The sequence below is a fragment of the Electrophorus electricus genome, chromosome 16 (assembly GCF_013358815.1).
Source record: "Electrophorus electricus isolate fEleEle1 chromosome 16, fEleEle1.pri, whole genome shotgun sequence".
NCBI lineage: Eukaryota > Metazoa > Chordata > Actinopteri > Gymnotiformes > Gymnotidae > Electrophorus > Electrophorus electricus.
Window position 1 is genome coordinate 9178060 of NC_049550.1, and position 128316 is coordinate 9306375.

The following is a 128316-nucleotide window of genomic DNA, read 5'->3' on the forward strand; positions in this document are numbered from 1 at the left end:
ACATTATTGTTAAGTATTTTGTTGGTAGCTGTGTGTGTTTGTGCATCTGAGAGAAAGCAGTGAGTATGTAGATAAAAATATGACACAAGATGATTGTCATTTGTTCCAGTATAACACGCTCCACCATGGCAGATAAAAATAACACACCACTAAATAAAGGGCACACTTCCTAGATACGATAACTCATTACCCACCAGCCAAAACTGCCTACTGTTTGCATGCATGCATACAAACTTACAAACTTCTGCTTCACAAACCTCGACATATGCCTGTTCCAAATGTCACATCGTTGCCATAGTTACATTCCAATCCTTTATGGAGGTCACAGGGCTTGTGGGTATTGCAGTCCTGGTTCAATTGGGCGGCACACACCTTGCAATAACAGCCATCTGACACCAAGCTCACACCTGCAGGGCATACTGGATGAGCCACAGGGCATTCACACACAGCTGGGCAATGGGCATGAACCTAGGGGCACAAATAGAGGGGTTGGGGGAGAAAAAGAAATGAGGTAAATGACTACCAACAGCTTATGACAGTAAGAAACATTTAAATCTTTGTGCTCCAGATCACATTTCACACCTGAATCAAATTTTGTGTAATGCTGATTAATTGGCTGTGGTGTTTTGGCAGCTCAGAACAGATTTAAAAAGAAACAAACATTTGAAATGGTACGGGATGCACAGAGCACAGGACTGGAAACCCCGTATAGCATATAAGTCAGTGTTGGCTAATCTTATTACCAAGAAACTGACCCACCTGACTAGGGCAATAATTGCCATCAATCAAGAAATTAGATAATTTGTACTGATGGTTGCATTCTGTGTAACAAATGCTTAGAACCGGCCAGGTATGTTGTGAATTTTGTCAGTCTAGTTTAGATATGACAACAATCAGAGCTAGCAGGATTCGAATTAAGCCTCTATTTCCCTTATGTCATGTGAATTATTTCGCAGAAGTAACACAAGAAAATAAATCGTGTATTACAGACCGTACTGGCACATCCTAACATAACTGCCCCATGACTGAAGCAGCACTGCGATTTCTGCTAAAGTGCAACGACTGGGAAATACCCGACACAAGCTATTAAAATACACGAAGCGGTAGCTTTTATTTACATACTTAAAGTCAAGGGCACTTACCAAACATACTAACACCACTGTCAAAACAGCAAAATATATCCATTTCTCCATTGCTAGATGAAATGTTCCGAAGCAGATGACAGCAAAATCCAAATATTAAATGGCACGTAATAACCCGTCAATAGGGTTTATGGGTTTTAGAAATAGTTTAAAATAAATTTGACATAGATAAACTAAAATAACAAAAACGTAGCGCACACATAAAAAAGAAATCGACACACTAACACATAGACGCAAACAAACTCTAATATCTACTTGTATTCCTTTCAATTCGTCAGTTCAAATCTCAGGTCAGCCGCTACCGCTCAGGTTGTATTTATGCTACCCTCGTGCGGCTCTGGGAAGCTCCGCCCATCTTCATATGTCCTGCCAATTATCTATGGGCATCATGCCAAGGCATTCCGAAGGGGCGGGGTGCGACGCTCTGGAACAGTAAGGGGCGTGATCAGGCATGAATGCGGTCATTCATAAAATCAGAATTACTCGACGTTTCGCGCAGACCCCGGAGAGCTCTGTTTATTATTCCAGTGTAAATTAAAATATTGCCACCGGTTTTAAGTTCAGGTACATTCCTACCAGCCACTCACGGCAGTGAACCCTAGATAAATATACTTAGGTGATCTTATTTGCTGACGTTTCAATATTTCGGCTGGCCTACTGGCAGAAAGGTGGATTATGTCCTTCGAAGGGTTTCAATGTAGCAAATTTAGCGGCAAGTAAAAAAAGAGAGGTCTAGGGCGAGCCAGACCCGGTATTCTACAATTGAATTTCATTTTTTTAGCAGGAATATGAAGTCCACCCTGGTTGTGACGGCAGAGTAAAAAGAGCTGAAGATTATGATAGTTGTTTTAGATATCCAACATTGAATCAAGGCAGACATGTTATAGCTTAAAGAGGAAAATGGTGCGTGATTAGGTTTTCTCATTAGGAATGAGAAAATGAACGAGAGTTTGGAATTGCAAAGGAGAACAGCGGCAAAGGGGCATAATAAGATGGGAGAGAACCCTGATAAGAGCTAAATATGAAAAATATGATAGGCCAAAATGTAGGTATATTCTTAAAAAATGACTCAATATTTCTTGTGTTTATTACTGACAGAATAGCAAGGGGACGACAGAAGAAAACATATGAAAACCAGTTATTATTATAATGAAACCAGTCAACGAGAAGAATATTAGAATACATAAACTGCCATACAAATTTCCTGAGTGCGAGCAGAGGATGTGAGAACCCATTAAACATAAAAAAAAAAAATCAATCACAAATTTGAGTGCGTCATTTAAAATTTGTCGGCCACCATTTGCTGGTCTATTCCTACATAAAATACGCTAATATACCACTAAGAAGATCAATACAGGTATTGTAAAGAATTATATCACTTTACAATTACAAGAAACATGCACTCAACTCCAGACAACTAGGGAAAAAGAACTGTGGAAAGTAGCCCTACAGGAAAAGAATAAATAAAGTGCTGAATTACACTAATTTTAACACATATTTTAACACATATTTTGTCTAGTAAAGTTTAAAAGTTTGTTTCCTTTTTCAAAAACACATTTTATTCAACATCAGACGAAAGAGTTCTTTTTCAGAAGTTTAATAAATGTGGTCTGCTGACTTGGGAAATTTCACTTAAGACCTCAAAAGGTTTTTGCCAGGTCTTAAAGAACACCTTTTAACACTTGCCACAGATTTTCACTGGATTTAAATCAGAGATTGTAACGTTTCCGACTGCCGATGGGCGTGGAGCAGGATGCTAGACTCTCTCGATGAAGTGAAACATTTATTAATAGAAGACACGAACAACAATAACAGTGGCACTCATACACAATATTATCGAAAGACATGACTTATATACTTAACCAAACACAGACCACAGTAACATTTAACAATGACTACATACGCGTTTTACATATAGCAGCAGACTAACAATGATCAAGACAGTACACACACTAGCCGAGATTTAAACAGACAAAAAACCACAAGCCATTAAACCCCGTGCAGGTGCTTACAATTACAAAGGGCGTGGTTACAAATAAGGTGTTCCCCTTGCACGCGGCATCCCTCATTGTTAGCTCAGAAACAATGACTCCCAAACTTTTAAAAAATCCACATATTATTCAAGGAATAACCAAAATAAGACTGCCAATGTATAACGTTGAGGAGGCAGAGCAGGATGCGGGGACGAGTTGAGTAATATGGCTATGAGGCCGTCCTCTGCGCCACTCAGAACCTAACCATTAAATCACACACGACCCTGAATTCACCTGCTAATCTGTTACGATCGCTTTTGACATCGCTAAATCATTCTGACGACTCTGTGTCCCACGAATTCATGGAGGCTATCCCCGAGTCCCCGAGCATGCGCTCTGATCACTCTAGCACGGCGCTCGGAGGTGGCTATCACATTTTTGTAGATGGCTCATGTTTTAAACCGTCTGATTCTAAGTTTTCCTGTGGTTATTCTGTCTGCTCTCTGCCCAAACTCATTTGGGAGTCTTACTCTCTACCTTACAGGTCTGCTCAAGCGGCTGAACTGATGGCATTGACTAGGGCCTGTCATCTATCCCGGGATCAGGTTGTCACTATCTTACTGATTCCCGTTATGCGTTTGGAGCTGCTCATGACTTCGGTAAGATTTGGCACTCCAGTGGGTTCCGCACCTCGGACGGTAAGCCCATTTCTAATTCAGGACTAGTGTCTGCACTTTTGTCTGCATGTACACTACTAGCTTGGCTGGCTGTCATAAAGGTCAGGGGTCAGGACATGGCTTCTGGATCTGACAAGACCACTGGCAATGCCTTGGTGGACGAGGTTGCACATTGGGCAGCTGTTAATGCCCCCTCACGCCCATACGCTGTATCATCGCCATGTGAAGCTGTCTGCATGTTTTCTCATTGCTTGGTGCAAACTGATATTGATCTGTGTTTCTTACAAACTCAGGGTACATGAAAGGACTGCTCTCACTGGGCTGATCAAGGATGTAGGCCTGATAAAGATGGTCCGATCCGTGACCCGGAGGGGTATATCGCCCTTCCGAAATCTGTTTTGCCATTTCTTGTGTGTCATTTTCACGGTATTTCACATGTCGCTCAAACATTCAAAAACAGTTTTGTATACCAGAAACACATAAAACCCCTCCTAGATAGCTGTTTAACCTGTGCTAGAAGCAACCAGGGTAAAACACAAGCCAAACATGATGCTTTGCCGCCTCCTGAATAGCCCTTTCAGTGTCTACAGATAGACTTTATGCACATGCCACCTTGTGGTCAGTTAGAAGTATGTTAGTGATTGTAGAGGTTTTACATGTGGACTGAGGCGCTTCCTTGTTCTAAGGAAAGACGCCTGCACTGTGGCTAAAATCCTAGCCATGGAGATAATACCGAGGTATGGTGTGCCTCGGGTAATACATTCAGATCAGAGACCCTGTTTCATTTCTAAGGTAACTCAGAAACTATGCACCTACCTAACTATTGACGAAGTTTCACATCCCTTATCCTCGGTCATCTAGCATTGTTGAGAGAATGAATCGTACCTTGAAAGAGGGGTTAACAAAGGCTATGATGGAAACAGGAAAGAAGTGGATAGATCTACTGCCAGCAGTTTTATGTGAGATCAGAATGACGCCCAGTGCCACCACCAGATTGTCACCATTTGAGGTAATTTTTGGTAGACCATTTATCACCCAATGGGTCAGAGGTAACCCATGTTTTTCCCATTCAGGTGACATGGATGTGATCCTGGCAGACTACACCCAAATGTTGATTGAGAAATTGAACAGTGTGCATGGTAATGTCTTTTGTGCGCTCCCTCTTCCCACAGGCACGCCTACTCGTCCATTTATTCCAGGTGACACCGTTTTGGTCTAATTGAACCCTCGGAAAGTTGAAGCTGTGTACGGACCCCCAACAACTATGATTGCAGTGACCTGAACCACTGTGCTAACGTCGGGATCAGCACAGTGGATACACACCAGCTGGGTGAAGTCACCAGTAGCTGACGTGTCTGCCAAGCCTAATGCACCTTAACACATTCACACATAATACAAGATTTGATATACGATTTCATACTGAGGGACTGCCCCCCCGGCTGCACCACACACCAAGGAAGTACTCTGGCCCTGTTGATGTCAATACACTTTAGCATTGGTATTATAACTGATAGATATCCTATCTACCTAGTAACATCCTTTTGCAGACTCTTTGGTCTTTCCTCTCCTTGTTTCCTGATGAGTGCATTGCAAAACCTTATTGTAGGAAAAAAGGGCCCCATTTGTGTGATAATATAGCCATTATTTTCAGTCTTGACAGGTACAAAAGGGGGGGATAGTGGGCTTTCAGAATCATCAACAACAATGTAATGGTAATTTAGCTTGTGTGGTCTCCCTGGTAGCATCAGGAGAGATGGAGCCAGGAAAGGACTGTCTGGTATGTCAAGCATTCCATACACCCTGGGTACTGGTCCCAGTAGAAGATGATACTGCAACAGCACTTAATCTTAACTCATCAAACTGTCAAATCACTATGGGAGTAGGGTTTATGCTAAATGTATCTAAGGCAGTAGCTGCCAGTGGTAATCTCCCTGCCTGGGGCTCGAATGGTAGTTCATGGCCAGACCACAGGATAGACTGCAACACTGGCATTAGTAAACGGTATTACCACAAAGTATTCCCTGTGACAGGTACCACCTGTCTATGTTCTGCAGGCTTACCTGATGGTCCATTGTTAGGCCACATGCCCTGTAAAAATGAGGTGTGGGTATTGGGTGTGGGACTGGGAAGGTGCACAATAAATAACATAACAGGCACACTGTCTCCTTGCCCTGTGATCCTGGGCACTGGAGCATCTGCAGGTTTCATGTGGGTATGCGGTAAGATGGCATATTCCAGCCTACCCACTTTGATAGTTAATAATACATGTCATCAATTTCCTTGGAAAGGCTGTTGTACCCTGGCATTAACTATCCCATCTCTGGTCATATATACACATTTGCAGCTGACATCTGGCAGGACTAAAAGGTCTGTAATTCCTGGCACCCATAATGGGTATGATGGGGATGTACTGGCCAACCCATGGACTAACCCTGGTGTGAACGTGGGTTGGAATTTGTTCCTGGGAGGAGGAATTACTGCAGCCCTTAACAAAATTAATGGTTTGGCATGGCAGGTACTTAATTTAGCCAATAGGACCGAAAACGCCCTGGCGTTGTTCAATGATGAGGTAGATAAGATCCATACCGCTGTCTTTCAGAACTGCCTAGCCCTAGGTCTCCTCTTGGCAAAAGAGGGAGGTGTCTACAAGGTCATTAATGAAATGTGATCCTGATTATTGTGTTGATTCTTGTTTGTGGCTCCTGTTTATGGTCACTGCTGTCTTCTTTCATAACTCGCATCTCTACCTCTGTGATTAATCTTGCTAATGTTGCCTTGGTACCTGCATATGAGAGGTCTATATACCGATATGTGATTCCTTTGAAATCAAAGGGGGGGCGGGGGGAGTGTTAGACACTGGAGCCTTTCTGTCTTTAGGCACCCAACACTGTTTGCCCAAGGTCATCTGCTCCCTCTTCTTGTCTCCTTTACCTCTCTCTCTCTCTCTCTCTCTCTCTCTCTCTCTCTCTCTCTCTCCGTGCAGTGGCTCATGGCTGGCACAGGAACAGCTTGTAGCTTGTTCATGCACAGAAAATCTAACCTTGCTTCTTTCCTTTCTACGTAGACCCTTAGAACATGCCTCGCTTTTCCCTGTCATCCTGTCATTAGATAGTAGATATAAGACATATATATTCTGTACTTTCCTCAATAAAAAGGAACTCTCTTGATCCACTGCCCTGGTGTCAGTGTCTCTTGACTTCCTTGGATTGATCTGGCTACAGAGGATGGAGGGAAAGAGGGCAACTTGGAGAAGATCGAATGTGAAGTACTGGTCACTTTGTACCAGTTTCTAACAATTGGGGTTAAACATCGACAACATCCACGACTAGACAAGACACAGAACAAGGATCAAGTGAGAAACATGAGAGGGTGTGACCACACACACACAAAGACTCGGGGCGGGGGGGGGGGGGGCATATCGTGACACGATGATCTGTCCCACTTTTCACAATACCTAATGAGACTCCAGGTAGTCAATAATTAAACATATAAATCCAGCACTGGGCTGTAGAAAGCCTTTATTATTAATGAATATTGAAAATGCAGTGATTATGAGTAGCTGCATCATGGAATGTACGAGGGTCGCTCCGCTACAATCTGGAGTCTGGGTGTGCTCCTCTTTAGTATGGTCTGTGGACGTTTGCCCTTTAAGAAGGATGGGGACGTTGTTGAGGCGCACCTGCACTTCAAGCGTAGACCATCCAGAGGTGAAAACATAGAAGCAGCTTCAAGGCATCTAGAAAGTTTAAATCTCATAATGATCAGATGGATGTTGCTGTTCAGTTCTTTCATTTAGAAACGGTGAATAAGCCATTAGAACAGCCAGATCAGATAATGAAGCTGCCGCCATCTGATAAGGTTGTGTCTGGAAAAGGAGTCTGAAAATTGGTCTGACCTTGAGGAAATTCTCACGCATGAGTGGTTTTAGAGGAACTTCAGAACTAAGTCAGGTTAGGCAGGTAGTATCGAAGAGATTTAAACAAAAGTGGGCACAAGACTAGATGATGGCCACTGGTGCAAAATCACATAGTCTGGAGCACTGATTCACAGTAAAGAACTGATAGCTGACACAATAGTAAACTACCAGTAAAAGGTGAAGCCACAAGAAGTAGCCAATTTGTCATGTTGGTATTCCCAAATCTGATATGCCAATACATTGAGGACTCTTTGCATAGCTCTTCACTGCTAAACTTTTTTCAAAGAATGTGGCCAAAATTATCCAAAGTATTTTTTAGTATTTTAATTTTTAGATAATATTTTTGTCCATTGTGGATGTGCTTGTGAAGTTGTTTCTTATGGACAAGAAAATTATTGATCAGGTGGACTGTACTAGATCATAATTGAGTGCTGTAAGTGATGTATGCTTATATGTAGAATGAAATTAACCATCAATAGAAAATGTAAGTTAGGAAAAATGGATTGTTTTCAATTATGTTTTCGTGCTTCTCTATTTATTCTGATTTATAAAAGGCTTTTTTTTAATTCTGTAGATTCCCATAAAGTCTTTTGAGGACAGTGGATGTAAGGAGTGAAGGCATTTTGACAGTAATACAAAAGCTGTCAACTGCTCACCTGATTCTCAAAAGATAGCCTAGTTTGCAGTAAATTGAATGGTCAACTGCAGAATTACATCAAAGGAGAGGAAAGGTGAGGTCATATGTGCACCTGTTCAAAACTGCAGCACTCATAGGCTACAGAAAGGGCAAACCAAATCCATAGATTTGTCCTTTTGGGTCACTGAGGCACCCCAGCAGGCTTCTAGATCGCATCAGAAGGATGAGCAGCTTGAGTGTTTAGGTCACTGAGGATTCTGCCTTTCAGAAATAAAAAATAAACTTTTACTTTGTGCAATTTGTTTCATGTCTTGATCTTCCTTTAGAACAAACACTTACATCATAGTGTTGACAGAACGTATGCTATGTCTTACGGGCCAGGCAAAAATCAATCGCTCACGGATAAATAACGGGGATTTATTGTAGTAACAGGTAGTGGAAACGGTCACAAAAAATGGAGTAACTCGAATGTAGGGTAAACAGTCTGTGTCAAAAAACCATGAACCCATCCAATAATCCAGGCATCAGAATCCAAAAGGGGCTGGCAAAAATCAGAAACGGGAAACACCAAGTCAAGGTTCAGTACACAGAAAAACAATCCAAAAGAACACTTGGTATGCATAGGACTCTAGAGGCAATATATTGCAGTGTCCTAATATTTGAGACAGGCTTAAATAATCAAGTACACAGGGGAGTTCAATATTCTGGTGATGATGATCTGACGTGAAGTTCATGATTGGTGGAGTCCTAGCTTGGGTGACGAACAGCCTGCTGGGTGTTGCGTGATGAGGAATCGGGCAATATGACACTATGGTGACACATTGTTCAGGGAGGTATGTAATTTAACAGTGTCAATGTCAGATAAGGGTCTCGACTTTGAAAACTTTAAACAGAAGCAAAGTTGCACTTAAATACAATTTTGGATATTTTATTATGATTAAAATATTTTACAGCATAATGATATTTATATTGCATTTTTCAAAACAGTGTATACAAAGTACAGAAAGAATGTTTAAGCTTAAAAATGGAGTAAGATTAAAAATAGAGAAAATATAAGGCTAGTTAAACAGAGGAGCTGTACAATGTAAGATACAATTATAAAGTATAAAATATCAACCACCTTGTAAATTTTAGATTGCTAATGAACATGCATCTGACTCAGATGTCTGCTTCCTGTAAATTCACATTAATTACCTTAACAGTGTCAACAACTGCAAAATCCAATAAGACTATAATCTGCTATATGAATTAAGTAATATATTTGGCATCATAATGTTGATGTGAGTTCCTCAACAAATTTCAAACAGGTTTTGTGTAATTCAGAATATCAAATCTAAGAGCGATATGTTCAAAATGTAAGAAATGATGGATTATTGTGGTTCAACGTGCATCTTAAAGCTTTAGTATATGCAAAAGCTATCTATATATATCTATATAGGTTACAAGTGGTTGATACAATTAAGTGTAAAATGTCTTATTTTTAATCTTCATTTATTCCATTTCATTGTACAGCTCCTCTGTTTAACTGCAAGATAAATATCATTATATTATGCTGTATTAATCATAAAATATTTGAAATTGTATTTAAGTACTTCAATTTAACATTTTTAAGTTAAGAAAGTGACACTGTTATTACATTAAATATTACCTAACGCCTTATTTTGTTTCTAGTAGATCACCTGAACAATGTGTCACCTAAGACAGTTAGCACAGTCCATTTGCAAAAACATTTAACCAAAATAATTAGATTTATTCAAACATTGTCATCACATAGTTGAACTACATTAAAAATACACACATAAAACTTTTTTTCTCCATAATCTCCTAAATGATGGGTACACTAACAGAAGTCGACACATTAAGCAAACTTGCGGGTGTATAGGTTTGCGCACGTGCAACAGACATAGCTTCAACTAATCTCGCATGAAAGACGATATAATTTATCTACAGTAACTTGTGTCCAAAATAGGGTGTCTTTAGTTAGCTAGCTAGCGTTAGTTAGCTATCGTAATGCGTGATACGGCGGAAAGAACACACGAGTAATTTCTTACATTGTCTATATTACATCTTATACATTATATTAATATACAAGTTATATTTAACGTATAAAACTATAAATTCAAACATTTCAGGAGTCCGATATTGCAAATGTTAAGAAAATGTCTCAGCATTTATTCACAGTCAGTTATTTTCGGCTATACCTCCAAAAGGTCCGATTGATTCAGTGCTAGGCATTTTATGCCATATTAACACTGAGGCAGATTCATAGGTACTTACTGATGCCCAACTCCGACAGAGAGAGAGAGAAGGGTTACATGACCCAAGAAATCATGGCCAACAAACCTTGCTTCTCTTCCTGCTCTGTGCTTCCCATATGAAAGTACAGAACTCCCAGTGTGTGTGTGTGTGTGTGTGTGTGTGTGTGTGTGTATATATATATGAGAGAGCGAGCGAGAGAGAAGCAGAAGCAATTGGCCTGTACAACTGATGAAGGACCTTTGTATAAAACGTTGTTTCTCTGTATACTTTGTGTACTTTACTACAAATGCAACTAGCTAACCTAACTAGATACTATGAATTAAAAACGGTTTGATGACGAGCAGTGGACAAGAGGCACATTACCTAACCTACATGACATGCCCAATAGATCTTCGCTCTTTAAGATGTAGGGTTAAAACTAATTATGTTCACCCTGTCAGTTTTTTTCCTTCTAATGCCGTGCTAATTTAATATTTAACCCTAGTGCTATAATCCATTAGTATTACTGGTACTCTGCCTCGCTAATGTCATGTAATGTTAGCTATCTTATCTTACACCGTCAAATAAAGTCCATCAGGAAAAAGGAAATCTGCTTCTGTTCATTGACAACTGCTTCCTACAGTCTGATATGAAGAAACAACGTAATTTACCACATTACGAACGTAGGGGCTCGGATCTATTTCACCTACACTATCGGTAATCCGATGAATAAAACACAGAGTGTAGTTTTCTTATTTGGCGTTGAGGCTGCACAGGCCGCGCGTAAACGCGCGTGGCTGTGACATCACAGCCTCGTCACTCTGCCACCTGGTGATGTACTTGTGTTTATGCTACGAGTGCGTTTGATAATTAGCTATTTGAAATCTTAACAAATACAACAAACCCAAGGTATATTGTCTACCAAGTATTTCCCTCAACTCTATTAAAGGTTCTGTGTTGAGTCTTTGGACATAAACAGAAGGAAGGTAATCTATAATTGATATTTTGGAAACAATGTACTATACTGACAGACAGATTTTACAGATTTGTTTTGTTGTTGCTTATTTAACTCTGTCAAATTAATTTATATAAAGAGAAAACAAAAACAGCTGTATAAGCAACTTGTTTCAGCGTAGAGCACAGGCAAAGTGTGTAGCTCCAAAGTCAGAATCTCCAAAATGCTCCAAAATGTCACTCCTAGTGTCCTACTCGAAGTGAATGGTGATCATTTAGAGCACATGTATTCTTATTTGTATTGTATTTTTATTTTTATTTGGTTTCTTCTTTCTTTCACATTAGGTCTCCCTTGGTTACATTTGCATAACCCTCACCTCTCAGACTGAAAGTGGGCAAGAGCTGATGCATCCACAACTGGGATGTGACAGTTGAACGCTTTTCTATGATGGTAAGATTCATACCCTTGAAGGCTCTACCCACCATGTTAGAGACCGTGGACGTGCTCTTTCGCCATATATTTAGGCAGTTTGGGCTAACTGAGGACATCGTGTCAGGCAAGCGGGTTCAGTTCACTTCGTTGGTGTGGCATGAGCTATTAGGGAAGCTGAACATCACTGTTAGCCTGATATCTGGTTATCACCCCAAGGCTAACGGACAGGTGGAGAGAGTCAACCAGGAGCTGGGTAAGTTTCTGCATCTATACTGTCTGTGGCATCCCAAGACGTGGAGTACATACCTCTCCTGCATGGAATATGCGCAAAACTCTCTTCGCCACGCTGGGATGAAACTTACTCCTTTCGAATGTGTTTTAGGTCACCAACCTCTGTTTCATCTCTGGAACCCTCTACGTCCAATCAAGTCAGCGTGGTGTCGGTGTAGCGAGCAGGTATGGGAGGAGATTCACCGGTGGTTATGTTCGGCCATTGCATCTTACAGGAGAAAGGCCGATCGGAGGCATGGAGAAATCCCTCCATACAAACCTGGAGAGAAAGTATGGGTGACTATGGAGGATGGCCAGGCAGGACCTACAAGCAAGCGAAGAGCCAGGTATGAGGGTCTGTACTCAGTGGTCGAATGTATTCATGAGGTAACCTACTGGATAGGTTTGTCAGAGAACAGCCGTGCGTCAAGAGCTTTCCACATTTCGTCCCTGAAGCCTGTGGTGGAGGGTCCCCTCATGGAAGAGGAGAATCCTTTGGGGGCTGCCTCCACCACTGGAGGTAGAAGGGGGACCTGCCTACAGAGTACGTGCTTTGCTTGATTCGCGGAAGAGGGGCTCGCAGCTGCAATTCCTCGTGGACTGGGAGGGGTATGGCCCGGGGGAGCGTTGTGGGATACTGGCCTCCCAGGTATTGCACCTGACCTCACCGCCGCTAAAGCCAGCTCCTCGTCGGCTGGGAGTAAACATGATACACATCATGAGAGTAAACATTAGACACATTATATATTAGAATATTTACTTCTATAGGCATATCAAAGATTATTAAATATAAAAACATTAAAATATGCTTCATTTATCTAAAAATAAACCTTTGTGACCTAAGATAACATATTTTAAATGTGAATTCAGAGCAAACTCAACACACACAAGAAAAACATATCCAATCAATGACACAGAAAATCTGAGCTTAATATACAAAAAAGCCCACACATGTTTAACAGTGTATTTGGCATTACTGAGTTTCCAAGCAAAGTTAGGTCTGTGGGCTCTAATCAAAGCCATTTTTTTTAACAGCATAATACAATATTTACCACCCTATACAATCTTTACCTTTCTAATTACTGTAGTCTAAACCAATCATTGTCAACTTTTGACCACTCATCTTATATCTGCTGATGACGTGAGGGCGGGACATTCCTGTAAGGGGGATCACATCAGCCTAAAAGGTGGTCTTAGACTTGAACTTGGGCTTCATGACTTCGTAGCGTTAGTTAAACCCACATTTTTGTATCCCTCCTTGTATTGAACCACTGCCACTGCTTTTCTTTGTTCCCATACGCTGCTTCCTTGTATTCCCCTGTACTGTTTAGAACATGTGACTTCTGGCATGACTTTGTTCCAATATACTGACTTTTGGTTAGCAATTCTGCCTTGTCAGCTGAGTAAACAGTCATGTGGCTGTCAGTGACGTGTCTCTGGTTTTACACCCACTAGGTTTGTGCACTTGTGTGTCTATTGTCGTTGTGCTTGTGTGTATACCTGTACGTTTTTACATGGTTCCATATATAAAGACTGTTGTCGGTTACTTTTGTGTGTGTTACTGCTTCTGCAATGCCACCTACATGTGAGCCTCCCTTTTAAAAGTAGCATAATACACAATTTTAAAGTTGTTTGCAAAATAGTAGTTTAGTAAGTTCAAATATTTCAGTCACAAATGATCTTCCTCAGTTAATTTTTCTAGTTATATATTTGTCACATGACATCACACAGTCAACCACAGTGTACGTCATGCAATCACCTAATGTATACATTAATCCAATTCATAATACAACATATCTATCTTGCACACAATACCAGATAAAAAGTGACAGATTCAAAGTGTGCTGCCCAAAAAACAAGTTTAAGCCAATTCTACAAGACTCATCTCCTCCAAATGTCCATAAAAATACAGTTTGCATAATCAATACCTCCATGAACACATAATCCCTGTAGTTATCTATGATCAACTAACTTAAAAAAACAAGCAGGTTGAAGTTCATCATTAAGTCCTTTAGGCTGAATGCGCTCTGAATAAATCCATTTGGCCTCATATTGTAACAACCATTTTTTATAACATGTTGATAGATGTCAGATAGAATGAAGAGGGTTCATTTCACTTTCAGATGATCTGCACAGTATGTTATTGTTACATCCATTTTATTGTTAATTTTTTTTTCTAAACATAGACTACTGAATTAATCATCAAAATAACTGATAGATCATAATTATATTTGTAATATCATTAGTCATATAGCATTAGTTGTATATCTTTGTAATGGCATACTTTTCAGAAGCCTTTTGCTACTGTTGTTATGGTGTAGTTCATTATTATATTAGCAGAATCAGCCAAATTAATCATCCTGGTACATTTTCACATACAAGAAATTTGTTGTGGTGAGAGGACGCAGTGTTGTGTTGAGCAGGACAGGAGCGTGAACACTTCCATATATTTAATAGCAATGCGATGGACATCATATGTTTTCTTCAGTATTTTATGTTTTGTTGCACAGAACACAAATTGAGATCTGTTGTCCATATGAATGGACATTTAACAGCCAATCAAACAGCAAGTTAGTCCCTCACGTTTCATCTGAAAAGAAAAATCAGCACACTGAAGCAGGGCATGGCAGTGCTCTAGGCAAACAGGCAGAGGACGGACTCATCTGAGCTCTTCACTTTCCTCATCCTGTTATGACTTTCTTACATTTTTAAGTTATGGATTGTGAAATTAAAATGTTCAACAGAAATAACAACATGACCACTGTACATAGGATTTTCTAAATCTTATTGTCCATCACAGGGGACAGTGGGTCTTGGTGTATATTGTTCATGTCATCCTGAACAGCAGATGCATCTTGCTCATTCCACTCTGGGACACCAGACCTCACTGCTTAGCCTTTCAGAGGTATAGTGGGCTTAGGGATGCCCAGGCAGGTCTGAAGGATGTCCTGAAGGATTTATCCAGTGGCACACTCTCTCCCCTTAACATGATACTATGAAATCACCTGATGTATTTGGGCTTTTTTGACGATCTCTGTGAGGGTAATGAAACCCTGATTGTTAGGCGCAGGACTTTTGACATCCATCCTGTGTATAATTATATTCAGGCTAGTTTTTTCAGTGCTGATGCTAAAATTTTATTTTGCAATCTCAGAAAAGGTAAGCTTGACTAGTGTTCATGTGGCTGGAGATGTAGAGTGCTAGACTCTCAATAGGAGGTGAGTATAACAATTAATGAAACATTATTACTGTACAGTAAAAATTGTACTTAAAAAAGTCTCCATAAAAAGTAAATATATTGATATATTTTAATTTTTCTACTTCTTTTTATCCCAGGATATGTCAGGGATGAGGAGATGCCCCTGATAGGCTGATGCAGTGCAAGATGAAGAAGGATCAAGGCAGGAAAATATCTTTTTTTTTTTTCTTTTTTTTTTAAGATGATGCTTGTGCTTGCCTGCCAAAGAAAGAAGACATCCAGCGGCATCATACTTCTTAAATTGTGATGTCTACTTGGGAATATCCTATCACAAACCATGCTGAACCATGTCTACTTCAAACAATACATTCCCCAGAAAAGGCTGAAGTAACAACCACAATGACTAAGGTCTACGCTGAACTAAACACTGTGAAGGGTTTAAACATGCATCAGTTCATGAAATAGAAGCCCTTGTAGGTTTACATATGGTAATGGGAGTACCTTGGGATAATCTGAAATGCCTTGTCCTGAGACAGATGTTTCACCCTAGTCTACATTAATTGTGACAAGATGTTTTCTAAAGTCAGGCCTCTGTAAGACAGTATACAAAAACAGCCTTTCACTCTCCATGGAAGAGGAGCTCAGCATTGATAAACAAATTGTAGTATTCAAAAGGAAACTTTCCTGCCTTCAGTACCTCAGAGGAAAGCCAGAGCCATGGGGCAGCAAATTGTAATAAGTGGCCTGCATGATTTTCTTATATATCAATGTGGTACCACAGAGCTCTCTGACAGGGATGAGGTGATTGTTGGCCATGGAGTAACAGTGGTAACCTATTTGTGTCAATGTCTATGCACCCCAAGCCAAAAGATTTTCTCTGATAACTTAAGATCTGCTGAAGGTGTTGGTCATTGTGGATGTAACGTGTTGATGTTTCCTGGTAATGCTACATGTTTTCGTTATTGTTAACTGTGTTTGTTTAATGTCAACTGTTTCATGTTCGTATTAACGTTTGTAATGCTTGTGAGTACCGTTATCGTTCCGTGTTTGTCAATAAACACGTCCCAGGCCCAGTCGCTGGAGTCTGTGCGTCCTGTACCCTCGTCCTGCGGCACTAATTAATCCTTAGCGTTGTGAACACAATTGGTTTGCACTAGACATGACGCCTCTATCTGTAAATTCAGTCTTTTTTTCTTCACATGTTCCTAAAACTTTCACACCTTACACCCATGAAACAAAGGAACAGATAGGATTGGGTTACAAAGGGCATTTATATAAACATTTCTTGTTCAAAGATTAGATCCCCCGGAAAATAAACCTAAAAATAAACATCTTGTGGAATATTCATAAAATTAATTTAACTGGCTAATGGAACCTTATTATGAATGATACCACTCTGCTATCAAAGTTAATATATAAAAATGTCTTTCCTGTGGCCAAGCCAGTTCTGATAATAATATTGTTTGCCCCACTGTAAAGGGAATGATGGATGTTAAATCGTTTTTTGGATTTCTTTTTTTAGCATCTGTAAACTATGTGAAATACATATAACACATGACCAGAAAGCAGAAGTAGACACTTGCTAGATCATTTTCAGTTGAATGGCTGATCTGCATTTTTAGTTATATCAAGTGGAAAAGCCCAGCCATTGCATATCTGAGAAAATGGCCTCTAATGTACAGTAAATGTATGAAAAGGTCAAACAGTGCAGTATGAGTTGGCAGAGGTAGTTAATGTGAAGTTTGACTGAAGTTATTACATATTCATGTGCCCATGTGAACATATTAAATAACAGATGATGCATCACCTATATTTGATGGTAATGGACTCCCCAAATGTAGCATCAGATGCTTTCAATACAGTCCTCGGCAAATGATGACCCTGTGTTAATACTAGTACTATAGTTTTGGGTATTATATATGGCCTTTGAATGATGAACCTCGGTGATGGAGATTTCTATGACAAGGTTAATATTTTTCTCTAACACAGCTGTTTCTATGTTAGATTAACAGCTAGGTGATATTGACATTGATTAATGAAATATGCTTTTACAATAATACATTTTAGTTTCGTTATGCTGCCATATTGAAACATTTCAGCCAATGTTTTGTTGAGCTAAGATTTTCAGAGTACAGCAAGTACGGTTCCTACAGGCTTAAATCACTGTTTCACCTTTACAAACTACACTATATATGACAAAAAGCTGTCAAGGGAAAAACGATATCCAACTGTGTTCCACGGTCTATATCCAAGTACAGCTGTAATATCGCAGTAATAATATATTTACATTTATAGCTGACACTTTTGAGAACTCAGAAAAACACAAAAGATGTGTGTAACTTTTTTGAATGTTACTTGGTGTGTCTACCAAAACGTTCCCCATTTTCTCTAATACACTATAGCAGATTTATTTCCACCATTAGTGATTTTTACGCTTCTGTCAGTTTACTTTTACTTTTACTGGACTCCGAAGCTCTAAAAACACGCTCGATTTTCTAGCCTGAGGTTTCCTTCCGTCGACAAAACGTTGGATCTGTTTTAAGACAGTAATCGCGCAGGCGCTCTAACAGACTGATCTGAAAAGCATCATGACTTCTGTATTTTGACATTAAATCTTACCAGTACATGACTGTGTAAAAGAAGGCTAACACAAATTACGTTAGATATCAGATATACATCTTAAAAGGTCGTGTTCTGAGGATTTTTCAGCTTTCTTCCAACAACAAAATGACAGGTGTGATCTTTCTTCTTTTGAGTTGGTCATTGCTTGTCTCAATGTCCAGATGCAGAGGTAAGCGAACTTATTCACCGGCCTTTCGGTCAAAATAACGACATATCAACACATATAGTTTACCCGTGTTAAAATTTTCTCATTTTGGAAGTATTTCTATTTTTTTCAGTTTTCTTTTTATTTTAAGCGCTAACTACTTTTACAGACCAGCAGGTAGTGCTACACACCGTCAAGAGCCAGGCTTTTTCGCTTTTCTGTGACACAGATCAGCATGTGCAAAATGTAACGTACACTTGGACCAAGGATAACTGCACTATAAAAGTAACACCACGTATAAAATTTCAAGGAAATGTGATTTGGTTTTTAAGCACAGAATTATCAGACAGTGGGAATTACAGATGTAGAAGGTAAGATAATTATAGACTAACACAATTAGTAAAGCAAAACTTCTCAAGATATTAAGATAGTGCTGTATGCTCCTGATGTGACTCTGAATTGACTGTTGACAGTAATAGTTTATCTGTTTTCAACAGCACATACTCCTCAGAGATCGTGGAAAATGCAATGTGTCTCTCTGTTGAAAGTGGACTTTGTCCGAGACCCAACCAGTTTTCCGTGGCATGGCAAGGATCCAACGTCAATTTTTCCTGTACTGAAAACCGCATTCCGACTATGGGCCAAGAACTGCAAGTGCAGTGGTGGAAGGTAAGGCATTATCAGCCGCTGAAGACAATTTAAATGTTAGGCATTAAAGAATATGACTGGATATCACATGTGTTTTTGTGTCATATTAACAGCAATGGTTCTAGACTGCTTTGGTTGGGAGGGTGTGAAACCCAGTAAAACATCATGGGTGGGCATGTCTTTAGTCATATTTCGGAAGCCATAACTATATGGAGGGTTTGGTACATCATGCATCTGCCGTGGATGACGGTAGAAATACACCAAGAGCTATGAATCTTCTTCAAAAAGAAAAACAACAACCAGCATTAATCAGTGAAAGATGTTTAGAGTTAATAAAACTGAAAACTTGTTCATAAACTCTTAGGGGATTGTGTTAGCATATAATTACATAAAAGTTTTTTTAAAGACTAACATAAAAAGTTAGACCATCAGCTGCCTCAAGACGAGAACTGTTAAGCTAATTTAGTGAGATATTACTGCTAGCAATGTGGCTACATGACTTGTGCATTTAAACCACATAAAGGCTTAAAGGGCTTGCAGCTGGTAAATAATGACAGCAGAGTTAATGATACTGACGTAAATCAAAATATGAGATAAAGAATTAAAAATGTGTCTTCAAATGCCTACACAGAAAACTTAAACGTGCTGTCATGCCAAACGTGGCCTTTCTGGCTGCGGCGAAAACGATGCATAATAAGTTTTCTTTCTTATCGGTTTATTAAACCGGTTTATTAAACTGTACAAAAAATGTAAAATGCACAAAAAAAAATAATGATAAGATATATTAAAAGGCAGAGCTAACGGGAGATTAACTGCCACCGGCTAAAGGCTAACTGATAATAAAACAAGTTTATAAGGTAAGCAGCAAAATATTAAAAGCAAATTTAGTTAGAAATGTGAAAGAAATATCAAGCAATAAATCACCAAAATTAAACTAACGTTACCGTGTGGATGTTAATTTGAACTCAAACCTGTTTCAATTGTTCTAATTACTAACTGCCTCTTGCATCAACAGTTACAACTTGTCTGCTTTGCTGAGCTCCACGATGCATCTGGAAGTTTTGTATGACTCAAAACAGCCAGTCAAAAATAAATGTAAACGATTTAAGGAAAACTAGCCTTTGCTTGCTTTGTGTTTTGGGGAAAGGGGGTAGGGGGGTAGAGAGAAAATCTGGGAAGGCAATGGCCATCCCCAGCGCTCCTCAGCTGTTAATACAGCTGTCGCCAGACGGTGGAAAGGATCCCGACTGGGCTTTAGTACATAGGCTAGTGGTTAAAAAAGGGATATGCTAATTTCCATTTAAAATGTTTAGGACTGCAAACCTACAGGCATGCAAGGCCGTGAAATTAGCTTTTATAACATGCCTATGAGTGGTATGGGGAACTACACCTGTTTAGTCATCTTCAAATATGAAGGGAAAACCTACAATGCCTCTTACACTACTGAGCTCATCATGCTAAAGGATGGTGAGTACATGTGTTTTATTTATTTATTTAGCTAATTTATTGTGTTCCAGAATCTAATCTAATACATTAAACAAGAACTTCTGCACTTTAAAATTTTTACATTTCACAAGTCATGTAATTTGGCATTAGTCTATTTTGTGGTGCATCATGTGAAATCACAAGGACACATAGGTCATTTGATCAATAAATCTTGGTCTCAGTCCACATTCAAATAGAAATTTACATGACAAGCAAAATGGAAGGAATTAGACAAATTGTGGGAGGTTTCACAGCGTGTACGTAATGATTTGACTACAGCTGTTTTCTGTAGCCATTTTTGTGTTGTCTTCATTATCCATGAAGATAAAGAATTTCATTTTGGTTTTAAATCTTAGGATTGAAATACATATTTGTATGTATTGAAATACATATTTGAAATACATATTTGAAATACATTGAAATACATATTTGTATTTCAAGGACACATTAAAGGAACGATGTAACAAATGTCATTTGAAGGCTATAAGTTGTGAGTGTGAGCCTAGTGTTAAAATTACACATATACATTTTCACTTTTTTTTTAGAGGCTGAGAAAAAGCCTAAAGTAATATTCCCTCGTGACAAAACTGTGCATGTCAAGCCAGGTAAATCCTCGCTGCATACTCACAAAGAAAATGCCTGCAAACATTGATTTATGTTCCAGCATCGATTTGTTCTGTCTTCTTTTTTAGGTGAGAGAATGAAATTGGATTGTACTGTATTCATCGGTGAAAGAGAAGAAGAAACCTTAGAAACAACAGTGTATTGGACTATAAACAATTCCTATACCCAGAAATATCCACAGCTTCATGAGAACATGACTTTGTGAGCAGTTTCTTTATACATAGACATTCAATTGTAAGACGATTTTACAGAAAGATTTTTTAGCATAAGTAACACACATCACTGTGCATCAGTCTTTATCTAACACATTTATCAAGACAGTAAACATTAATTTGCATGTAAAGCAATATATTATATATTGATAAATGTAATACAATAAAATGATATGCTTTCCAAAATGATATTGATATCCTTTTCAGCTTTTCCGTTATCTTAAAAATGATTAGTGTTGAAGCAAAAGAAAAAAAAAAAGTTTTTTTTCAATCGACAGTGAGGTGAGAGAAAACAATAATGTATACGGCCATTCCACACTGCTCATTTCTGAAGTTCTTCCAGAGTTCTTCGGTATGCCTTTTAAGTGCACTGTCATGAATCCCAACGGAATGGATGCGGGTGTGCTCCATCTTAAGCAAGGTACAAACTACATAATAGCAAAAAACTCATACTCAGTGGAAGAAAGAATCTACGTTATTTAGTAGTCCTAGGACCTTTGAGCCACAGGACTTGAAACATTACATACCTGACAATGTCATTCAATTGCTTCTATAAAGAAATGTTTGGCATGCCAGACATATTTTTCTGTATTCACTTTCTCATTCCGTAGATGATTATAATATCATCCAGACAATTATGATGATTAGTTTCATAGTAGGAGTTGCTGTTATGGCCACTGGGCTGTTCATGTACTTTAAAGTGGATATAATCTTAGCCTGTCGTGATCTGGGTGGTAAAGGCAAAGGTAAGGGAATTACAATCCTCACTGACAAAGTAAACACAGTGTGCACACAAATATAAATGTTTTATATATGTGTAATAAATGCAAAAGCTTTCAGCAAGTTCATGCGTTTTCCACTAGTACTGATATTGTACACTTAATATACTGTGGTAACTTTTTTAGACTAATGAAATCTAAGATAATTTTTGTTTTTTCTTGGAAAAACAAAAAACAAAAACAGGACACTGATTGTGTTACTCTTTTATAGCTGCCAGTCAGGACAGGAAGTTATACAACGCATATGTGTCCTGTTATCCTGGCACTGGCCCTGGTTGCTCTGCAGCAGAGGACCTGGCCCTGAGGCTCATGTCTGAGGTGCTGGAACAGAGACATGGTCTCAGACTCTTCATACATGGCCGCGATAATACAGATGTGGAAGGTACACCACCTCTGTGCTATGAGTTGAATGTATTTGAAGATATATATATATATATATATATATATATATATATATATATATATATATATATATATATATATATATATATATATATATATGTACACATACACACATATACATATATATATATATATATACATACATATGCATACATACACACACAGTACAGCGGGTGAATATATATTCTATGAACTCTGAGCTTAAATTCCTTCCATAGATTTTCAATTGGATTCAGGTCAGGTGATTGGCTGGGCCATTCTAGCAGCTTTGTTTTCTTTCTCTGATACCAATTGAGAGTTTCCTTGGCTATGTGTTTGGGATCATTGTCTTGCTGAAATGTCCATCCTCATTTAATCTTCATTATCCTAGTAGATGGCAGAAGATTTTTTATCAAGAATGTCTCTGTACATTTGTCCATTCATCCTTCCTTCAATTATATGGAGCATGCCAGTGCCATATGCTGAAAAACAGCCCCACGCCATTATATTCCCACCACCAGACTTTGCCATTGGTATGGTGTTTTTGGGGTGACGGCGTGCCTTTTGACCTCCAAACATGGTGTGTATTATGGCATCGAAAGAGTTCAATTTTGGTTTCATCTGACCAGACTATATTCTCCCAGTATTTCACAGGCTTGTCTAAATGTTGTTGTGCAAACTTTAAACGTGCTTCAACATGCTTTTTCTTCAGCAATGGAGTCTTGTGTGGTGAGTGTGCATACAGGCCATGGAGGTTGAGTGCATTACTTATTGTTTTCTTTGAAACAATTGTACCTGCTGATTCCAGTCTTTCTGTAGCTCTCCAAAGGTGGTCCTTGGGTCTTGGACAACTCTTCTGATAATTCTTTTCACTCCTCTGTCTGAAATCTTGTGGGGAGCACCTGGTTGTGGCCTATTTATGGTGAAATAATGTTCTTTCCACCTCCGGATTATGGCCCCAACTGTACTCACTGGAACCTTCAGTAGTTTAGAAATCTTTCTGTAACCAATGCCCTCAGTATGTTTTGCAGCAATACGTTTGCGAAGGTCTTGAGAGAGCTCACAGGTTTGACCCATCATGAGATGTTTCTTGTGTGGCACCTTGGCAATGAGACACCTTTTTTATAGGCCATCAGTTAAACCACCTGATATTAATTTGCACTAAGTGGCAGGATTGCTTTCTGATAGATTTCAGCAGGTGTCATGACTTTCCATGGCTTTTTGCACCTCTCTTTCTTAATGTGTTCAATACTTTTCCCCTGTTTCATTTCTCATTATTCCACATAATTTATGGACATCTATGGTTGATTTCTTTGCGTGTGTGGATTGGATGGGTTGTTACTGACATCTGGTGAGAATTTCATGTCAATAGCACCTTTAGAAATATATTTGCTTAGAAAATTGGTGATGTGTTCAATACTTATTTCACCTGCCGTGTGTGTGTGTGTGTGTGTGTATATATATATAATAATAATAATAATAATAATAATATTTTTCCCCCCTTACTGAGTATGGAGAGGTAAGGTGGGATGCAGCAGGTGTGATTGAATCACACTTGTCTTTTTCACTGTTATTTAAAGTTTTGCTTCAATAATTAGTTGTCACTGGCTGTTCTCCTGACATGCATGTCTGGAATCGAGTATAGATGGAGGATATACAGCATAGCTAGTATAATTTTTTATAGTATAGTTAGTAACTTTAGGTAGTATAACTTGCATAAATAATTATATATGGAAAGTAAAGCATTGTGGTTGTGTATTTATTGGCTATTTCTTCGGTGTTATTTTGCCTGCAGTGAATCTTGCCGCCATGACTGACGCCATAAACCAGAGCAGGACGGTGGTGCTCATTCTACACAGAATGAGTCCAGCCAATCTTCAATGCCAGGTCTTGATTCCAGTGAGCCAAGGACAAGACATGCTGAACGCCTCGCAGCGCCAGCACCTCTGCTCTGCCATTGCTCAGTGTACCATTCCAGTCATTCTGGTTGAGGACAACGAGAATACCGATCACTCGCTGCTGCCAGAGTGCTTGCAGGCCGTCAGACAAACGCAAGGGGCGCTGAGGTGGAACCCAACAGTGCAACCTAGTGGCCGCTTCTGGAAGCAGCTGAGATATCGCATGACCTGAGGAGGCCTGCATCTGAAATATAGGCCAGAAATGAAACCACATTAGCTTGTGAAAAGGTTGAAGTACAAAATGGAATCATTTCACACCATGTGATTTAGCCCACACATATGATATGTTCTATTTCCTCTTTCTGTCAAATACAACATGGAACAATTATTTTAAAAGACTTCTGTCTTACAACAATCAACAGCAAAGTTATTAGTGTCTTATCTCGACAGCATTGAGGTAACCACTGCTGTTTCCTTAAAACAGTACATAGGAAGAGAGTGTAACACTGAATTCTTTTTTACTGAAAATATTTGTACATGATTCTGTGCTGTCAGGAAAAAAAGAATAAGATAGAAACTGGATTCACAGAGGATATTGTCTGAGTTTTCTTTATTCTATGTGTGCTTTTTCTTAAATATTTAGTTAAGTATTATAGTTGGCAGCATTTTGGGGGCAGCTTTTTTAAAAAACACAATACTTTGATGAAGTATTTATAAGATGAAGTATTCTGTCATTTGAATTGTTCTTTAAAGGCCTAAAATCTACATTAAATGAAAGAAACATGACAAGAAAAAAAGTGACCAAGGCAAATACAGGTATTAACTAAATAATGTAAAGTCTACATAATGCAGACTTGCTAAGATGAAAGCAGGCACAAATGAAGGCTGTTTGGCTTGGTATGTGAAGATATAAAGGACCTATGCTCGCCACACATTAAAAACACCTAGTGAAGATTAAACAGCAGACAAATCTATCTATCTATCTATCTATCTATCTATCTATCTATCTATCTATCTATCTATCTATCTATCTATCTATCTATCCATCCATCCATCCATCTATCTATCTATCTATCTATCTATCTATCTATCCATCCATCCATCCATCCATCCATCCATCCATCCATCCATCCATCCATCCATCCATCCATCCATCCATCTATCTATCTATCTATCTATCTATCTATCTATCTATCTATCTATCTATCTATCTATCTATCTATCTATCTATCTATCTATCTATCTATCTATCTATCTATCTATCTATCTATCTATCTATCTATCTATCTATCTATCTATCTATCTATCTATCTATCTATCCACAGTGACATGCGGCAGTCTATTTATTTCCTTCCGCCTGTAGTGTGCAGAACCCGACAGGTAGCTCACCAAATCTTGCCCCTGTTCACCCAATAGGGGCGCCCCAACTTCTAGAGCGTTTAGGGAGCAGGGGCGGGGCTACATACAATGGGCTGATGTAGTGTTAGCTGGCTGGGGCTAGCTTGGACCTTCTTCGATGATGCACCGGAAAAACGGTATGTCCCATTTATAACTGCTTAGTATTATCGATGCCTATGCGGCAAATATACTTCAGTACTAAAGGATAATGTTCATTACAATTCAGTAACATTAGCTAACAGTTTTATTTTTTTCAAAGCGGACCCTCCTCTAAAACTGTCCTCTTCGGTCCGCTAGCAGGCAAGCTAAAAACAAACTTAATTTTTGAAAACACGGGACGTTGTCCTTGCTAGTTCTAGTCAGTATAGCTAGCTTATACATTTATTGTTTTTTGATATATTGTGGGAAATCAATGTTTTAACATTTACGAGGATTTCGCACCGGATTCATTTGCGAAGGACAGTAAAACTCGTAAAATAGCTAGTTAGGTAGCTAGCTAGCTAGCATTTTTCTGAGTTTAATCTTAAATGCGGGTGCATTTCTGGTAGTCCATTTGTTCGACTTAGTATAAGCATTATAAATAATTCCGCAGTTTTATTTCAGTTATAAATGATTTTGGACAGATAACTAGCTGGCATTTCCAAGATATTCCAAGCGGGCTAGCTAGCTATCGCGATAATACGAGAAAGGGTCATGTAGTACAGGGAATGTGCTTTGTGGCACTGTGCTACACAGCCCTTTTGGTTTTCACTGCTACGATGCGCAAACCTCGCTAAAGTGATTGTCATCTGATTGACGCGATAAGTGGAGTTTGCCTAGGTAGTGCATTCTACATTTACAGGCAGATGTGTGCCGTGTCAGTTCTCTGAGTTTCCAGCTCATCACGTGTACACGGGTGCTTCTCGTATATCCTAAGAATACCCTGGAATTTATGCGCTAATACGTTTTTAATGACGCAGATGAAAAGTTATTTCTTTTTAACACTATGTAACTTTCCAGTAATAACGCAATTTAACGCAAACATCATATTTTATGATTGTATTACTGTTGCTGCTCTATTAATTTGCACTGTTAAACTGAAACTTTTGCAGAATTGACCGTTTGCACTTGACAGGTTGCCCTGCTGGGTAAAACTGGTGTCCGTATTCCACAATCACCTCCTGCTTCATAGCCTACGATGGTTGATCCTCATCCACCATGTTTTCAAAGGTGTTAAGGCCAGAAGACTAGGCTACTTTTCAGGTTCCATAAATATACACTGACGGCTGAGATACTGGTAGTAGCTTGTGTGGACTATATTACATTTTCTCTTATTGAAGATTGTAATTGGTTTGCTGTGGCATATTGTTATGCCTTTCAGCTTGACACCTGCTCAGAAGGGCAGCTTCCATTGTGACATGGCAGCGATAGCTAGAAAGCTAGTATCAGATAGTAAAGCACAGCTTGTTTTGCAGAGTGATTTAAAAAAAAATTTTTTTTTAATGCTTCAGTTGTAGTTTTGCTTTCCTGTCAGTCTTTGTAATGCTAAAATCCAGAATTGCACTAATCTGCATATAGGTTTATTGTTATTATAACCGCAAGACAAATGACAAGAATGATGCAAAAAGATGACTAAATTAAATTAATACATTGTGGTGTGTGGTGACCGCTTCATTCAGTTAGCTTGTGTAGTGTCGGGTTTAGGTATGCCATTAATTTGTGTCTGGTCCATAAGTGTTTGGGTCTCTAAAAGCCTTTCCTCAATCCTTTGAAACTGCTGTCCTGAGTGGCTCTGCAGAAACATTTTTTTAAAATTTCCGGATGTTTCTGCCTTGTTCTCTACCCTGACTTGCCAACGCAATTCCACAAGAACTGTGAAGACAGATTGCATACTGAAGCACCGACTGTGCGTCTGTCTGCATCCCACTGGGTTTCCATACTTGCCTAGTCAGCTGTGAGGCCACCCTTCCCTTTTCAGACGTGACCATGGCCCAGTGAAAGGTTTGAGGTGAGGCCCCAGCATACAATGGGACATGCTGGCTGGGGATGGTGTCTGGGCCTGGCCCAACAGCTGGCCCCCATCCCTTGAGGGACCATCTCTTCATTCTCAGCCAGCCTGTGAGGTCCTCACCCTGGGCCCTGGAGCATGGCATTCCCCTTCTGTTGCTCCACAGTTCCATCCTGCGTCACAGACCCGGCCTGTGCCTCACAATCCATCATCATTATTTAGTTGGAGTAGAAGGGATGGAATTCAAGGGACAACACTTTTGCTGAAATAGAAGATAATCTGTAATAGGCTACAATGTGAAATTGGCTGTTCTGGTACTGTGTAATAGGGTAATCTGGGTGTTAGTGGGCCAGTAGGGTCTGTTAATATGAATTGGATTAAAAAGAAATTGAACAATATGGGCAGTCCTAGTTTTTCAAGTGTGTATATGAAGGATTTGCTTCCTATTCTTGACCATATTAATGTATAAAGAATGTGAACAAAGTCTTAAAAATAATGTTGAGTGCGCTAAAGTTTAGGGATTTTGTTTAGTGAATCAAATTATTTCAGTTTTGATTAAACTTGTGCTGTCACCCATTCTGATCCACAATGGAACCTTGTAGCCTAATAGACATTCTAAGTTGTGGTCTTTTTTTAATATTTAATGCTTATCTTAATCTGATATATCAATATTTTCTTCAGTACTTACACTGTTGAGTGAATGTTGATCTTAGTATTAGGTCTGTATTTCATTTATTTCTGTTTAACTATTCATAACTATTCCTATCTCATGCACATCACATATGACATTGTAATATGGGGAAACTGGCATTTCTGTAGTTATCTTGTGCAAAAGCTATTATAATACAATGGATTTGGCGTTAAAATCCTGATTAAAAAAAACAAAACAGATTACCTATTTTAATTATCTGAATTTTATGATAATCTGCATTACTGGAATAGCTGTGCCTATTGATCTTTGTTAATGCAGAAATGTTTCTGAACACTCATTATAACCCATCATCACCACATAGCCCAGAGTCTCAGCTTTATAGTGCTTAGAGGCCATGTTGAGTCTGTGAATTACATTGGCTATGCTACTTTATTTCACCTTTCTTGCTGCATGTGCATATTAGATTTCTAGTGGCATGCTCCACATGCTCATATGAAACGCCTCACCTACAGTTTGTAAGCTTTATTCTAGTTAATGTCCAGAAATGTGGGTATGTGTCAAGATGGCTGCTGTTTTATTTCAGAAGTTGGTGTTAATAACCTTACCCTATGCAGCAGTAGTCTCCTAAGCAACCAGTCTGATGGCACGGTGCACCTACAGCTGCCTTAAACATGCCCTGGAGGAGCGCGTGTGGTGTGGCAGCAGGCTCGTGCCTGAAGGCTGTGTAAACGGCAGGGCCAGGGCAGAGGCCGGACATAAGGCCTCCTTCTGCTGCTCCTTTGATTCAAGCAGAGCTGTTGAGTAAATGGGCTTTGGAAGTTTATCCCTCCCAGTGTTTGCTGCGGCCATCTCAGCTGGCCTTTGTAAGGGTCAGTGTAGGCCACCGCCCCTGCCCCATTTATCCTTCATCTTTGACTTGAGTTTTTTGGGTTAATTTGGCCATGATATATTTGCTAGCAGCAGCTTAAGTGGAAAAATCATGGTATTACAGCACAAACGTAGAAGAGTTTTGCAGTCATAGTCTATAGGTGTCCTGTACAGTGCAATTAGGATACACTTTCTGTTTTAAGGGGGAGTTGTGATTCTAAGCAGTATGCTTTTTCAGAGTTATAATGTTAGACATAGGCTATTACTGAATTTTAAAGTCTTTTCATATTCCTGAAATTTGCCAGTTATTAATAATATTATTATTGTTGTTAATAGTTGTGTTCATATGAGTAGCAGGCTCTGAACAGCACCCCCCCCCCCCAACCTTACACATCCTTTAATATATGGGCAGCCAGGCAACTTTCTTCTGCAAACACAATCAATAAACAGAGATAGCTACTGCATTTGTGTTCAGAAGAACTAGGCCCTACATCAAACACTGCTCCACATTTGTGTTATATCAGCAAATAGCATGCATGAGCCAAACAGTCAGGACCATTCGATAGCCTCCAGCAGTTGGAGTCACGAAGACACCTGTTTACTTTGGCCCGCAGAGCAGATGGCCGTCAGTTAGCTGACCCTGAGGAGGGAGCCTGCAGCTGAGGATCAATTAGAAAGTCACCACAAGACAAGCTGCTTGCCCAGTACCACCAGCTTCAGTGGTTTCCCCCAGCGCTCGGTGTACACAGGCTCTGGTTGAGGTCCCACTAACAGTAGGGAAGTCTGCTGCTGATGTCACTGACAGCCAGAGCTGTGGTCTCTTTCAGGCTATTTTTGTGCTAGGAAATTAGGCAAAACAGTAAATGGATGTTAAACATGATTTTTTTCCTATTATTTTTCCATCCAAAGTTTGTTTTTAAATTGCTTTGTTCAAATATATTTGAATTACAGCATTTGTTTCTTTAAAAAAACCAAAACATTTCTGGTGGATTACTGCAACTCATTCACAACTAACTGCCATTCTGAGATATCTGGCTAGGTTATATAACTTCTGAGCTGGTGGTGGGGATTATGTGGCCTAAAAAGTTATATATTCAAAGGCTTTTTTTGTGTACAAGACCATTATATCTGTATAACTACATGGCATATTCACATTGATCTAAAATATATATTTTATGGGAATGCATTTTCAGGCCATTAAAATACAATTCATCTTAGGATTTGATTACTTCCAGAGTCTAAAATTGTTGGATGAAGTGAATTCCAAGAATATATACAAATCAACTTATTTTGCAACTTTTTAAAAAATTAATTATTTATAAACACTTTAGTAGAAGGCAAAAACTGTTGTGTTGGCTTCTTTTTGGCTCAGTAATTACTCTGTGGGTTTTGTTTGTTTTAGGCTCATACAGCTATAAAATGCATAACAAGAACCAAGGCTAAGACTTTCTTATTTCAGTAAAGATGTTCATACTATATTGCGATTATGTGTTTTTGAAAAGTCTGACAATAACTCATTTCATATCATGATATTGTTATATAATAGTGTTACACTGCATTTTCTCTGGCTTGCTAAGGCCCTGTTTTATACTGTCTTGTGGCCTTAGACTCTCTGGTCTGAGCCTGCATAGAGAATCGTATTGACCCACTGGGACTATTGGCTCAGTAAGGCTGGGAAGCCCACAGAAAAGCCCACTCGTATAAGCAGTGCTTGATGTGATGAGTGTGGACCATCAAATACATAGCCTGGGCTTCAGATACAGATTCTGTAAGCAGAACTGTTATTTCCACTTTGGTGCTGGCAAAAGTCTTCCTTGGGATACCCATACATGTCTTCACAGGTCTGCACTTTGGCGGAATAATTTCCCCACATGCAAATGTGTCTTCTCCATACGCAAAGCTTGTGCTATGCATGCACATGCAGCTTGCCGGGCACTAGAGTGGTGTTTCACAAGAGGAAATATGAGAAAGCAGTGCTTGACTCCAGGAACAGCCAGAGAAAGCACACACTGCGTCATCTGGACCTTGAAGCTTCACCATGCTGGCCTCTCTTTTCTCAAAAGGCATTTTGTGGAAGTGTGTCTCAACAATGAAGATATCCTTTTTTCTTAGGACACACTGAGTGACTTATTGTTTGTAGTCGTTCAGACCCCCACACACGCTCTGCCCCCCTCCAACACTTGCATGTGAGCACACACACACACACACACACACACACACAGAGACATTCTCTCTCCCTTATTCTCCCTTTCTTCCAGCTCCCTCTTTCTAAGCAACGCGCAATGCTTTTAACATAATTTGGCCTATTGTTTGGCTATGACCCAGGACCCCCCCTCAAGCCTCCAGTCAAAGAGGGAAGAAAAAAAACAAAGAGGGGTGAGCCACTGCAGTCCCTCAACTAGCCAGGTGTTTCCCACTGACGTCCTGCTCCCTAATGGCAGAGGCCTCGTGCTGCAGCTGCCTGCTAAGGCCTCTTTTGTGTGGGCCCATTGTTGGCCGCACACCCCTTCGCTGATTCATGGGCCGCGCAAGGGGAAGACCTTTTGGAATGACAGCCACTAGCTTATCTGCACCGCTCCCCTGGTCCGTGTGTGTGTGTGTGTGTGTGTGTGTGTGTGTGTGTGTGTGTGTGTGTGTGTGTGTGTGTGTGTGTGTGTGTGTGTGTGTGTGTGTGTGTGTGTGTGTGTGTGTGTGTGTGTTTGAGCGCGTGTCTCATTGTGAGCTCCGCGCTCTCTTATTGGTCCGTGGGCAACGACTCGCTAATGGGGGAATGGTAGACATTGTACCTCCATCTGCTGCGACTCTCATTGTCCCAACCGCCTTCTGTGGAAAAAAGATCTATGGTGCACAGTCCCTTCTGCTTCGTGGCTGGGCGTCTGCGGGCCTGTCGCACGGCAAGTGTGGAAGCGTTGCTCCTCTTCTGGTTTTCCTTTTGGAGCAAGTAGAAGTGCAGATACAGGAATCTTTATGTTGTATGAGACAATCTGGTGATGCTGGCTGATGCTGGATTGAGCAAAGTTATTTTTACTTTAACAAGAGCACTTTTGAAGGAACTTTCCTGTGTACTTTTGGGGCTGTCTGTTCTAGCTGGAGGTGAGTGACTGTTTGATTTAACTGTTTGATTTAGTCTCCCTGTCAAGTTACTCATTTGTTGATTTGGTCTGGAAAGTGCATTTATTTTACATTCTTAGGATTTTTCAGTCAAATCTTTTGTAGAATGTGATATGCATTGCAGTGTTTGATCTTATTAATTCACTCTTTGCACAGTATTGTCCCTGCTCCACATTTTCTCTCCAACACTGTATGAGGAGTGTTGTCCTCTGTGTGAGTTGCAGGTGGTGTATTGCACTTTGCATATCCTTTTAAAGACAAGGTCTTCCATTCAATCATGAAAAAAAGTGTTTTACCAAGGTGCAGTTGACATCTGTTGGTTGTTAGAGATGTTTTCTATAGCGACATCATTTTATTGTTATAGATAACTCCTTAATCTTAATGACGTTTTATTTTCAGCTGTTTTTTCATGTGCACTTAAAAGCATGAATGCAAATACATCCCATGCATTGCTTCCACTTAGTGTACGATGGCCTGGCCTTTGCAAAAACTAGAATTGTTCTTCTTGACTCTTGTGAAATGCTTACAGCAGCTACAACCCCTTGGGCTGGTATATATTAAGCCTTGTATGATTCACCATAGAAAATTCTTTTAAAGATAGAAATAGGACTAATCCTAACCCTAGACCTTCAGTTTAATTATGGTTAACTGTAGAAACAGTCAAAAAAGGAAACATTTTTAATAGCTCTGTTTCATTCATGGGTATGATAACTGATGATGATAATGTTGGTGGTTTGGAAGGGGTTAAGAGTACTGCATGAACCTCAGGACGGTACGGTTGGTTGGCGTGGGCGGGGGGCATTAGCAGTCTGCACTGCCGTTACGTTAATGCAGAGGGGGATGTTTGTGCTCCAGGGCTAAGATGAGGTTTCCCTTTATGTCATGTGACCTCGGGCAGTAGAGAATATGCAGCAGTCCGTTCCATTGAGCAGAAGCAGGAGGAGGACACCAGTTGCTCACCCCTCACCCCCCACCCCGGCGGCCTCAGCAGACATCTGTTGCCCTGCTGGCTGCGTCCCTGCGACCTGTGCGCTGGCTCAACCCTCTCTTTTGTCTCAGACAGGAGCTGTGCAGACAGCACAGCCTCCGCCCCACATAATATCTGCCAGGGCCCTTAAGGGACACACACACACACACACACACACACACGTTACCTCAGGGACCTCCACTCTCTACCTCTGGCTTGCTGTGTTAGCTTCTCTTCTGCATGGCCACACGCGCACTCCCACACACCCACCCACCCATGCGCGCACTCCCACACACCCACCCACCCACGCGCGCACTCCCACACACCTACCCACCCACGCGTGCACTCCCACACACCCACCCACTCACGCGCGCACACACTCCAGCCACACGACATGTGTTACATATTCATTACCGCTTCTTTAGTGACACGTGTTTGGACCGCAGTGCCTCACTGGCAGAGTTTGAATAATGCCAACAAATGAAATGGAGACAGTGTGTCTCACCTTTCTTTAAGGCTCTGAAAGGGTCGAACCGAGGTGTGGGCTAGGTACTGGTCAGTATAAGTGGACTGACTTAACTATTTAGTCTGTTTTAACCCTTTATCATCTTGGGTGTTTATTGGAACAAAAATGGCAACACAGTATTCCATCAGGAAAGATCAGTCGGTTTTCTATGGGTAGCAGTGTCAACGGGTAAAGTTAAGATGAACATTTTTTTCTAGTTTTGTCATAATTTGATTTTTTTTTTTAAACTCAGAAATCAGGCAAAACATGTTTGCACTAAAATAACCTTAAATTTTCTTTTTCCATTTCATTCCTTAGTAGAATTTAGAGGTGCCAGGACTTAATGTCTAAGTAGTAACAAAATAGGTTCTTCCAGGCTTTGTATTTCTAACACGTAGACACGTTTTGCAGCAGTGGACTCTCCTGTTCAGGACTATGCGGTTATTATTCCGGGTGTGCTGACAGAGAACTTTCCATTAGTTGTGTCTTTAACATTAGTTTCAGTTCTTACTATTTTGCATAAGCTAACTGAAGGAGAAGGAAGCAGGTGAGCCTAGAGAGAACATTCTTTGATGGTTCAGTTGTCTGTCTGGCTTTTGGTCTGTATCATTTCTTGTTGAGCTGTGTACTTTTTATATTAGGGATCTTAATTTGGATGTAGTTAAGAATATTTTAAAATGTTTGTTTATTTTTATATATATATATATATATAGAATATAGAATTTCCCTACTTGTTGACGTTTCAGTGATCCCTTTTATAAACTGCAGCATATAGGTTATATTTTTTATCACATTTATATTTTATGTTAATAAATATAACTATATCTACAGTTTATGTGTTTAAAAAGTTTTCAGTTGCTTAAACAATGTTTTACCTACTTTCCCATTTGCTGCTAACCTTGTTTGCTTATAATCTGTATGTTGAGGGTAACTATCAGAATAATAGTCTGGCATGCTCTTTTGTTATGGCACGACAAGTCAGACACACTTGAAGCACCCCCCCACCCTCTATGTTCACTTCTTTTGTTGGACTGGACTAAATTATTCCCACTCTGTTGTGGCATTTGGAAGGGACATTCTTCAAGCAGCTGCAGCCTAGCAACTGCTGGATAGTTGCCAGGCAGCCCCCTGTCTGCCTCCTCCCCAGTTAAAACTCAGCTGTCTGTTTGTGTACAACCACTTCCTACTTATCTGTGTAACCCTTTCTGAGCTAGCAACGTCACGTTGTAATCCGTGAATGTGTGGTCGCAGTAAGCTTACCTTGAACATGCTTCTTGGTGCAGCTCCCATCTAGAACAATGTGAAGTTTTGCTTTTCTTGTTATTATGGTGTCATATGAGGAGATGGGTAATGACATACGTCTGTGAACATGATCTGTTCACAGATCTGTATATATATATATATATATCAAATAATCTGTATTCTCTGTAAAGCAGAGCTTTTTATCTCTATATCCTCCTACAAACCCATAGGAAAATGTATCTTAATCCATCTAGGAGATCTAATGTACTTTTTAATTCCACTATGGATCTTCCACATTGAGCTTCAACATTCAGATGCTCCTAACAACTTGCTTATTGAATTGTATTAGATTAGTGTTTGACCTAGTCGCTGCCTGAGTGGTAAATCTTCAGAGTGTTTTGTGTGCCTGACTACCTCACTGCTGTTCTTAGTTGTGATCCATCCAATCTCTTTGTCCCTCTTCCATCCCAGGGTCACATGACCACAGCAGTCTGAGGGACGATTAGCAGACAGGGCAGAGGTCTGCAGGGGTCATCGGCAGCACGGCGCTGAATGTCTGTGACAGCTTCATGGGCCTGAAGGACCATCTGGATGATGGAACAGGCCACATCTTTGACCTGGGACTGGATCTGGACTACCTCCACGTGAAGGCCGTAGATCGGCAGGCTGGTGCTGATGCCGGTCCCAGGATGGACAGGGGTTTGTCGGACGCTGCCGAGGACGCAGCCCCCTGCCCCAGAAAGCCCACACCCTTGCCCCAAGGTGACTCAGAGGAGAGTGCTGGGTCCGATGCTGAGGTGGAGCGCGGATGCAGTCTCGCCCCTAGAGAAGCGCTGAGTGATGGACCTGCCCGAGCCAGCCATCCGCCGCTCTGCAGGTCTCCATGTCTGGATCTGGATTCCCTGGGACCACCTGAGGTAGCGACAGAAAAGCCGGGCCCTGCTGACGCCCTCAAGGAGTACCAGACCAAGGTGGAGTTTGCGCTAAAGCTTGGCTACGCTGAGGACTTGGTCCGACTGGTTCTGAGCAAACTCGGGCCGGATGCGTTGATCAACGACATCCTGGGTGAGCTGGTGAAACTCGGCAGCAAGCCGGAGAGTGATGGCAGCACTCAGACCTCGTCTATTTCCACTTCTTCTTCCCTGGCATCTTCTGGTTCATCGTGTTCTTCAGCATGTAGCTTTTCAGACTCAATTGATTCCCGCCGGTCTGAATCTCCGTCTCTCCTGGATGACAAGGATAACTTACGACCCATAGTGGTGGATGGAAGCAATGTAGCCATGAGGTGAGACTCAGAGTTAAACATTCATGTTCATATTCATTCATTCATATTCATTCATTCATCACATTCATTGTACACCATAACCATTACTCTTTACCTTCACCACAGGCTCAAGATTTCAGTGATTCTGTCCAACATCCAGAGCTTTCAGCTTTTTTGTCTGTTTTATTTTTAAGCTGTTGGTTTCCAATTTCTATAAAGCATCACAAATTATAGATTATTTTGTTGAACTCAACATAAAGAAAATAGGTCACAAGAGCATTACACATGCCTACCAAAACCAGAAAAAAACATAAAGCTAGGTAATGGAGTGTTTTTTAAATGTAGGTTTTAATCAAGTGCAGTATTTATTTTAGGAACAAGCTCTGATTTCTTTTCCACAACTATTGTTCTGGAAATCAGGGCTAGGAAGTATTTGTGGCAATGATGGGTTCTCATCATAATTATGTCGCAAAACAACTTATGTCTCTGCATGTGTCTGATGGGATGGATCATTTGGAGTTGTTTCGACTGTTTTTTGTTGTTTTGTTCATGTGTGCAAGACAGCACAGGACATCTTCAAAGGCAGCAAGAACATTTAGCATGGAGTCGTGTGTGTAATGGTAACTGCCTCTTTCCTTTCAAACCTTCACTGTAGCAGTGAACCGAGAGTAATATCACAGCCAGCACGAGCAGAAAAGAGCAACAGAAAGTAAAAGTGGCACGGTGGCTGCAGAACCTAGTGTGGGATATATGCTCCAAGTCAGCTGTTTTGGCTGAGGGAGTTTTAAACTTCATGTTCATTTCGTAATTGTTCAACTATGCTTGTTCTAAGATGAATAGTAATGATTTAGCCTGACCTTGGAAATATTGATAACATTCCAAAATGATGATTATACCCCAACTCTTGACACCTGTAATTTCAGACAAAATAGGCTCTGTCTTTAGCAAGCTGACTAAAATAACAGTGCTATAAAATGTTATGAATGCTATGAAAGTGTTAATTTGCATTGTGTTGCTTCCACACTCATGGTACCCTGATTTACATATGCAGAGGTCCAGTCAAAGTTGTCTGGTGGAGCCCTGCACTTCTACCCACTCTCATTTCAGGGTGAAGAAAAGGGTTTTTATTGTCTGATATGTGTCAAAAAGAAATATGCTGAAACTGAATTTTTTTTACTTTGCTCAGTCAGCTCTTTTCCATTTCCCTTCCTTAGTTCAGACCTTGTGAACACGAGCTGCTTTATTATGATTCAGCTTGACCTTGACAGGGCAGTTGAGTTAAACTGTCATTCTTCGATCTTAGGTTAGTGCTTTCTCCTGTGCTCTGAACATTTGGCATTCAAAGATTGTCTCATCGCCGGAGGAATCTGTTAATCATGTGGGGACAGACATTGTTAAACCACCGTCCAAAGCATTAAACCTTGTTTGTTTTTTTAAAATAATTTATCAGAGCATCATACTCATAGTAATTAATAGTAATAAACATCAGGATCTGTACAATGGAAATGTCATACACGTGGTGTTCGATTTATTTATTTATTTATTTGTTTGTTTGTTTGTTTGTTTGTTTGTTTGTTTATTTATTTATTTATTTATTTTCAGCTTGGTTTATTACACTGCATGTAACTTCTGTTCACAAAAAATGTCCAGTCTGATTACTATGACTATACAATGACTTATGACTTATCACAAGGGTCTTTTATTTCTCTTTGATTGTGCATATTTAGGTATTTAAGTAATATTCATTTATTTTCTTCTAAAAGACTCAAACAGCTTACTTCAGGTTCTCCTATGCACTGCTTTTGCAGGACTTTTCCAGCTGCACTTCATGTCGAGATTTACTTTAGATACCCCGTCACGTCTCAACTGCATCTCAAGTCTTATCTCTCCATCTGCCTCTGTCTCTCATCCTGCAGCCATGGCAACAAGGAGGTGTTCTCCTGCCAGGGCATTCAGCTGGCTGTAGACTGGTTCGTTGAACGTGGCCACAAAGACATCACAGTGTTTGTGCCTGCCTGGAGGAAGGAGCAGTCCCGCCCGGACGCTCTCATCACAGGCAAGCCCAGCCTACCGTGGGGCCTCTCTTGGCCGGCTTGCTCTTTCAGTGGCCAGTGGCGGACTGGCGGCAGCTGAAGATCTTCTATTCACTTTTTACTGATGATTCTTGAACTTTGCACGTACCAGTGTTTTCTATATATTCTACAGTTTATAACGCTCCAGATAATTAATATTTAGGCCAGATTTATGATATTGCTGTAACTGAGGTTTTCAAACAACAGCAGACCAAACCTACTAAAACACTTTGTGTGTACCATGCGTTCTGTCTGTGAACTCGAAACTAGACTAAGATGTTCGCAATCAAGATCAAGTTGTTATAGATTATATAGAAACAAATGGCCCATGCTACATTATTACAACTTTTTAAAGATAGATATGAAGATGTGGTCTTTATTTTATCCCTCTAGATCAGGAGATATTGAGGAGACTTGAGAAGGACAAGATCTTGGTTTTCACACCCTCCCGTCGGGTCCAGGGCCGCAGAGTAGTGTGCTACGATGACAGGTTTATTGTCAAGCTCGCTTACGAATCAGATGGCATCATCGTCTCCAATGACAACTACAGGGACCTGGCTGTGGAGAAACCAGAGTGGAAGAAGTTTATTGACGAACGGCTTCTTATGTACTCGTTTGTTAACGATAAGTGAGTGCCCCCGATGCTGCCGATTTGTTAAGGATATTGCACGCAAGTGGTACTATTCTGACGTATCTAAAAATATTCCGAGTGGAGATGATTTATAGCAAAGGTAGCTAACCTATCTCATTGAAAACCGCTCTATCAGGTTTATGCCCCCTGATGATCCTCTGGGTCGCCATGGCCCCAGTCTGGAGAACTTCCTGAGAAAAAGGCCCATTATCCCAGAACACAAGAAGCAGCCCTGTCCATACGGTAAAGCCTGTACAGTTCATGTCCTATTCTTATGTTTGCTTGTTCTTAACTCTTTCACCGGTATTTTCATCTGTGATATTCTAAGTATATCAAAATTATATTGAATCTTGCTGTCAGTGTGCCTTGTCACCTACAAACAAATATACTAACAAAACACTTAAGGGAATTCCACTGATCTTTTAAAATTTCAACAATTTGTTCTTTGAGAAGTGGACATGCAGAATGTTTTAAAAGTAAACTGATCTATTAAAATATTTGTGAGAGAAAATAGGGATCATGATGTCTGCAATTCAAAGTCAAGGTGTTTCTAGCCATTCTGCGTAATATTATGTGATTTAATATTATTAATAATATAATATTAATGTGTGGTTTTAAATTATTCGAATACTTTGTTCCTGTTACTGTCATTGTGAACAGCTCTGACGAGGAAAGCTTCTCTAGAATGGTGGATGTTTCATCAAAACAATATGAATTACTTTATTTACTTCTTTGTTAATGAATTGGACAAAAAATGTTGAAGAATTGGTGGGTTTTTTAAACCATACCTTAAGGGAATAAGTCACTCAAATGCCACTCAGGTTAACTCCCTTTTGGGGAGGTTGCATATGCTAACTGGCACCCTCGCTAGCTTTAATTCAAGGCCATTGGCATTCTTGTGTATGGGCTTCTCCTGTAGCAAACGGTGACAAACTCCTATATTATCTCCTTTAGGAAAGAAGTGCACTTACGGGCACAAGTGCAAGTTCTACCACCCAGAGCGTGGCACACAGCCACAGCGCGCAGTGGCCGATGAGCTCAGAGCCAGCGCCAAGACATCTGCAGCCAAAGGCTCAGCCGAATCAGGCCTGGTGAAGAGTCACAGCGTTCCCGGGGGCTCACGCTCAGATAAAGCCGGCGACGGCAAACGTTCGCATCCAAAGAGGCAGTCGGAACCTAGCACACGTGCTCTCTCCTACAGTGACGTGGAGGAAAAGCTGAGCTCCAAAGCCAAAGCGGAGCCGCCTCGGAGTGGCCTGTCATTGCCCCCGGCGCAGGGTGGACCGTCGCCCTCCTGCCACAGTTACCCGCAAGACCCAAGGGAGCACGCTGCATGTCCCTCCAAAAACCACATGATGCCCGCCTTCGCCCAGACTGATTCTTTCCCTACCTGTGAGTCTCCGGACCTCAGCTACTACTCGATGGTCCGCGCCTACTCCGGCCTCGGGCTGTCTGCCCAGCGCAGTCCGGAGCGCCACTTCCCGGCAGACAGCGACCCGCGGATCAGCTCGGTGGCGTCGGACTGCAGCAGTGAAGGCAGTGCCAGCTCCGACTCGTACGGCACGGCGGCCCACGTCGAGCGCTCGTGCATGAGCTCGCCCGAGTCGCTGCTGGATGACGCGCTCAAGTGCCATCATCACCACCACCACCACCACCACCATCCTCCACACCACCATCCTCCACACCACCTAAGCCACCACCACCGCAGGCAATACCCAACACCCCACCACCAGGGCCGCGTTCTCTCCCCGGCCCCTACGTCACACGCTGCCTACCGCCACGGCATGGTCCGCGCGCACGGCTTCCCACAGGATGACCCACTGCCGCCCCCTCCACCGGACAACAACTTTGAGCACCCGCTGCCCTACGTGGCCCCGCTGCCCCAGCACCATATGGTTGGTGTCAGGTCCAGCTGCCCTGGAGACTACCCTCTTGTGCCGCAGGGAAGCGCCCACCCTCAGAGCTCCCCCCTGGGCCGAGGCCTGGTGTCCACGCGCCTGGACAACGTGTCTGACTCCAGGCTGTACGAGCCTTCGCCACTGTTGCCCCGGAAGCCATACCTGGGCCACGATCGAGTGGCCAGCTGGGATCAGTACTGCCGACAACCTCCGCAGCCCTGCTATGAGCCCTTCACCTTCCAGAGCCTTCCAGAAAACCGTGAGCAGGCATGGCGGGCACCGTGGGGCCGGGGCACCCTTCCTCCTCCCAATCTTCCTTCTCCTCACCCGCCACACTCTCCCCACCCACTGCCTCACCCGCACCACGAGCCAGCGGCTCTCAGCCGCTACCAGGAGGTGCGGGAGAAGGTGTTCGTCAACCTGTGCAACATCTTCCCCACTGAGCTCGTGCAGCTGGTCATGGGGCGGTACCCTCATGTGACCGACGCCCAGCAGCTGGCGGCTGCCATCTTGGCCGAGAAGAGCCAGTCAGGTTACTGAGGGCCCTCTCGGTTTATTTTAATTGTAATACATGGATTGTTTTCATCTGACTTGCATATCCTGAGGAATACTGACGCGTCTGCGGTGGGCGCTCCAGGTCGTGTCGAGTTATGCAGTGCTTCTGTTTAGAAGTTCCATAAAAGTTGGAAGGAAACCTGTAATAACACCCACAGCAAAGGCAAACAGTTTCAGCCTTGGATTACCCGTTTACCTGTTCATCTGGCTATGGAACCAGAACAGCTGTAGTAGCAATTTATCTACCTGAGAAGTGAGTGTGTGTACTGATGTGTGTGGATTATTTATTTTTTGTCTGTATATTTCCTGTAAGGTTTTGCTTTATGTTGACAGTTATGTTCAGGAGAGCATGTACTGATTCACAGGGCACTTTTTTTATTGCTGTTTATCAAATTCTAAAATGGTTTGGTAACTTATGGCAATCAAACAAAAGCTGATGGAAGGCCAGATTATGTATAGGCGTCTACTATGATGATGTTAATTATAGCAGACACGAGGCTCAAATACAGATACCTGACAGAAGGAATCCACCAAATCCAGTGTAGGTGTAGGGCAGGACCCTATCTTCTTCCTTCATGGCAATGAAAATCAGTTTGTTGCCCTAGCAATCTTGAAGTTGTTAAAGAAAATGGTAGCTGATTTAACTGCAGAAACTTTATAGTAACTTCCGTTTTCTTCGTCCAAACACATTCCCACATTTCTCTTGCCTTTCATTGTCTTTGTGATACAATGCTTACTCTCACATGAAATTTTATGCTATTTAATTTTTCAGTGTCCCTCATAATCCCCTTCCCCTTAACCAATTTTTATTCAAATCATGAAGGATTGGTTCCTTGGGGACACGCACGAGTTTTTAGCCAAGTGAAGTATTATTTTACTGTGTATTATTTCATTAGTGTAGTTGTGTTAAATTATTATGATTTGCTGTTTCCTACAGGTTTTCTTTAAGCTTTTGCGGTTTTGTTCTGTTACACAGATGTGTATATTCATGTGTGGCTGTGACTGTGTGCTTGTCTGTATGTACGGGAACTTGGGTGGAAATTTGTCTCGTAAATTTTATGGTGTTATAAGATACAATGGCAGAGCCTCCCAAAAGGGGTGTGTTATAAGAAGTAGAATTTTGGGAAACTTGGCCGTGATCCGATTGTAGCCACAGGTGTAGTGTATTCATGATGGGTGCCACCAGCCCTGTCTGTGTACCTTAGTTTTAGTAAGGGACGTCTCTGGCTTCGCATATGGGTGCATGCTACTATCACTACTTGTCATCTTCATCCTAGTCCTCAACAAGCAGTCAAGAGGTGCTCCTGATTGGGTAAAAGCTTTGCGAGGTCATATGCTCCAAAACTTCCTATCCAGGTATCGAGTCTTTTGAAGTCATTTGTATCTGTTCCTGATGTGACCTTGTGGTAGCCAGAGAATACCTGTCCTTGTTGATACAAATTGTATCTTTTTAACTTAAAATCAAAGACATTTATATACATATAATCTATGGAAGAAAATATATTCACACACAAATATGTACAATAAGTAGTACTTGTGTAATTTAAGAGAGATTTTGGCAACATTTTATCATTACTTCAAGGAAAATGTTTGAAATGTTTCTTTTTGTGGGCTAAGCAGAGCATAAAATGCATCTTTTAAAAGGAAGTAGGGTATTACAGTGATTGAGATATTAGCCATTTTATTTATTTTCTTTGAAAGCAAAAATTTATTTATGATCTATACCTTGAATTTAAAATTGGGTTACTGGGGTGTGAACTAATTATTCATAGATAGATATTACTTTTTTTTTTTTTTTTTGGTGAATTTGTACTGTTTGGTACTGTTCTGGGCTGTTTCCCCAAAAACTTTGTAGTGTAAGGATTATATTTATATGGTAAAGTGAATGCTTGCTCTGATGGTTGCTGAACCTTATGAGTGATTATTGTGCTCTGACATGTTTGGGGAAACCCTGCTCTGGCAGTTTGATTTGGCTACAAAAAAGTGATCCCATAGGCCTGTTTAACATACCCATAAGCAATTATGACAGAATGTTATTGGATGCATTTAAGGAGGACTGGGCTCAGTATACAGAAAGGCTACATGAAATTATTTGGGTAAAATGCTGCCTGAAATATATATTTTGTTAGGAGCACCTTTTATTTTGAAAAAGAAGAGCCTTCCCTCTGGCCAGGTGGCACTATGTGCCACCGTTGGCAGTGGTGTGGGTATAGAGTAAATGCCTCTACTTGGCATTGTGCATAAGACACATCTGAATAATCTGAACCATGTTCAGCCTACGAGTTTTTAGGGCCAGCTTTATTGCAGGATGTCCTTAACACCAGTGTATTTGCATAACAGTACTGTTCTTCTGTCTCAGCATGATGCATGTGGCAAACTTAAACATACATTTGGTGCAAATACATGCATGTTGGGGCGCCTTATGTAAACTGGCACTATATATTTTATTTATATATATTTATATATATATATATATATATATATATATATATATATATATATATATATATATTTATATATATATTTATATATTTATATATATAAATAAAATGTGTGTGTGTGTGTGTGTATTTATATTAAAAATGAGTTGTTTCTCATTGTGATGTCAAAACTTGTTACAATGCTGGTGTCATGCCTTTCTCCCACACGTTTAAGTCTTTCTGCTTAAGTCGAAGCACCAGTGTTGTGGTAACAGTGTACTTAGGCTACTGGAACCCATTACCACGGCACACGTCTTCGCTAGGGACTGTAGATGTGTTGGAACTTCGCAGTAATATTCCTTGATTTATGATTATGTAGGCTTTATGCTTAAGGACCAAAGTAAGCACTAATGTCATGAGTGTTAATTTGAAAGACTGAATGATTTTATTGGTCAAAGCAGAGTTGTTGTTTTTTTCTCCTTAAATCAGATTATTTTGTGGGAGAGAGGGGAAAAATAGTTTTGGATCATGTCAGCAATATGTGTGATCGAGTTAGGGAATTTATTGTTGCTGCATATCATGGAATTTTCAAATGTGTTTTTATTAAAAATCTACAAGGACAACACATTTTACATTTTGAAACATGATATTGTGATTCAGTTGGTGATAGTGATTTAAATTAAAGACAAGTTGATCATAATTTACTGTAGCTAATCACTCATAACTGAATACTGTATAGTCTCATCTATTCCGATACTACTTCCATTTAATGAGAGTTGTCTTAAACTTTAAGCCTCCTGGGGAGACCTTGACTAGGGATAATGCACAATACTAAAAATGATTAGTTCCTGTAATAGTTTGCTCAGTTAAAACTAAGGCCAATACCTTTCTTCCTTAATTGTGCAACATTTAGATAGTCATTCATTCTATCAACTATCATTCTATCATCATTCCAGTATACGTGCGTACGTACTTCGCACACACAGCATTCAAACAAATATTGCGATCGTTTTGTGATCTAGGACCAATCGAGTGTGGTTAAAGCAAAAGCAAGATACACATATTTTATTTTATTTTGAACCAACGTGTAGTTATAGACAAAGCTCCACTGTGTTATTTGTATGTAACAAAGCTATATAAACAAAAAAGAATTGGGGGGGGGGGGGGCAAAAACTAAATAACCAGCTGGTTCCAGAAGCAGCCATTGCTTTGCACTGGAGGGCACTCATCACTCCCATGGCAGCAGGCCAATATCCACGCATCAAAACATAACAAATAACCTCTGCTACAAAAAAACAAAAACCTCATGAACCAGAACACAATTAACTTAAAATGAACAATTTTTAAAATTTTTATACCATTGTGGCATTAAGGTAGCAATTCCTCTCACATATAGTGAAGGTAAGCATGCTAATGGTATTTCAAATTCATAAAGCATAAAAACAAAACAAAAACCCCCCCACAATCCACACCTTTTGGAAGCACAGTATTTCTCTTGCTATGGCAATATATCCCATGTTCCTGGACACCTGTGTAACAAAACAAAAAAGGGCTTGTGAATAGCTCCTTAGCATCCTAACCACCAAAACAAGTGCTGGTGACCTTTAACACTCCTGCTTTACGTTCCACCAATGGCCCTTGCTTGCATAAACATTAATAAAGTCACAGCAAAATCCAAAACAAAAATCTAGGGTCCCCCCCCAAAATGCTTGTACAGTGCACTTTTAATCAGGTGGGTTTTGTAGGGGAGTGTTAGAGGAGGGGGAATAAACAGAAAACTGGCCTTCTTGAACCAGATGGGATAAGATACATTAGAAATGTTTTATGGACATAAAGGAGATTAAAGAAAAGTACCTTTATGAATACATACACTCAATGTGTTGCAGTAGCCAGTGATGCAGACCTACGTTTATCTACCTTCCAATCTTTTTTTGTTCACTGCTTAATATTTATGGGACTAAATTAGAAAGAAACATGAAGAGAAAGCATCTTCTGCATGGAAAGCACGACAAAGGTTTTCCCATCCCAAAGCTTTCCTTCCAGAAATCAAGTCTTCCTCAAAGTACCATCTCTTTTGTTGCAGCACTGGGATCGGCACACAAAATACTGGCTTTTTTTTAAATTTTTATATTTCTTTATTATTTTTTATTTTTTAGCAAAACAGTGAAATATAAATAGCCTAACATATTTTCAGAGTAGGAATAAGAGTCTGCTACACCTGAATGTGCTATAGTTTTAAGAAATGCTCTAAACTCACTCCTGTGCTCCTACCAACAAAGGTAAGAGGGTAACAGTTTCTCCAATAATTTTTTTTAAAATTTACTATATATAAAGAAACTAAAGTTCAAACTCTCTTAACACGCAAGGTTCTCCAACAAACAGATTCTCTTGTGTGTACATTCAAATTCTCTTACTTACACACCAACAGAACTGCTTTGGTATGGTATATGTATGTATATATATTTTTTAGATGTGTCGCATCAGGTTACAAAGGGACGACAGCAGCGACAACTAACTGATCGGCCCTAGACATAATACTGCGCTGTCGCTTCAGACTGAGGACTCAAACTACTTTTGCGAACACGCACGCACGTGCGCGCATGCACATCTATGCTTGCACACACAGAGCCTCTGGGTTGAAGGCAGCAGCTCAACTTGGTACCGACAAAAGTGGCCATGCCAATCAATCAGACAGCAAGCCCAGGCCGGTCAGGTCTTCAGGGATGGGAGCACACGTCAAGTGTTTAATGCGGCAGTCGCCATTGTTTACAGTAATGAGGTAGAGAGGCATCCTGAGGCCAGGAAGGATGTTTTCATATGCTCCCCAGTCAGAAAGGCCATAGGTGGTGTTTTAAGCATCCATCTCAAAAGAGCACACTAATTCAGCCACACAGATAGGCAGACAGACCTGCACACGTGTAACACTCACTCTCTTACACAAAACAGCCAGGCGGGTTGTCTGTCTGCCTGTCCGACATCCCTAGGCCTTTGTGAGCTGGTAGGCAGGGAAAACCATCGATATGGAGACTGCACAAGAAACACTGGATGTCTGAGGGCAAGCATCCTACAAAAAAAACTTGTCTAATGCCTTTCGAGTTCAATCAGACAGCCTGTCCCAACTCAGTACACATCACATATCAGAGGGTCTCTAAAAACTCAGCTTAACTCATTTTGTCTCATTATGTAGTAGTATTCAACACTGCCAACAATTTATCAATGCAAGTATGGGTTAATGACTTCTCCGTAACCTTTCTCCAGTTTGAGTCGACAGTACTTAGTTTGAATCGTTTCCATGTAGCTAATGCAGATAATAGCTTCCCTTTGGTGATCCTTAGTTTTGGTTATGCTACTGTTCACAATCGCTCAACCACAGACGAACCTTCAATATTTTCTGGCAGTTGTCTTGATATAGGGGCTCTGTGTTGGTGCTCAGGTGTTAGGGACATTGCCACAGAGAGGGGTTCCTTGTCCTCACTGGGAAGAGTGGGAGAGGCAGTCTCAAAAAAGAATGCCCTCCAAGTCTGGACCTGCTAAGCCACGGAATCAAGGGCAAATTAAAAGCAGGGTGTTAATAAAATGGATGCAGGAAAGTGAAAGAAAGTAGATTTTAAAAAGAAATTCTTTGAGCTTTTTGTAAATAGACATTTTGTAAATAAAGCATACAATTATATAAGCTTTGACAAAGGGGGAAAAAAAAAAAAAAAAAACTCTAGCCATTTTCATAAAAAAGCACTCCTTTCTGATTCATACCCTTTTAGTTTTTTTTTTTGTTTCATTTACTAAAATTAAATTTCCATTAGTATTCTCCATAAAGATATGATGCATTGCTTTCTCCGAATGTTATGATTCAGGTAGGGCATGAGAGAAGCTTAAAAGAGCTTTGGCAAAGCATGGGTGCGTGTGTGTGTGTTGAGCTGGGAGGCAGTAATGTCCCACTAGACTCTAAGGGGATGGGTCAGCAATCATAGGCTTGGGGACTAGGCGGTTTTTATTATTAAAAAACAAAAACCCCAGAAAAATCCTGTGCTTGTAAGCCAGCCACCAAGGCATCAGGGCTATAGCTTTGAGAGTGGGGCAGCAAATGTAGGCGGGGTTTGGGCAGGTCCGTGTCTTCACATGGACTCAAACTCGTCGATGCGCTGCTTCGTGTTGCCCTGGCGGATCTGTCGGAGGGTCTTGTACTTGTCTCGGCCAGCCCTGACGTTCTCTGCATGCAGCAGATCGTTTTGGGTCTTCTTGGTTTCGTCCCGGGCTTCGGCCAGCTCTGAGCTCAGCGCCTGGGAGGAGCACGCAGAAACCCGATGTTAAGCTTGCGTACAATGAAAGGACAACATAGGAATAACTGAAAAGTATGTCTTTTGGAGGAGGCAGAATGACCTCAGCTCTTCCACGCAATGGCAGACCCTTCCTCATAAGGTTGACCATTTGAATGGAACCATGTGAGATTCCTCTCCTCCACTAGAAAAATAACCCCTGACGAGCGCTTACAATAAGTTATGCTTTTCACTCAAATATCCGACTCCACTGGGTATATTAAAATGTTTCCATGGATCTCGATTATGAGACACCTCATAGTTGCACCAAAAGGCTTCCACTAATCTTTCTTAGAGTACATTTTATTTATTCATTCATTCATATACCCTCACCATTCCTGTCTGGAATTAAAAAAACACACCAAAATTCCATTAAATCCCAGAAATTCCAGGAACCTGGCCATGCTTCTTACGAAGTCCCATTTATAGGAGCAGCCTTTGTGCAGTTTGAGAAATGCTATGTGCCGTTCCTAAATGCCTCTTTAGGTTAATCAATATTTCTATTAAACCTCTTTTTCCTGTAAACACTCTTTCCATGCCCTCAGGCAGTTGGGAGGTGGACTCACCTGCAGCTGCTTCTTGACGCGCTCATTCTTCTGGGTCTCAGTGAGGCGCTCCTCCTCACTGCGCTGCAGTGCCACGCCCTCATTGGACAGCTCAGCACTGGCCTCCGCGCTGCTCTCATCCTGCTCATCATGATCATTCTCTGCCGAGCTGGCCGCCGGTACAGCTGTCGCCATCACCGTCTTCAGCTCCTCCTTGGTCTTCTCCAGGTCATCCTGGGCCGACAGAGCCTGGGGGGGGGGGGGGGGGGGGGAGACGAATGAGCAACACGTACTGTTTTTCCAGTTATTTCCCCATGAGAACTTCCTCTAAGCGTTAATGGGGAGCCCTGATGTCTAGCAGAGCTGTTTGATATGCTGTGCCACTGGACTGTGTATTGACCTGCTCCAGCGGGTTCTGCTGAGTGCACGGACGCCGCTGCGGAGGGGCCACTGACATGGACCCACTCCTCCACCCTGGTCTGGTCAACGGGGCCCTTGCCAAACTATATTCATCCGACCAGGGTAGGCAGAGGGGCATCAGACCGAAGGGCTCTGTGTGTGTGTGTGAGAGTTTTTACTTTGTGCTGCCACTCCGTGGCCTCCTCTTCCTTTTTCCTCTTGGCCTCCTCCAGAAGGGCGATTTTGGCGGTGAACTCTCCTAGTTCAGCAGCCTGCCAGGCAACAAAGCAGAGCTCTGACACCGAACCAGCCCACACGTGCAACACAAGCGTATGTGGAGAGGCACGCCGTTACCAGCTGTTCTTGGTTCTTCATCTGGTCGGCCGCCTGCTTGGCTAGGGTTGCTTTTGCCTCCTCAGCAGACCGCTTCTCTTGCTCCAGCCTCTCGGCCTCCTCCTTCGCCCTCTTCCTCTCCTGGTCCAGCTCCAGCGCCCGACGTGTCTGCTCCTCCAGCTCTGTGTGCGCACACACGCTCAAAACCCTCTGTATGTGCAAACCATGCAGCGTTTACTCAAATGCAGCACACTCCCTTGCTTTAGGCAGTCCACAAAGCTCAGGACAGCTCAGGGTAGTGTGTTAACCAGCATGCTTTCCCCTACTCATATATGGCTCAAAATCCACCAACAAGACAACGGCCCCCCATGGAGGAGGAGCAGATCTGGGTTACAGTGTGTTACTGGAAGATATGGGGCTGAACATGGGCTGGGCAGAGAATCAGTGGGAGGGGGCTGTTGAAGGTGGAGGGGCTTTAGAAGACGTTTCTGGTTATCTTTGAGTTTACCTTCCTCAAGAAGGCCGCTGCATGAAAGGTGAGATTCGAGACAGACATTCTTTGTGCCCTCAAGGTGTGTGTGCGGGGGTGTGTGTGTGTGTGTGCACGCACAGTGGATCTCACAAATCAAGTGAAAATACAAGCCTTTTAAGTACTCTAGTACAAGAGTAATGACTCTAATCAAGCAACATATTTAGGCTTAGAGGCACATTGGACCTGTTCACTGCATCAGTATATTAAGTAATTGATCTTGACCTTGAAGCCATTAGATCTTAGAGCCTTTAAGAAAGTGTGAACAGTGTGAATACGACTGCAGAATCACCCCGATATGGAGCTGAAATGGTCCCGTGTGTTTAGCCTGCTACAGCCCACGTACCTTTCTGTGCACGTATCGTCTGTTCTTCTATCTGTCGAAGACGCTCGATCAGTTCGTCCTTTTCCCGCTCTATCCGATCCTTCTCCTTCTCTGCCAGCTCTCGCTTCTTCTTCTCGTTTTCGAGTTGGGCCCTTAAAAGAAGCAGAAAAGGGGAAAAAGCAAAAAAGAAGTAGGTGGTGTGGTTAGACTGGCAAAACTGGGCTTTCCACACAAATCCCCCATTTTAGGAGCCTGCTGACGAGTTCAGATGCTGCTGATGTTTTGACAAAAGAAAGAAGTCAAACACTGCCCTCTAGGCTTAGCAAAATTACCCATTTTCCTGGCTTGTTTTAAGATGAGGGCTCTAAAGATCTCCTCCCCCCCCCCCCACTAATGTCAGAACTAAATCAAAATCAGTAGTGTCATTTTTTGAGTCATTTATCCAATTTAAAACTCATATTTCAGTCATACTTAAACATTTTTACTCAAGAAATGTACTATAAACAAATCATATGGATCAATAAAACCTTTTTACTAATATTGAAAGAGTGTGTGTGGGGGGGGGGAAGAAGGGCTCAACAGCAATGGTGGATAATGACTAATTTGTTTGTTCCAGCACATCTAAAGATGCCCCATTCTTCTGCCTGGGCTTCATCTGCCCCAGCAAGTGAAACACAAAGCATCCTGCACATTCTGGTGTTTCTCCTCCCTCGCCTGGACCTACCTCTCCATCTGTTTTTGGTGTTTCTCCTCCCTGGCTTGGGCCTTCATCTGCTGCACCTCGATGGTGTCGGGCTTCCTCCTTCTCATGTACAGCTCGTGGTTGCCCATGCACAGCGCCAGGATGCGCTTGTTAATCCGCAGCCGTGGCGCGTAGAACACGAAGTCCTGCAGCGCAACAATCATCTCATGTTAAAAAATAACTCGCCATCTTGGGGAGTTAAATAATGCTGAATTTATATATTTATGGTACATATCTGTAGCGTTATAGTGTATCGCCTGTAACAGGATATGGAAAACTAAAGTTAAAATCCTTGAGTACCATTTTGCTTATTAAATTATTTACATAAACTATTACATTCCACATCCTACAGTTCTGAATACGTACTGGTGCCTTCTTATCGATGGGCTTGATGACAAATTTCTTGTCGTTGAAAGAAATGTTACGGATCTCGCTCCAAGGGAAGCCAATCTTTGGTGTGAGTCTGCAGGAATCCAAGATGAGGGAGACTTTTGTCAAAATTTAACTGGCCCATGAAATAGTACATTCTGCCACACAAACAGCCGGCACCATCAGAGGGTGTCGGAGTGACATTCAGGCTGGTTTCTTACAGAATCAAAAGTAACCAGTTTAAGTCTGTAATCAACTACTAATCTGATCTGTAAGTAACTGTAAGGCTTAGGGATTCATACTTCTAATAATAATTATATATCTCTCTCTCTCTCTATATATCTATCTATCTATATCTATATCTATCTATATCTATATCTATATCTATATATCTATATCTATATCTATATATCTATATCTATATATCTATATCTATATCTATATATATCTATATATCTATATCTATCTATGTCTATATATCTATATCTATATATCTATATCTATATATCTATATATCTATATCTCTATATCTCTATATCTATATCTCTATATCTATATATCTATATATCTATATCTATATATCTATATCTATATATCTATATCTATCTATATATCTATATCTATCTATATATCTATATCTATCTATATATCTATATCTATCTATATATCTATATCTATCTATATATCTATATCTCTATATATCTATATCTCTATATATCTATATCTATCTCCCCATCCATCTTTCAGTCACTTCCAAATAAGATATAAAGGGCCAGAGTTGAAGGTTTATGTCCTAAAAACATACTGGTAAATACCCAAGACTTCTTCCACTCACACAGCTATTAATGTGAACTGAGAACATTTAAGCCATATTACATTAAAATTCACATTCATGTCATCACTATGTTAGTATCATACATATTATAAAAAAGAAACCAGCAGATCTCAGCTTGATGTGTTGACATCACTATATGTGCTGATGTCGGTACATTTTCAGGACATAACAGGTGAGCTCAATCATGCATGGCCCTCAAACTCCAAACGCAAGCAGAGGGCGCACACACACACACACACACACGTTACTGCCTACGCAGGAGGCTTCAAGCCAACACACATGCACAGTGACATACACGCACAAAGCTCCTGATGGACCTATCCATCTCCAGCCTCTCCAAAAATAACCCCGTGCCCTTTTCTGACACATCACGATGCGCATGTCTCTCCAACCTCCTTTATGGAAGAGGGCTCCCGTGATTAGTCCATGACTCCATGCAGCCTTTGAGGTGGCCACTTGTCCTTTTGCCAAAGATCACAAGCGTGTCAGATCGAGGTCACTAACTGGACCATAATACTGAAATGAGGTGTGGAGTTCAAAACTTCACACGCTGTCCCAGTTTAACACCAAGTTCCTCTCAAAGAACGCAGGTGCATCATGACAACGCCCTCACTCCAGCCACATGGGTAGGGTTGGGTGATGGAGATTCAGCAGAACTCTGATCTTCTGTTTCCTCTGATTAGTCCTCACCTCAACAATCACCAGCAACACAAAGCCAAGCCCCACCTCAAATACGAAAGCCTCAAAGGATTACAGGAAGCAACATAATCCACACTCAAAAGGTTAAAGGTGGTTTCTGCTGAAACGTTTGTGGTTTTAGCAGTATTGCCAAGTCTGTGGTTTGGGTTACTTTTAAAGGCGATTTGGGTTACTTTTAATGAAGGTAAACCATTTAAGCATTAATCATTTAAGCAATTTTTTGTGCATAACTCCATCAGAAATATTTTAAATCCAAGGACTTGGCAACTGTGACCATGACTACATCTGTGCTTCACAGGCTGAATAAAAGGTCATGAACCAAACTTGAACCATTTGATTATTCATTCTCGTACCAATTCCGAACGTTTGCCGGGTGTTCTGGGGAAGTTCCGCAGCTGTAAAACTCAACTCCGAAACTGTGTGGCTGGCACACATGACTCACTTGTCCTCGTGCTCGTAGATGTTGAGGCCCAGTGCATCCACTCCTAGCCACAGCTCTGTGCCCTTTTTGTTCTTGATCTCAAAGTAGTTCACGCCGTACATCTCCAGGTCCTGAGCTATCTTTAGGTACTCCATCATGGAGTCCTCTCTGGGAATAAGCAGCGAAGAGAGGTAGGGTCAGGACTGAACAAAAACAACAACCCAACATGGACTGGAAGCAGGAACGCTGGTATTAGCTAGTGTGGGATGGCTGTAAACAGTGTACCTGAGCATGCCTCTGTGCTCCTCGTGCCAGGTCTGGATCCTCTCTTCCCACTGCTCTTTAGTCAATTTGTGCTGCTCTAGAACTCTGAACACCACAACACATCACGTGTAAACAGAATCTGGGACTTATTTTTCTTTCCATTCATTAAAACCAACTTGGGACCTCCTGAATAATTTGAACCTATTGTACATCAACTACAAAAATTGATCAATTTTTCTTAATACCATATTAAGGTCACAGGTTTTAACTGGGCCGGAAATGGCCATATAAACTGTAGCGGCTCAGCCAGACCATCTTATCTGAGCTCAGGAGGAGCAAAGTTCTTCCCAGCCGTACATGTGGCCTTTCCAGTGAGATGAAGTACCACACAAGGTAATGTACTAAGTGACTACTGTAAGCCTGCCAAAACCCAGGGATGTCTAATTATAGCCCTCATGACCCACGGGGTTGTGTTTGGACACTCTACTGGAGCATGGGACTGAGGTCTGCTTCCAGGACTGAAGTCCTCATCACAGTAATAATACATTCACAATCCACTGCTATGCCTTCTGTCCTTAAACATCTCTCTAAGCAATGGGTCATTGAGCCATGTGACTGTGTGTAAGTAATGAATTCAGCATGGTAACTCAATAAGGACTGAAGGAATCCAATAAGATGGCACTAGTGACCTCTGTGGCAGCAGCCTGTCATTGGCCAGGTAGCCAGGCTTGTGGATTTCTTTGTTGTAGTCGGCATATTTGGCCTGGACAGAGTAAGACGCCAGCAGCACCGCTGTTTCCGGAGGGCAGTAATTCTCATCGTTCAAAATGGCCTCCTTCACCTGAGGAACAGGAGCAAACAAAGATCAGGACCCACACACAGCCCTGGGCAGCCTATGCTTCAACACCCTCAAGAGAGTATTCAAGAACTACATGCAATTTTTTATATTATGAAGCAAATCTTCTGTGGATGTAACCATCAGAATGTATTTGTGTATGTATACATTACACCCCCCCCCCCCCCCAAAAAAAAACCTCCCAAATCACCTGAAGGAAGAAAAGGCGCTGTGTTATGTCCTGGATTAGCTCTTCAGAAACATCCTCTGGGAAGAACTTTGCTCTGAATTTGAACTGCAGAGGGTTTTCCTTCTTTACATCTTGCTGAGTCACCTTAAAAAAGCAAAAACAGTCAGATCTCTCTCACACACACACACACACACACACACACACACACACACCCGTATACAGCTAACAATCATTCCAGTAAATTCCACTTCAAAGCAGAAATGCGGTTGCAACACCAGAATGCTAAGGAGAAATGTCTGTGTTTATTTAACCTCATCACTTGGCGGTAAATAAATAAAATAAATACCTATGCATATACATATACAACACTTCCACACAAAAATTGGCCATCCACAATAACTTCATTCATCTAGAATTCAGAGTATTGAGAAACATTTAGCCTTTCACTTCCGGGATGGCTGGAAAAGAGGAAAGTGGAGTATGGGCATCAGCTTTCTGACTGTTCAGAGTAATATTTACACATGAGGACCTCCAATTTTACACAGGAAATTTTACTAAAATTAATTAATTGGTTATATATCCATCATATGCATGTAGGTATTTATTTTATTTATTTGCTGGGTGACTAGAAGCTGTAACAGTATTTCACAGGTCACACTTGCGGAGGTCTAGGACGAGAGAAACAGACTTTACGCTAAAAAATAGTCTTTAAAGAACCAGGGAGCTAGTCTCCCCTAATTTTGCAGGTGTTTTTGCTGTACTTTATTATTATTATTATTATTATTATTATTATTATTATTAACAACAACAAAAACACAGACTAGAAACACTTGTATTGGTAGCCAACATACACATATAATGGACATGTATAATGAAATGAACAGAGATTAGTCTAAGCGCTCCTTTAAGCAGTGTGGGCTGAACATGACTTGAGCGGGTCCGTCTTCCCTGTGCGCGCGTCAGCTCTGCCTTCTGTGTACGGCCTCTTGCCTGAGACTGGCCTCACTACTTCCCACCAAGGCCACTTGTTACAGAAAACCTGCTGTGCATCACCGTCATGGTGACTTGTTTCAGTGTTTTCTGTTAAATGCTTTTCTCTCCACTGGCTTGTTCACATGTGATCTCTGAAGTAGGTACACACTATAACTCATGATTAAGGATTGAGCTTGTGTTAGCCAACACACAAACACCCCCCCGATAACCCCCCACCAGAAAGCATCTGGTTAGGAGGTTCCTTATCCTGCCACTTGGCACGCTGGAGCAGGAACCCTGTTAAACCACACATCTGAGGCTCTTGATAACCACAGGCAAATGGCAGCTGGCTGAGGGGAAGGGGGAGCTCACCTTCTTATTGAGCTTCAGCCACGTGCTGTAGCCTTTGCTGTCTGTGTACTGCAGGCCAAAAAACCAGACCTCACGTAGACCCACCGTCTTCACCACCTGGAGGTAGAGGGGGGCACACACGAACACCATCAAGTGAACATATGCAGGCGGGCAGAAGGACTTGGTCGTGGGCAACAAGGTTGTTTTAAGGAGTTAGGGTTAGGGGGTTAACCCCCCATAACCTGATCCTGTGCAAAAGTACACGACACAGATCAGATGATGTCTCTAACAACGTTTATAACACTACTGGACACTGCTTTCCTCCAACATAACTGGTTCCACAAAAAAAAACAAAAAACAAAAAAACACCCAACCCTTAAATTGCCAAAATGACAAGCATCCAGTTCATGATGAAAAAACAAACACACCAAAACTGGAACACTAAATTACAGTATAGTTTCTCTGCGGATAAACCACTGGAGAACACTAACCCACTAGATAATGCACTAAACACATTAGCAAGAAACTATTAACATGAGTCACACTAAGCAATCCTACAATGAATCAGGGAACACTTAATGTCTCAGATACTGGACCATGTCCCTAAGCAACTCAAAAGTAGGTCTCTACAGTAGTGCCAAAAATAACGCTTTGCAATTATATCAGTACATGTTGGAAAAGTAAATATATTAAGACACTGTTGAATGCTCGATGTGACAAAGTTAGAATAATCTGTGTTTATTTGTTCATTAGCATGTGCATGTGGTGATTCATCAACACACAAATAAATAAATTAATAATATTATTATTATTAATAATAATAATAATAATAATAATACTACGTGTTGGAAGGCTCAATTGCCCATTGCAACGTTTTCTGCCATCAATACTGCAAAAGCCAATATTTTGGTAGCGTTTACAAAACAAAATATTGTGCACCACCTTTAAAACTCAAGGGAGTCAGAGTGTCACACAGTTGTAGCTGTGGTTGATGAATAGGATGACTAGCCGTGTCTCTGGGATCTGTAAAGGTGAACGTGTGAATTAAGAGTGGCAGGATGAGGTCACTGTTAGAGTGAACAAACTCCATTTGAACACATGGCACTCCTTCACTCCCCTCCTGTGTTTTCCATCTCATCTTCTAATGTTCCACAGTCTCAGCAAATCCAACAGCAAGTATTGCCAGACCAAGGACCTACTAGTGTAATCTGACTGCTTCATTTGAGCATTTGTTGAGTTCAGACAGAATCTGGTGGACTGATATTAAAGGAACATGAACACTTTCCTACTAGGAACAGTGTCTACTTTGTAAGTAATGATGCTATATTTTAACAGCTATGCTATCGGAATATTGAAATGCGATCTTGCTGAGTTATACATTACGGGGATTTCTACAGTTGTGTTGACAATGAGGAAATAAAAATACTTCTTGTTGTCAATGGCATGACCCAAGTGATCCATCACCACTTCAACATTACAGGTCTCAGAAGATGTTAATCTCTCAGTATTTATTACTGATGGGATGGCTCATCAGCTGAAATGGCATAAAGGCTGGTGTCTTTAATTTAAAGTTTTAAGATTGAGAAAGAGACCGAGAGAGAATGAAATTGACTATTAGAGCTGACTCTTATTAAACATTGTTTATTGCTCATGTCAAACTCACAGGTAATAGGGCCTACTTTGCACCAAGCATGCCAAACAGGCCATTCAAGGACTGGGAAAGGCACCCTGATTCTCCTATCACTGTAGCACCAGCTGAGGCCTCAGGCAGAGGGACACTTTAAAAGCAGACTCAGAATTTGTTTTGTCCCAGCGGCAGAGCCCTGCCCTTTACGTTTTAATATGGCTCACAGGTGCAAACTGGTCTTGGATCGGGGTGAAACTGCACAGATCAGTGACTTTGATGCCCTGCAGCCATCCATGCTGCTCCATGGCAGCGCTGCTCGGGATGCGGAATGCTGGCCGGGGGAGGCAAGTTCAGTCAGCACGCTTTTAAAGGCGTGCCAGCGGCCGAGGAATGCTCCAGAACAATGCTTTGGCAAACGATACTTCTGCAAACCCTACAGACTCATCACAGTGAGACCAACAGTGACTGTCCTTGTGGCAACTGCTTAAAAACAAACAGACCTTTAACACTGCAGGAATGTCACTCACACACGAAAAACACAATCCAACAACTTTTACAGTTGCTTTATTCAATGGATGCTAGGAATCAAACTTTTCAAGAGTAGCTAAAGGCTACAGAAAGTCTCTCCAGAGAATAGTAGTTTGACCGACAGAGGTCCTTCAGTAAAAGTGTCTTCAGAGTTAATAGCAATGGAGCAAAAATACATCAATAGGTAATGGAATAAATAGATTTCTTTGAGAGAAGCTCCTTGGGCTAGAAGCTGCCTTTCTTGCTAATCCTAGACCAAATTCCTTTAAAGAAAATCCCAACTGAATGAAATAAATGAAAAATTGTCTCAGACAGGCTGAAAAAGGAACATTTCAACCACCATCTAACCATTAAAAAAAAACCCCACAAAGAACAGTATCTCTCTGACGACTATCAAATGAATATTTCAGCCATTGGCATTAATATTGCAGAAAGTGTCCATGTTGGCATTAGCACGGCAACTGGGGGGTGGCAGCCTGTAGCCTCAGCAGAGTTAGCAGTAAATCAGTATGCAGTGCACTCGCTGAGTGACCATACAAAGTGATATAGCAAAGCAGAACTGATTCGGGAACAGCTGGTCAACGCAGCCGAGGTCACTCATGTCTATATGCCAGTGGTGTCAGCAGAGCTAAGAAAGTCTCACCCCCGCCGCATCGTGTGAGGTGAGGTCATCAGCCAGTGACAAAGCAGTTCAGTTCTCGAGCAGTGGTTCTGTTGGGTGCTACTACAGTAAGGCACTGTCAAAAGCCCGTGTGGGGGCGTCAGGGTGGGGTGGAGGAGATGGCCTCTTCCTCTAATGGGGGGGGGGGGTGGTGGTGGTGGTTTGAAATCTGAACAAACTGAAGAAAAGCAAGCTTCCAGGCTTCCTGTTACCATATTTCAATAACTTCATATGATTAATTCTGTGCCACTGGAGACTTGTTTTCCCTTGATATGCTAATCACAAAAACATCCATTCCAGAGCTGATAGATTCACCCTTTATAAACTTCAGAATCATATCAAACTCATGTGGGTAAATATGTTAACAGAATAACCTGCTAGAAACGCTTTGAGGACATGATGTGTAGACCACCATTACAGGCTGGGGCTGCACCTACCTGGTCAAAAAGCTGTTTGCCTGTGGTATTGGGCTGGATGGCAAACTCCAGCTCCGCATCCATCGTGGTCACCCGTACATTGATCTGAAAAACAGAGAGGCAATTTCTTATGACTGCAGGAAGCTGGACAGGTTCAAATGGCCCTTGTATTTGTGCTTTTCCTTTCCATTCACTACAGCTCATACCCTGTGCATGCAATATTGTCAATTTGCACATATCTGACATGGAAACCAGAAGCTCATTAGTTCACAGTACACTTCCAACATGGGTCAGGCATCTGTGTAGTTCTGAGTTCCAACGACTTAAATTTCTGCACAGCTAAACATAGTTGTGCTTAGAGAATGATCTCATATTGTGGTGTTACTTTGAGAGACCATGTTCCCAATTCCAAAGATCAAAGTTACCTCGCTGCTCGGCAGGATGCAACTCGGAAAACGATGTTCACTGCGCCACGTGCACAGATGCAGTTCATTGAGAAACCCTCCCCCCAACACGTTCCACGACATCAATTTAACTACATCAGGTTTAGGAAATCTGTTTTCAATGAGTGAACAACAGTGGAAGCTGTGGCTGAGCCTCTGCAGTTTAATGGCTGTGCATTTCGAATGGCCCACATCTAAAAAGGTCTTGAGGGAGGACAAGGCAGTCTTTGTGATTCCCTTGTGCAGAACAGCCCCTGCTCAGCTGGGCCATTCTCTGGGCGGCGTCAGCTGAGATCAGCACTGAGCCACTGTGCTCATTCTTCTGTATGTGGAGTGAGTATGTGCACATGCACATGAGTGAAAAAAGAAAACAGTAAAAGTTAGCATGGTGGGCTAGTGGTCTAATATGAGAAATAAAAAGTGAAAGCAAGTGCGCGCACGCACACACACACACACACACACACACACTTTTCTGCTCTCTCAGCACTCTCAAACGGCAAATGTTCCAGTTGTCCGCAGACAGTATACCCTTCCCAGCTTGCCCTTTGCAGAGGTGTAGCAGATAATCGAGGTCTATGATTGGCTGAAGGCAGCTCCTTACTCTGGTGTACCTAACCGCATGCCTAAGAGTGGAGGGTTGGATCAGAAGACATTTTTAAATCCTTCCCATATAGACAGGCAGGCGCACGCGCGCGCGCACACACACACACACACACACACACACACACACACACACACACACACACACACACACACACACACACACACACACACACACACACACACACACACACACCTTTGGGCAATTCACTACACTTACTGACGGACAGTACGCATACATATTAAATTGCTATGTCTACTTATCACTCTCACTCGTGTGTGCTCATGTGCACACAGACACTCAAACACATGCAGATGCAGAGAAAGGTGATACAGGAGTCGTCCTGTTGGGGTCTAGTTACAGTTGAACTACTGTGCCTCAGTTTCTTGTGTCTACGTACAAGGCCTTCCTTTCTCCTCTTCACCCCCCCCCCCCCCCCAATCGCATCACTATTACGGTAATACTTCATAAACAGACAGAAAATCTGTCCATCCCTTTCTACTCCTCACTCCCGAATGGCTGTACATGTTTGCTTTGCCTGTTCAGCCATTTCTCTGTGTGTTTAACCTGTGGGTCCTCTTGTTCAGCAAGATGAGACACTGTAAGGATATTGGCATTACCGCCCTCACAGCCACTCCCTGTAGGACAAACACTTCCCACCTCACTCGTTTTCCCCTTTCACTTTCCCTCCACATCCATCTCAATCCCCCCCACCCACCCCCAAGATCCTGTTGTGGGCCAGGGCCCGCTCTCCACTGGCAGTTGTGGGCCATACCCCACAATCTATACCCTGCTCCAATGTTTGGATTCAACTGCCCATTTACCAGTTAGAGTTCAAATAACCAAGTACCTCATATAAAGGAGGTTAAAAAGGCTTCCAATATTTGTAAACACTTAAATGGCAATGAGCTGATGTGATTGAGCTTTTAAAATGCCCTAAACCAACCGGCAAATTGAGAAAGTCTCCATTCGTTTTCCACTACCACTTGACTGAGTTAGAGCTCAATTAGCCAAGCACTACAGCATACTGTAAAACACACAAGCAGCACACAAGTTTGAGAGGCTTTGGTCTGCCAAACATTCACATTTCTGCTTTACATTCAAGTTAGAGCTTCAATAAGAGCCATGTGAACAGTAAGCTGCAATCTGATACCGTGACACATGGTCTAGCACTGCCTCTGATTGCCTGTTACTCCACTGCAAAAAACCTTTGGAAATTCTCAGTTCGGTGAAGCGCTTCATGTACTCAGTAACAAATAGCAGTTGATTGCTGACCTTCAGACACAGTACATCTCTAAGCTACATCTGTTGAAACTACATAGCCATTATTATTTGTTATGTGTTGTAGTACTCGTCTTCCTCCTGACACACACACATTCAGCTTTAGAAATATTCCTCTAGAAGCATCCGTGTGTCCATGTCATGGCACAGAAGTGAAAGATTGATGTACTAATGAATTTTTGGAGCATTTTGACTTGAAGGCCAACTGCAATTTCACAACCTTTCAGTATGTTGACCAAAAAAAATGTAAAAAAAAAAATCACCAAACATGCATGTCTTGGCTTAACTGAACCATGTTAAGCTGACTTGACATGAAATGATCAGTGTTTTACACAGCGGTGACAGAACAGGGCCGACGAGCACTAGTGAAGTGACCTAAAGTGACCCAACTCTCCAGTAACATCCTAACCTTCTGCTACTAAATATTTCTCCCTTAGCGCAAGCTTCCTTAATGTCCACACACCCACACCGACGAGGGAAAGGGGGCAGACACAAAGGCAGCGACACATCGATGATTGTCGGAAGAGCTTAACTGTTGTTTTCCGAATCACTAACTGCTAGAGGCCGCCTCTTTGTGCCAGGACTGAAGCCAGCAGTCAGCTCCCGGCCGTGAAACGCTTGGCCTTTTGCATGGGGGGGGGGGGGGGGGTGTTCGGAAGGGCCTCCAAAATGTGGCTGACCCTCGAGTGGAGTGCCTGCCAAACAATCTTCCCCTCCACCCCCACCCAAGTGAGAGAGCTGGGGAGGTTGTTCTTAAAGAGGAAGCAGAAGAGGTGGGCGAGATGGGATAATTAAGGCCAATTCAGATTGTGTTACTTAGAACAAGGACTTACTAACACTGACAATATTTTCTCAATAGCCACGGTGCCCATTATGGTTACAGTTTTTATATAACTCTTGGCTATGTTTTCGCTCAGGTTGTGGGAAACAATTCGGATGATTAAATGAGATTAGCATGTACTTTTAATGTGTGTACGTGAGACGTATAAGGGCATTTTGCTTGGGGATCAGCAAAAAGTTCAACAGTGAAGACTGTCACAGGGATGCCACAGGGTTTATTGTATCCTCACTGTGTTCTTACCTTTCCACGGTATGATAACAGAAGGGGAAGGCAGAAACTTCTGGAACAGTCTGAGAAACATGGAAACTACAATGATCAGTTTTGATCAGTGAGTCATATCTGGTTATGAACACAGTGGAGGCTTTGTTGGCACTGAAGTGTTTTGCAACTTTGAGGAAGACAAATGAAAACGCTACTGCACAGCACTGCAGGACCTGGCCCAACACCTCGACATTAGCAAGTCATTTAACGGCAAAGCAGACAAGAAGAAAGTACCCTTTTGGTTGCCATCATGCACTGATGATTTACATTCAGCGCATATGGCAGATACCCATGTCCAGGGCCACCCACAGAATGTGCTTTGCAGTCTCTACCAAACAACCTCATCTATCCTCATGTATAGTTCAGTGTCAAATCAGGTTAAAGCCATGGCTTAAATTGGAAAGAAGACAGAACAGTTTCCCTGCAGAGCATCCTGCATAATGCTTTATATTCAAACAACAAAGCAAGCAGTCTAAACAACAAGGCTTGGGAGTTTGGACCGCAGGCTAAATATGGCCAACTAGCATCTGCAGCACAAATGGCCCAATAAGTCACACAATCGGAGCCAATTGAGGCAATTGTGGAGAGGCTGTGAGGCGTGCAGTGCGGGACCTGCTGCTGTCACAGGACCGTCTGTGTGTCGCTGCTCAGAGTCACAGGACACACGCGAGCTGCCGCCAAGTCCGGCAACTCGAAACCTTTAGCCAAGAGCTGCAGATAAGCGCTGGAGCTGGAGGCCTCGTCGGAGCAAAAAAAGGGCGAGAGTCAAAACATGGCCTTCGATTGAACTGTTTAAAAAGGCAAGTCTAGTGCACATTTGTCGCTATACGTCAAATGTTTTACTAATGCAACAACTTTAGCTGACGTGCATCTCTGGCACCAGAAAGGCTATAAAAGCTAATGCAAGATATGCTAGGAAAATGGTTTATGTCCCTCAAACATTTGCCAAGTTAGTCAATTACAGAACATTAGTGTTCCATATGTAGTACAATCTGCAATGAGCATGTATGCCAGCCAAGTCACTTAGACACTGTCAGACAAATGTGAGAAAAGGAGTGGTGTACACACACACACACACACACACACACACACACACACACACACACACACACACACACACACGTTTCTCTCCTGCAGTTCAGTGTGCTCGCACAGCCGCCCCCCCCCCCCATTCAGTTAAAAGTGCAGCTGCTTGTCAGTAAGCTGTTAACGGGGAAGCCACAGGTGGGGGCCTGCCTTCTCTGCCCTCCCACACAGAGCTGCTAAGCCCTCCCGCTGGGCATGAAGGCAACTGCTCATCCTCCCCCAGCTCGCTGTCTGCCCCATCGTGGCTGTGGAGAGTGGGTCAGGAGAGGCACTGCAAAAACACCCACTCCACACACCAGTTAGGGAGGTGGGAGGTTTCTGTCCTGATGGACCTAGGTTGAGGGACCTTCTCTTTGAAGAGATCTCTATTCTATAGCAGAAATCAGGTGGGTGAAATCAAGTGGAAATGACAGAGGGGGAATGAACAGAAAACGCATGCACCCATTCCTTCCACGGGATGTTTACCAAGATGGGGCCCTTATTCACAATGGCCAGCACAGGGCAAACAAAACCAGACAAGCATAGCTGCTGGTGGGGCATCCCCCTGTAATGTCCCCGGCGTCATATCTCCCCTGAAGAGGCAGAGGGATGGTGAGCTCACGCACTACCATTTAATGGTGTAAAGGTGCAACTGGTAAATTAGAGGGGAGGAAATCCACTCACTGGGGCTCAACACTGCTGATAGATACTACTGACAGCAGGCACAAGGTAGTTTGCAGTGCAGGCCTGAAAAGTGGATTTGCTTTTGTACAAATTTAACATTAGCCGCCAGATTTAAAATGGCACAAGAAATACATTTTTTTGGCAGTACTGCGTGTTAAAAATAAAAGTTTAAAAAAGACAAATTCAAATCTGTTTATTCAACTTTTGTAACCCACTACCGTGTCTGGTTGCGAAGCCATAGGGAGTGTGCCCATGGGTAAGAGAAGCAGTGTGGGGGAGATCATCTCCCCTGAAGGAGAGGGCGGAGTGACCATCGAATGTGCACGCTGCCGCTTTTCTGTCTTGCATTGCAGAGGTAGAGCAGCGCACTTTGTGAATGCAGCAGTCGAGCGCCGCTGCTGCTGCAGGCACCCCACCCCACCCCCCACCAGAGCCAGAGCGCCGCGCCAAAGTCCCATTGCTTTACGTGAAGTTGCCTGACTATTTCATTCATATCAGAGCAGGGTGGAGGAGATGAGGCGTGTTACGAGCGTAGCTGCAGTCAGGTGGAGATAACAGGCTGCCCACTCTTAACTCGACTGGGGCAAGACAAGCACTGCAGTGTCCGCGAGCAGCCTGGAACTTTCTGTGCGTGTGCAAGCTTGTGTGTGTTCAGGTTCAAAATTCACTGTGTAGGCATCAAATATTTGGTGAAAAACTAGATGAAAACACAGCAGTGTAATTAATATGCATGTCCACAAAACAACGCCCCCCCCCCCCCCCCCCCCCCCACAAGCCTGCAGAGTCTTTGTCCAGATTCAGCTTTAGTAACACTGCAGCTGGGATGAACCATCGTCATACAAATAATTATATGCCACTTATGGGGGGCAGCAAAGAGGATGAAAAATGAGGGAGTTGACCTGTTCAGCACCAGAACTGAAATGGCCAATGGCTTAATAAAAATTACAAATCTAAAACGACTCGTGGAAATTAGATGGGCTGTGTGTTATTCATGCTTTCACAGCTGTGTAGGGCTGTCATTAAGGCTTCTGTATAATCTAGTTTGCACTGTTTACTGGTTTGTTTGTTTTTTTAACGTATTGGGGTCATCATCAAGTGTCAGCGCTACCAAATCAAACATTGATAACAGTTGCCATTATCAAGAATATTATCTTAATATGTTGATCTTTTATGGCCAGTAATCTAAATTAAATAACCAGCGTAGCTACTCTGTTACTTCAAGCATCAGTATAAGTGAACGTCAACACATGGTCAGAGTCAACATGTGTCGAGGGCCTGGTTTCCTGATGATTTTTCCCCCGTTCAGACGAATCGAATTTCCAAATCCAAAAGGAGATGGCTAACAAAGAGAGAAGAGAAAAAAAAAAAAAAAAGAAAAAAAAAAAAGAAGCAGCAGCCAACCGTGGCGTAGACGTGACCTGAATGAGCGCAAGCGCCAGGAAAGCAGATGATGACATCTGTTTGCTGTCATCATCCGACATCGACACAGGACTTCCTTGCAGGAGTCTGAAACAGGAGTGTGTCTTTGCCGTGCTCCCTGCTGAGTCAGTGCTAGCAGCGCTTCAGCTAATGCAGTGTTAACGTGAAGCACTGCGGCCCGTGTCCGATACCGTCCCAAACGCATGCCAAAATCCTCTTCAGGTCATGCGCTGTGCTAATGGTATGAGTGCAACACTAATTACAGCACCTCCCACTAATAACATCCAGTTTAACTCCAAACACAGTCCGAAGGCATCAACTTTCTTAATCCTCAAAACCAGAATGTAGTTATAACTTAACATGAATAAGTTCACCTATAAAAATTTAACTCATAATTGTGCTGTAAATAATACCCAAAGGGACTAGAGGCAAGTTAATAAATACATAAACAAAAATATTTAGGTTTTGAAGCTGTTCCTTTACCCCTGCTCCATGTGCCAAACAGAGCCAATTATATTGTTTTATGTTTTAACGAACTCCTTATTTAAACCTGGGTCAAAAGGTGTTCCATGCAAAAACACAGTTCCTGAATCTGGCTAGCTAGTAAGAACCTTTTTGGCTCAGCACATGCTGTCAGTGTGAAATGTCACCCGTTTGTTTATTTTTTGCGGCACAGAGATTTATCTGACTGCTTTACAGTGTAGTACATCAGGGATTTCTTCACTAGATTAGTCCAGGTGACAATGAGCTTGACTAAGTGGGCATCCACAGACGGCGGTTCGATGATTCCCAATAACCAGGTGTGCACAAGAAGCACCCGACACCCACCGTCTCAGACTAGCCTACAAAAGACTTACTGGTTTTGGCATCCTGGCCTCCTCCCTTCTGACTTGTCCAGGGGAGATAAATAAAAAGAAAAGAGAAAGAAAGGGGAAAAAAAAGTGGGGGCTGGGGTGAGGGGATTTGCCCTCCGTCTCAGGACGGCTTGCGTCCGCCGGTGCAGGCCCTGAAACAGACAAAGCGAGAGTGAAGCACCTTATCTCCCTCTGTCAGACAAGGCCAGTCATCCACACACCCACACAAACAAGGACTGAAGGGAAGCTCTTATTTGCTCTCAACACCATGTGTTTTAGCAATAAAAGCAATCCAACAAGGCCTCTGACAGATTTTGTAATAATAATAATAATAATAATAATAATAATAATAAAGAAGAATAATAATAGTCAGTCATTTTAATCAGATCCAATTGAACAATCAAGCCTAGAAACAAGTGAAGATGAGACAGAATGATTGAAGGCAGCCTCTCTGCAGACCCGGCAGTGACACTGAACACTAGACTCAGGCTTCCAGTGAGTTTCAGAAAAAAAGTGTCTCCTTATTAATCGTGAATTAGAAGTCATCTTCAAAATACCACGCAGCACTTAAATGTGGTTATAGTATACAAGATCTCAATGTGAAAGAGACACAAAGTGTTACAAATTACCACAGAGGTTGTGCTGTATTTTGACATTACTGACAACGCAGTGAATGCAACTGGTCCAGCGCTTTCTGAAGACTTTTTACTCGCCAACTAAGTCATATCACCAAGTAGGATTTCTGGTCTTTCAGGAATATGACACGCTGATAGGTAACTCAGATTTCATACACAGATGATCACATTTCAGATGCATGTTTCCATGAGAAGTGGCCAAGGATGCTTAATTTTTCAGTTGATCCTGCATTTGTTAAAATTGCTGTACTCAAACAGGTGGAGCCTATAAAGTGCTGCTTTATAGGCACAGAGCCAAATTATGAGAAGCCGACTTTTAATATTCAAACTGAGATATATGGCATAGAGTACAACTCAATTGCATTGTTACACAAAACTAACTACCACCAGGGCACAGCGGCATGACAGTGGAGTTCAAGTGTATATAATTAATTAAAATATGCAGAATGTGTGGACAACCAAAACAGCAGAGCTCTGCAGAACAAGCCTAAACATACCGAGCTAGTGAATAAGTTTAAATCAATACAGATGAATGGGATCATCTCTGTATAGTTCACCATTTTCCTCTGGCAGTGGTACCGATTCTTGGACCTTGCGAACCCTGTTTCCACTAGTCAAGCCTGCTCAGTTTAGCTTAAACTAAACATCAAAGCCTTCATGAGTTGATGTCCAAGACGTGCCATCCCCAGTGCTGCTTCTGGAAACCACTATTTAATGGTGATCCCTCTGGCAATGAAATCTTCATAATACAGTGATATGTAGGCCATGTGTTACCTCAGACTCCTGTGTCATGTTGCACTGCAACCAAGTTGGGTGGTCCACAAACATTAGGATTCTTGAATGTGGGCACTTAATTACACTTTATTAGCACATAGCCATGGGGTGCCATAGTGCAGTTAAGATGCCTGCCTGGCTTTTTATTTTGTTATTCACAGTTGGGGCCAGAATAAGGTAAAGATTATTACACTCAGATGAGTGCAGCAAAAATTGCCATCCCACAATTACCATTGACAAAAACTGAAAAGCTATAATTAGGTAATTCAGTTAACATGAGATGAGCCACTTCCCATAATGCAGTTTTAAAAGACAGCATAGATGCATTAAAAAGGTGTCAATCTATAAAGTACTTTTTACATACATGTGCAAGCCATATTGCATGTTTTATAATAGCTAAGTAACGAAAAGAAGGCAAGCCATGGTAACTTAGTAAACCTGCTGACTCTGATTGCCATCGGCTTCTCATTCAAGTGTAGCTCTGCACACTGTGGCGGCAGCTCTTAAATGCCCGAATCTGCCTGAAAGTTTTAAAAGAGCAATGCAATTTTCATTCTGGTCATTCCCAATGCAGTAGGTAGAGAATTTCAACAATTTTGCCCATACCAGTTCTCATGATTTATATGCAAACAAATTACTGATTTGTGTCGCTGTGCTCCTTAGATGGGTAGAATTTTAACAGGTGTGCAAAAAATAATTTTCACTTCTAGCAGAAATCCAGCTAAACAAGTGAAATAAGTCAACTGAATGTTGCCAAACCACTGACTCTCCCATTAAACAGGATTATACCTTAGCAAGATATTGCATTTAAGTCAGTGCATTGTTCAACAGTAAATATGCAACAGGTCACAGAATGTTTCCCAACTGAATGTCACAGTAGCTTAATAATTTGTTAAGAAATCTTAGCATGGCAACAGGCTTAAGTATTAACAGAAGAAAGTTTGACACAAATACTGTCAAAATGTAGCCTTGTGCTTAAAAATACATCAATAAAATGCACAGTGTAGATGTAGCTAATGCTGTATTGCATGTTGTATATTAGGCTATTCATTAGAGCAATACTGCTATCGCATGATCCCAGTATAAAATTACACCATTTACTGATGACTTCCAAGTGAGTGTCCTTCAAATGTAAATAACATGCAGGCTAAATCTTAATCATCTCACAAATGTCCACCACTGTGTTTTCAACATATTGCAGTAACAATACACAGCAACATCATTTCAAACCAGTTTGCATGCATACTTGCCAGCCCTGAGGGCTCAGAAATTTGGATTTTCCATTTCTCAATTTTGGGGATTTATGTATGAAAATGACAGAATAATAAGACAACACATTTACACATTTTATACACACTGGCATTTATTACTTTAAAAAGCCACTGCTTTCTCAAGGTATTGTGGTCTTTCAGAGAAGCCACCCTCATTAAAAGTGCCATACAAGTGTATTGACTCAAAAAGCAAGTCAAAGGTATCTATAAAGCAGACTTTTATACATCAACAATACGCTATACATACGTTCAAATTTAAAACGTAAAGAAATATAGCCAAAGGGTAGCAAAAATATCTTCCACAAAAGAGTCGTAGGCGTGCACGAGCACTTCCTCTGCCCAACTGAGTGGTAGTTATTTGGTATCGTTATTGGACATTGACAAATCCAGCCTACAAACGATTTTGATTATACTTTGGTATCGTAGAGGTCGCCAATCGGAAATATCGATTTGGATTAGCCATCAAATAAAACAGCTTTGCGCTGATTTCAATCTAATTAAAACGCATCCATAAACACCCACGTACAGCCAGTGCCTGCAGCGCCAGTAAAGTTTGGACTGGAGTTCGGGTAACTTACAAAAATTACTACTTTGCTACTCACGCATTCGGAACTAGGCCACGTTGTTGCATTTGCCACACTAAATGGGTCGGAGGCCCATCAAAACAGTTAAGAACAGAAACGTAAAGGGAAAAAAAATGTTAAAAGATTGCCGTGAGATTAAGTAAATGAGGCCCACAGTCTTGCTAAATTAGCCATATAATTGCTAGGCGAGGCGACTAGCCTTAGCGCTCACAAATGAATAAAGTTATGACAGTAGTAATGCCAAAACCTCGCAGTTATGAACAGCTTCATTTTTATTAAATATGGGCCTTCATGTGCTTCTTGGAAAAACACTTTCAACGTGACTCGTTTTGATGCATTTTCCCCCCATCCACCGCAAGGATAACGTGCGCAAACGGGGTACGGTAGGCTAGTATAAACTCTCACCCATAAAGTGCCGCTTTAGGCTAGCCTCACTTACCGTTACATGTTCAGTACGCGCGGGTAATTATCCCATTCCAGAACTTTGGATAAAACCCCCCAAAGGCGGTAAAACGTTACAGAGTGGACCTCAAAAGATATGCAGAATGTAACTGGGGGCGTTTAAGAGAAAATAACAGCATGGAGAGAGCGCTTGGAACATACTATAAGCGTTGCAGCCGATAAAACTCACCTTGAAGAAGAACTGCGTCTTCTGAAACGAACGATAAATTTCTGAAGCTTCGAGGTCGAAACACACCACACAAGATATCTGGAAAGGTTGTTTAGGTTCCGCGACTAGCGGGCGTCCCGTTTTGCACACTATTCTACGACAATAAATAGAGGACCAGGCGTAGCCTGTAAAATCCGCTGAAAGGCGAGCACAGAGAAACTGAGACCGTCAATATGGCCGGCGTAAGAGAAGGCAGCATGAGGCGTGGTTCACTTGATAGATGAGCGGGGCTGAAGGGGAGGGCTGCTCCTCTCAGTTCTAGCAAACTCGCCAGTAACGCATGTCCCATTACCGCTACGTTCACTTTTAATATGCTCTTCTGGGGAGGTTTAGTTACCGTTACACATGTAACACAGTCAAACAAACTGGGAAGGAATATGGTCCTAAACATTTACACTTTTACACATTACGCATTTATATTTATGTCTCCATAAGATAAAACGAAATATATAGAGAGATAGACAGTGCCATTCTTATCTACTGAAACGATGAAGCCTTTCACACAGAAGGTGTTATTAATGCATACTCATCGCCTGTTTTATTAGAAATATGTATTTATTGTGACCATCTCATAGGTGACTATATCCTCTTTTCATGCACAATTTGTTACTATCCTCCACAGAATTGTTGCTCACTGGATATTTTTGGATGCCACTCAGGCCAGGAGTGGTGTTTAGACGTGCAAACTCAGTCACACTGTTGTGCCTGATAAATTCATTCCAGCACTACACTCACTATCATGCCATTACTGTGTCAGTGGCACTGCAGTGCTGAGAATGGTCCACCATTCATAGATGTTTCATACAGCAGTGGTCCTGTAGTCAGTAACTGACCAGTTACCAAGATGGTAGAGATTGCTAACGTGCATGGCAGCAGAAGAGATACAGTCTATAATTATAACACCAACAGGATAAACTATAAGGGCAAAGATATATGGATAATCATTACTTAATGAATCTCAATGGCCTCCCATTCGCATCTTCCCTAAAAGTTAAAGATCTTTGAGTTATTATGGATCCCAGTCTCTCGTTCAAAGCTCATGTAAATAATATTTCTAGGACCGCCTTTCTCCACCTCAGGAACATTTAAAAGATTAGGAACATGCTCTCCTCACATAATGCAGAAAAGCTAGTCCATGCATTTATTACCTCAAGATTGGACTACTGTAATGCCTTACTATCTGGCCTAAAGGGCCTAAACAAGCTCCAGCTAGTTCAAAATGCAGCAGCCAGAGTTTTTACTAGAACTAGAAAATGTGATCACATCACTCCTTTCTTAGCTACTTTAAATTGGCTTGCAGTAAAATTTCATATTGATTATAAAATACTTCTAATAACCTACAAAGCACTGAATGGTCTTTTCCCAGAGTACCTTAAAGAACTCTTAGTGCATTACGATCCACCACACCTGCTTAGATAAAAAGGTGCAGGGTCTTTACTAATACCAAGAATAAGAAAATCCACCGCAGAGGGCAGAGCCTTTTCCTATAAAGCTCCCACACTATGGAATAACCTTCCTGTAAATGTTCGAGACTCAGACACAGTCTCAATATTTAAGGCTTGGCTGAAAACCTACCTGTACAGTCAGGCATTTTTTAAACTACTTCCCATCTTAGGTAAAGGTGTATATCTGGGGGTCCATGAGCATTGAAAGTTATGGTAAACTGGAATGTTATGATGCTGTCACTTCACCTCTCTTTTGTCACTCAGGATTGTTGACTGAGAGTAGCAGCGTGCTGATGTTCCAGGGTGCCCTCATGCCTGTGTTTCCTTCTGGCTCTTTCATTTTAGCTGTCCTGCCCTAGCTAGAGTCCATCTTTGCACATTATAGTTCCCTAATTTACACACCCTTATACCTGGACATGCCTAATCATATTGTCTCTCTTACAGGTACACCTACACCTGATGTCATGATGTTACTCAACCCGCCTCAGCTTCCATGGCTACCCCCACCACCCCCTGATGCCCCCTGCTGTAGCCCACCACACCTCCACCCTAGCCAACTACTTCTCCGTTGCCTTTAATGGACGTTCTCTTGCGGGATGTGTTTCGGACACATGCACACCATCGGGACAAGACTAGAACATCTATAAAGTTGGACTAGACATTAATTGATTATTTTTAATTTTTTATTCATTTTTCTCTTAAAATTGTTATCGTGGTGACCATTGTCGGCCAGAGGAGGATGGGCCCCCTCTTTGAGTCTTGGTTCCTCTCAAGGTTTCTTCCTCATGCTCTAGGGAGTTTTTCCTTGCCACTGTTGCCCTTGGTTTGCTCACTGGGGGCTTGGACTTGATCATTTGTAAAGCTGCTTTGTGACAACATCTGTTGTAAAAAGCACTATATAAATACATTTTGATTTGATTTGATAATCATGACCATCACACCTCTAATAGCTTGTTGTGCAAACTGTTCAAAAACCATTGATTAATATGACTTTAATATGGAGACGCCCGCCGTTACCCCTCCACTGGCCAGCCCTTGCGCTTAGGACAGCATTCACTCTTCTGGGAAGTATTTCCACATCATTTTGAAATGTTGTCTTTGGGAATTTGTGCTCATTCAGTTAAAACAGCATTTGTGAGGTCAGGCCCTGATGCTGAAAGAGAAGGCCTGGCTTGTGATTTTAACATGTTACGATTGTCAGCACTCTGTGGACCATCTCTGTGAATTGGGTTGGTGCACCACTTGGAGGCTGAGTTGTTGCTCCTAAACATTTCTAATTCACAGTAATAGCACTTACAGGGCAGAAATGTCAAAACCTGACTAGTGGCAAAGGTGGAAACCTATGACAGTGTCATGTAACTGAGCTCTTTAGAATGAGTTGTTCTACTGTCAGTGTTTGTCTATGAAAATTGCATTATATTGCCATGTGCTTGATTTTATCAACTTGTTAGCAGTAGGTATGCCCAATACATCTATATTTATGTCATTTAGCTAACACTGTTATGCAAAGCAACTTACAATTATGACTGAGTACAACTTGAGCAATTGAGGGTTAAGGGTCTTGCTCAGGGGCCCAACAGGAGCACCTTGGCAGTGGTCAGGCTCGAACCCCAAACCTTCCAACTACAAGGCAAGTACCTTAATCACTGAGCTACCACTACAATGTACATTGATTGTACATTGCCATCCTGTGTCTTCATAACAGTAGCACATATTAGTAGCCAATGCATGTCAAAGTCAGCTTTATTGTCATTCAGACTGTACAAGTAGTGCACAGCTGAACGAGATTGCATTTCTCCAAACTCCAATGTGCAAATATACACTATACATAAAGGTAAATGCATGAGACAAGACATATTAGTCAACATAGACAAGACATAGTATAAATACAACAAGGAATATAGTTATATATATATATATATATATATATATATATATATATATATATATATATATATATATATATATATATATATATATATTGCACATTTTATAGGAATAAAATACTGCACATTGTATACAGAAACTATTGACATTGTTCCAATGATTATTGCAGAGTGTAACCGGTATTGTGGCCCCCAAGTGCCTGTATGCACTCCTGTCTGTATGCGACCCTCCCAGGATATGCCTCCCTAGACCATCACTGACCCAATGCCAAACCAGTCATGCTGGATGATGTTGCAGGCAGTGTAACATTCACAATGGCATATCGAGAATATTTCACTCCCATCACACATGCTTAGTGTGATGGGGCACACATCTGTGAAGAGGACGGTGTGCCGGGGCTGGACCTGCCCATTCTGGTGTTCTCTGGTGATGCCAATCAAGCTGCATGTTGTTGGGCTTTGTAAGTTTGGTCAGAAACATGCACACCGGTAACACACTGGAGCTCAATTTATAAAGCTCTGACAGTAGAACTCTGGCTCTGGCAACAACACATATGGATGTGCCATCCTGGAGGAGCTGGACTTCCTGCGCAATCTGAATGGGCTGTAGGTACCTCATGCTACCAAACACAAAACTACACTACTATAGACAAGAATCAGTCAGGAAGAATAAGGAGAGAGCTACTGTCTGTGGCCACCATATACAAACCCATTCCCTTTTGGGAGGTTGTCTAGCTATTACTTATCTAGTGCACCTGTTGTCACTTTAATTTGCACCAAAGCAGATGAAATTAATTCACAATTGTTTATGCTTCCTAACTAAACAGATTGCTATCCCTGAAGTTTAACTGACTTGGTGTTATACTGTGATGATCAAGTGTTCCCTTATTTTTTTGAGCAGTGTAAATGGCTTGGTGGTTAGCACGTTTGCCTCTCAGTGTTGGGTTTGAGTCCCTATCTGGATGGAGTTTCTATGTGCTGTCTGTGTGGGATTCTTCCGGGGTCTCTGGTTTCCTCCCACATTCCAAAAACCTTAAGGTTAGATTGACTGGATACTCTAAAGCGACCCTGAGTTTGAGAAAGGTGCTATATAAATGTAAATAATAATAATAATAATAATAATAATAATAATATTATTATTATTATTATTATTATTATTATTATTATTATTATTATTATTATTATTATTATTATTATTATAAGCCTGCCAAATGCTGAAAAATGAGATTGAGTATCTTTGTCCTTTTGTATGTGCTGCCATCTGGTGAACAATTAGGCTATTACAATGCACTTCACGCCAGATAAAACTGGGTGTATAACTAGCGCTGTAATGGTGGACTAAGACAGAGTTTCGTCATAAAAACCGAGTTACACAATCAAGATACAAAAAAAAGGAAGTGTATATCCGTTAAAGCTAGAAAAAAAGATTAGTGGTACGTTTAAAAATATGGTGAGGGTTATATTACACTTTGTTAAGGATCACATGGTCCCTTTTAAATGGTTCTAGTCGAGTGAACGGTTCCCTTCATTGTTGTCGCACCGCAATGGCTGCATCATAATCATCGAGTGTATCGAAACCTATTTATGGTTTAAAATACGTATCATGCTTTGCATTCTTACCATTGGTGCGTTTGGGGTCTTTTATTATTTATATTAGTTTATAACTAATTCGTATGACTTTATATGACTGTGTCATATCACTTAATGATGTGTAAAAATTATATGGATAAATAATTATTTTGTGTTTAGTTGACGATATATCACATTTATGGTTTTAAAAGAGTTTTTTTTTTTAAGTCATTCACGTCGATCTTTTTTCTCACGTCCCGCAATTGTTATGAGATGATAAAGCTCCTGCACACATTCTAGTCACAGTACGGTGATGACTGTCTGCCTTTAAAGGTACGTCACCAAACGGACTGAGTGCTACGCAAATGCTAATTGCAAAATTTTAAAGTAGACGGTTGACCCTCTATCGCCGAAGAGTGCTTTTAATCAGTACAATCCAGCAAAGTGCCAACCTACAGGTTCGGTACGAAGAAGTTTGTTCTCACAGTTGCTAAAACATTCTGTACCTATCTGGGATGTTTAAACTGCTGGAACCGACCGACTTGACTGGAATGTAGGGATTGCAACAAAGGGCCTTCTCAGTAATGCTGGACCGATGGAGAAGGGAGAAGATGTTTATATGAACACCTTTTACACATCTTCTGAGTTGTTCAGGAGTCTGAGAAAACACGTGATCTTGTGGGAGCTCGCTGGTAGTCATAGTGGCTGTGTTCCAAAACTTTAAATTAAGGGGTTAAAAGTAATCCAAAAGTAACGGACAGTAGTCAGCATATATTACTTTAACATAGTAACTCTTTGGATTAGGTAACAGACGGGCCCACATGTTTAATAGGTAATCAGTAATCTGTAATGGAATACATATTTAAGGTAACCCTGCCAACCCTGATGTTATAATCTCATCTTCACAGAAATAGAAACATTGCTGTTGGGAAAAATGCCACAGCTGTCATTTAGCCGACGCATTTATTCAAAGTGACTTACAATTGAGTACAAATTGAGCGTTAAGGGCCTTTCTTAGGGACCTGAACCAGCAACCTTCTGGTTATAGCTCAATTACTTTAACCACTGAGCTACCACTACCATCACTGATATTATTTATGTCAAAGCTATTTTAAATTGACTTAGAAGGAGATGATTGGTCAGTGATGCATGAAGGCCAGGTCATGAGGTTAAGAATGAGTGTCAGTCTGAACGCAGCTACACGTTGATACTGAACTATGCATTGCGGATGTGGGATTGTTCTATTTTTTACCATTACTTTAGTCTGTGCTCTTACCACTCCCTGCAGGTTTTCGTGTTGCATGCTGTCTGTCTGTGTTACCTTTTCATGTATTTTCTTTTTTTCTGCAAGTAACAGAAGGAAGGTCTGCTTACTTTCACTTCCATCTACAGTTATAATAAACTGTAGGCGAAGCTGACACTCCAGCTATTAGAAGGAGAGGATTGGAGATTATGTTAGCACAGTATAAATTTACAGAAAGGCAAGTCTATTACAGAGAATATAGTGCATGGAATATGCGGTAGCCTCCTTATCAATTTAATGGAGACTTTTTCTTTGTTTGTGTATTGGTAACACATTTTTAAAGATCTTGTACAGTGTATAAAAAATTGTTAGTTCAGTCATCTGGCCAAAGTACCCATCAATATTAATAAATACTTTTCTTTACAGTATAGCTTAATATTGTGTCCCCACTCAATAGCTTACCTACATTTAACAGTCCTACATTTTTGGTGACACAGTTGTACTCAGAAGTTAGATGATTGGTGGTTACATGTCTCATACTGTGCACATGTGCCTTGTTTCGATCAGACTCTTTTATGACATCAAGCCTTGTGCTGTATGAATATTTTGTCTATGCAAATGCAGTATATGGGAACATTTACAAAAATGTATATAAAGAATATGATTAGGAATTTGTTCTGTGTGAAGCATAATGGATTTACAGGAATAAGAAAGAAATAAAGTACAATTATGTGTATCAATAAAAAAACCTTAACCTTAAAAATATATTGTTTTTAGTAAATCACTGACTACACAATCTTCCGTAGAAAGTGCACCCAATAGGAGTCTCATGCACTTTATCCCTCAGCATTGTGTATTCTTAAGTGTTGGTATAAAGTCGCTGTACAGGCAAGCAAATGTTGATAAAAATACAGGTTACAAGGCTGCAGGACAGACGATCAGCTGCAGGACAGTCAATCAGATGACCTTGCAGCACAATAGAGGTTCCAAAATTGTAGTTACAATTTATAATCGACTGCCTATTGATCACAGTCTAGTGATACTACTATAAAGTAGCTAAAGTCTGTACTGTTAAAAACTGAAAGTAGATGGATTGATATAATTCAATACAATTCAAGTGATCAAGAATACACTACAACAGAAGAGAAAAAAACAGCATTTTTAAAGTAAATTAAAGCAAAAACAAATAACAACAATATGGACAACAGCTACATGGAAGTATATCATCAACAATTTAATACTATACTTTCCACTAATTCTCTGTAAAGTTTCATGCTTTGATGTTAGCGCATCCTAAAAAGACCATTTTTAAGCATTGTGGAGATTTTTAGAATGAGGTGAATATCTAGGAAGCCAGAGGTCTTTTTTGAGAAATGAACAAAAAATATTTTTAAAAAGACCAAACAAAACCTAGTTGGGTTTTGGTCCATCAAGTTCAACCTAAAAGCAAATGACAATGATCTATCTTGGAACATGGAACACAGATAAACTGTAAAATGAATACTGGAAAGGTTTTAATCACCTGGCCACAAGTAAATTTCTCAAAGTCTAAAGCACACTAATGTTAGATATTAATGAATCATGGCAAAGCCAGAAAGTAATACCACCAGATAGCAGTCATATACTTTCTCATTCAACAATGAAGAAGAGCTGGAGTTTCTGGTCCACAAAAAATAAATCATGCTCCCAGGAACTTAACTGTGAATCTTGTGGACATTATTAGAAACTCTGGGTGTCAAATTTGTTGGTAAGTTTCCCTTACTAATATCCACATTAGCACTGTCTGCAATTATCCCTTTAGATAAGGAGAATGTGCCATCTGAACATCCAAAACCACTCTCATCTTCTGCCAAAAAACTTGTGTGTCGTCTCCTGGTTTGGGCCAATTTAGGTAGGTCTTCTTTTTTAATAGACTTCTCATCCTGTAATATGGAGACAGCTGATGTGTTGGAATGTCCTCTAGGAAAACCAGGATAAGAACATCTTTTTTTCTCATCGAAGAGTCTGAAACTGGCCACCTGCATTTTACTCTTGTTTTTGTCTCCTGACTTTTACTTTTGACCTTTTACCTTTTGTACTCTCCTTCCCTGCATATGAATCCCTGTCACCTCACTAAACATCATTTGTAATAAGCAAGTAAACAATGACTCTAGATCATGCTCCATGAGCTGATTAACTCTACGTTTTGATGGGTAGTTGCACATTAATTGATTTACATTTACAACAGTGTAGCACTCAATATCCCAGGATACTAACTTTGAAGAAATGCCGTAAGAAGACCAGTGTTACGACCTTATTACCTGTATTTTTCAAGGGCTCCAAATCTAGGTCCACAAAAGGGCCTTCAGGGTGGGCTTTATGCCAACACAACAAACAAAACAAATATAGAATTGATTCAATCATTCTTCCCTAAAACAAAAGAAAATAAAATACATTCACTCTTCCCTCAACTCCTTATCACAAAAACAGAAATACAACAAAGCAAAAAGAACACAGCACCTATCCCTACGACCCAAAACAATAAGAAAAGAATATTTCAATATTTCAGGCAATCAGTTATCAGTAAGTGACTCTCAGTGGTCCTTTTTGACACAGGCTGTAACAACTCACTACTGCTAATAGAGAAGCATTTCATGTAACTACTCGAGGCTTTTTTACATAAAGCCTCTAAAGATCGAGTACATCTCAAAGGCTCTAAGAACCTAGCTGTCTCTATAAGGCCCTATTCTAAAGAACCTGGGACAGAAAAAAAAGGAAAAGTCAACTTTGACACACCATCTCAAAAAGAGTCTACCACAGGCAATAACTGTACCAACACAGAGCTTTACAGCATTGTCTACCGTGACATGCAAGGGGTCTACTGAACAAGACACCCCGGCCTAGATATTCACGACACAGATTTTTAACAGGAGGTTAGTTTTTCCTTTTAGCCAATCAGGTCGTCCATTGCTGTGAGGACGTCATCTCTACAACTCGTTGGTCCTTGGTGCGCCCTCGTGTGGATAACATGAAAAACAAATTCTAATGCTACAGCACGAAGAACAACTAAAAAGGAAAAGCCCAAGAACGTAACAACGAGGCAGGACAAAATGCATTATGCATACCTAATTCATAAGTCCACACGATTTTTTAGGCAGCGCTTTTGCACACACAAATTAATGGAATTTCTTCCTAATGGAATAACAAAAGGACAGATATTGCGGTCTAGGGCTATCACTTCAGCTTGCAAAAACGCTCCCCATCTCCATGTAAAGAAGATCCATGTAAAGAAAATAAAATGTTTAGAAATTGCCTCATCTTTCCCAACACCTAATATAAAAAGTCATAGATGGTCTGATGAACTTAGGTTCTCTCATATCCTTCCTATCGCAGAAAGAATAAGACTCTCCTCTTCAGAATTCCCACTGGTCTCCAGAGCGACTCTCAGTTTCTGCCAGAAGATGCGTCTGTCCTGTTCTGGTTTGGGCCGACTAAGGTAGGTTCATTTCTTAATTAATCTTCTCATTCTGTAGTATGGAGACAGCTGATGTGTTGGAATATTCTCCAGGAAAACCAGGATAAGAACATCTTTCTTCTCATCAAAGAGTCAGAAACTGGCCACCTGGAGCTCTCTGGAACACCACTCACTCTCCAGGTAATGGCAACTGATTACACAGATGGTTTTGAGACTGCTATAAATCCCATCTACGATATTATCCACAATGGGGTTCTTGCTGACCTGCAAGATTTGGATTTGAGTGAGGTTTGCTTACATGAGAAAGTCCATTGACTGCAGACCAGTAGAGGACATCAAAGGTTTCGTAAGGTTCTTAAGGTTTTGTAAATTCCCAAAATCTCCTTTATGGATGAAATTCAGCTTGTTTTGTGCTAAATTCAAAACATTTAGTTCCTCAAGACAAGTTCTAAAACTATTTGTTACAGAAAATAGTCTGCCTGAGTCAATGCGCAGGGACCTTAATTTCCTAAGGTTTTATAAAAGCATCATTTTCCATAGAAGACATTTCCATAAGTATTTAATGTTTCTAACTCTATCAGGTTGTTAAAATCTGAGTGTGTTAAACTATTTATATTGTTGTAACTTAGGTCTAGGATCTTTAAAGTGGAAAGGTATCCAGTCGGAACACTATTCAGTTTGTTGTTGGAGAGATACAGCATATTACGTTTACTCATTGACCTAAATGCCAAATGTGTTATGTTGCTGAGACTATTCTCAGTCAATTCAAGTATTACTACATCTGTGCAGTATATTAGTTTTGCCTTTAATATGGATCTCAGGTTGTTGGATATTAAATGTATTGCTCTAAGTGTCTTAATTAGGCAAGCAGCAGTTACTAGTGGTTTAACAGTTTCCTCTTTGAACTGGTACAGTCTTAGGTTAGTCAATGAAGTGTTAAAGGTTTCCAGCAATGATTGAATATCCTGGGGGCTCCTTTGCATCCCATTTAAATTAAGCGTAGTGATATTTCCCAGGTATTTTTTGTCCTGCACATACCAATTCATATTTCCATTAGTGAAAGACAAATCTAATGACTCAAGAAGAGGAAAAATATCTGCTGTGATCCTGAATACCTCCAAAAGATTTTGAGATAGGTCCAGGGCTTTCAGTTGTAAAGATATATTTGATACCTGCCAACTCTGAAAGGAAACAAATCTGTTTTTTCCAATGTACAGCTCCTGAAGGTTGAGTAATTTAAAGATTGGTTGAGCTTTAGAGATATTAGATGAACAATTACCTGTTAAACTCAACACTTCTAAACTAATAAGAGCGCAAAGGCAGAGATGGAGATATTCTCAATTTGATTTTCATCCAGTCATAGCACAGTAAGGCTGACCAGATTTTGGAAGAGCTCTTCTGAGATGGTATAGAGCCTGTTGTGGGCAAGATTCAACTCCTGCAAGGCTTGCAAATTCCCAAAAGTCCCCTCCTCTACATCCTGGATGAAGCTGTGAGACATATTCAGGTGTTCAAGCTCAGTCAGATGTATTAAATTCTTTTTTGGTTACATTTCTTAAGTGATTTTAAGAAAGATCAAGGACTCTTGTGTTTTCTGGCGCCTTCTGTGGTACAACAGCAAGTTCCCACTTATTGCATAATGCCTTCAAATTTGAAGGATATTTTTGAGATCCTTTGATTTTACAATTAGGCACAAAAAAACCCACTAGTAGGAGGAACATACAGGATGCAGGACAATACTAATGGCAGGTGCATACAGAATGCTAGTGGAAAACATGTAGCTTGCATGATTTCAGATGGAAAAAAGTTTGGGATTAAACCAGATCCTCACATTATGTACAGTCTTGTATATCCAGCTAATCACAGTTGATGTGACAGTGGTAGGTGAACTTGGAGAGCATCGTCTTCAGTACTGATGTAGAGACAGAAGAAGAAGCATGACCTTAATATATAGAAACAGTAGTTCAAAGGCATGGGGCTATGTATAGGTATTTATATGGGCAGCAAATGTATATTTTCATATAAAACTCTTTATAACAGACGCAAATGCAGTAAAACATTGAGCAAAAATTGATGCAACCCCCCCCCCCCCCCCCAAAAAAAAAACAAGACAGTTACAACCACAAGAAAAGAGCAGAACAGAGGTGCACCCTCAAGATAACTGATGCTGTCTGGAAGGACAGAGAAAAGAACCTAAACCCCAAGTCAAATAAAGAAGCCTGGAGGAATTTTCCATGGTGCCATTATGATCACATCTTTGTCTTTTTAACTATTTTTTACTTACTCTGTACTTACAAATACTTAGTGACCTGGTGAATAATTTCAAACAATTTTCTTTCTGCCATACATTTCTTTATAGATGTAGCAGGAGAAGAACTTACAAAAAAGAGTTTTAAACTAACGATTTAATGGAACAAAGGAAAACTCGAAATAACTGCACAAACGAAAGCAAAACAAACCTGAAGTAACATCAATAACCAACCAAACATTTAAAACGAACAGGGGTTTTAAAGGAAAGGAAAATGAACATAGGTGGTGCAGCACATTTGACATAAACACACGTTACCTGTGTGGGCCATGGCACAAAACCAAAACACAACATGTGGAAATAAGGCAGATCATAAACAAAAGCCACGCTGTTGTTGCCAGGCTGCTCGGGGGTGGCACCGTCACAATACACATATTCTTTTAACAGATAATAGGCAATAATAGAACCTGATCAAATACTCCTAAGTAATTTTGTAATGAAAATGTAATTGGCCAAGCTGTCACTGTGTGGGAGAGACCAAGCTCCTTTTTCCTACTGGTGTAATATCATCTATGTGAGAGCACCTACTAGATTACACAGATTAATACTAGATTACAAAAATAAAACTCATTTTTTTGGCTGGCATTCTCCTCTCACAATCCTAGTCTGCCTAGGTGACCAAAGGTGCACATGTTCTTCTACATGTAGTACAAAAGAAATGGCCTACAGTAGAGGTGTTGCAGTGTTGTACTGAAATGCTTGTTTAAACCTGGCTGAGATGTGTCCTCTCATGTGGTCAAATGTATTTGCCTCCACAAGCAACGCAATGGTTGAAAATACAATCTGCTCAACCTAACAAGTGTCTACAATAACTAATGAAAAGAAATGTCCCTTATACTTTAAGTTTAACTATGCTATTGGTTACATTTATAATACTGAATTTTCCTCTTATAGTTTATCAACATTATAGATCACACTCCAGATCTGACTTCACGTCAATATATTTGTGGGATATATTTCAGTAATGGTATTTCATTGTATGATGTTAACAAATGATCTTTATATGTTGATAATGATGAACATATAAAGAACTCGTGTAAACAAAGAGCAAATGCATTCTTCTCTGTTCTGCTGAAAGTGAGTCTCTGGAAAAGGTGCTCTTTAGCCAAAGAGGAATGAGGAATTAATTAACTTTCTAGTTTCTCAGTAACAAAGACCAAACATTTTAATTAAGGATAACTTAGTCTGACTGATCACCTATCATATTGTAAGAAAACTACCAAAAGTAACTGCAGCTGACATTTTTTGGGGGGTGGGGTGGGGGTGCAATTGCAATCCATCCATCCAAGCTACTCCTGTTCTACCAAAGTGGGGGAACACAGACTTTTACTCAGGCTTGTGATTACCCAGTCCTGGCTGTCATTAAACACAAATGTAAGCTAGTATCAAAACTTTATTAACAATTTGTATAGAGGAAATATTAGAAATATTTTTTTAGATAAAAGAGGCTCAGATAAACAAAATATAAACAGAATTACGTAAAATATAATGAGCAGTTGGTATTAACTAGAATACATGCTAAGACTTTTACCTGGAAATAAACAGAACTTTACCTAGTATGTATAGAAGATCATAAGATGGAGCTGTATTAAACCTGCTCACAGCTCCAAGAAACTTTACCTTACTCCCCACAAACTACCACCACAAACAAATCATATGGATTACACTGCAGAAATACAGAAAACTATCACAATAAATAGAAATATATGCCCAAGGGATGAAAAGAACAAAATTGCAACTATGCCGATCTATGTTTTTGTCTTACGTAATCCTTTTGCAGAAAATATGCTAGGATAAAAGTCATGCAAAAATACAGGGGCTGGCACCTGGTTACCAATAACACTGGAGGAAAAATAGGAACACAGCTCAGCTGTTTCATGAGCCACTGAGTGAACAAAACCTTCAGCCTGGTTTGTACCTACTGTGGTTGTAGATGTGCCATTGGCTGCATGGCTAAAGGGATGTACATGCTGCCTTCGTGTAGTGTTTAAGGGACATATGTGTCTGCCCGCTTTACACCATTTAGCTTTTTTTAAAATCCAAAGCGATTTACAATTACGACTGAGTACAACTTGAGCCATTGCGGATTAAGGGCCTTGATCAGGGGCCCAACAGTGGCAACTTGGAACCAGCAACCTTTAGATTACAAGGCAAGTACCTTAAGCACTGACCATACTGCCTTCATGTAGTGTTTAAGGGGCATGGATGCCACCACCTTCTCTGTTTCTCAGCCCATGTCAGTAAATGTTGCTATGCATTCATCAGCAACAGCTACATTCTAACCAGCTCCATGAGGTTTGACTGTGCGTGATCATTGTGTGTGCTTACAGTGTGAACTTAACTTGTGCTTACACAGTGAACTTAATGGCTCTCCGGTACTTTCTCTCATCAAACTCACATGAGATGGCTGTTCTCGGAACGTTACTATTAAAGGTGTTGGCTACCAAATGATCAAGGTCCTATAACCCTGATGGCTTCCAAGTTAATTTACTGAGAAAATATAGACCATGAGATGTTTTTGTTTGTTTGCTTTTTTTCTCCAAATGCATGACAGCCAAGTAAATACAGTTTACTGATATCATCATAGACCAATAACAGATGGGGTAGCTGCGGCTGGTTGAAAGGTCCAGTTCTGTAATGTTTGAGAATAGTCTGTGGTTTTCCACTAGAAGTGTCAGTGATGCCTTTTATAGATCTTAATTTGCAAAAGAGATGAATGTACTTCCTGAATAGCCTGTCATTTCTGAGTTTGGAACTGCAATAGGATTATTACAGAAAAAACTCTAAATTTTGTATAACAATTTCTTTTTTAAAATTTTTTAAAATAAGAGAATAATAATAATGTTCTGTAATAAGAAGGTTTTGCTCCTGTACCTTCTTTTCTAGAAATGAAAACCAGTTTCTACAGTGCTTGCTCTTTCTGTGCTGTCTTATTCACCACATATGCTGTTTTCTATACCCTCCATTCTCCATCGAAACCTTGTACTGGATGGAAGGACATTTAGACCTGACATTTATTTGCTATTTAGTGAGGTGGCGGTCAGGGCTCTGTACAGGAAACTGGAGTTACTCCACCCCATACCCATCTAGCCCTGACTTTATGGACCTTGCTTTGTGTACAGGGCCAGATTCATGCTGGAGCAGACTTTCATACTTCCCCCATAATGTATTTTCATGCTGTAGCATTAACATTAGCCTTCACTGGAACTGAGGGACCTAACTCAATCTCTGAAAAACAGCTCCAGGTGATTATCCCTCCTCTACCAAACAGGTAAACTGACCCTGGACTGTGACTATGTCTCGGACTCTGGATATGCCCCTAATAAATCTCACTCTTCTCTGCACGTGTCCGCCTCCTTACTGCTCACAGTTACACTAAGAGATAAAATTTAGTAAAATAATTTTAGAAAACCTGAAAACTGAATGCTCTCTCATTTTACATATTTTTTTTTTCCCTTAAATTAATATAATGAAGGCTGCTTAATATCTGAAATGTAGATTACATGGAGTAACATCCTTAGTGGGATATAAAAGGAGTATCAATAGTATGATCTTTGGTTTACTTTCATTGCTTTCAACCACAAGAGATGCCACAATTCACTAAGGTCATGTATATAAACAGGAAGTGAATCACACTTGTTGCCTTCATTTGTGGTAAGAGAGTTGGACTTGTTACAGCATGGAATCAACATTAATTAAAGGTAGGGTAGTTTTATTAACATCTGTGAATGCATCTCTTTAAAATATTTGCTCTGTTTAAATGTTTAAATTGAATTACATAGTAGTAAAATGTTTTTGACATTCACAGTTAATATATAATATATACACATATGAACTGTCCCTCTCTGTCTTCCCTAATAACTACTTGTTCATTTCTTGCAATGTAAATGACTGGTTTCTTTTTTTTTTAAATAATAAAATATGTTATTTAAATAGCATAAACAACATAATTAAAATTTATCAGACATGCCCATGGAATGAGAAGAAACAAGCTATAGCCTCAAATTCAGTGTCACTGATGTTACATTTTTCTGATTTGCAATCTGGTGAAGAAATTCTGATAGAAAGAATTTTGACTTTCAAAGAAGATAAAACTCTACATGTCAAGTTAATTTGTATGTATCAGAAACAGGTCATTCACATGCCAACATTTCTTCTTAAAGCATTGTTCCTCTTTGTTCATTCTGCTTTACTGCCACATACAAGTTGCTATGATCACTGCCTTCTTTGTGGAAAACTGTAACATAAGGGGTTCTCCAACAAATCCAGCACATTTGATGGTCATTTGTACCAAGAGGGCAATTAAGAGTCTTGGATATTTCCTACAACAAGATATCAAAGATAAAGGGGAATGATTTGGTGCATTTATCCTCTCTTACAAATCTAAATATTTTATCTAATATACTCCAGGACATAGAAGAGGGGGTATCCAGGAGTTAGGTGGCTTTGCACGAATTGAATATTGCATTCAACACAATCTAACCACAATCTAACAAGATACAACATATTGAAGCACATGCATTTGAAGGATTATTAAGTTTGATTGAACTTGACTTGCAGTCTAACAAGATTACCCAGACTTCAGTAAGGCACCTATTTTCTCAAAACTTCTAAAGTTACAGCATCTTTTATTAAGTAACAATTACATATCTTACTCATCCCAGAAGAGTCTTGATGAGCCAACCTTTGCATCATTAACATCATTAGAAAGTCTAGCCATTCATAGTCAAGGGATTGGGAATATTCCTGTAAACTTCCTGGAGGGACTCAAGGGTTTAAATGTATTATTTGCTGGTAGATTGAATATAAACTCTCTACATCCTTGTACCTTTACCTACACCCCTAGCCTGAGATATCTTGACCTCAGTAAAAATTAACTGTCGTCACTTTCTCCAGAAACATTTTTGCCAGTTAAAAAACTCTACAGACTTGTCATGATCAAAACTAGGCTACAATCATTGGACTTTGTAGTGCTGGTAAACCTTACTGATTTATATTTTTTGTTTTTAAGACAAAACGTGATTAGCAGTCATCAACAAGACTGTAATTGACTTGCTTTAAAAATGGATATATCTCGATCTTGAACAAAATGTTTCTCATGTGACTGCACCAATGTGTGGTTCATTAACTGGACAATACATAACAAAAATTTGCAAGTTTTAAATGCTGACCTACTTCAAGTGCACTTGCCCATCGACTGTCCGAGGAAGTAAACTTTGGGATTTTGATCTGAACTCCTGCAATGTATGTGGGATTTTGTTGTTTCATTTGCACTACCTGCTCAGTGCTTTTTTTGATCACTTGACACGGCAGGTTGTCTATGCTTACTATCTTTTCCTGGTTTTCCTCTATGACAGCAAGCAGCACAGAAAGCAAAGGCCTAATGGTTTCCACCATGACGCTTTCATTTCCTACCACACCCATGATGAACTGTGGATTCTCAACGAGCTGTTACCTGTACTGTAGGGATAGCAGGGCTGGAGGCTGTGCCTGCATCACAGGGACTTCCAGCCAGGAAAACCCATCATAGATAATATTGTAGATGGAATCTACAACAGTCATAAGGCCGTCTGTGTAATCAGTCGTCACTACCTGCGGAGTGAGTGGTGTTCCAGAGAGATCCAGGTGACCAGTTTCAGACACTTCAATGAGAAGACAGATGTTCTTATCCTGGTTTTCCTGGAGGACATTCCAGCCCATCAGCTGTCTCCATATTACAGGATGAGGAGTGTAATTAAAAAACAAACATAACTCAGTTGGCCCAAACCAGGTAAAGACACTCAGGTCTTCTGGAAGGAACTGAGAGTTGCTCTAGAAACCCGAAGAACGTCGGAAGGGGGTGTTAATAAAAAAATAAGACTTACCTTAAGTGCCCAAAACCAGGAGAGGACATACAAGTTTTCTGGCAGAAACTGAGAGTGACTCTTGAGACTTAGAAGACTTGTGAGCAGTGTTGATTTTCTGGTAACTGATTTAATCTTGCATCATAGAGCAGTGGTACATTGCACAGTACATTATTTGACACACACAGGATTGCTTTGGTTTTCTATGTTTCTTATCCAAATGACCTTTAAAAGGGGATTACAGCACTTTGGTTGTTATCTCTTTTTTGGGGGGCAGGAGGTGTCTTTAGTCATTTTCTACTTTTTCTGATGATTATGTCTGTCTACATGTATTATTATTTGTTTACACAAAATCTTTTGACCTGTTATAGAAATGCTATAGAAACTAAAAATCAAATGACTTCTGTTTCATACGTCACTATTATGCTGAATGTTTGTGCCTGTAATGTGTGGTGGCCAGAGTGCCGCAGGGCGCGAGGCAGGACGCACAGACTTCCTCGACAGGGACGAACATTTATTAATGCTTGAAGTAACCATCAGAAGATAGGCACACTGGTCATAAAGAGATGGAAATGGTCAGCAACATGACTCTGGCATTTAAATGATGCTCAGTTGCTATTATGGGGCCCAAAGTGTGCCAAAAAATATCCTCCGCACCATTACACCTCCACCACCACCCTGAACCTTTGATACAAAGCAGGATGAGTCCATACTTTTATGACAAATTCTGACCCTACAATCTGAATGTCGCAGCGGAAATCGAGACTCATCAGACTGGTATGGTCTTCTGCTGCTGTAACCCATCTGTATCAAGGTTTGATGTGATGTACATCCAGAGATGGTCTTCTGCATACCTTGGTTGTAATGAGAGGTTATTTGAGTTTGTGTTGCCTTTCAATCAGCATGAACCAGATTGGCTATTTTCTTCTGACCTCTGGCATCAACAAGGCATTTTTGCTCAGAGAATTACTGCTCACTGGAGCAGTTTAGCAGGTGTACCTAATAATAAAAATCATTTAAAAAAAAATCAAACAAAATATCATTTAAAGTAATAATTTATATGTGAAACACCTCATGAACCTAATTTTAGAAGGATGAATACCCTCCACAAGGGGGAACTAAAACCCCCACAGTTCTGTTGGGATGCCGTGTAGGAGTGGTGTTTTGCATCGATGTGTAATCTTGATAAGTGAATGCAGCAGGTCAGGTTCTTTTCATATCATAATAAATGAAACATTATTTGTTTATTTATTTATTTGTTTGTTTATTTTATTTACTTCACAAGGCCCCCTGTTAACCTTAAAATATCCAAAATCAAACTAAACTATAAAACTTGTGACACTTTAACACATGTGAGTTTGGAATGGCACCAGGAGTGTTACAGAAAAAAAAAAACTCATCAATGAGTTTACCTTATTAATTCAATCTATGTTGATGAGTAACAATGCTGTTCTGTAAATAACTAAAAATGTTCTTAATTATATTTCTCTTGAAGTGAAATACAGCTTCTGCAAAGATTCTTCTTCCCATTGAGGGACAACAGATCTACATAGCTTACACGTTCATGAACACTGCATATATTTTTCAGCTCCTGGCACACACATGCCTCCTGCTAATGTTGTTGCCTCATACGTGGTGCTGCAGTACCTCACCCACAAATGGGTGTCTTAGTTATTTAATATTTATTTTTGTTATTATTTTATATTAATCTTTACTCATTTCAGACCAAGATATTCCAGTTTACTAAGAGTTGCATATCACTCGCCTTATGCAATTTTATGTTGGAGAAAACCAAAATACTGATTAAAGATAGCATATATAATCATTTATATTATAGTGTATTGTGCTTTGAGAGGTGCACTATGCATGTATATAGTTCTCTTATTTTCTGAATTGCCATTCCAACAGTTCTTAACTCTAACCTGATATTGCTATCACATTTTTTCAAAGTTTGGGATTGTCGAATGCAGAACTATGAATTAGCTATTGTGCAACTGAAAAGGAAAACAATATGTCCCCTGTCTAAGGTACAACTGTCTAAGGTACAGCTGTCTAAGGTACAACTGTCTAAGGTACAACTGTCTAAGGTGCAACTGTCTAAGGTGCAACTGTCTAAGGTACAACTGTCTAAGGTACAACTGTCTAAGGTGCAACTGTCTAAGGTGCAACTGTCTAAGGTGCAACTGTCTAAGGTACAACTGTCTAAGGTGCAACTGTCTAAGGTGCAACTGTCTAAGGTGCAACTGTCTAAGGTACAACTGTCTAAGGTGCAACTGTCTAAGGTGCAACTGTCTAAGGTACAACTGTCTAAGGTACAACTGTCTAAGGTGCAACTGTCTAAGGTGCAACTGTCTAAGGTGCAACTGTCTAAGGTGCAACTGTCTAAGGTACAACTGTCTAAGGTACAACTGTCTAAGGTGCAACTGTCTAAGGTGCAACTGTCTAAGGTGCAACTGTCTAAGGTACAACTGTCTAAGGTGCAACTGTCTAAGGTGCAACTGTCTAAGGTGCAACTGTCTAAGGTGCAACTGTCTAAGGTACAACTGTCTAAGGTGCAACTGTCTAAGGTGCAACTGTCTAAGGTGCAACTGTCTAAGGTACAACTGTCTAAGGTGCAACTGTCTAAGGTGCAACTGTCTAAGGTGCAACTGTCTAAGGTACAACTGTCTAAGGTGCAACTGTCTAAGGTACAACTGTCTAAGGTGCAACTGTCTAAGGTGCAACTGTCTAAGGTGCAACTATCTAAGGTGCAACTGTCTAAGGTACAACTGTCTAAGGTACAACTGTCTAAGGTGCAACTGTCTAAGGTACAACTGTCTAAGGTACAACTGTCTAAGGTGCAACTGTCTAAGGTGCAACTGTCTAAGGTACAACTGTCTAAGGTGCAACTGTCTAAGGTACAACTGTCTAAGGTGCAACTGTCTAAGGTGCAACTGTCTAAGGTACAACTGTCTAAGGTACAACTGTCTAAGGTGCAACTGTCTAAGGTGCAACTGTCTAAGGTGCAACTGTCTAAGGTGCAACTGTCTAAGGTGCAACTGTCTAAGGTGCAACTGTCTAAGGTGCAACTGTCTAAGGTACAACTGTCTAAGGTGCAACTGTCTAAGGTACAACTGTCTAAGGTGCAACTGTCTAAGGTACAACTGTCTAAGGTGCAACTGTCTAAGGTGCAACTGTCTAAGGTACAACTGTCTAAGGTGCAACTGTCTAAGGTGCAACTGTCTAAGGTGCAACTGTCTAAGGTACAACTGTCTAAGGTGCAACTGTCTAAGGTGCAACTGTCTAAGGTGCAACTGTCTAAGGTACAACTGTCTAAGGTGCAACTGTCTAAGGTGCAACTGTCTAAGGTGCAACTGTCTAAGGTGCAACTGTCTAAGGTGCAACTGTCTAAGGTACAACTGTCTAAGGTGCAACTGTCTAAGGTGCAACTGTCTAAGGTGCAACTGTCTAAGGTACAACTGTCTAAGGTGCAACTGTCTAAGGTACAACTGTCTAAGGTGCAACTGTCTAAGGTGCAACTGTCTAAGGTGCAACTGTCTAAGGTGCAACTGTCTAAGATGCAACTGTCTAAGGTACAACTGTCTAAGGTACAACTGTCTAAGGTGCAACTGTCTAAGGTGCAACTGTCTAAGGTACAACTGTGTAAGGTACAACTGTCTAAGGTGCAACTGTCTAAGGTGCAACTGTCTAAGGTGCAACTGTCTAAGGTACAACTGTCTAAGGTGCAACTGTCTAAGGTGCAACTGTCTAAGGTGCAACTGTCTAAGGTACAACTGTCTAAGGTACAACTGTCTAAGGTGCAACTGTCTAAGGTGCAACTGTCTAAGGTGCAACTGTCTAAGGTACAACTGTCTAAGGTGCAACTGTCTAAGGTGCAACTGTCTAAGGTGCAACTGTCTAAGGTACAACTGTCTAAGGTGCAACTGTCTAAGGTGCAACTGTCTAAGGTGCAACTGTCTAAGGTACAACTGTCTAAGGTGCAACTGTCTAAGGTGCAACTGTCTAAGGTGCAACTGTCTAAGGTGCAACTGTCTAAGGTGCAACTGTCTAAGGTACAACTGTCTAAGGTGCAACTGTCTAAGGTACAACTGTCTAAGGTGCAACTGTCTAAGGTGCAACTGTCTAAGGTGCAACTGTCTAAGGTACAACTGTCTAAGGTGCAACTGTCTAAGGTGCAACTGTCTAAGGTGCAACTGTCTAAGGTACAACTGTCTAAGGTGCAACTGTCTAAGGTGCAACTGTCTAAGGTACAACTGTCTAAGGTGCAACTGTCTAAGGTGCAACTGTCTAAGGTGCAACTGTCTAAGGTGCAACTGTCTAAGGTGCAACTGTCTAAGGTGCAACTGTCTAAGGTGCAACTGTCTAAGGTGCAACTGTCTAAGGTGCAACTGTCTAAGGTGCAACTGTCTAAGGTGCAACTGTCTAAGGTGCAACTGTCTAAGGTACAACTGTCTAAGGTGCAACTGTCTAAGGTGCAACTGTCTAAGGTACAACTGTCTAAGGTACAACTGTCTAAGGTGCAACTGTCTAAGGTGCAACTGTCTAAGGTGCAACTGTCTAAGGTACAACTGTCTAAGGTACAACTGTCTAAGGTGCAACTGTCTAAGGTGCAACTGTCTAAGGTGCAACTGTCTAAGGTGCAACTGTCTAAGGTACAACTGTCTAAGGTGCAACTGTCTAAGGTGCAACTGTCTAAGGTGCAACTGTCTAAGGTACAACTGTCTAAGGTGCAACTGTCTAAGGTGCAACTGTCTAAGGTACAACTGTCTAAGGTGCAACTGTCTAAGGTGCAACTGTCTAAGGTGCAACTGTCTAAGGTACAACTGTCTAAGGTGCAACTGTCTAAGGTGCAACTGTCTAAGGTGCAACTGTCTAAGGTACAACTGTCTAAGGTGCAACTGTCTAAGGTGCAACTGTCTAAGGTACAACTGTCTAAGGTACAACTGTCTAAGGTCTTGTCCTCACAAAGAACCATGAGTGTAACTCACGATGATGCCAGCATCATTTAACAATAGGAGTGGAAAAGAGCCTGGTGGATCCTTTCCTCTGGGTGGAAAAAAATGGCCAAATGCTCTTCCTGTTGATCAGATGCTCTTCCTGTTGATCAGATGCTCTTCCTGTTGATCAGATGCTCTTCCTGTTAATCAGATGCTCTTCCTGTTGATCAGATGCTTTTCCTGTTGATCAGATGCTCTTCCTGTTAATCAGATGCTCTTCCTGTTGATCAGATGCTCTTCCTGTTGATCAGATGCTCTTCCTGTTGATCAGATGCTCTTCCTGTTGATCAGATGCTCTTCCTGTTGATCAGATGCTCTCCCCATTGCTCATAGCAACGTTACCCAGTCTTGGGCACCTTTTAGTGTAGAATTTTTCTCCAGGCCTGTTCATCTAGCCTAAAATGTTGCATGAAATGCCGTTCAGAAACAATGTGGTTGCTAGTGTGATGCATCTTGGGGGAAGATATATATTAGGTGAAGATATAATTGGGTAAAAATCTTTAAAAACCACTCTTCTGATAGATATTAAAATTATATACTTGGGTTCATGAACTGATGCTCAGAAAATAAAGGTCTGCACAGTGCGATGTCCTTCTTTGATTTTACCACAAGATGGCACTGTAGTTTATTTTTTATTGTCTGTAAAACTAGTTGCTAAGCTATAGTTGAGGGGGAAGTGAAATAACAAACCACTATGATTGTGTCAGAGTAGCAGAGGATGTTCAATAAATTGTTTTAACATCCTAGAGATTCTTTTTGCAAACATAAGCTATAACACAGTTTAAAAGCAAAGAACAAGGTGCAGGTTTACTGATGTAATGTGGCCTCTGTGTTCATTTAGACCCCAAAAAGTTTTAAATGAAAGTTTGAATATTAACTGGATGTAAAAGGAGTGTTGATAAGACTGTGACCTCTGATTTAGTTTAGTTGCTTTGAATGTTTGCAGCATCATCCAAGCACGGACCCTTTTAAGATACCAGGTAATCCAAAAGCTTGGGTATGTTAACTACTATTGATTTCTTATCCAGATTTGTTAGATTTTAATGATCAAATCAGTTTTTCAAACTGCTTTGAACAAAATGCTTTGCTTAAAATGCCGCAGTTAATTACAAAATGGAACTGTATCTTTAATTACTTTCTGTGTCACTAACGTTACATTTTTTTAGGTAATCTGAAGAAGGAAAGACCACTAAATATAAGTAAAGTTACCTCTGATTTCCAACAAAGGTAAAATGTTACATTTGACTATAATAACTCATCCATGTTAGAGATATACAGCCTATATACCCGCATTTCACCTTCTGCACACACTCTATCTCTCTTACTGGTATACTACTTCAAACATGTCACTGTGATTTGTGCTTTTTTTGTGGAAACTGTAACATAAGGGGTTCATATCCAGGAAATGTGATGGCCCTTTGGAATAAGAGAACAATTAATGCTGTACCAGAAAACCTACCCTACCTGTTAAGAGTCTTGGATATTTGCCAAAACTGATCAGCCATTTCTTGAAATCAATGTTTGTTGATTAGAACTTTTTTTAATAAGCATATGGCTTGTACTGTTTTCATCAGCTGAAGGGAGAACAGGTTTGAGGGTTATGTTGGTGCCAGGCAAACCAGTCATGGATAATATTGTGGGCTTTATGGCATCCACAAGACCATCTGTGTGACCAGTCGTCACTACCTGGAGAGTGAGTGGTGTACCAGAGAAATCCAGGTGGCAGGCGGCTCTGACAGTATCATTTATTAACTATGCTTAATGGTGGTATTTTTTAGACTTAGATTCTTTATAGTGTTTGTTTATTTGGTGGCAACAGCTCCACATGGAGCCTAATTAAGGATATTGAGGATATTGAACATATTGGCTTCATTGTGAGTTTCTGATTTCTACATTTTTAGAAAGTACAGTTTGCTTTACAAAGTTGGGTTAAATAAGCATGCAGTTGTTCAAATACATGCACATCATTATGGTGCCATTAACTAAAATGGAGATTTATTATTCTCATTTTTGTTCCTGATTTCTTTAGTATTTGAAATATTTTTTTTTAATAAAGAAAGATAAAAAAAAAGTGGCAAATAAAAAATGCTATTTATTAAAAGTACCATTTTCAATTTGACATTTAGAAAGAAGTGCAGAAATGTGCTTTTTGTATTTTGCATGCACAGTAATTCTTCTTAGTCCTCACAGCCAAATATTCTAGGTGGGAACTTCTGGGCTACTGGACTGATCTTGCTCACAGCCAGGACTTTAGGAGTCTGGTACAAATAATACTCTGGGCCAACAAATAGCTTCACACCCTCGCTGTCACATGTGGCTGCATCCACTTTATGAATGGGGAGTGATGCCTCGCTCTTAACAGCTCTTGGGGTTGCGGTCAGATCGATATCGATCATCTTTTGACCTGCCAGGGGGAAAAAAGTAAAACGTCTAAAATGTATCCATGAAGTAATAGTTCACACAAATGTTCTAAAGTGGTGAACAGTGAGTAGGTGCTGACAGGGAACAGCTAGTGTCACCTTTATCATTCTACTAGTGTTAATACAGTACTGGCACTGGTAGCACCTTCTGGTGGAATATTATTTAAAAATGACTTAAAAATGATCTGCAGCTGTTTGTTTATTTATATTTTAATCAAATTACTATTCATTATATGTAGCACAGCACATAATTTTAATCATATGAAGAATGTAACCTTTTGATGTGTTCATAATGTAAAATAACATTTAATAAATATTATTTTATATGATATAAATTTAATATAAATTTATATGAATATAAATATTTAATATAAACGTTCCTTAATACAAAATGCCGATGAAGGCCATTGGGACTTACCTTGAATAATGTGAGCAACATGTTGATCTGCACATACAAATGCAGCGTCCACAGGTCCCTGTATGCCCAGCTCCTCTGTCACAGATTTAGGGTAGCCCTCTATAAGAGTGTAATGTGCTGCTGACTTGTAGATATATATTTGACCTCCCTGTCAAACATGAATGAATTTCATGGTTAACTGGACTGAAGCATTGTCCTTTAGGAGTCAACATTAATAAGACTGATTCATGGATAAAAGTATTTTGCTCGGACTGCTTAATTAAACTGAAAATGCACCAGGCTTTCATGACCACCTTTGGCCTGTTATGCAAACCTGAAAAGCAGTCTTTTTTTTCCTTCACCTGGATAATGTACATATTGTCACCATAAGAGAAAACTGCATCTACAGCTCCTGACACCTCCTTCCAAGATCTTGTAATGGGAAAGTGGTGAATACCATCACGGGGTGTGTCCAGTCTAATGTACATGCTCCCTGTTTGTGTGGAGTGTGAACACAGATGTGAGAGGAAAGAAAGATTTCATATTGAATTCTTATTTATCTGCAATCAGAGGCACTCATGTAGGAAATCATAATCACCTGTGAATGCATATGATTTCCCCATTCTGTCTGTGGTTATGGCATCAAGTTTACAGCGTGGCTTTCTGTGTGCTTCCCCATGGCCTGCATTAGAATTTTACACACAAACAAGAATACACATTCCTGGAAATGTAATTGACTTTCATGAGCCACAAAATATTTTCTCTAGCTGCTTCACAACACATCGACCACTTACCAAAGTTTGGGCACGTCATGAAGTAGTGCCTAGCGTCCTTGGGATAAGCTCCTGATACGTCTCCGGACACTGGATGGAATCTGGTGAAGTTGTTGCCATGGAAACAGTAGTAGTGCTCAACCCAGCGGAGCACAGACGTGCAGTTGGGCAGGTGATTCCACTCCTTCTTTTTCACTGTCTTGGTCTTGATGTCAAAGCTGTACACATCACTTCCTGAGCAATTATCACATTGCCATTATCACACTGCCCATATTTAGATTAAATAAATTTCAGGTTAGGCACTTAAATCTCTATTCAAAGGAGGAGTTAGTAGAAAACTAATTCCTTTAAGCATTTGACAGACAACACCTGTGCATCGACCCCTATATATGTCCACCCTTGTCTTTTAAGTGCAACTTCCTTACACTTACAGTTAAGGCCAAAACTAAAGCCCATTGAAAATACTGAGACCAGATACAAAACATTTAAGAGTCTCATTATTCACCCTTGAAGAACAAGACAGAGTTGGTGGTGCACTCTCTTTTGGGGCACTCCACCGCTGCATCCAGGTGGCTGGGGATTCCTGGGAAAACCTGCTGGATATTCACTGGGAAGCCTTTCTCCAGAGTTTGTTGGTAGTAGCTAAACACCATGTCATCCTGTGGCACATTGATACCATTCTATCAAACTCATAGTTTCTGCAGTGAAAGCATGTGTGTTGGCTGACAGTCATCATAATATGGTTATTTAGATTTTAGAGAACTAAATCTATTGCAACCTGTCCCAGTTATTGAAATTTTGAAATATTTACTAATGCTGCACTAAATGCACATGCACATGAGTTTATATATGTTGGTTATATAAAAATATATTTATCCATGATTATGTAATACTTTCATATGTAGCAACATATTTTCATATATTGTTCAACTACAGATCTTATTCTCTATAAATAAGTTTATTATTATGAGGTACCATGTAGATTAAGGAACTATTATTTAAATTTAATTGTGAAATACACATGCTAATGTCACATATTTACTACCCACACACCACATATTTGTTTTTAAAGATTATTTTAAAGATTTTAAATATGGCATATGTTCTAAGAAGACTTTTTTGCATGGTGCTAGGATTTAAAATATACTGTTTGGTTATGATAAATTTTACTGCAGAATACCAAAAAGAAGAAGATGTGGTCATGGGCTTGTGGCTCATCCTCATCTTTACTGTGCATGCGGAAGGCTGCATCCACGTGAGCCAGATGATGATATTCATCTAGTTCCTGGAATGTACCATTCGCAAGCTGAGCAGGGCCGGAGAAACCCTTCCATAAATGGTCACCTGTGTAGATTAAAGTCACCTGTTTAGTTACACTCACAGGGTCTGTAAGTGATTACATTTTTTTGAAGATGATCAAATCTTTGCTATTGCAATTTACCCTGCCAACCTATTTGCAAAAACAAACACGCATAGCAATTTTTTCAGTCAAAGCCATTAATCTGAAGTCCACAAATTTGTTCTTAAGCTACTTCCTAATGCAGAAATGCCTCTATCAGTGGGATTCAGGTTTAAGTCACGGATTTTCCATGTGCCATGCATAGCAACTGACTGCATTTTCACTGGGATGGAACAACAACCTTCACCCTCTTCTTCCCAATGCACTTACCTCTTAGCTGCTGAGTAGATTGAATAGTGGAGTGACTAGATGTGAGTACTGTCCTCTGATGTTATAGTGGTGATTAAAACTGTGTGGTGTTGTGTAATATAAACTAATAATAAAAAATATGAATAAATGTGGTGTAAAATTACTAGGAACCTTTGAAAAAGAATATGTTTCCTTTCTCATCGGGTGTAATAGCGTCAAACTCGACACCATCACAGCGGTCAAACTTGGCATCATAATGAGTTTCTTCAGGATGCTCCTTGGGCTGATCTAAACAATAGCATTTTCTAAATTAATTCTTCAAAAATCATTTAAATTGTATGTAAAATGTAGCTTTGCTTTTGTGATATTTGACAGTTATCAAATATCTATGGACAGTTTCTGAAAATAATTGGCTACCCCCACCAAAACCACCACTAATTAATTAAATAAAGAAATAAAAATTGGTAGAAATGTATATACCTGCCATTATAACATCATGGTGGCTGTAATATAAAGAGATCCATTAATAAAATGTAGTAGTTAATAAAATATGTTGGTATTGCATTGCCATCTTACAAATGACAGATACTTTTAAGCAAAAAGGAGACTGAAGAAACATGACTCATCCTGATAGCAGTGAAAAAAAAAAACACATTGAGTTGCACAGCTGACTTTGACCTCAGTCTGTCTGCATTATTGATCGAATGCTACCCTGTATGACCTAACAAACTAAACAGAGAGATAGAAAATCAAGCTTATGGATCTAAAGTACAGCATAACATAAGAGAATTCAGGCTAAAGCTGTGGTGATGAATCTTGTTGTGGTGTTTCAGGAAAGCACCTCTGTTTAGTACAGGTCTGGTGAGGATTACTCACGTTGGCGCTGTATGGGTTTGGATCACAACCAAGAACCCCAACAGGAGCCTCACGAGCAGCTTCATGATGAGCAGTCCAATCGATACAAATCAGCTGTGATCAGTAAAAGTTACTCAAACAGGAGAAGGACTTTTATGCCGGTCCTCTGGAAGGGCGGGAGCTATGTGGGTGGCTCTGGAATAATTTGGTCACACAATTTACCATCAGAACAGGACAGAGCAAGGGTGAAAAGTCCCTTTTTGCAAAATTTTGGGGATTTGGCAATCAGCAATCAGGCCACTAGCAATATATAGCTATATAAACTAGCAATTAAATTGTTTTTAAATGATATATATCATTATATTTATATATTTATAAATTATAATTATAATTATATAATGACTGTGATTTAAATAAATGAAATCAGACTGGGAAAGTTTCAGTGTCCAGATGTTTTGGCAAGATGCCAAAACTGATAGAGAGCAGCTGCTGAAATCAACAAACCAATCAAACTAACACTCAACACCTTGCTGTGTAATAGAATGTATAACAAGACTGAGAAGTTCTGAAAGGTGGTGTGTATCCAGGTGCACACTCTCTCTATTGACAAACACCATGCAAAGGACACAATGGCACAATCCACACATGTAATTCTTGAAGGGTGATACAAAGTCCAAAATCCAAATGACAGTTCAAACCAAGCAAACAAAACTAACAGGAGTGTCCACAGTCATAGTCAAAAGCACCCCTCCCCCCCGCCAATCTGAAACGTTGTCTTCAGAAAGACAGATGGAACACCTCATTATAGAAGCACTCCACTTCAGGAGAACTAGATATTATCAATTATAACCAGTCTTGTTGTCTTCCTATAGGAGAGTGACGTGTCTTTCAGAAAGTCCACTTCTGTGTGCGACTATAGGTGTTTAGGTATGGGCAGGGGCTGAAGCAGACCAGCAGGAAGCTGAAGGTGAGAGCAAGAAGTAGCACATATAAGATGTACCTGTGCCAGTAGAAGGTTACTTATCAGGTGTGTGGCACGCTGGATGCCAGGGTGACTGCAGCTGCAGGGGAGGTATGCGCCCATTGCCCTTACTGGGTTGGAAAGAAACAGGGATACAGATTAGAGCCAGCAGACATTCAGGGATGCAGGTTTCATACCCTGAGACATCCGTATGTCCTGTGACATACTCCATGTCGCGGTGGTGGGAAAAGATGAGAAAACAGTGCTCAGCCAAGTGTCGCCACTCTTCATATTTCCCATGTAGTGAGGTTCCTGGAGTAGAAGGCCAATGGGTGAAGCTTCTCTGTGGTGCCCTGGCACAGCCCCTACCCCTTCTCAGAGCAATCCGTCTGGACCATCTGGAGTCAGGCTGTTAGGATGGGGCAGAGGTGAAGTGCTCTTTGAGGTCCTGGCATGTTAAATATATGGTATATATATATGACCGTTTATTGCATAATAATAATTGAATGCAATTTATCTTTTCTTTATTTGATGTTCTATATCTCTTATATGTGTGTTTGTGAAATTTCTCAATGTTCAATGTTCAGAATCTGTCATTTGGCTGTATCATTTTGTGACTGGATAGCTACAGCCAAGATGCATGGGCACTCAGTGTAGTTCATTCTAGTAAGACATTCAGTATAAATGATAAAAAACAGTAAAACAAAGGGTCAAGTGAACAAATTATAACTAGCTGTGTACCTTTTATGAATGACCTGACTGAATAAAGGGGAGTCATATGTATTATTTGCTCTTGAAAAGTTCATATCATGGTTGAGTGTGTTCAAATGGTGCATCCATAACTTATGATTAATACATAATTGGACAGCATATAAATATTTCTTCATATCTCTTGACAAATTAAAACATTTCCATTGTTTTGCAGGTTAACTGAAGTGGAAAAAGAAAAATCTATCTTGGATAATCCAACTACCTAATCGAGATATATCATGTCCTAAGATAACCATTTTTGTAGACCAAACTAGCTGTAATATAATTGTCTGACCTTTTATAATTGCTCACTTATAAACCATATTAAGAACATGCCATCTACAAAGGGAAACATTTCTCTAAAGACTTGCATCTTCTTGTTCCTGTTGGTAACCATTTCCAAACATGTTATGGATTCTTTGTTAAAAACTGCAAGGTTCTAGGGTCTTTAAGATACTCTCCAAATCTGACAGTGTTTTGTACTAAGAAAGGCCTCACTACTGTTCCCAAGAACCTACCTTACAGAGCAAGAGTACTGGATATTTCCAAAAATGAGATCTCAGTAGTGCAAAAAGAGGATGTGGTGCACTTGTCCTTTCTCACCAATCTGAATATGTCACATAATCAGAATAAATATATAGAGGAAGGTGTGTTCAAGAGTTTGGTGGATTTGCAGTATCTGGCTCTTGCCCATAACAAACTTACCACCTTATCTGACAGACTCTTTCATAATCTGTCTAACCTGACTTTGCTACTTCAGAAATGTAAAAAAAACTCATTTTGAATGGGATACAAATGACAATAAAGGAGATGAAGACATTGCTGCAGTCATTTAACTCTTCACTAGGTTTACCACAAACTCTTCAGTTGCGACTTAACAAAGTCACTTCGGTATCAGAAGAAGAACTAAAATTCTGTAGCAGTGTGGCAATGTTAGACTTCTCTGATAACCAACTCCAAGACATAACTATGTGGGCGTTTATATCAATGAATAAAAAAGGACCCTGAATCTGTCCCACAACAAACTGAATAGTGTTCCTGCTGCCATTAGAAAGGTTTCCACTATGGAAATTTTAGACCTCAGTCATAACTAATTTAACATGCTTAGATTTTTTACATCTTGATAAATTGTTAACACTTCATATTTACAGAAACAATCTGAAGGTTCTTTCAAGAGCTTAAGAGTCTAAAATCCCTCATTATTAGTTCAAACAAACTGCTAAGTATAAAAGGCTATTTCAAGAGTGGTCTTTCCAAATTGTAGTATTTACAGTTGGCAAGTTCTATACATAAAGGAGATTTTGGATATTTACACAGTTTAGCACGACTAGATTTAGATGACAATCAAATACAAAATATAGAAATTGGTACATTTAATGGATTAACTAATTTAAAATTCCTCAACCTGCAGTCAAATAAAATCACCCAGACAGTAGTGAATGCTTCTATTTTCTAAGGACATTTAAAAGCTCTTGAGTTAAACAACAACCTTATCTTTTACGAAAGCCAAAAGAGTCTTAGTGAGCCCCCTTTTACACCACTAACATCTCTGGAGTCCCTAAGTATTTACAATCAAGGCCATGAGGGAATGACAAATATCCCCTTTAATTTTTTGGATGGACTGGCTATTTTAAAGACATTCAAGGCAAGAAATCTCAATATCAACTCTGTACATCCTCTTACATTTACTAAAACTCCTAATCTTACACTCCTGGACCTCCACAAAAACGAACTGATTTCACTCTCCTCTGATGCATTTCTGCCTGTTCAGTACCTTACTAGACTTTATATGACTAAAACAGGGTTACAGTCAATTGACTTCCTTATGCAAGCAAACATTACCAAAAGTCAGATGTTAAAGCTTCAAAACAATACCCTATCACTCATTAATGAGATTGTGATAGCCTCCCTCCCTAAGTTATTTTATCTCAATCTGGAAGGAAATTATTTCTGTTGTGATTGTGCCAATGCTTGGTTCGTTAATTGGACATTAAGCAACAATGACACGCAGGTTTCAAATGCAGAGCAGTTCAAATACAATTACCCACCCAAACTCAGAGGACAAAAACTTATTGAGTTTGACATCAAGTTATGCATTGTAGATGTAGGATTTCTCTGTTTTATTTCCGCTACTGCTTTAGTCTTTCTGATATTTCTCAGTTCTTTTCTCTACCACTTCTTCAAAAGGCGGGTCGTCTGTGCCTACTATATTTTGCGGTCATTTCTCTATGACAGCAAATATCACAGAAAGCAAAACACTTATGACTTCCAGTATGATGCTTTTATTTCCTACAACACCCATGATGCACTGTGGGTTATGAGCGAGCTGTTACCCCAGCTAGAGGGAGAGCAGGACTGGAGGTTGTGTCTGCACCACAGGGACTTCCAGCCTGTTAAACCCATCATAGATAATATTATAGACAGCATCTATGGCAGCCGCAAAACCATTTGTGTGATTAGTCGCCATTACCTGCAGAGTGAGTGGTGTTCCAGAGAGATGCAGGTGGCCAGTTTCAGACTCTGTCTCCATACTACAGGATGAGGAGTGTAATTAAAAAACAAACAAAGCTCAGTTGGCCCAAACCAGGTAAAGACACTCAGGTCTTCTGGAAGAAACTGAGAGTTGCTATAGAAACCCTAAGAACCTCAGAAGGTGGTCTTATTCTTTGAACGTAAAGTTTGTTGCTTTTCTCCAGGCTAATGTTAACCTGTCTGCATTTGCATAAAAGTCTGAGCCTGTGAAGGTATAAATGCAAAGGCAAAAATCCTTAAGGAAAGGACTAAAAACTTTGTTCTCTTGCTGTATTGTATTAATTTTAATATCTTAATAAGACATTTTAATGGCCTAATAATTTTTCAATTCTTTTTTTGAAGAATTGCTTAATAAATTGCCATAACATTTTCTCTCAGTAAAAATAAATTTGGATCATGCAGATTGTTTTGAAGAGCTGCATAATTCATAGTTCAATCCTCAGTTATATTTTTTATAGAGCTTTGTTGTTATACACTGTAACATCTGAGAAATATATATTAAATTATTGTGAACTGTGTGAACAAGAACAAAGGCCAGGTCAAATGCAAAGGGACTCTTACTCCTCTTTTTTCAGCTTTGAGTTCTGCCACCATGGTAGTCTTCCAGAATTAAAGCTACTGTAAGTGATGTTCACAGTTCTTTGAATTCTGCCTGCTTTGTAGTCTCCCACAGTTAAAGCTAACTGATGTTCACACTAATTTCTGATAGGTTTAGGACTCTTAAGGAATCCACCGCATCCCTTCCCTTGGCTGCCCAATGAAGAGGGTTCCCTCTTGAGTCCTCCCATCCTTAATCTGCCCAGCGTGTGTTTGCTGGCCACTGTTGCTCATTATGGATCTGGACCCAGACATCTGTGACAATGTGTGTTGTAGAAAACACTATATAAATAAATTTGACTCTGACTCTAACCCCTTCACTCCTACGCTTTCAGTCCAAGCAACTCTGCAAAGCCCCTCCCTTAGCCTACTCATTATAGTAACACGTTTCAGTAACAAAAGCAAGTAACACAGGTAAATGCTGCCTCAAATGCTTCCATGCTTGGGAAAAGTGCAAAATTCCTTTTCCACAGGATATAATGGAATATTTATTCACATGGCAATAAGAGTTGGATTAAAATATCCAGTGTATATTTCTACGGGTCATCTTATAGTGGGTAAAAGGTACCAGAATCGTTATTTTATTTAGTTAGATGGGCACAGAATATTTCTGCATAGGGCTTGGGGCTGGGTTAAGACAGATGACCTTTGAGTTTATTAGTTTTTTATTATAAGCTTATCATTTCCCAAATGGTAATTCCAAATTCCACTTATCTGACCCCCATTGGTCCTATAACTATTAATGTTTTAAACCACTCAAAGGGTATGAAAGTGAAGCATAAGCCACATGTTCATTGAGGGTTATATTTGACCTATCCATTACCAGTGTGCATGGCCTTTGTTTCTTTCACGGGTACATTGTGTCTTTTTTTTTTTTTTTTTGTACTTACCCTTGGAGTTACAGCAGTTCTTGTTTCAGTTTCTTGTTCTTGTTCTTTATCCGACCTGTCACATTTTCCCTGCCCTGCTTCTAATTATCTTTCATTTTTAATTGTTAGCCCCGCTTAATCCGTCTGTTTACAGTCAGTTCGTTCCAGCATGTCCGTAATGTTGTTGATGATAGAAGATATGTTCTTTGTCCTTTACAAATATTCTTTTGTTGCTAGTTTTCCTTGTTTCTCATTGTGTTTAACAACATTAGCCTGACTACTGGTGTTCTGACCATGCACTATTCCCTAAATGCTGATCATCAATAAAGTCTTCTCATATATGCAGGTGGCTGGAGAGGTGGCTGGAGTCATGCTTAACCTCAAGAAGGAAACTTTGGGCTTGTAGAGGAGACAAGTGAAGCTATAGGCAGCAGCTCACGGGAGATCAGAGGCAGAGAGTTGGAGATGCCTGGAATAATGTGATCTTCTGGAGGAGTGGAACGTGCAGCATCAGAGCCGCTCGGTGGATCTCCAGGGCAGGGTGTGTTGTCAGGTTGGAGGCACCACAGATTTTCCTGGGTGAAACTGGCAGTTTTGGAGGAGCTGAGCACGCAGCACCGGTGCTGGTTGGTTGATCCCCAAGGGCGGTGGGCAGCGCACATGCAGCAGTAGATGACAGAGAAACAGAAACCACGGAGGGAACAGTAAAGACAGTCTGTGTGTATATAAAGACATAGCATTTATGTATGTGTGTGTGTGTGTGTGTGTGTCTGTGTATAAAGACATAGTATATATATGTTTGTATGTCTGTGTTTTATTTTATTTACTTCTGCATTGAACAGAAGGGACAGCATATAAACCCAGAGGGGCTGCAACATGATACAGTTTCAGATCAGCCTGTGGCACCTGGGCTCCCTTTGTTCTATGTCACTTATTTTGTGACCAACTGAAGGACAATCACAGAATCCTGAAGGAATTGCACAGCTGGTGTATTACTGTATCATTTTGTCTTCTCCACCTGGGGTTGTATATTATTAAAGGGGAAGGTTGGTGCCAAGCACTTCTGTTGTGGATACAAGAAAGTGTATTAGTTAGAACACCTCTTCCAACTAAGCACTGTTCTGCAATATCTTATTTCAGTTCTCCAAACGTTACAGAGCAAATGAAGCCTAGTCAAAACAAAATGAACAATAGGTGTTTTTAAGACCCTCTACTCTACTAATGTGCTAAATATTCAATAACACTTCAGATGGGCAGACACAATGATGCAGCACTGAGACATTCTGAGACAAACCTTGGGAACACTGCAATAATAAAATTATTATTATTATAATTTTTTATTATTATTATTATATATTATTACATTGTTATTATTATTAATATTAGTGTTATAATACTTCAAAAATCTAAGTATTATATAGTGAGATTTTTTCTTAATATCCTTAGTGTTTCTTAATATTCTTAGTTCTTAATTTTTTTACTGTAGTATCCTAGCACTTTAGTTCCACCCCTCAAAGCAGATACACACACACACACACAGGGACATTTCACTTAATAATAATCAGTTTCCACTTCTTGTTTAATACATTGCGTTCAATCCACATCTTAATTGTGTGAGGCAATGGAGATCAGAAGTCAATTTTGTTAAAGGTGTGATTTTCACAAATTTCTAAAAAGTGTGCATAGTTCACAAGAATACTTTGGAAGATAATTGGAGCTGATAGGTACAGAATTGTCCTGAACGTTTTACTTTGCTGTTAGCTTTTCAAATTGTATTTTTCTTCCTTTCATTACAATCATTTACTAAAGTAAGTACTTTATGCAAAAACACACAAAAATATTTATTATCAAGTTTAACTGAAAGTGTAGTTTTTGGGGTTTTTATATCTACAGGTAGAAGAGAAAATATTCCTTTTCAAAGGTCCCTCCAAGGCATCTTAACTAGCTAACAGCCTGTTTGATATTCTGATAACACCAGTATGTCACTGAGTCTTTGTAGGGAGTGTTTGTAGGGAGTGTTTGTAGGGAGTCATTGTAGGGAGTCTCTGAGGATTCTGTTGTTACTACTGCTTAGCTGCATTCATATGTGTCAGTCAAATGTTAAACAACCCACTTCATTTTTATTACAAGTTGTAACAAAATATGAAAGGAACAATAAATATTTTTTCTTTTAAATTGCTTTTTTCATAATTAACACCTAGTGATCCCAGGTAACATTAAAGATGATGCATCTTTTTTTTGCCGATACAGTATAAATAATCAGGTTCATTGATGTGAAAATCTATGCAAGTACCTGGTAAAATTATTACTTCAAAAGAAGGTATATTGTGATGAGGTGTTCAGGTTAATTTGTGTGTGGCTGTAACTTTCCCTGCCATATATTACTTTCTTCCTTTTCACAACTGAATTTTGTTGCAAATCAAGACGATTCTTAGAGGACCATAGAAAATGTTTTTCAAGGTAATAAGACTAGAAAGATTTGAATCCTCAAACAAGTGACAAAAACTCTGGGTGACAGCTCAGACTACCATAAGAACAACACCTTCAGTGAGAAAATTATGGATAGCTGATATTAACACTACTAGCCAATGGCTCAGGTAAAAAAAAGAATTCCAATGATGTTTGAACATTTCTGAATAATTCACTTGTTGAGAAGCAAAACCAAAACATAAGGTGAAGTAAAATGCATCATCCTAAAGAAACCTACCATATCAGAATTGTTCAATGGATTGGAATTGGGGCCTATAACATTAAGTCTAAGCAGGATGTGGGGCTGAGTCACGTAAAACAGAATAACACGTTTATTGAGACAAGACACCAAGGCAGCGTAGCACATTGGTTGATGTATGGTCAAACACCGACAACAGACAACAGAACAATAGGGAATTTTATACATATGTAAATGAGGAACATAACTATTAACAGATGTGATACATGGGGAGCATGGCCACACAAATGAACACACACACACACGCACACTGGGAAATGTCTAGTAAGAGGGGGCCGTATTGTGACAGGGCCAAAGTGTTCGTGATGCTTTATTCAAATTAGATCATACAGAAATTAATACAAATTAAATTTTAATTAAAAAAAAATGTGTGTTGCTATATTCAAATGTTCTGGTCTGCAACATCTGGTATATTTTGCTGTAGAAAGCAGTGATCAGGGAGACTTCAATCACCTGGCATAGTACCTGACTCTCTAAAACCCCCTCAGGCATGAGCTAGAAGCTATTTTTGCATTTGATTTATACTGTTTACACAGTTTCTTTGTCTTTCCTGATTAAAAAAAAAAACAAACAAAAAATATATTGACTAAAATTTGAATGAATCCATGAAACAAGTTTAAATTGCTTTGTTGTTAATAGTTTTGTAGTACAAGGCAATTGAGCTGTGGCCAGATCTTTGTTCTTGAGATGTCCAAGGCTATACTGGTAGTAGACTTCTTAAAAGAGAGCACTTTTTTTTGTGGCATGATATGCTAACTTTGAAGATTAGGGTGATCAAACTATAGGTTGTGTACAGTAATTCTCATCTGTTTTCTTTCATGTAAGTTTGTGCTGTAGTTTTTCAAGCATTACGTTCATTGGGGTAAGTACAAGCATTTCCTTGTACTTGTGTGTATGAGAATAAGTCTGTTTAATATTAAAAATAGTGATGTCTTTTATTGTTTATTAAACTACATTGTGATTGAGTCAACACAAATGTTTTTGTCTTTCCAAGGAGTCTGATTATCAAACTCAGTTTATTTGATGTTGTCACAGTTTACACAGCAAATTGTATAAATTAGCATAAAGACTTCTAACCAATATATATTGTAATACATTAATGTAGGAGTGATAGGTAAAATAAAATTTCATATAGTTAGTGCTGATAAACAGAAGCTAAATTTTACCACATGCACAGGCCAGAACATCTTCGCTATTCTACCATTATGCAAATTTATGTTGACCTGGTTCTATATGTCTGAATATTTTAAAATGTGCATTTACATATTGCAAAGGTTTATTCTGGCCAATCAGACATTTAGATTTTTTTTTTACAGTTGAAGTGATTTGTAAAATACAAACTGTTTTGTTTTCAGTAATTGCAAATTCTAAAAATAGATTAATCGAACATAAACGAAAATTGGAATCTTCAAAGACTAAATACATAAGACAAGCATATATTACATAATCTTTTATCATTTAATCAAGAAATATATTAAACACTTTTTATTTCAAACCATTAGTGTTGTTAATCCAGAAAATGTTCTATCACATTTGTATCTAGCCTGGAATTCTCCTGTGCTTGTTTTAATTGTTACTGTCTTAATGTATATAATTTATTCATCATTTATTTTTTAATTAATCAGTCTCAGGTATTACACTTGTTAACCAGTTAACCGGTTAACAAGTGCTAACTTGTCTACACCATTTAAGCCTTACTTATAGCGATAAATTTTGATGCAGTGATTCATACTATCTGACACCACCAGGTGTCCCTCAGGCAGCAGAGCAAGGCCTCTTGGGCTGCTAAGTCCTTGGGTAACAATCGATCGACCCACACCAACAGCAGGGTAAAGCACAACACAATGCTGCTTGCCCCAGTCTGCCACTAGGACATCCCCATCTGCATCAATGCAAATACCCCAAGGGCTGGTGAGGACAGGCCCTAGGCCAGAGCATACACCCAAAATTCGAATGGTGTTCCAACCTGGTTCAAGCACCCTTATACAAGCGGCACGACCAGTTTCATTGCCCCTCTCTGACACCACCATTAGCCCTGTAGTTAGGCATGCTGCTACCAGGTAGGGCCTGTGAAATCCTGTCACTACTGTGCGCTCCATCTTGGCTCCTGTCTTAGGGTCGAGCTTGAGAGCTGTCAGGGTACCACGGCGAATATCTGCCACTAGAAACTCATCAAGCCTTGTCACAGTGACACCTCTCGGGGCCTCAAAATCTTGCTGAGCACCAGAACCTCCGAAGGTCTGCAGGAGACGACCATGACGGCTGAACACCAGCAAAGCACGTTCGGCTGCACACGTGAGTCCCATCAGGCCCTTCGAGTTAGCAGCCACATCGAAGAAGTTGCGGCAGTGACGTAAGGTACTGTCATATGCAGGTGGAGTCACTTGCTGCACAATGTTTTTCTGTAGGTCTGTCACCTGTATACGGACATTTCCACAGTCCACCACAAACAACTGGCCCTGAGGTGTGGCATGAATCCCACTAGGCAAAGTGAAATCGGTGCGTCCTGATCCCTGCTTGCCAAATTTCTTGACCAGATGTCCAACCTTTAGGGTACGCTTCTCTTCCTCAACCTTTTTCAACCCCGGGTCTAGTTGTCCTCTTCTGCCTCTTTCCCCATTAAACTCAGTCCTGGTCCATTTTCTTCTTCCTTCTATTGCAGACATAGACAAAGACCGACATACTCGGCTGGTACCCTCAGAGCTGTCTTTCAGAGGTTGGACCTTTAATTCCAGAGTTTCAGATCTTTTAAGACCCCGAACAACATTTGAATTGGGTTTAGACAAATTGCTCTGATTTAACTTCTTCTGATGTTCTTCTTTTCCATTCATTAAAGGGCGGCCCCTGGGAGATAGGTCAGCTGCTGTGATCAAATGCTGGCTTTCTCCTTTCAGGGAGCTACTGCGACTACTTTCTGACCTGATAGTGAATGTGAAGCTGGAGTTTGTGCTTTCAGCTGGGGATGGGGATCGTCTTGATCCACTAAAGCCTGGACCATATAGAGTTTGCTCTTTGGAAGAGAGGTCCAAGCAGCTATAACTTGATTTAGATCTAGTGTAATCTATTGTAGGAGATGACCTTCCTCTTTGGAATCCCTGACCTCTACCACAGTCCAGAGGTCTACTTTCTTCTGGGGGACAGGGAGGCTCCAGGCTTGAAACTGGCACAAGGGTTCTTTGTTTCATTTGACCTTTAGGAGAGGAATGGCTTTTGCTGCTATTTTGACCAGATCCAGGGCTCTCAATCTTTGATTCACCTTGGTTTGACAATGGATTAATTGCAAGAAACAAATCTTCTCCATGTGAATCTGAACCAAGTGACTCCAAGTCCTCATCCTGGGAGGATTCTGAGTTGTCTTTTTTGCGGGGCCAAACATTTGATTTTTGGCTGGTCAACTTTACCTCCTCACCCAACACATCATCTTCAGCCGTTGATATACGAATCTTCCTGACAACACGGCTTCTCCCACTGTTTGTCTTTGAGGATTCTTTGTCTCCACCACTATTACAAGGAGCGCAAACCTGCTCTGATACAGCCACATGATTCTCATGTAACATCTCACCAGTGTGGATAGCACATTTGTGCCCCTGTGGTCCACAGACTCCAACAGGAAAACTCAAGTTATGTTCCTGCACATTAATATCTCCAAATGGAATAGTGTTGATCTGGGCATTTGGCAGGAAAGTGACTCTTTTCAGGGAAAGAGAGATCTCCCAGGGTTGTATTAGTTCTTTAACACCTCTCAGTAACTGACTTTTGTTGGGTCCACTGGGGCATTTACCCCACATATTAATTTGCTCCCTCAGCTGTCCCATCTTCCTCAATTGCCGGTCCACCAAGGATTGTCCTACCCGGGTTGCTGCAGCATTTTCCCGTTTCAGCTGGTGCAGTTTCTGCTGGACTTCCCGGTAGTCTTTCTCCACCTTTTCCAACATGCGGTGCTCTTCTTTCTGAGCGCCAAGAATAGCAGAGTCGAGGCTCATGTTTACTTCATCCACTTTGGCTGTTTGTTGCTCTCTGAGGTGCTGGAGCTCATGCTCGCCTTGTGCTAGATCACATAAGGCCTGCGTTATCCAGCTAGGAAGGGAGCATATGCTTGAGGAAGACAAATCGGACCTCTCTGGAGATGAAGCAGAAAGTTGCACAGGGGTGCTGTGCACAGGCTGAGATAATATCCCAGAGAAGGGTTTTCTATTAAAGTGTGATCCAAGTAACATCATTTTGAAAGTCTTTTGTTATTACCAGGCCCAGCACGGTATTGATGAACTTCTGTTTATGAGAACAAAAAGTAAATAATCAATGTCAGATTTAACACCAATGTAATAAGTAATGTAATACAGTACATACAAATACCTAAAGCTATAAAGAGCTTGAGTAAGAAACACAATCAGTTAATTTTACCAAACTGCATAAGAATAACTAAGGCAATTTTTCTATAGTGACTGTTTCAAACAGTATTTTGTGTACTGTCCTGTGTTTTGGTCATAAAGGTCCAGTTCTGTTCAGCCCACTACTTTGCGACAGCAAATCTCTAAGGTGCCTTTTCATGAGAACACTAGTGCTCTGTTGTTTAATAAGTCACACACTCTTCTCTGCTAACCACTGGGGGCAGTGCTGTCTGGGGCATTCACACACAAAGGCATTTACCCTACTGAGTTCTATCGTTGATACTGCGGGTGCTGATTGATAACTAACTTCCCTAACATCTTTTTTTCGTTTCATGTGAATAGTCTTTTTTTCACTCACAGTGTCTCAAGAGCAGTAGTAATGTACTATGCCCTACTTTGAACAAGCTGCCTCAAGCCAACAACAACAGCCTTTTTTCTGTGATGAAAGGTGGGCTGTATCAGTTTACCAGGGTGCACTTACAAAAAAGTCTTCCTGGAAACCTATGACCTCTCAGACTGAATAGACAGTAATAACTAGTTTATTCAGACCTAGTCCATCTCTTTTGCTCCTTTAAAAGAACAGTATATATTTGAATGTGAGCTATGTATACAGTTGTGATCAGATCAGAAATCAGAGACATTGGTTTCATAGATAAGAATCATCTAAAGTTACTTATTTGTGATATTTTATTTTACTAAAAGGAAACAGAGAATTAAACAGCTACCAAACAAAATAAGTCTAGTTTTGTGCAAAAATTAACAGAGAAAACTAGCTGTACATTTTGATCCCTCTGCTAAAGTACACATTAAGGAACATTAAGGGTGGCATCTTGATAGCTGAATTACATAGTAGATGTAGCGTTTATAATCACTATATTTCTGCATTTGGAAGGAAAGCATTTAGAATGTTTCAGTTGAAGTCTAGAGTGAAAATTTGAACTATACACTGAACTATAAATGTTACTGTAGTGTTTTTGTTTGTTTATTTTTATTGTTATATTATTGTTTTATTGTGTGTGTGTGTGTGTGTGTGTGTGTGTGTGTTGTGTGTGTTAAAGTGAGTGCCATTGTATATCACTGTAACAAATCCGCGCTTCCAGGACAGCCACCAGTGGACTATCACTTTACTTCACATTAAAAATGAATGAGGCCTCAGGTTGCTAAGTGTCTACATAGCATTGGTCTGCAGATCAGAAGTAAATATAAGCATTCCATTTGGGAACATACAATTAAAAGCATCCTAGGCAACCATTTGAAATAGAAGTAAAGTATACAATTCATCTTAGAAATAAAGACATATATTTGTTTTAATTTGTAATTTTAGCAGTAAATAAAAGTGAATTTTATACTTTTTGTATAGACAGCTGATGACATTCTAAACAAGGCAAAACCACCTCTGCTTTTGCACAAGCTAAATCAATTACAGCATTGTGTCCATATATGAAAAGATGTTTTTGTCAAAAGCGTTGCACAGATGGTATAATGCTTGAAACCATTTCTGTCCATGCTATTTCTAACTTTGAAGCAGAGCAAACCTTCCTACCTGAGGAGTAGTGTCCCTCACCCCATGCGCTCGGGCTCTGTGCGTCTCTGTGTGCACTCACATCAGGAACCCCTCCTACTTTCCCTCTGTTCTGCATCCTCCCACACTCTCATGTTCCATGAGCACACATCTCCCCTCCTCACACCCTCCTGCACATGCGGAAGCATTTAAAGCCTGCGTTTTGTATGACCACTTAAAATGTCTTCAATGTTTTAAAATTCTGTTGTTAATATTGTGCTTCTTGAGAATATTTCCACAAAAGGATTGCCCAGAAGATCATGACAGACTACAGCAGACGTGGTTTGACCAATGGTCAGCAAGTGTGCCCTGAAGATAAGTGCATATACACAAGTTCTCCACTAGATGTCATCAAATAGTTGTTATTCTTTAATTAACAGCAGCATCACTGAGCTTCTCAATTAGCGACATGACTGCAAATTATAAGTACATTGAGCTGTTTTCCTAAGACTAATGGTTTTACAAAGGATTTCCCTAACCCTGCTAGTGGAATTCTCTAAAATACACTACTGGTGTTCCAATTACTTGTACTTGTATTGTTAATGAGTTTTAGTATTCTGTGAAGAATTCTAGTTGTTCATAAATAAAGGTTCAACGTTTTTAAATCTATATTTATTGAATTAGTGCATAGATTGCATCAATGGATGAATTGATAAATGAGGAAACAAACAAACAAATAAATGACTGAATTAAAGAATAAATTAATGATGGATTGATTGATTCCAGCTGAGGTGTTGGACCATCTCAACTTCTTTTGCTGCAGTAATATTCAGCTATTGCTCTTATGAGTTTTTTCCTGGAGAGGGCAACGGCATCCTGCAGTGATAAAGATAGTGATTATGGTAATTGAAATAGTAATTGTGGTGATGGAGGTAGTGATTGTGGTGATCCGTGTATTGAGTGCAATGATAGAGCTAGTGATTGTGGTGACAGAGATAGTGACTGTGGTGATAGAGGTAGTGATTGTGGTGATAGGTAATGATTGTGGTGATAGAGGTAATGATTGCAGTGATAGAGGAAGCGAATTTGGTGATACAAGTGGTGATTGCGATGACAGAGGTAGGGATTGTGGTGACAGAAAGAGTGATTGAGGTGGTACAGGTGTTTTGGCCACCATTAACAATGCTTTAGTAGATCATAATGATGAAAGACATTGAGCTTACTGTCTATGTGAGTCATAAAGGTAACATTTCTCTGTGAGACTGCTTGAAATCTTTACAAATATCGTCATCATCGCCATCGTCATCGTTAACGATGGTTAAAACGACCTTCTTCCTCTAGAGCTTCTTGGTCAAGGCATGGCTACACTATATCCCTCTATTTGACAGACTGGTTAGTTTTCTGCTAGGGTCATGTCTGAAAAATGTTTACAGCAAACTTTTAAATCATCAATCATTTAAATCCTTCATTATTCTCTTCCTAATTATTTTGTCCATCTGGCAGGCTGCTTGAGGAGTCAAAACTATGACTCATGTGGTTGAAGAATGTGACTTTGGCACTGTTCAGCCAAACTGGTGAAGCCATTTGTTCAAAAACTAATTCTACATTTGTGCATTTTATATTACTCTTTAAGGGTGCAGGAGGGTAGAAGACCTTAACTCCTCACAATCTGGCCTTTTCTTGTCTTTCCAAATTACACTTTCTTCATGTAAACAGTGACTCCAATATCATTCCTCTCCTTCTGAATCAGTGTGCTTTGAACATTTATATCACTGCATAGGTTCACAGTAATTCTTTCTAACTGGCATAAAGGATAAAAGAATAAAAGAGGTTTGAGACATTATATAGATTCTCAATCTAGATGTCTCAAACCTCTTTTATCCTTTGAATACAACTTTTACTATTTTTATACAGCTTCTATAAAACAGATTTGGGAGATGTCTGATTTGGGAGATTTGGACGTCTGCAGTATTATTTCATCACTTATTAATCACTTATTAACAAAATAAAGAGAAGTGACAGACCTATTAAGGCCTTAATTTCAAATATTTGGTATTTGGTTTCACTTCTGTAGGGCAGTGGTGCCAAACTCCAGAACTGGAGATCTACCACCCAGCAGAGTAACACACCTGATCCATTTAATCAAAGCCTTCGGCTGCATTTTAATATAAAGCCAGGTGTGTTGGAACTAAACTCTGCAGGGTGCTAGATCTCCAGGAGTGCGTTTGGGTACACCTGCTGTGGGGATTTCATACTTTGACCTTGCAGTTATGAATTTGAGGCTGTTTATCAATACAGCATTGCCACAACCTCATGGGTTCCTAAAGAACACAATTCTGCCTATAATAATTATGTGAAATGTTTTTTTTAATGTTTAACTGTGGTACTTAAAATCCACATCAACATCTACTCTGACAGGTTTTTAGGTTACAGTTGTTGAGCAAATTGATTTTTTTCCCCAAAATATGACCTTTAGCATTATATCATTATATTGTACATTGTATCATTATATTTGTACATCAGCGGTCACCAGCCCCCTCCTGGAGATCTACCATCCTCCATTTTTTAACACAAACCCAAATCAGTCACACCTCATCTAATCATCTCGGTTGACCAAGGACTCCTGAAGACAATAATTAGATGGATCAGGTGTGGTAGAATAGGGCTGGAACTAAATTCTGCAGATTGGTAGGTCTCCAGGAGCAGGGTTGTACATCTTGAGACAAACTCTCTCACATTAACACATTATTAAAGCAGATGGGTGATTTGTGTCACATATTTTCTGCTTGCAATAACTAATGTAAATTGAATTTAGATCTGTTAATGCTAGCACATTCCATGGAATTATTTACAGGGGAAAGGTCATATCTCCATATCTCAGTTTGTATTTTAGGCATTCTGATTAATAGCCATCATCATATCTTGCCAGATTTCAGTGAGGTGGGCAGATGGAAGTCAAGTGATGAGGAGATTGCAGGAGGTGCATTGTGGGTATCTGATCCAGATGATCACTGAGTGATCCAAGGAATGGAGGCACGGATGTCATGTTTCCTGGATCCTGGTTAAGTCTCGAGTCTTGGACTGAAATAGATTCTGGGCATTCATCATCAGCTGTGGACTAGGCTTCCACTGTATCTGAGAGGCTGACCATAAAGACTGACCCTGGAAACTGACCCTGGAAAACTCTTTGTGCTTGCTGAGGTAGGGCCACAGGACCCTCCAAACCAGCAAAGGGAAAGGGAGTTTTATGAAAAAATGACACTCCCCAGTTATTCTCCCACCCTCACATAAACCTCATACTTTATTCAGAAAACCAATAACTTTCACTTTCTGTGGTTGTTTTATTTTGCTCTCTTAGTCCTGATCCCCCTTGTCTCTGCATCTGTCCATCATGCTCATCGACCACTCTCCTCTGTATTGTATTAATGCAAGCTATCTTCACACTGCTATCGACAGGGAACTGTTACTGCTAGCTAGGTTATTAACCTTCTACTCCCAGCAAAAAGAGGCTGTTACAAACATTCTGCCCCTATGCAATTGCAGAATTTCACCTTTCATTTATTGCCCATTGCATAGGGGCAATTACTGAGATTATTTGCTTGCCATTTGCTTGCCATTGCCAATTTCGAGTATTGTTTTCCAGATTATTGTCTTGTTGGTACTGGTTTCAAATAATCTTTCCCAAGCACCTGCACCTCTGACGATTCAATAAACATGTTTTATTGCCTTATGTCTTTGACAGTGAACAATGGGGCAATGGAGCAAACAAATATTGTGCCTGATGCCAAGGGGGTCCTACACAATGAATCGTTTAGACAATGCTGGTTAGGTAGGCTGTTGGGCTACGCAGTAATTCTAAAAGTGCCCAAGATATGCCTTGAGTGACAGCTAAATTGGGTTCTAATTTGTGAGTATTGACGCAGCGGATTCATATTTTGACAACACACATGTATATGGTTTATCTTGGGAATTAAATTAAATTCACTGCCCCAAACGTAAATTTTTCGAATTATAATTCGGAGCATATAATATTATAGGAACAATCGCAGAAACAAAACGAGCTGGAAGTACCGAGTCGGGAACAGATGGCCCATAATTGCCTCGTGGAGGAAGCCAGGGAGTCAATTTTTACAGGTCTCCAGGGAGTGGCAGATGCAAAAAGTGCAGGTGCGTTTGTTTTGATCTAAGATGGCCTAAAGGAGCCATCTGAAAAATATGCATCACGCGCACATTAAAGGGGAATTTAACAAAGCGCGGATGCTTCGTTTTGGCGAGACCAATATAAAGCCGGACGCTTTCATTAGGGGCCAACGAGGTAAACATGGGAAAGCTCGCTCGTGACGGGCGCGTGAAACTGCAACAGATGCGGCACGAATTAAAGCCGCATCACCGTGCAGAGATAAATCAGAAGCACATCATTGAAAAAACAGCAACACAACACATTTTCCCATGTGTCGTTACAATTTCACATTTGCAGATCTCATCCTACAAATTTCTCACGCGCTGGGACACAGAACCGCGCGCAACGACAAAATCGGTGAACTTCAAAGAAAATTGCAAAAAACGAAATGTACGTGCCCCCGATGCAGTTGCAGTACAATTAGCATTTGGTACAAACATGTATCTGAAAATGATGAAACAACGGCTCGTTAACCCTGAGTTTTACAAAACAGCATTAAGTTAAAATTTGTAGCCACCCACGAGGAATACCCTCAAGTGCACAGCACTTGATTTGATCTAAACGTATTAATTGTCTTCTACCTCTTTTGCCTTGCTTTAAGCTTTTAAATCTTTCAGATTTCAATATATTTTATCAAGACATAAAACAATTAATTGGTTACTACCAGAACGGCAGTTATGTGCTATTATAAGGAGTGACAGTATTGGCTACGCACTGAATAAAATGCAAACCAAGGCTGCGTCACTTGTCTATCTCTGTAGATTGTACTCTACATCACAAACGCCATAAAGAGTGCTCTTAAAATTCAACCCGCATCCTGAATATGCTTTGTTCCGAGCACTACCCCTTTATAATCCCAAACTTGAGCTGCCTGGCAATATCAAACTAATAAATTACATCCTGCCTCCCCTATAACTCCCTGATAAATAAAAAAAGAGGCTCCACTTTCCTCGTACAGCTGTGACCCAGGGTTACCTAGCAACAGGTCATGCCCAGATGAAAAAGCACAAGGTAGAGATTCACCTAGTAGGAAAAAGAGGGGGGGGGGTCTTCACTTGCTGACCCTTGACGGATAGAAAACGCACTGAGTAGAAACGTTTCTCTGAGTGACAGGAGAGTTAGCGGAGGCCTGTGCATGCCTGTGCCACCTCTTGAAAACATATTAACATGGCAGGCAGCAGGGGTGCTGAAACAAGCAGACTACATATGGATAAAACAGACATCATCTGTTTAAAATACAATGTGAGACTCCAAAATCTATAAGAACTCTGGCATTGATACTGAACTCCACATACTACAGCAACCCTGACACTAATTCTAAACTCTGCAACTGCAAGTATCGAACATATAGAATTGTTGGTAATGCACTAAATGTGATGTTTTATATAAATGCAAACTGTAGCAAAACAACAAATGTGGCATCAAATAACCCAGTGGTCAATTGATAGCTAGAGTGTTAGATTGGCTCTTATGGTGTTAGATTAGCTTCACAATATACATTAGAGTCAAGTTTGACTAATATAAATACTATAGGTGCCAAATTAATGTTCTGCACTCAAACTAATGTTCTTCATTCAAGACTACAGAGATCTTTCTGTGTATTCAATCACCCATCAACTGTGTGATGATGATAATGATGTTATAAAAACCAACAGGATACCCCAATAATTGCTGATATGATATGGTTTTTTTTTTCCACTATCAGGATGATCAGTCCTGAATCAAGCTGCTCTGCGTTAGATAACTGATTGCCTCTCACTTGGTGCATTCTCTCTGTGGAACCAAGCAGCTGTGTCAACTTAGTGAGGACGCATGAGGTAAGCCCGCGGACAGGCAAGAAAAACAACACACTCACACATTATAACACATTCTTCACACCACATTTGCAAATTCCTTAGATATGCCAGGTTAAGATGATAGGTCCTATGAAGTATAGGCAAAACAGGCAAATATTTTAAAAAATATCTGGAAGAGATGGAATTGTCAGTGCATGTGTGCATGTATGTTGGTGTGTATGTGTGTGTATGTCTGTGTATGTGTGTATGTGTGTGTGCGCATGTCTGTGTGTTGGTGTGTATGTGTGTGTGTGTGTGTCTGTGTATGTGTGTGTGTGCATGTCTGTGTGTGTGTGTGTGTGTGTGTGTGTGTGTGTGTGTGTGTGTGTGTGTGTGTGTGTGTTTGCTCGCTTGTCAGAGCAGTGCTGGGAGCAGAGTTTTGATAGTTATCTTGATTCATAACTGTTCCTGAGAAGCAAGGATAGCTCCCTCCTCCACTTTAACAGACAGAAGCCCATCCAGTTTTAAATTCACATACACTGTGTATTCTTACTAATCAGAGTGTTTATTAACTAAAATCCCAAGCTATGTTACGAGGATAAAACTTAATATTGCTTTATGCACCAAAATATGGATTGCTGTTCCATAAATGGACTAATGGAATGTCAATGTTCAAGACTTTGCTGGTTTGAGATAGTTGTGCTTGTTGTGTAGAGCTGTGCTTGAGTTCATTGAGTGCTTGAGTTCATCAAAACTGAGATTGCACCAAGTCACTTATTTATTAGAAACACCTTTTAGTTGCACATTTAGAGAGCACACCTCATCTGTTACTATGAACAGTTTGTGTTAGCCATCCTCCAACTTTTCAATGGTCAGGACGTTTGATAGACAGATATCCCTCAGTGGCAGTCCACTCTTAACCACATGACATTGCCGTGTAAAAAACCCAAACACACTGATAAATTCATACCACTGCAAATCCCACTTCCATGTCAGCCACTGCTGTGCTGTGTATGATCTGCCACCCAAATAACATCTGGTCATTGGTGCCCCTGTGATTAGAAACTGACCACTGATGAACAGACTAGAATGTGCACTTAAAAAATAAGGCTATTGTCTGTAACTGTACATCTATAAAATGAATCTATAAGATAAATTGGTCAGCAGTTTCCCTAAACTAATGTACATGCAAGGTAGCTGCGTGTTTCTAAAAAGTGGGTGTTAAGTGCATAGAGCCACAGCACACACAAATCCATGAAAATATTCCGGGGGCCCACTCCAACCAGAGAGGTCAGACCCTGCCGTAGCTGTGGGGCCTGAGCAGCAGGGGGGAGCAGGAGTTACACGTCAGACATCTGAATATTGCCCTGTGGGCACTGTTGCACCCAGTACAGGACAAAATGGCAGTGACACCCAGTCCCTGAGTCGCCAGCCAGATGGGCAAACATTACTGCCTCCACCCAGAGCCCCAGAGGAGCAAAACCCTGCAACTGAGCTTTCCATACGGTGCTCTCTAGCATGGACGAAGCTGCCCTGCTTGAAGGCTCCTCTGTCACAGGTCTGAATGCACAGTGCCTTTCTTCATCCCCGTTACACTGCCAGGAGCCACCAGGGCTCGCAGACTTACACTCCTCTGTATTATGACCGCACCATTCCTAGTGATTATACTTCAGTCACTTAGTATGCCATGGTAGTTTCTGGCTAGTATGCCTTCAGATTGATGCCTGAATAATAACAATGAATGTGAGATTAATTGCATCTGAAACAGAGATTTTGGTTGGCACAGTAGCACTTAATGTAAGGTCCAGCCCTTTCGCATGGAGAATGAAGACAGAAAACCTGACCCCCTCGGATCCCAGCTGTGTGTGCCTGAGAGCGTGACGCTGCATTTTGGGGTCACTCCACACCACCTTCTGAAAGTTTTTGTCCATACTGCCGAGCCAGGACATGGAGCAGGCAGAAGACATTGTGACATATAAGCTAAGTCTGCTGTGTACAGTCACGAGCAACAACATGCATGTAAAAAAAACAGGCTGGCAGCCATGATAATGCAGCCCCCCCCCCCCCCCCCCCCCCCCCCCGGCTCTCTCCATGTGGAGGCTGAGTCAATGGGCATCCATCACTGATGCTAACAGCTCTGATTAAAAATACATCAACTGCAACTGGCCTCCTGATGGCAGTGTGTAGTAGTGAGCGTAATTAAGGGGCCAGGGAGCTGTGATGATGAAGGGCACAGCACACCTGCTCTCCGTTAAATCACGCTTCTGTTGGTAGAGCTTTGCCTATTTCACCCTCAGCAAATTAATTAATATCAAATCAAGGGAGGGGGGGTGCCATTTTTATTTACAGTCCACGTCGCACTCAAAGTTTGTTAACTCGCTTGTACAACACGGTGGCAGTGCTAACTCTCACACTATTTCTCGGTTCAAATTAGGAAGATGAGTGCAACTTTTCATTTTACGCTCCAATTATGACCAAAGTTAGTTTGCTCGATGCTTATGCATCTCCCTCTCTCTTTCACTCACTGTTTTTCCCTCAGGTGAGGGTGTGAGCGAGAGCCATGCTGCAGTAGAAAGCTCGCCGGGCTAACACTCGTCGTGTTGCGTCCAGCCTCACCCAATTTACACCTTTCTCTCTCCTGTCAGAGCCACACCGTTTCCCTCAGTGACAGCACCACTCCAACTGCCAGCCCCCCCACCTCAACCCCCCAGGAAACACATGGGACAGAAGCTGCCCACAGGAAGTCACGAGCAGCAAAACGGATGAACACAAGACCGCCACGTTCTTGAGAAGCAGATCTCAACAAAATCCCCATAGACTTTGCTGGAGCTGGGAAAAAAGTGACACGAGCGCTTAAAAAGCAATCCTCAGCAGTGACTATTTAAACAACTTGACGGGATTAAAGCGGAGTTAAAGTGTTTGGTAGTGGCAGTTAATTGAAGCGGATGGGATTTTTAATATAGCGTGCAGCGGCAGCTGCTGACAAACAGTCCCGCCGGCTCTTCAGGGACACCCTGCTTAATGCTGTCAGATATGTACTCTGCTGTAACCCACTGCATTACACTTTCTTCCACCCCACCTCATTCACACTTACCTTAATCGTTAGGGTTTTTCCACTTGAGTTTTAATTACAGTTCATGTGCAGAATTACATGGGGCAGACTGACAGACGAGCAGGAGCGAGGGAATCAGCATGAGATGCGAGGCCTTGTGCATCATGGCTGCAGTGCACAGACATCCCCCATCATTTTGCAGAGAGCAACTTTCCATTGTGAGTGAAATCCTAGTGAAAGCCACATACAGCTACTGAATGGCCCAGAGAGCATGTAAAACCTTTAAAAGGGGATTCTCCTCTGAGCTTCGGGTTACTTTTTTCTAAATATCAAGTGGTAGGCCATGGCTGACATCACTGGATCACACTCACTTCTGCATGACCCCCGGGGCCTAGTCATCTACTAAAGTTCATTTCTACTGCTTGTATTTTATCAAACCACAGACCATGTTGAACTTAAGCTTATAGACTTCAAGAAGGCCTTGAGGACTGTCCTTATGAAGACGTCTTATGGGAAGAGCCTATTTAAAATCTCCACTGCGCAAAGCCACGGCCAGTCCTGCAGGACAAGGCTTCAAATCTGGGCACAATTAGTGAGTTTCATTTCCCAACATATCAATCACAAGGCTCATGAATAAAAACAATTAGGTGCCCATAATTCATACATTTGTTGTCCCTCCCCAAGCTCTCTGCAATCCTGCAATCGAAACCTGAGCCACTTGGGCATTTCTCCCTTTGTCTCTGTGGTTATGGGGAGAGGCTTAGTACAGGAGGGACCAGAAAGAGAGAGAGAGAGAGAGAGAGAGAGAGAGAGAGAGAGAGAGCAATGGCACGGGACTCGTTACCAAGCCCGACCCGTCTGTAGAGCAACTGTCACTCTTCATTACGAGGTGGAGGGAAAGCGTAGCTCCCAGGTACAGAGGGATGACGAGAGCGAGAGAGAGAGAGAGAGAGAGAGAGAGAGAGAGAGAGAGAGAGAGAGAGAGAGAGAGAGAGGGAGAGGGGTGGCAGCTGTGGAACAATGGCGGGGGTCTGCGTCCTGGTCTCCTCCGGCAAAACACCAGCTTCCCCACTGCTGTGAACCCGTCTCCCTCTCTCCCACAGCCGTTGGGGAGAGATCGAGAGGAGGAGGTCACTGCCAATCAGTGGAGATGTCTGTCACACACGGGATACACCGATACCATCAACTACACTCTGCATCACACTGCAGGCACTGCCCCCAACCAAAAGTATATCATCACGATGCATTTACATGATGAGAGAAACACAATCGCAAGGCAGTATTCAGTGCGAGAAGATAACGAAATATCAGACTGCGTTATGATAAAAGCAGTGGATGGCCTAATGGTTTCTTCAGTTTTTTAAAGACATAATGATAAATATCAGCGTAAAAGGTGTAAGTACGGTAATTCATTCATACTTTCAGCATTCGAGATAGAAAATTCATCTTCTACACATCGCAACCATGTAGCTTTGTCCTCTGTGCAACGGTCAGACGCTTCAGTCAGGCCGGAGACGCGATCCCCAGCGATGTATCAACTCAAACACAATGTCTTGAACCCTTTTCCCTTACTTGTTCTAAGTAATGGGCAAAGTTGTTCTTCTTAAACAGCGTGACGTGCCAGCAAAATGGTCCTACATGGTATGATCTCTCACCATAATTATCACCAGAGCGGATTATACCATTGCCCTGGAACTGTGTAATCTGTATAAAAACGTTGAACAGAAATCTAACAGACCTCATTCGTAGTATAAACATATGTTGTGGCAGCTTGTACAGTTTAGTAATGTAAACATTGGTGAGCCTTTGTTTACCACAAACACACTCACTCACACACACACACACACACACACACACACACACACACACACACACACACACACACACTCACTTTATTAGCTAGGTCAAACACAATCACAGCTCAGCCACACAGGGTTAGCTAATTATGGGTGGCAGCTGGCAGTGAGGGCTTCCTTTAGGGGCTGGGTGCTGCTTGGTAATGTCCATGAGCCGGGTGTATGTATGTATATATGTGTGTGTGTGTGTGTGTGTGTGTGTGTGTGTGCGTGCGTGTGTGTGTGTGCGTGCGTGTGTGTGCGTGCCTGCGTGTGCGTGCGCGCGCGTGTGTGTGTGTGCGTGTGTGTGTGTGTGTGTGCGTGAAGCATGGATGAAGAATAAATCTATCTCCATTGTCTACAGTGAACCGTGTGACTGCCCCCTAATTTCAAGACAGTTGGATATGAGGATGCAAGCTCAGATTAATAAGGGGAATGAGGCATTAAATTAATGTGATGTAACTCATCCTTATGTCTCTGTGTGTGTGTGTATGTATCTGTGTGTGTGTGTGTGTGTGTGTGTGTGTGTGTGTGTGTGTGTGTTAGAGAGAGGGTCTGAGATTACTTAAATCTCTAACCCCATCAATATATGATCTACAGTGTGTATACAGTGTATAGCCTCAGCTGTGTTCTCATTGTAGTGAAATAAGTTGTATGATGACTAAGTGCTATGCTGAAACATACTATCTATCCTTCACACAAATTGATCCAAATTTTTGGTCTACCATGGTCTGTTTGATTTAGGTCTCAATTTATACGAGGAAAAATGCAATGACAGAGAAAAAAAGAATCCTTCACAATCAACTCGCAGCGCTGGATATTCTGTAAATTGGACAGCACAACGACGGAAAGTAATTTCCATGAAAATCAATATTAATATCCGCCTCCAAGAGAAGAACATTACGCTCGCACCCTTAACCTACTGTTGGTGAAATATGAAAAGGAAGAATGCGGTGGGACGCATTCATCAAACATTACTAATTTTACCAGCGAGAGAGACCGCTAGAACAGCATATCTCTCATCCTTTTGCAATCGGATAGGAATGAAAAATACTTTAAAGTCGACAGAATTGAATGAGGGACTCGCTGCTAGCCTATTCCAAAACAGTCCGAGAATAAGACGAGTGAAAGACGTGTGAAGCTGAGACATAACGTTTTCTCAAAAAGTTACCTGGAATTAATTGGAGGTCGTGTGTAAGGAGCTGGGGTGATGTCTATCACAAATAAAATAAGAGAGAATAAGGAGATTATACGATTTATTTTCCGTCACATACTGTCTGTGGGCCTGATTTGAGACGCTTCGGGTCTTTTGAATGCGCGCATACAGAAGCTTAATCGTGACACAGCAGCCGATCTGGTTAATCGCGCCATCCGCGATGACAAGTTGACCACTTTAAAACACATCCGTATGTAGGTAAACGTTTTTTTTACGCTTAGATGAACTGAAACTAGTGAAAATGAAACTGACGAAAATCCAACCCCGGCAACGTCCACGTAGAGCAGACATATGCAGGCGGGATTTATCGATCCACTTCATCCTGGTGAAATGAGATGCAGATAGCTTTGGCCCGCCCGTAGAAACCATAATCATGACACAGTATGGGCTATCCCAACCTCAAGATCGGATTTTAGTATGATCTGATCAATGTCTTATTACGTTTATTGTAAAAACAAGTTTGAAATATTTCTCACAATTTTATAACTCGTACAGTCGCCTAGGCCATTCTAAGTTTTAGATGTATGTGGTGATACCTACTTGGAACATTTATATATTGAATTATACTGTCTGAACGTTAGTAAAATAAGATTTTGTACAATGTGCTACTAACAACAGGACAAACTTCTTTTTTTCTCTTTGACTTTCCTTTTACATATAACAGTGAACCACAGAAATGTGTGTGTGTGTGTTGGGGGGTGGCTGAAGAATGCTCCATGACAACCGATTTGTGTGTGTGTGTGTGTGTGTGTGTGTGTGTGTGTGTGTGTGTGTGTGTGTGTGTGTGTGTGTGTGTGTGTGTGTGTGTGTGTGCATTTCATCTTTGCACTTTCCCTCACTCACTCCCTGCTTTAACTTGCCCCCCAAAGCCCTTGTAGCCATGGCAACAATGCTGATCGATCCAATGCCATCTGATGCCAAACCCCTTGAATAACTAAAAAAGATGAGAAGGGGAAGACAGACAGTTTTGATTGACAAACTGCACCTTTTCATAAGTGAGCCAATGAAAGAGGAAACTTGAAAGCGAAGAGTAAATTGTTAATGGTTTTTTTATTGAAATTAAGAGAATGCATTTTAATGGATAATCAAACCAGAGTCTTCTATCCAGACTAGAATTATTAAGAGAATCAGTATGTGCATGATTTGTGTGATATATCTTGAAATCCCACAAACCACACACTGTGACAAGTCCTTAAAAATCCATAAGAACACAAGCCCCACAACCCCCAACACACACACACACACACACACACACACACCCATACAGACACTTCATTCTTACTGTAACACAATCCAAAGGGTTCAGGGTGTGTGTGGCCAGACTGCAGTCAAACTGACCGAGGCATAAGGGCGGCGGCTCTAGCAGGGTCTCTGTAGCCGTGTGCCTGGGACTCGGGGCTCTGACCACACGCACACGTCACGCTCTGTTTCTTCATCCGGACAGGACACTACTGGTCTGCCTACACTCAGGCTGGGGCTTGTAGGGCTACCTAACAGTTTCAGGCTAAGGCAAGACAGGGAACAGACTGCATTTGCTTAAAGATATGATCAACATCAAATCCCTCAAAAATTGGCCAATTGTACCCACCTCTTTCTCTGTGCATCAATAAAATAAGTGTGTTAACCACTTATTAGCTACAGGTCAAATAATAACCGCTGTACTTTCTGAGCCAGAACAGGAGCAGCCAGGACAAACAGTAGTTCAGTAGTTTATCTTTACCCTCTAGAAATATGGTAAGAAAACCTATGCATATGGCAGCTTGTACAGAAGGTCTTCTCCTCCTAACCCTGCATCTGTAAAATAGCACTACTGTTGATACTATTGTGGTGATAGACTAGATGCCATGCCCTTGGTCGGTGTTGAATGGAGATTATAGCTATAAGAAAGAGAAACTGCTCCATTAATGCACTCAGGGTCAGTGGGTATATGTGGAAAAGAGCCTGACTGGACAAATATAAGTATGCACATTCTGGATATATTGATCTACAGGACTGCGATTGGACTAGATACTGTACTCCACTTCAGAATATTCTGTTTTAGGAATTTCAGAATAAGGTAGGAACATAAAAGGAACAGCCGCCATTACAGTGACATACTTTCTTTGTATCTGTGAGGTAGAGTAGGATATAGATGAAGATACACACGTTCTCACTTTATTAGGTATACCTACCCTTGAACTGAATCTATTTCTGTGCATTTTACAGTCGATTGTAAGTTGAAGTTCACAACTACTGGCACCACTCCTGATCTCTGAAGTCAGTTCACTGACTGTACAGTGGGCTGGTTATGTCAGTATTCATTGGCTTCTTTCATCTGTGATCTGGTTTTGATCAAAATCCAGGTGTTAGCCTGTGTCAACGTAAATGCACCTGCAAATACTGATTATGTAAGTCTCTATAAATACAGCATAACCTGATATAGATGCACTGACATATACATACACAACATATATAGTTGTGTATAATTTGCACCCTTTAAGAAAAGAAAGCAAGTTACACATGAAAGAAATAACTTTTCAGTCGGGCAGAAAAAAACCCCAAATAACATCTACTGG

The 128316-nt window shown here is 40.7% G+C and overlaps 6 protein-coding genes and 2 pseudogenes across 10 annotated transcripts in view; 4 read left to right on the plus strand and 4 right to left on the minus strand.

Annotated features, from left to right (window-relative positions):
* Positions 1 to 1456, minus strand: part of LOC113580322 (CCN family member 1-like) — a 6732-nt gene extending 5276 nt beyond the window's left edge. The window contains exons 1-2 of the mRNA XM_027014799.2: positions 1143 to 1456; positions 258 to 468 (exon numbers count right to left, since the gene is read on the minus strand). Coding sequence (XP_026870600.2) covers positions 258 to 468; positions 1143 to 1193 — 262 coding nt within the window. The 5' untranslated portion in view covers positions 1194 to 1456. The remainder of the gene's footprint in view (positions 1 to 257; positions 469 to 1142) is intronic.
* A 16550-nt stretch (positions 1457 to 18006) lies between these two features.
* Positions 18007 to 24824, plus strand: LOC113580350 (interleukin-1 receptor type 1-like). 3 transcript variants are annotated; one of them, XM_027014848.2, is made up of 10 exons: positions 18007 to 18230; positions 18376 to 18577; positions 18704 to 18875; positions 20168 to 20321; positions 20885 to 20944; positions 21032 to 21164; positions 21454 to 21596; positions 21787 to 21921; positions 22166 to 22336; positions 24131 to 24824. In XM_027014848.2, exons 1-10 carry the CDS (start codon positions 18167 to 18169, stop codon positions 24463 to 24465), a joined length of 1569 nt encoding a protein of 522 aa, XP_026870649.2. In that variant the 5' UTR covers positions 18007 to 18166; the 3' UTR covers positions 24466 to 24824. The 3 variants fall into 3 exon arrangements, with proteins under 3 accessions (XP_026870649.2, XP_026870650.2, XP_026870651.2); XM_027014849.2 differs by having other exon boundaries at positions 18436 to 18577; XM_027014850.2 differs by lacking the exon at positions 21787 to 21921.
* Positions 24825 to 25690: 866 nt separating this feature from the next.
* Positions 25691 to 43046, plus strand: LOC113580343 (probable ribonuclease ZC3H12C). The gene is made up of 6 exons (XM_027014839.2): positions 25691 to 25768; positions 35434 to 36247; positions 38143 to 38282; positions 38692 to 38926; positions 39066 to 39172; positions 39884 to 43046. The coding sequence occupies exons 2-6, from the start codon at positions 35532 to 35534 to the stop codon at positions 41365 to 41367; spliced, it is 2682 nt and encodes an 893-aa protein (XP_026870640.2). The 5' UTR covers positions 25691 to 25768; positions 35434 to 35531; the 3' UTR covers positions 41368 to 43046.
* Positions 43047 to 44382: 1336 nt separating this feature from the next.
* LOC113580336 (radixin) lies at positions 44383 to 70732 on the minus strand. Of its 3 annotated transcripts, XR_004776989.1 has the most exons (16): positions 70501 to 70732; positions 66609 to 66757; positions 59178 to 59261; positions 55946 to 56041; positions 54623 to 54745; positions 54266 to 54417; positions 53598 to 53681; positions 53334 to 53480; positions 51355 to 51451; positions 50971 to 51134; positions 50268 to 50398; positions 49414 to 49574; positions 49239 to 49331; positions 48682 to 48909; positions 47182 to 48079; positions 44383 to 45331 (listed from the first exon to the last, which is right to left on the minus strand). XR_004776989.1 is itself a non-coding variant. In XM_027014821.2 (15 exons), the coding sequence occupies exons 2-15, from the start codon at positions 66618 to 66620 to the stop codon at positions 47915 to 47917; spliced, it is 1737 nt and encodes a 578-aa protein (XP_026870622.2). In that variant the 5' UTR covers positions 66621 to 66757; positions 70501 to 70732; the 3' UTR covers positions 44383 to 47914. The 3 variants fall into 3 exon arrangements, 2 of the variants coding, with proteins under 2 accessions (XP_026870622.2, XP_026870623.1); XM_027014821.2 differs by having other exon boundaries at positions 44383 to 48079; XM_027014822.2 differs by lacking the exons at positions 54266 to 54417; positions 54623 to 54745; positions 55946 to 56041; positions 66609 to 66757; positions 70501 to 70732 and having other exon boundaries at positions 44383 to 48079; positions 59178 to 59236.
* A 9536-nt stretch (positions 70733 to 80268) lies between these two features.
* On the minus strand, positions 80269 to 81656 carry LOC118242750 (annotated as a pseudogene).
* Positions 81657 to 84645: 2989 nt separating this feature from the next.
* LOC113580358 lies at positions 84646 to 88360 on the plus strand (annotated as a pseudogene).
* Positions 88361 to 95461: 7101 nt separating this feature from the next.
* Positions 95462 to 99009, minus strand: hpxb (hemopexin b). Its single transcript, XM_027014861.2, has 9 exons — positions 99003 to 99009; positions 98694 to 98810; positions 98055 to 98218; positions 97380 to 97533; positions 96896 to 97108; positions 96700 to 96783; positions 96464 to 96594; positions 96123 to 96270; positions 95462 to 95688 (listed from the first exon to the last, which is right to left on the minus strand). The coding sequence occupies exons 1-9, from the start codon at positions 99007 to 99009 to the stop codon at positions 95462 to 95464; spliced, it is 1245 nt and encodes a 414-aa protein (XP_026870662.2).
* Positions 99010 to 102676: 3667 nt separating this feature from the next.
* Positions 102677 to 103758, plus strand: LOC113580362 (toll-like receptor 13). Its single transcript, XM_035535101.1, is given in 2 exon segments — positions 102677 to 103607; positions 103610 to 103758. Coding segments are annotated over 2 exon segments (1080 nt in total).
* Positions 103759 to 128316: the final 24558 nt, after the last annotated feature.

Excerpts from the sequence above, each read along its gene's own strand:
- LOC113580350 (XM_027014848.2), top strand. The coding sequence starts at position 18,167 with ATGACAGGTGTGATCTTTCTTCTTTTGAGTTGGTCATTGCTTGTCTCA. Across the intron at positions 18,231-18,375 it reads CTCAATGTCCAGATGCAGAG|ACCAGCAGGTAGTGCTACAC; the intron begins GTAAGCGAACTT and ends CTACTTTTACAG. Across the intron at positions 18,578-18,703 it reads GGGAATTACAGATGTAGAAG|CACATACTCCTCAGAGATCG; the intron begins GTAAGATAATTA and ends TGTTTTCAACAG.
- LOC113580343 (XM_027014839.2), top strand. The coding sequence starts at position 35,532 with ATGGGCCTGAAGGACCATCTGGATGATGGAACAGGCCACATCTTTGAC. Across the intron at positions 38,283-38,691 it reads CCCGGACGCTCTCATCACAG|ATCAGGAGATATTGAGGAGA; the intron begins GCAAGCCCAGCC and ends TTATCCCTCTAG. Across the intron at positions 38,927-39,065 it reads TACTCGTTTGTTAACGATAA|GTTTATGCCCCCTGATGATC; the intron begins GTGAGTGCCCCC and ends CCGCTCTATCAG.
- LOC113580336 (XM_027014821.2), bottom strand. Across the intron at positions 51,135-51,354 it reads CCATCGATAAGAAGGCACCA|GACTTCGTGTTCTACGCGCC; the intron begins GTACGTATTCAG and ends GTTGCGCTGCAG. Across the intron at positions 49,575-50,267 it reads GACGATACGTGCACAGAAAG|AGCTGGAGGAGCAGACACGT; the intron begins GTACGTGGGCTG and ends GTGCGCACACAG.
- hpxb (XM_027014861.2), bottom strand. Across the intron at positions 97,534-98,054 it reads ACCACATCTTCTTCTTTTTG|GATGACATGGTGTTTAGCTA; the intron begins GTATTCTGCAGT and ends AATGTGCCACAG. Across the intron at positions 96,784-96,895 it reads CATGACGTGCCCAAACTTTG|GCCATGGGGAAGCACACAGA; the intron begins GTAAGTGGTCGA and ends ATTCTAATGCAG.